At 38.9% G+C, this 130,000-nt stretch overlaps 3 protein-coding genes across 12 annotated transcripts in view; all 3 read left to right on the top strand.

The window, feature by feature from the left end:
- The window catches only part of ptprfb (protein tyrosine phosphatase receptor type Fb), a 201,502-nt gene extending 199,858 nt beyond the window's left edge, over positions 1-1,644 (top strand). For all 5 annotated transcript variants that reach the window (XM_053227630.1, XM_053227633.1, XM_053227632.1 and 2 more), the window contains one exon: positions 700-1,644. In XM_053227630.1, coding sequence (XP_053083605.1) covers positions 700-768 — 69 coding nt within the window. In that variant the 3' untranslated portion in view covers positions 769-1,644. The remainder of the gene's footprint in view (positions 1-699) is intronic.
- A 6,312-nt stretch (positions 1,645-7,956) lies between these two features.
- Positions 7,957-39,031, top strand: kdm4ab (lysine (K)-specific demethylase 4A, genome duplicate b). The gene is made up of 22 exons (XM_034314691.2): positions 7,957-8,085; positions 9,725-9,882; positions 11,519-11,694; positions 12,580-12,694; positions 12,794-12,987; positions 13,088-13,137; positions 13,916-14,019; positions 14,108-14,245; positions 14,336-14,556; positions 15,344-15,498; positions 15,949-16,379; positions 18,054-18,162; positions 19,125-19,309; positions 20,497-20,686; positions 23,407-23,483; positions 25,915-25,970; positions 27,303-27,411; positions 28,743-28,931; positions 33,351-33,521; positions 33,621-33,740; positions 35,764-35,856; positions 35,954-39,031. The coding sequence occupies exons 2-22, from the start codon at positions 9,748-9,750 to the stop codon at positions 36,092-36,094; spliced, it is 3,159 nt and encodes a 1,052-aa protein (XP_034170582.1). The 5' UTR covers positions 7,957-8,085; positions 9,725-9,747; the 3' UTR covers positions 36,095-39,031.
- A 19,690-nt stretch (positions 39,032-58,721) lies between these two features.
- Positions 58,722-122,146, top strand: st3gal3b (ST3 beta-galactoside alpha-2,3-sialyltransferase 3b). Of its 6 annotated transcripts, XM_053227749.1 has the most exons (15): positions 58,723-58,947; positions 72,430-72,552; positions 74,235-74,382; positions 80,451-80,519; positions 80,765-80,830; positions 80,921-80,965; positions 84,643-84,685; positions 89,343-89,435; positions 97,516-97,610; positions 101,252-101,315; positions 102,078-102,173; positions 102,993-103,179; positions 113,815-113,961; positions 116,838-116,984; positions 119,198-122,146. In XM_053227749.1, the coding sequence occupies exons 3-15, from the start codon at positions 74,274-74,276 to the stop codon at positions 119,285-119,287; spliced, it is 1,251 nt and encodes a 416-aa protein (XP_053083724.1). In that variant the 5' UTR covers positions 58,723-58,947; positions 72,430-72,552; positions 74,235-74,273; the 3' UTR covers positions 119,288-122,146. The 6 variants fall into 6 exon arrangements, with proteins under 6 accessions (XP_034170392.1, XP_053083724.1, XP_034170391.1 ...); XM_034314500.2 differs by lacking the exon at positions 72,430-72,552 and having other exon boundaries at positions 58,723-59,018; XM_026946331.3 differs by lacking the exon at positions 72,430-72,552 and having other exon boundaries at positions 58,725-58,947.
- Positions 122,147-130,000: the final 7,854 nt, after the last annotated feature.

Here is a 130,000-nt window from a genome sequence, read left to right as displayed (position 1 = left end):
TAATTTGGGGTTCAGAATGAAATTGCACCAACAGTGAATCATTTATTACTAGAAATCTGTAAAAAAAAAAAAAAAAAGAAAAGAAAAGAAAAGGAAAAAAAGGCCACAAATTAGTGAAAATATTTGTTAAAATGTTGGCAGGAGTCTACTTTTTCTTTTCCAGTAACGATAACGATACCGAAACCTCGAGCGTGAGCCGATATCGATATCCATCTGATATTATTTTCTTTAAAACCTTCTCAGCTTTATAATGACATTTTAAACACAAAAAAAAAACCCCACAAAACTCGTAACTTTCACACAACAATCACTTCGACTGCAAATATGCAAATATGATCAATATAATAAAGTGTAAATATGATAAAAATCTCTTTATATGTAAACATTTCTCATTCCAAATCAAATCTTTGATCTTAGATTAGATCTGATCAAATTTATTTATTTATTTATTTATTGTTTTTCCTCAGATATCTGACACACTTTGTTCTTGTTCAAATTTGTAGCGAGATGTTTGTTTTTGACGGATATTAAAATTCCACGGAAAACAGACTCCCGAAACGTTTGGATATAAACAGACGTGTTGATTGTTTCATTATTGTTAAGAGGAATTCTGTGATGAGAAATGAACTGAACACTAACCCTGCCGTGTGTGTGTGTGTGTGTGTGTGTGTGTGTGTGTGTGTGTTTTTCCCCCATAAGGACCAGTACCAGCTGTGTTACCGAGCAGCTCTGGAGTATCTGGGGAGTTTCGACCACTATGCAACGTAACACTGCGGGACTTCAGCTACCGGGAACAACAACAGAAAAAAAAAAAGAAAGAAAGAAAAACACTTCAGAGTGTGTGTGTGTGTGTGTGTGTGTGTGTGTGTGGCTCACATCTCACACACACACACACACACAAACATGATACACAACACAGCTTTTTTCCTGACTGACTCACATTCAGATTCAGCAGCTCTGAACTCTTAATTTTTCACACACACACACACACACACACACACACACAACGGCTACTGGTAGCTTTTTTTTTTTTTTAATCATTATAAAATTTTATTCTGACTTTTATTTAGAATATTTTGATGTTTTTATTAATCGTTTAACATCTTTGTCGTCTTAACGGCCTCTGCGCCTTTTCCTTTTCCACAAAAAGGGTACTGTTGTTTTTTTTTTTTTAATTTAATTTTAATTGTAATTTTATTTCCCTTTCTTGTTTTATTTTTTTTTTAGGTTGTTTTAGCACACAGGGCGTGTGATTTTAACACGTACTAATACAAGAGGACCACTGTTCGTTCTCAGAGCTGCTGTCGGATTTAATTCATAACACCTTACTATTTTTTTCATTTCTTTTATATATGATTTGTAATTTTTTTTTATTGTTATTGTTATTGTTATTATTATTATTATTCGGCGAATCGCAGCGGGTTAACTTTCTGTTTCTTTGTAGAAAAGAAAATACTGAGAAAAAAAAAAAAAATCAAGAGATACGTACAACAGTGACACTAAACACACGCCACGACGGAGCTTCGCACGTAAAGGCGTGCGCCGATATTCGATTTCTTTTTATATCGCGATAATAGTTTTATCACAATGTTATATCAGTGTTGTCTGTAAGAATTCAAAAAATAAATAAATAAAACAAACAAATTTACATCCACTGGTTCCATAACTGCTAATGCTACTCCTGTTGATTGGGCGGAGCTGGGTCATGTGACTAGCCCCTCCTGTGGAATGTTCGTTAACGAGATCCGTGTTAAATATCGTGATATACGGCGTATTGGATTATCGGCGCGCGCCTATACGAGGCGTTCAAATCTATCAAACTAACGATATGTTTTGATCCTGAATCTAATTTCTCATCCAAGTGTACAGTATTAACCACTCCACAAGTGAACTTTTTATACAGAAATATAGATATATATATAAATATAAATATATAAATATACACATATAAATATGAGAAATTATAAATATTATTCATATAGTATATAAACAGCTACAGATATCTGATCAGTCGTCGATTCTCCGGACGAACGTGATCGGGACGTACCAACTACAGAGAGAGAGAGAGAGAGACTGCTGGGGGTGAATCTGTATTAATCCTGCGAAAAGTAATATCTACTGTATTAATCCTAACACACACCACACACATGGTTGTGTCTGAGTGTGTGTGAGTGAGTGTGTGTGAGTGTGTGTGAGTGTGTGTGTGTTCTCTCTGATGAAGCACAGCGGAGGCCTGATTATAACCACACACTACGTTGGCCAAAAGTTTCCTTTTTACCTTGTGAATGGTTCGTGCTGTAGGGGTTTAAATCTGTTGTATACGCACTCTGTTTTCTATTCGTTATTAAGAAGAAGAAGAAGAAGAAGAAGAAAAAAAAACTGGAATTCAAAAACTTGATGTTAATAAAGTTGAATAATTGTTTTGGGGAATTTTTTTTTTTTGTACAACACTGACGTCTGAAGTGTCTTTTTGTGTCGTTTGTTTTTCTCGACTCTATAAATCCGTGAAATGGTTTAATCAAAGGAAAACTCCACCCTGAAAAAAAACACACACATTATACACAAGATGTTTATACTGAAGCGTATATTGCGCTGACTTGCTGCTGTGTTTTCGTCGTTTCATTATTCAGACGTTAGCGGTTGTGTGGCGCTCCGTTACTATGGAGATAAAAATTTTGACGATCTCAAAGGGGCCAGGTTTCGCCGTTAGCGCTGAGAAGCGAAAAAGAACGAGAGCTTCTTTCCTCACTCGACGTTTTCCAGAAGCGTCGTACTGATGAGAAATCCAGCGCAGAACCTTGTTGAGACATCTGCGCAGACGCTGGCCTCGCCGTCCCAGAATGCAATGCAGCTCTGTCAGCTCAGCTAGTTAGCGCCCTACGTGATGACGAGCGCGATGGCGATGAAGTTTACTGCAGTGTTAATGTGGAAGATGAAGCTTTGGAAGCTGATCTGTTTGAGCAGAGTGTACAGATTAAAACACTAAAGCGCCGCCGCATTACTCTCTTTAGGTAAAGAGAGCGAAGGGTGTGAGGGCTATCAGCACGGCATTGTGGGTAATGTAGGAAACCAAAGTGAAAATAAAGCAATATATTTATACTAAAGAAATCATGACAGAATAAATCTCAGCTGCTGTTGAAGTTAATTATTAAATTGAATGTGCAAATCGTTCAGGGTGAAATTTTCCTCTCAGAATTTTTTCCTGCTGCAGAACAGAGTGTAAAGATTCCAGATGTTTTTGGTATTTGCTCAAGATACACGAGAACTAATGATGTTCCTCAGGACAGAACGATAACATCATTATATAGTCACGTACAGTACTGAGTGAAAGTCCGAGGCACGTGAAGAAATGCTATAAATCAGCGATGCCTTCAGAAATAATGAAATTAAACATTCGTACTTAAACACATCCACTTTTAAAAGCAGTAAACAGTGATAAACTAAGCGAAGGGAATATTCAGTGTATGAACGCTTTGCTGTTTAAAAATGCAGAAGTCTCACGTACACTGTTTGCAGTTTTATAAGGAAATGAATGAGCTGGAGGTTTTTCTCAGCATCTTGCAGAAGCAGTTGCAGTTTTTCTCGCGACTCTGACGGTTTCACCTGTTTCTGATTTTGCAGATAAACTCAGATAGACTTCATTATGACTTTTGTCTGAAAAGTCGTGTATTTTGTAATATGTCGCTTTCTTTATTGCGACACAAACATTTTCCTGTAACATTTAACTTTTTGTTGGAAAAGTAAAGTTGTAAAAATGTAAAAAAAAAAAAAAAAAAAGTTTACATTTTTTAAAAAAGTAAAAATGTTTCATTGACTCAATAATGCAGAAGTCATAAAATAAACATTTAAGATAAAATTTATATTAAAAAAAAAATTTCAGCTGCCTAAGACTCGGGCACATTACTGCATTTTTAGGGTTTTTTTTTAAAGGGAAATGAAGTCCCGGGATCCAGGACAGGAAGTGCCGGAAGTGAAAGTTCAACGTCAGTCTCTGCCTCGTCCATGTTTTCCAAACCAGACCAGGAACTCTTTGAGGAACTGTGTAGTTCTCGTTCAGGAGAGTTCCACATCTCGGTTAGTTGTTCAAAAGGTTCCTGAGGTGGAAATGTGGCTACAGACGGACGGCTTCCTTCATCACCGCTTGCTTTCTCGATCAGGAAAAGAGTCTCTGAGTCACTGCCTCAGCCTCGCTTCAGCCTCATGACATCACACACCTACCTCATTTCCCACACTGAGGTATAAAAAACGCTTTGATGTCTGTTAGATTCGAAACACTTCCTGATTGCATGCTTTTTAAATCCAGACTCAGGTCAGTGGGATGAAAAGGGGAGAGTAATGTTACTGATTGTTAATGTTACTGATGTTATTAATTCCTTCTTTCTTTCTTTCTTGGGGAAAATGCGAAACTTTCCGCAGCAGGAGCTCGGGATCAAAGCACCTCGTTCCCTGCAGTTCATACGCTGCGGAATTCTGGGAAATTAATTAGGAAATGAACTTAATTTATGGAAGTTTCACAGCGAAAATGCCAAAAGCGCCTCCTGTCTGTCAGAGAGAGGATTACAGGGTAACTTCGGTTATTTACAATGTAATATTTCATTGTTATATTAAAGTGTTTATTAAGTAAGGAATAAATTACTGTTCCTACAATGAGGTTGATTACTTTCCTAAAACAGCACGTTCCCAAAGTTTTATTCTTCTTATACCACATACTGAATACCACAGCATACTTTTTATCCATTTATAGCTACACATAAGACGTTTGTTCCTGTTCTCACTTACGTTACAGCAGCTGTAAACAGTCGTTCCCTCACCACCCTCTCTCTCTTTTCTCTCTCTTATCCTTAATAAAACAAAAAACAAGAAATCACTAAGAAGCGTAAACTCCTCTGTCCTGAAGATGTCGTAAAACTTAAAGTTACGGCTTTAACTCTGTTTCAAAGTGCTGACACTGGAGACTCCTTCCATAAATGTTTAATAAATAAACATCTCCTTACAGAAAACTTCACTTTATCTTTTTAATCTGTTTCTAATCAGTGAATCCTCCGCCGTACGAGTCCCTGTGAATGAACCGTTACTATAGAAACCATAACGTACTATAGTTAGAGCGAGCGGATTAATGTTAATAGAAACCTGTGATTTTCAGCTGCACTACTGTCAGAGCTGCTGCTATAGAAAACTAATCAACACCTCCTCTTCTGACCAATCACAATCCAGTATCTGAGTATGTAGCTGTAAGATGTTGTCAACATCTTTCCTTTTACTCATTGATGAGTTTGAGAATTACAGATTCATTATTTTTCTTCATTTTATGTCTTTTTTTTTTTGCTCCTCTGTGTAACCTAAAAGAAAAAATAATATCAAGTTAAAGTTATTTAACGTGTATCGTTTAATCTTCGAGATTATCACTAAGTCATAGTAGGAGTCTCAAATCAATCTCTTGTTTCTTATTTTAGTCTCTTAATACTTAATGCTGAATTTTCAGTCTAGATAGGAAATTAAAAAAAAAAATATATATATATATATATATATATATATATATATATATATATATATATATATATATATATATATATTACTACCTTTTCTTTGTTTCGAGCCTTTTTTCAGTGAGAGAGATACTCAATTTTTGAGAGTTATATATAAGTTGTCACATTTGACCAAACTGCGTCGCTGTGAGCACAAAAGACTGAATCTGATTTTAATTGTGGATTTCCAGATTTCCAGAAAGAGACTGGAAAAGGGGAACTGAACTTTTTACAGATTTTTCAGAAAATCAGATTTTTTTAAGTGAATTTTAAGGACAAAAAACTCTGAAATAATGAAAAAATGATGAAAATAATGAAAAAATGAGAATTTATCAAAGATGACCTAAGTTTTTTTCTTTTTTTAATTCTTTACATTGTAATTTAAAATATATTGCTGTGTGTGTGTGTGTGTGTGTGTGTGTGTGTGTATGGTGTCCTGTGTTGGGTTTATTCCCGTCCAACTTCCACTGTTCCCGGGATACACTCCGAATCCACCACCACCCCGACCAGGATAAATCATTTACTGAAGATTAATGAATAAATGAAAGGAAATGAAATTGATAAAGAAAGTAGCAAGTGCCACTTGGGAACATAATTGTTTTTGTTCAGAGTCTAATCTCATTTGGTTTTAGATGTTTATTTTATAACTTCTGTGTTATTGGATCAGTAAAAAAAATATTTTAGAATTACTTTTCCAACTAAAAATTAAATGCTACAGAAAAATGTTTGTATCTCAGTAAAGAAAGTGATATATTACATCATACACCACTTTTCAGACAAAAAATCATAATGAAGTACTTTTGAGACAAAACAAAACAAAATGAAAGACTTGAAGAACCGTGTCAGATTCTCCAAGATGCTCAGAAAAACTTCCAACCAATTTCCTTATAAAACTCCACAGTATCAGATACTGATGCTCTTTTAAACACAAAGGGTCGTGACCTCAACTCGAGGCTTCGTTTCCTTCAGTACTGTTTACTGCTTTTTCACACAGTTCATTCATGATAGAAAATTTAATTTACTCTAATTTTTTTATTAATAATTATAATATAGTTGTTGTTATTATTATCATCAACAACAACTATATTATTATTATTGTATTTATTATAGTTGTTGTTGTTAATAATAATAATAATAATAATAACAAGGCAACAACAACTACTATACCATTATTATTATTATTGTTGTTATTATTGTTGTTATTATTAACAATAACTTTATTATTATTAAAATTATATAGAAATTTAAGGCTGCTTTTAGGAACACAAGCTGTAAATCACCTCCAAATCACTTTTTTTTCATAATTATATCTTTACAAACTTTCTTTCTACATAAAATCCCAGCGCTGCTGAAAAAAAACAATAAAACAATCGTGGAAATTCTAATGCTTTCCACTACAAATACTATTAAAAACCATTAAAACCATTAAAACTATTACCATCACCAATACTGGTCCTTAATGGGATCCACTAGACAAAACATGCCACCAATAGAAGGCAATAAATTACCAGTAGAGACCCACAGAGATCGTTAGAGTTTCCATTAAAATCAATACAATTCCCATTAAAACCATTAAAACCATTACAAACTCTATGAGGGTTTCTATTGGGTTTTTTTTTTCAGCTGGGAAATTAAATAAAATATTTTGTGCCAGACTCCAAAGGACACATTTTTTAAAAGACTTTTTCAAATTAAAGATAGATTTTCTTTAACCTTTAAAATTTGCTTAAACACAACAATCCTAAACTACATCAAATTTTGTAAATATCAGGAATATTGTTATATTTTAAATATTTCAGAGCTAAATATTTATAATGTTTTATATCTTATACCTTTTTCCCCTTATTCCACCACATGGACAATCCATTATCTTTTTAATGTAGTACATGATCTTTAGAATAAACACAAACTCGAAAGTAAAAAAGACATGCAATTTTAAGTAATAATAATAATTTTAAAAAAACAACATAAATAAATAAATAAACAAATAATCTGAATGTTTGAACACAATTTATGCAAAAAAAGATTTAATCTCATTTCATTATTCTTGAATGGATTTGTGCTTTTACAGCATTTCTTTATATTTTCCTAAGACTTAAAATACTAAAATTATTTTTATTTATATTATATTAATATATTTGTTTGTTGAAAGAAAACAAAAGCATATAGATAAATAAACTAGTCAAAAGCAGGCTACGAGTATGTTTTACAGTTAATATGTGGCAGCAGGAATGACCTCATAACTATTCGAACAACATTTTTAAGAAATTTTGGTCATTAAATAAACAAACAAACAGAAAAATAAACACAAAAATACGGGGGTTTTGTTGTTGTTGTAGTAGTGAGTATTAATCCCCAATCTGGCAACCCGGGACGTGACTGCGCTGTGATTGGTTATGGCTCCTCTTTGCCATAGTAAACAAATCCACAGCGCGCATGCGCAGTGCTGAGCTAATGGAGGTTACGGGTTTCGGCTTTTAAACGTCCGGTGTTGAGCGAAGTGACTGAACATCGCTAAAGCCTCAGGGGGAAATTCCTCGCAGTTTATTCGACATCAGCGGTAAGTACTTCTGCATTTACACCATGAACTCTTTCCAAAATCAGCGCGCTTTCTTCTTTACGCTAATATTTGAACATCCTGTACGGAGTTGAGCTAGCTAATGCTACCTAGCTAACCGCTAGCACTGGAGAGTATTGCTCGCTAAAGCTAATCTCGGCTAATAAATCAACTTTTCCCGCGTCTCTTCTCTTTATTTCTGCGTTTTAGTTCACGATGTTGTTAAGCTTTTAAACTGTAACAGTAATGTCCGCTGAATGTTTTCGCATTTCCGGGACGTGTAACATCACGGCCTAGCTAGCATGCTAAGTTAGCATTAGCCGTAAGACTTTTTAAAGAGACGCTTGTTTTAGCCAATCAGCGTTTAGAGTGGCGCGACTGGAGGGGCGTGGCTAAGACGGGGCGTGGCTTATTGTGTATTGTGTACACAGATGCGTTAAGTGAAGTTACACCGCTGTGTGTGTGAGTGTGTGAGAGTGTGAGTGTGTGAGAGTGTGAGTGTGTGAGAGTGTGAGTGTGTGAGAGTGTGTGTGTGTGAGAGTGTGTGTGTGTGTGAGATAGCTTAGCCATTTAGTGTACAATACTGTGTGTTATTTATAAAATATTTTATTTATTATATCAGTTATTATAATAAAAAAAAAAATCACCCTACGTGATGAAAGTTGTATTAAATTAGTGACTCTAGTCTTTTCTGTAAAATTAATTACTTCTTGGGTATGTTAAATAAATAAATAAATAAATAAATAACGTGGAGCATAAGATAAAGGCTTGTTCCAGTTATATTATAAATGCACCGTCTAAAACATTTATAATAATTATAATAATAATAACATTGTTGTTGTTGTTATTGTTGTTGTAGTATTAAAAAATTTAATACTGATGGTCATCATTATCATTATTATTATTATTATTATTAACAACAACTGTAATAATAACCACAATAATATAGTTGTTTTTGTTGTTATTATTATTGTTGTTGTTATTATTGTTGTTGTTATTATTGTTGTTATTATTATTATTACAGTTGTTGTTGTTGATGATAATAATAATAATATAGTTGTTTTTGTTGTTATTATTGTTGTTATTATTAACAATGACTTTATTATTATTATTATTATTTTTAAAAACTATAATAATAATAATCAGTTAATTTTTTTTGTACTACAGTGTTGTGAACATGTCAATACTCTAATTTTAGTCCTCTTAAGTCTTTTGTTTATTTAATTTAAATTGTAAATTAATGTTAAATATAATCATATGTTAAAATAAGTTATTTTTAATACAGCAGTGTAATAAACTTTAATAACAAAATAAAATTCAATAATCTGGTTTTGAATCATTTTCATGTTGTAACATGTTGACACTGTTGTTGTTGTTGTTTTTGTTTATTTGTTTGTTTGTTTGTTTGATGTCGTTGCAGGAACATTCTGTTGAACTAAAGTTATAAAAAATATTTATAATGTTGAAAAGGATAAAACTGAGAGCTGAGAACTGATTATTCATGAATATTAGATGTAATTGTTTTTATAATTTCTGATAAATCATAAAGTTTTAAACTTCAGTCGTAAAGTTATAAATGTTTTTCAGGTTGACGTTTAATTCACGTTTTTCAGCTGTGATTAAAGCGTCTGTCTGCCTTTAGGATCGGATCTGCCGGGAGCGAGGATGGCGTCCGACTCGCCGTCTTCCTCCTGTAAAGGGATCATGACGTTTTACCCGACGATGGAGGAGTTTAAGAGCTTCAGCCGCTACGTGGCGTATATGGAGTCTCAGGGAGCGCACAGAGCCGGACTGGCCAAGGTACAGCGCGGGAAAGATAAAGCGCAGAGTCGGGAAACATCCGATCACAGCGCCGCGAGTCGCTTCTACAGATACGATAAACCAGCTCACTAACAAACTCCAAGCAAAACAGGGTTAGAGAGAGAGAGAGAGACAGAGAGAGAGAGAGACAGAGAGAGAGAGAGAGAGAGAGACAGAGAGAGAGAGAGACAGAGAGAGAGAGAGACAGAGAGAGAGAAATAAGAGAGACAGACAGAGAGAGAGAGAAATAAGAGAGAGAGAAAGAGAGAGACAGACAGAGAGAGAGAGAAATAAGAGAGAGAGAGAGAAATAACAGAGAGAGAGACACAGAGAGAGAGAAATAAGAGAGAGAGACAGAGAGAGAGAAATAAGAGAGACAGAGAGAGAGAGAAATAAGAGAGAGAGAGAGAGAGACAGACAGAGACAGACAGACAGAGAGAGAGAGAGAAATAAGAGAGAGAGAAAGAGAGAGAGAGAAATAACAGAGAGAGAGAGAGAAAGAGAGAGAGAGAAATAACAGAGAGAGAGAGACAGACAGAGAGAGAGAGAAAAGAGAGAGAGAGATAAGAGAGAGAGACAGAGAGAGAAATGAGAGAAAGAGAGAGAGAGAGAAATAAGAGAGAGAGAGAGAGAAATAAGAGAGAGAGAGAGAGAAATAAGAGAGAGAGAGACAGAGAGAAAAATAAATAAGAGACAGAGATAGATAGATAAATAAGAGAGATAAAATAGATAAATAAGAGATAGATAGATAGATAGATAGATACATAGATAGATAAATAAGAGATAGATAGATAGATACATAGATAGATAAATAAGAGAGATAGATAGATACATAGATAGATACATAGATAGATAAATAAGAGATAGATAGATAGATAGATAGATACATAGATAGATAAATAAGAGAGATAGATAGATAGATAGATAAATAAGAGAGAGAGATAGACAGAGAGATGGATTAATGAAAAATTTGACACATTTTTTCTAAACTTCTAAAAAAGAAATTATCATTGAAAAGTTTTTCATCATTAATTAAAACTTATCAAACGTATCGAATCGATCGCTTACAGAAACTGTAATTATTATTATATATTTATTTATTTATTTTATATAGGTATATAAAGTACGGGCTGAGCGATATTTTCACAATATACCGACAGCAATACTGTTACATTTCTAAAAAAAAAAAAAGTTATAAATGATGATAAATTTGTTTGCTAGTAATTAATAATAAATTAATAATGTCTTTTTATCTTCATATTTAAAAAAAGAACATTTTATATACAATAAAAAAATTGTAAATAAATATAAAATATTGTTTAAAAAAAAAAAAAAGAAGAAGCTAAAAGAGGAAAAAAACATATTTCTTTAAATAAAAAAGTAACTTCTTTTTTTAAAAAAAATGTTAAAAAAGATAAAGTGTAGAGTTTTTATCATCACATCAGCTGCTTCCGGTCGGTGCGTAAACTTTAATAAAGGTTTCACTGATATTAACGAAGTCTCCGAAAAGTACATCGTGATATAATTAACGGCGATATCGGTATCATCATCGCATCGCTCGGCTGTAGTATTAATGCCGCGTGCGTTACTGTAGCAGCGTATACGGTGTGCGTGATCGCGTGACGTTCGTCCACAGATCGTCCCTCCGAAGGAGTGGAAGCCCAGACGCTCGTACGACGACATCGACGACTTGTTGATCCCGGCGCCGATCCAGCAGGTGGTGACGGGTCAGTCCGGACTCTTCACACAGTACAACATCCAGAAGAAGCCCATGACCGTGAAGGAGTTCCGCAAGACGGCCAACAGCGACAAGTGAGTCTGCACTCGCACTCGCGCTAACACTCGCGCTAACACTCAGGCTAACACTCGCGCTAACGCTCAGGCTAACGCTCAGGCTAGCACTCGCACTCAGGCTAACGCTCAGGCTAACACTCTTACTCAGGCTAACATTCAGGCTAACACTCAGGCTAACACTCAGGCTAGCACTCGCACTCAGACTCCCGCTGACACTCTTGCTAACTCTATCGCTGACGCTCTCGCTAACTCTATCGCTGACGCTCTCGCTAACTCTATCGCTAACACTCGCACTCAGGCTAGCACTCGCACTAACACTAACACTCGCGCTCAGACTCTCGCTAACACTCTATCGCTAACACTCGTGCAGACACTCTATCGCTAACACTCTATCGCTAACACTCGTGCAGACACTCTATCGCTAACACTCTATCGCTAACACTCTATCGCTAACACTCGTGCAGACACTCTATCGCTAACACTCTATCGCTAACACTCTATCGCTAACACTCTATCGCTAACACTCGTGCTGACACTCTATCGCTAACACTCTATCGCTAACACTCTATCGCTAACACTCTATCGCTAACACTCGCACTCAGGCTAGCACTCGCACTAACACTCGCGCTCAGACTCACAGTAACACACACTCACACTAACATTAACACTCACAGTAACATCTCATTTCAGTTATCGCTACTTTTACCAAAAGCTCAGGAATTACACCGGAGTTAAAAAGTGATCTGATGTTCGATGCTTTAGAGGTTTCAGTTTTTCAGCTGACGGAGGAACTAAAGCACGAAAGGGTTTCAATCGTCAGAAATCCAGATTTCATCGCAGAAGCGTCGTTCCGTCGCAGTGGTGACGATTCTCCGAGTTTACCGTCTTCTCCCCTCGCCGCAGGTTCTGCAGCCCTCGCTACGACGACTTCGAAGAGCTCGAAAGGAAGTACTGGAAAAACGTGACCTTCAACCCTCCGATCTACGGAGCCGACGTGAACGGGACGCTCTACGACCCCGTGAGTGGTTTAATAATTAATAAAAGTTTTTTTTTATCAAGTCGTGTCTCGGTTACGGCGGGATTTACAGAGTAGACGGTACGTTTGCGCCCACATCAGGACGTCGACGAGTGGAACGTGGGCCGCTTGAACACCATCCTGGACACGGTGGAGAACGACAGCGGCATCACCATCGAGGGGGTGAACACGCCCTACCTGTACTTCGGCATGTGGAAGACCACGTTCGCTTGGCACACGGAGGACATGGACCTCTACAGCATTAACTACCTTCACTTCGGCGAACCGAAGTCATGGTGCGTCTCCTGTGTGTGTGTGTGTGTGTGTGTGTGTGTGTGTTTTGTCGGAAACGTCATCCCGGAAAACATTTCATTCATTTCTAAAAATCCTTCGCAGGTATAGCGTGCCTCCGGAGCACGGGAAGAGACTGGAGCGTCTCGCGAAAGGTAATTCAATCCCGTCTCCCATCATACACGACCCTGAGTAATCAAAACCCACGTTCCTCTTCTAATGTTTAGGATTCGCAATCTCCGTCTTTCCGCTGAAGGACTGCGAACGGTGCAATTCCGAGATTTGGGATTCACCAGATAACCCGGTGGTCATGTGACGTAAATCATTAGAGCGTCGATACGTTGCGGAAAATCGGTGCTAAACTAATCTGAACGGAAATGTCCTGTGAAATAGTTTTACACCAGATTAAATTGTTGATCCGTTATTGCGTTAAAAAAGTAGTTAAATTGAAAACGTAAAAGTGTCGTGTTTGGATTTTGTGGGATTAGTATTTTATTTTATTTTATTTATTTATTTTACTTCTGTCATTGTTGCATAGTGACAGAAACACGATGATTTTTAATTTGACGATTTTTAACGTTAAGCAGCTTTTTTTGTTTTGTTTTTGTTTTTTTTAAAATATTTTAAAGATGTGATGTGGTATCTCGGCTTCTTATTTGTTTAGACTCCTATATTATTGACTTTCTGTCTGTGCGATGATTTAAAAATATGTATATATATATATATTTTTTTTTAATTATTTGTGGTAATAACACTTGGTGGTTTTTTTTTTTTTTTTTTTTTCGATATTCATGGCTGATTTCAGTTCATTTGCATTTTATCGCCTCCTACTGGATATATTTTTGAACTGCAGTTAAAATAAAATGTAAAGTTCAGGTTAAAATTTAAACGTAAATGACGCTAGTCGTAATTCCGACTCTTATCCTCGCGCAGGATTTTTTCCCGGAAGTTCTCAAAACTGCGAAGCTTTTCTCAGACACAAGATGACTCTGATCTCTCCCTCCATTTTGAAGAAATACGGCATCCCTTTTGAAAAGGTGAGCGTTCGTATAATCGATTTTCGCCTTCGATTACGATTCGTTTCTCACTCGATGACGCGTTTTGGCGTGTTTTTTATATTTTTAGATCACTCAGGAAGCTGGAGAGTTTATGGTGACGTTCCCGTACGGCTACCACGCCGGATTCAATCACGGATTTAACTGCGCCGAGTCGACCAACTTCGCCACGCAGCGATGGATCGATTACGGAAAGCAGGCCATTCTGGTGAGATCGATTTTCAGTTTCGTTTCCGTCTCGCGCGTTCTGTTTTGCGTAAATTTCACGCCTGACGCTCCGCCGCGCTCTCCGCCGCAGTGTTCCTGTCGGAAGGACATGGTGAAGATCTCCATGGACGTGTTTGTGAGGAAGTTCCAGCCCGAGCGCTACGAGTTGTGGCTGGCGGGGAAGGACAACGCTCCCATCGATCACACCAAACCCACTCCAGAGGCGGCGGAATTCCTCGGAGGCAAGAAAGGAAACTTCGGCCATCGAGAGCCTTGTACACAGAACCAGAGCAACGACTCGTCTAAAAAAAGGTCAAAATAAAATCCGTCTATCTTTTAGGAATGTAGATTCTGTCCAGGTCGATGTTCCGGCGCCAGGTTTTGTGTCCTTTAACGCTATTGTCCCTTTAACGCTATTGTCCCTTTAACGCTATTGTCCCTTTAACGCTATCGTCCCTTTAACGCTATTGTTCCTTAAATATTATTGTCCCTTTAACGCTATTGTCCCTTTAACGCTATTGTCCCTTTAACGCTATTGTCCCTTTAACGCTATCGTTGCTTTAACGCTATCGTCCCTTTAACGCTATCGTTGCTTTAACGCTATTGTCCCTTTAACGCTATCGTCCCTTTAACGTTATCGTCCCTTTAACGCTATCGTCCCTTTAACGCTATCGTTGCTTTAACGCTATTGTCCCTTTAACGCTATCGTTGCTTTAACGCTATCGTCCCTTTAACGCTATCGTCCCTTTAACGTTATCGTCCCTTTAACGTTATCGTCCCTTTAACGCTATCGTCCCTTTAACGCTATTGTCCCTTTAACGCTATCGTTGCTTTAACGCTATTGTTCCTTTAACGCTATTGTTCCTTAAATATTATTGTCCCTTTAACGTTATCATTGCTTTAACGCTATTGTCCCTTTAACGCTATTGTCCCTTTAACGCTATTGTCCCTTTAACGCTATCGTTCCTTTAACGTTATTCCTATGAATAATAATTTCTGCACTAACTCGGATCATCATTTATTTATTTTTTCCTTAATGTTGTAGCTAAAGTTAAATGATGCGTGATATTGAATAATTTCGCTCCGTGTGTGTTCTCAGCGTGGCCAAACAGAGAATCGGTACCAAGCGGCACCGTGTGTGTTTGGAGGTACCGGATGACGTTCTACCGAAGAGCGACGCGCCGTATGACGACTCGGAGTACGGGAAGAAGGGACGCCTGTCTCCACGCGCCGATCCGAGCCGGGACAACACCGGTGCGTTCCTCACACCGCTCTCCTCCTCGTAACGCACAATTCTTTCTTTCTCTCAATTTCTTTCTGTTTCATTGCTTTCTTTCTTCTTCCATTTATTCTCTCTCTCTCTCTGTTTCCTGTCTCCTTCTTTCTTTCTTTCCATCTCTCTATCTTTTTGTTTGCATCTATTTTTCTCTCTCTCTCTTTGTCTGTTTGTTTGTCTAATCTGTCTGTCTGTTTCTTTCTCTCTCTACGTCTCTCTTTCTATTTGTCTACTTATCTGTCTATCTCTGTGTTTCTGTCTATTTGTTTTTTTTTCTTTCTTTCTTTCTACTTCTCTTCATCTTTCTCTTTCTGTCTCTCTGTCTGTCTGTGGCTTCGTCTCTGTTTATCTAGCTGCCTGTCTGATCTATCCGATCTATCTAATCACTGGAGTGCAGTGAATGTGAACGTGCTTTATTTTGGTTTCAGAGTGCAGCAGTCAGTCGAGTGTAAAATCTCCAGACGGCAGGAAGTGGCTGAAGCTCGGCGATCGTTCCGAGAGGGCGGTCTGCGTTAAGTCGGAGAACGCCGCTGTGACCTCGGGCTCGGCCGCGGCGTGTCCTCAGGCCCAGAGGAAAGGCCACCTGTCCATCGCCACCGTCCCCATGGCCCCTCACTGCCTCTCCGCCCTGCCCTGGACCTCCAGCAAGCCCGGGGTGGCCAGCCTGCTCTTCCACAGGACCCTGAGCCCCTCCGACGCCCTGCAGGTCCACACCTACGCCGCCAAAGCCTCGCTCTGCAAACCTCAACCTCCCAGGGTCCAGGACTTCAGGAAGTCCGAGTCCGAGTCCGAGTCCGAACCCACACCTGAGCTGAAACCCAGCGCAGACACTCCAGAACACAGCGCGGACACACACGAGGTGAGGAGCTCACACACACACACACACACACACACATACACATGAGGTGAGGAGCTCACACACTCACACACACACACATACATACACACACACATATACACACATACACACACATACACATGAGGTGAGGAGCTCACACACTCACATATACACACACATACACACACACACACACACACACACACATATACATACATACATACACACACTAGCACATGGTGAGGAGCTCACACACTCACATATACACTCACATACACACACACACACACACACACACACATACATACATACATACATACATACACACACTAGCACATGGTGAGGAGCACACACACTCACATATACACTCACATACACACACACACACACACGAGGTGAGGGGCTCACACACTCACATACACACACACACACGAGGTGAGGGGCTCACACACTCACATACACACACACACACACACACACACACACACACACACACACACACACACATATATACACACACACTCACAAGGTGAGGAGCTCACACACACACATATACACATATATATACACACACAGGAGGTGAGGAGCTCAGACACACACACACACACACAAGGTGAGCAGACATACACTCATATGTGGTGAGGAGCTCAGACACACACTCGCACGTGGCGAGGAGCTCTCACACACACACACACACTCACACCTCGATATCATCATAAATTATGTCACTATACTGTAATATTTTAAAAATAAATTGAATTAAACTGACTTGAAGCAGCTGATGTTCTGATCTGATGTTAAAATTCTGTACTTCATTTTTACAGTTTCTCAGTTTCGGTGGTTAATTTTTTTTATTATTCTTTATAAATCAAAAATACATTTTTTACCCATTTTTTACACTTTAAAACGAAGTTCCTGCTGTGAACACCGGATGTCACTATAACACAAACCTGAATCCCAAACCCGCCGAGCTCTCGCTCTCGCTCTCCTCCTCGTTAATTCTGCGTTAATGTTACTGAGCGAAATCAAATAAACAAGAAAGGAGACAAAATAAAATGCTTCACCTCTACAGTAACAGGAACCACAAATACACAATTAATCATATTTAATAAACAAATACAAATAAGCACAAATTAAATCCTTGCACAAACGTCATTTAATATGCTTTTCTTTAAAAAAAAAAAAAAGAGAGAGAAGTGAGTAGAATCTCGTTAAGTGAACGTTTACGCGATATATATATATACGCGATAATGTTTGTTAAATCGTTAACACGTAGACAACAAGCGAATACACTGAAAGTCGCTTTAAAGTGACGTGTTTATAAGAGAGAACGTCTCGTCTCAGACCAGGGTTTTATTTACACCTCCTTTCTTTTCTCGCTTCTCAGAGGGAGGAGCTAAGAAGCGAAGAGGCGTGGTTAAAGAAATGATTATTAGCGCATGGATTCATTAGATTAGCGTTTTAATTCTCTCTCCTAGCCTGTGGTTTGGGATTCTGTTTTTCTTTCAGTACGAGAGCTTTAAAAGGAGCTATATCTGTTTTTTTTTTATTTTTTTTTTATTTTAAAAGTTTCTGATGATTAAGTCTGAGAGCTCTCCCCGGTCCTCGATGCTCGTCTGTCCGTACGGTAACACGACGGTTTAGATGTAGACGCTTTAGGTTTGGATGTTAAAGCCGGCGTTCTGTTCACCGCAGGAGGAAACGGAAGATGAGAAGGAGAACAAGAGCATGAAGAGGACGCTGCAACCCCTCAGCAATCTGCCTCACCTCCACCCGCTGCTCAGAGAGAGCTCCAGCGATGAAGGTTACATTCCACTAAATGATGCGTGTACCGCCGTGTGCATAAGTTTTCACCCCCCTTTTGAACTTTTCCGCATTTTGTAACGCTAGTTATCTGGAACTGAAATGGACTTCACTGGGAATCATATGTCATGAATCTCAAGTTTGCAAAATTATTAAAAAAAAAAAAGTTTAAAAAGTTAATATTTGCCCCCTGTTGCTGTGAAACCTCTAGAATGCGTTCTGGTTTCGACCATATCGCCATTAGATAACAGCAACGACTGGTTTCCATGGCTGCAGCATGGCGACAGATTCAGTTTTCACTTTCCGTAGCCGTGGAAACCAGTCACTAAGGACCCGTCCACAGCACAAGTCCCGGATGATCCGATTAAAAGTGGACAGCGCCATGTACAGGTGCGAACGGGGTCCAGTGTGTTTCAGAGACGCGTCGGGATCCGATCACTCGAACCACTGTATCGCAAACGCAGAAGCGTCTCGATGCGTCCCAGACAGCGGCAAAAGAGCGCCAGGAAATACGTAACGATTGCGCTGAACAGTACTCAAAGAAACTCGTTTAATTGTAAGCGTCTTTGAATAAATTGCTTTGATTTCATTGAAGGAATAATGTAAATATAATTCCAGTCAACACATTATAAACCTCAGCGTTGTAGCGAACACGTCAGTGCAGCGTTTTAAACAGCAGACGCGTTAATTCGCTGAACGGAGGCGACCCGTGTGCAGGTAAAGTGTCATGTGACCTCAGTAGAAATACACCTGTTCCTGGTAAAATCCAGAGTTTGTACGTATACCTAACCGAATAGCACCATGTCGGGGGTCAATACTTATGCAAGGCACTGTATTGATACAGTTTTGATATTTCAGTCTAATTCACACTTTGTCCAAAGAAGTAGATTCAAATGTACATCCTGTATGTTTACACAGTCTCGTGTAATGAGTGTGTGTGTGTGTGTGTGTGTGTGTGTACAGAGCTGCAGGAGCAGGTGGAGATCGATGAGGACTCTCAGGAATCGGACCCCTGGGCCCGGCTACTCACGCCCCTCTGGCAGAAACGGATACTGCGCAGCTTTAAAGTCGAGCGGGAATTCAACCGGCGTGTGGGTCTCCAGCCTCCGTACTGCGCCGTGTGCAGCCTCTTCCACACGTACGAGCAGGTACAGACGAGCCGGCGACGAGGAGCGCGCCTTTCCTTCTAATGATGCACGAAGACAAAGCTAATCGAGATGCACAAATTAGAACCGTGATGCATCCAGCAACAATGGTGTAAAAAAAAAAAAAAAAAAAAGAATGGTCACCTTTGATTTATTTTGTGTTTGGACAAAATTGTAAAGGAATATTATTACGATCGGTATTAAATTCAAGAATTTTAGTCATCTCGGGATTCCACACGATATGATTTTGATTGTTAAGGCAGAGATTCGCGATTCGACGATACCGTTAAATCGATACGATACGATTCACAAGGCAACGATTCGATGTTTTGAGGATGCCACTGAATCTGATACGAAGCGATTTATTAGCGATACGTGACCAGGAATCTGTTAATTCGCAAATGATGATAACATACACGAGGACTGTGTTAAAAGTGTCAGAGTTACAGGCAGCTTGCTACTCTGATAGATTATTAACACAACAATTTATAAATGAGTTCTTATTTTATACTTATCCGGACTCGCAGCTTTCGCTCCGTCAGATTCACGCTCCGTGGCGTGTGTGTGTGTGTGTGTGTGCGCATGTGTGTCTCGTAAGCTCCGTCAGCTATAATCGCGCTCGCTCTTTCTCACCGGTTACGGGACTCACTGAAAGCACAAAGAGACACAAAGAAGTAGACTAGCGGTAATAAGATACAGGTGAGCATCATCACGCGTTACCTGCCGGTTCGCCGCGCCTCCTCTCCATCCACAGCTGACGCTCGACCACGCCCCCGCTGCCACAAAAAATTAATAATAGTACCGTCATTTCAGTCATCCAAATCATCAGAACTTTGTCTGTCAGATCATCAGATTTTCCACTAGTTAGTGAGTTAGCTTCTGTAACTAGTCTTTTATCTAGTCGCTTTGGCACGATCATCACCTCTAATCCTTATAAAATGGACGGCTGTTACTGAGTTTACAGCTAATGACTAACTGACTGCTATTGAATTATTGCTAAAGTTGCTTTAAAAGGATTCAGGTGTATTATCTAAAATGAAACAAAATGTGTAAACTGGTGTGTGTGTGTGTGTGTGTGTGTGAGATTGTGTGTGTGTGTGTTTGTGTGTGTGTGTGTGTGAGATTGTGTGCCTGTGCTACGGATGAACAGCTCTAACACCACGTCTGTGTCCATCTCCGGTTCTTCCCAGAGCGAGCTGAGAACTCTGATCCAGGGAACGTCTCTATCTCCCGGACAGGAGAAGCTGAGGACGAAGCCTCTGATCCCGGAGATGTGCTTCACGGGAAGTTCGGACGGACAGCTGTCCACTCCGAACCTGGACGAGGACGGCACCAGTCCTCTGGTCAGCTGCACGGTGTGCTCCGTGCGTGTACACACCAGTGAGTGATCAGAGATCGCCGCCGCGTACGCCGATTCATCACCATCACAGCCGCTCACCTTCACTATTAGTTCCATTAGTTACTGAATAAGTGAGGAATAACACACTCCGTGTCATGCTGTTACAGGAAAATAATCAGCGACGGAGTTGAAGTGAAGCGCCCGGAAGTTGATCCTTTTCCTATAACAGCACTTCCTGACGTGTTTTAGTCATCTTGTGTGTGTGTTTTTTTTTTTTTTTTTAAATTTATTAAAGAAAAACACGTCATACTTTTTATCCGTTTATAGTTACACGTAATTTTCCTAACAGAAAACCTCACCATATCGACGACGATGTATTACGTCCGCCGTACGAGTCCCTGTGGGTGAGCTGTTACCATAGAAACGATAACGTCTTAGAACGATAACATCTTAGAACACGCGTTTTAATAATAATAATAATAATAATAATAATAACAATAACAATGTAAACCTGTGATGTGCAGCTGCACTACCATCAGAGCTGCTGTTATAGAGAATTAATCAACACCTTCTCTTCTTCCAGAATCGAAGAGCGCCAGTAAGAACCCGTTCGTATGAGAGAAGAGGGCGAGTTAGAAGAATTAGAAGGAGTGTTGATGTGATTTTTTTGAAGCGATTGACGTCACTTCGTTCTCTCTCAGACTAATTCACTTGGCACGTCCTTTCGAAATAGTTTTGGAACAAAAACACAGACGTTTTCCCAGATATTCCCACGGCGAAAACGCCAGCGCGGACGTGCAGACGGCCGTGTTTTTGCACTCGCGTCTCCCAAAATATGTTCTCTGCGTCCTCAGATGTTTTCGGCGTGGGAAAGAGTAGACGACACATTCGCTGCTCGTGTGGAGGGAAAACCGTTAGAGCTGTTGTTGTTGCCAGGTAGAAATCTGGAGTTAGCTGGAACTAGAAACTTTTTCATATCTTACGTCTCCCTTCTTTAAAATGACGTATTCGGAGAACGTGAGCTTCGATTGATCGGCTTCAAGTCGTACAGTTGGCGATGAGTTTCTGCGATTTTCTTTTTTTCGATAAGGATTACGCCGTAACGTTTTTAAATCACTTCCTCTTTATCTCAATTACACACCAATTTATAAAACTCAGTCACTTCATATTAACAGATCTGTAAATTAAAACAACTAGTTCTTCAATTATAACTACAAAAGTAATGGCGCCCTTTAAAAGAAGGAAGCGTTAGTGTGTGTATATGGTAGCTGATGCGCTGCAGTGGCTGAGCTGCATTACTGGAAGATTCAGCGCTTAGTGCTAAGGCGGCTCTCTTTCATAAACTCGCTTGATATAATTTACAGCTGATATCCACATGAGTGCGTGAATGAAAATCAATGAAATCTGGTGAGAATTTTCTGTTTGGTTTGGCCATGAAAACATATATACATCAAATGATTGATAAATGAGACCTGTTATTGTGATTACAGACGGTTTTTTTTTTCAGATTAATTGCTAAATTACACGTTTCCATGCTACTAAATTTATGCTGTAAGCACACTTAAGTATCGACCGCAAACTAAACCTCTATATCCACCCTATTGAGAGCCTGCATCACAGAAGATTAGCTTGAGCTGCTTGAAAATTACGTCTACCGCAGGAGTGGATGTAAATATAGCATCGCGTCCACAATTCGCGTTCTACGGCGTGTCCCAAAAGTCTCCATACACAGGGGACTGCGTGTTCGCCAGCAGCACGTCGGTTGTGTCTTCATCAGTGGATGTTGGTGGACGTCCAGGTCTCGGTTGGTCCTCAGCACTTCCAGTCTTTTTGAATTTGTGAACATTCGTGTGTGATGTTCTCGCCATGTTTCCCGTTAAAGTCCATCGCGACCATGTGACAGCTTCCCGATCCAGCCATGAGAATGATTTCAATCCCTTCTTCTTTTGTCAAAGGCATTCTTAAAGTCTATCTGGGAAAAAAATATATATTATAAACTCAGTATGAAATATTTTAGAAGACCTTTTGCTAAAAATGTTAATTTCCCCGTATGTATGGAGACTGTAGATAGCAAGACGACTCGATTTTTAACCGAGTGACACAGAAATAAATCTGATCAACGACAACAAACACTACTCACGGTTTGGTCATCAGTCGCTCTTTATTTACCTTTGCGCTGAAACATCTTGTGTCTCGTCATCGGTGAATCCGATCTGTAGGCGATTGTGCAATGTGTTCCTGCTGCATCATGTTGTGGAATGTGAAAATTGCTGCTGTAAAAGCTCTTAGACTTCAAGCCTCTGGCTCTTGAGTCTTATTGTTGAAGGATTAGCTTTACAAATTTCTTCTACTAATGAGTCAAAGCTACCACGGAGCTGCGGAAAGTTTAGCTCTGTCAATTTAATGTGTGTGTGTGTGTGTGTGTGTGTGTGTGTGTGTGTGTGTTTTCTTTAATTAGAAACCAACAATAGAGACCTTGGGGATTTAATTCTATTTCTCATTTCTCATTTTTTCCTCTGACATCGTTCCCAGATTATTCTAGTAGTTATATAAACCGCATATTATTTTAGTTTTATATATATTTTGTGATGAAATTTGATTAAGAACGTTGTCTAACCTCCTATAACGCACAATACGTCTTCAGAGAAGTATAAAAAAAAATTGGTGGGTATTTTGGGCCCTGAAAATGGACTCATTTACTTAAAAAAAAAGAAAAGAAAAGAAAAAGGTTGAGGGTTAAGGATTAACTCTGTCTCCTCAGGTTGCTACGGAGTGCCTCGAGACAGCAATCTGGACAGTTGGAGGTGTTCACGCTGTGAGGCTAACGCTTTTACTCAGGTGAGAACTTTTGTATCATTACTTTTTTTATTTATTTATTTATTTTTAAATGGTATAATATCGTAGGCAAAAAAAAATATCACGGTAAAAACACAAGCATTATTCAAATTAAACAAGAACATCACCACTCACGCATCCAATTTGAAATATTACTTTTATTATTGTTAAATGGTATTTTTATGGTAATTAAGTATGTAAATTTTATTTCTAAAGCACATTTAAAACATCGGGCCTCATTTATCAACCTTTTAGTAAAGTTTCGGAAATGTAACCTCGCGTCCGAAACAGCTCATTTGCATGTAGCGACGCCCACAAAACTCCATAAAAGGTCAAGCTCACAGACAGCTGGGAGAACGAAATGACCAATCAGGGTAAAGGCTGGAAAAACAGAAGTGGAAGTTATTTTGATTCGCTTCTATTCCGATAAAAATATTTAATGTATATTATTAATAATAATAATAATAATAATAATAATTGAGCGCTAAATCTTCAGTCAGCTGAGGTGTGTGTTTACGACCTACGACTCTGCGCAGACTAAATGATTCGTTTTATTTGTCTTAATTTGTGGGATTGCGTCGGCTCACTTTCTTTATTTTTTTATATTCTTTACTTAAAGCCAATAAAATAAAATAACTGGTTTTGAGTAAATGTTGTGGATGGAGCTCTGAGTCCCTGAGCGAGTGAACTAGCATGAGGACGTGTTTCTGATCGAGACTCTAAAGCTCTTCTATCAGTCGCTCTGGATAAAAGCGTCTGCTAAACGCTGGAAACGTCATAAACACAAACAGTTTAAACTCCACAGAATATTCCAGATATAAAAAGTGCAGTAATCCCTGCAGATTATAGGATCTGAAGTCGATCAAGTCGAGGTTTATATTAGTTAGTCTTCTTACTTGTGTGTAAATTTACACACACTCAGGAGCACGAGTAGGATACGAACGTTTTTCAGAATTTACAGGATTTTCATGAATACCGCAGGTCTTGTGTAAACGCTCGTACGAATGATTTACGAATAAATCTGTTTGTATCTAGCTTCATAAACGACGCCAGGTGCCTGTTGACCAAAGTGATTGATTTAAAAAAATTTATAAAATATGTACATCCATTTTATTTGAAATAAAACTTCTGGCATTATTGCTAAGCAATATTTTTATTCTTTAAACCTTTTTGTTGTTGTTTTTGTTGTTTTTAATTTTTCAAGTGCAAAATTCTGCAAAGTCTCTTTGTATGAAATTTAACAGTTAATTTCCTCCACCTTTTTTTTTCTTGCTTATTGACTAAAAATAGTAGGTTTTAATGAAATTTAGAGGTGAGACCTTAACACTTTTTCTTTTATGAAAACAATGCTACTAAGCAAATTAATTTTTTTAAAACTGGAGCATTTTAAAAAAAAAAAAAACAATCATATAAATAATATATAATTCTAATTGTAATACAATAAAAATCAATTCTAAAGAATAACATTTCGAATCTCATATATATATATATATATATATATATATATATATATATATATATATATATATATATATATAAATCTTTTCCAAACCCAGTTCCAGTCTTTTGTATTTGTTACAGGACTGGATTGAATTCATTCCTTTCTTTTTTTTCCCCTCTGGTATCCGATATCTGATATTTTTTTGCTGGTATTGGACCTGGGTATCGGATCTGTGCCATTTCTGTTTAACTTATAAAAGTAAATTATGCATGATGGGTCGAAGCGCTTTGAAATTATTGATTTGTACGACCTCGGGAAAAAAAAAAAGCAGTAACTTCTTAAGAGAAAAATGGTAGCTGGATTAGTTTCAGATCGGAGACATTCAAACCGAGATGCTGTAAAAAGCCTCGTTTCTGTGTATGTTCTGTGGTTTTTTTAAAAAAAATTTTATCAGGAAGAAGCAGAAGGGAGTGAACAGATAAGGAAGGTGTAAAAATGCAGCCGTGGATACGAATACGATACGAAAACTGTGTTCTTGGCAGTAAAAGTGTGTGCTTCGGGTAAACACTGTAACTACGGGACGTGAAACCAGACCCACCAGCCGATCACACGGCTCCCGATACGTTCGTTTGTGTAAAGTTAAGCTTTAAATATTTTACCACTGAGATGATACCATTCTGCGTGATATAAGCAGTATTTTGACGATGTAACCGTTCCTCACCCTCTAGACATATTGACACACGTGGGACGGATGCCGACGTTATCGGTTTTATAGAACGTTAAAAAGATTTAAAAGCGTCTAAAGATAGATTGCAGAGTTGGATCTTTTCTAAGGAGGAATGTTGACGGGAAAAGGAACCGAATCATCAGGCAGATACAAGACGTCATTAACTTGGGTTTATTTACGCAACATCCTGCAGTGTCCACTTTCTGTTGTGTGTGTGTGTGTGTGTGTGTGTGTGTTTATATTTATGATCTCCCCCTCCCCCACAGGACTGCTGTTTGTGCTCTTTAAGAGGAGGAGCGCTGCAGAAAGCCAACAATGACAAGTGAGTAGCGACGACCATCTTGGCAACGCTCCCAGAAAGTTATTTTAAGACTTATGAGAGCAAGGTTCAGAAATGATATAAAATGTCTCAGGAAAAAATGGTGTAAATAACGCGTGGGTCTATTAATAACACGGCGGTTGGGTGGGCTTCAATCCGGGTTGCTTGGGGTACCGCGTGTACGTGTTGATCCATAACTAACAGAGCAGATTGCTTTATATCTGCAAATGCTTCAGTGTAGGAATGTGATAAATGGCATGATAAGTCACTGTACCATTGTGTACACACACACACACACACACACACACACACACACACCAAGTGCAGACATTCTTTTGTTCTTTTTGGAGAAGAGATTGTGGCCATGTTCCAAACGACGCATATGCATTCTGTCTAGCGATTTATCATCCAGTATAAAGTTTCCATCTGAATGCTTAGTTAGTGTCGAATAACATCCGTGCAATCGACAAAACATGGTGTGAATCTTCACGATAAATCTTTACTAGGTTATAACCTGTCGTGTTGCGTCATCTATTCAAAGTGCTATCATCCTGTTTGTTCTGCCGGGACGTAGGGGGCGGAGCTTGAGTCTACTAGCTATGTCTGTCTTTATCCGAGGATGCTAACTGTCTTTCTTGGCGTGTTGCTGAGAAGAGATTCAAATTTATTGAGATTTTTAAGCATTTAAAAATAAAAATGGGAAAACAAAATGGTTTACATCTGCACCCAGTAACACTTCTGTAGCTGATCCAATCCAGATGCCATCGTTGGTGGACGTGACGTCTTCATGCTCAGAGCATTAAAAAAAACAAACACGCACACAACAGCTGTGTTTACAATTTCATTACTGGCCTGGAAGGTAAATGTTGCCCTGCCTTATGGAGCAAAATACTCACCGTTTTGTTTGATTGGCTCAAAAGACCAACGTTTGTGAATTCGCAGGTCAAAATAAAGTCAGCGCAAAGCGAAATTAACCCTTTCACGTCTTTCACGTCCCACGTGTTTCCTGTTCTGTGGCTTTTTTGGGCTGATCTGAAAATCATCATCTCTGTAAATCATATCTCTCTCTCTCTCTCACACACTCACACACACACACACACATATGTCCGTGTCACTGCTACACTGAGAATGAACCAGCGTCCAATTATATCTGTTCAGTGACGCTCCTATTGTGATCCCCGTTCCACTGAAAGAAGAGGGAAAGGGGTGCCACTACTTATGCACCACACCATATTGACCTCCAGCTAGTAACTGTATAGTAGGTGGACCTGATAAAGTGGTAAATTTTTGTGTGCGTGCGTGCGTGCGTGCGTGCGTGCGTGTGTGTGTGTGTAGGTGGGTGCATGTATTTTGTGCTGTAGCAGTTTTAGAAGCCAGGTTCGTGAACATCGCAGAGCGCCGACCGGTTGATCTCAGCGCTATACCTCTACAGAGATTTAAACTGGTAAGTGTGTGTGTGTGAGTGAGAGAGAGAGAGGGAGGGGGAGAGAGAGGGAGAGGGAGAGAGGGTGAGGGAGTGAGAGAGAGAGAGACGGGGTGAGAGAGACGGGGTGAGGGGGTGAGAGGGAGAGGGTGAGGGGGCGAGAGGGAGAGAGTGAGAGAGAGAGAGAGGGAGTGAGAGGGAGAGGGTGAGGGGGTGAGAGAGAGAGGGTGAGAGAGACAGGGTGAGAGAGGGAGTGAGAGAGAGAGGGAGAAAGAGAGGGTGAGAGAGAGGGTGAGAGAGAAGGGGTGAGAGGGAGAGGGTGAGGGGGTGAGAGGGAGAGGGTGAGGGGGCGAGAGGGAGAGAGTGAGAGAGAGAGAGGGGGAGTGAGAGGGAGAGGGTGAGGGGGTGAGAGAGAGAGGGTGAGAGAGAGAGAGGGTGAGAGAGGGAGTGAGAGAGAGAGGGAGAAAGAGAGGGTGAGAGAGGGAGTGAGAGAGAGAGGGTGAGAGAGGGAGTGAGAGGGTGAGGGGGCGAGAGGGAGAGAGTGAGAGAGTGAGAGAGAGAGAGAGAGGGGGAGTGAGAGGGAGAGGGTGAGAGAGGGAGTGAGAGAGAGAGGGGGAGTGAGAGGGAGAGGGTGAGGGGGTGAGAGGGAGAGGGTGAGAGAGGGAGTGAGAGAGAGAGAGGGAGTGAGAGAGAGAGGGGGAGTGAGAGAGAGAGGGAGAGGGTGAGGGGGTGAGAGGGAGAGGGTGAGAGAGACGGGGTGAGGGAGGGAGAGAGATAGAGAGGGAGTGAGGGAGGGAGAGAGATAGAGAGGGAGTGAGGGAGAGAGAGAGGGAGAGAGAGGGAGAGAGATAGAGAGGGAGTGAGGGAGAGAGAGAGGGTGAGAGAGGGAGTGGGAGAGAGAGGGAGTGGGAGGGAGAGGGTGAGGGGGTGAGAGGGAGAGGGTGAGGGGTTGAGAGGGAGAGGGTGAGGGGGTGAGAGGGAGAGGGTGAGAGAGACGGGGTGAGAGAGAGGGAGAGAGATAGAGAGAGAGCGGGTGTGAGGGGGTGAGAGGTAGAGGGTGAGAGAGACTGAGTGAGAGAGGGGGTGAGGGAGAGAGAGAGAGAGAGAGAAAGAGAGAGGGAGGGAGAGAGAGAGGGTGAGAGAGGGAGTGAGGGAGAGAGAGAGGGTGAGAGAGTGAGATTGCTCAGCAGTTTTATTTTTGAGCTAAAAAGAAGAAATTAAAGCCAGATATTTCTACATTTTGTGGCACCAAAAAATAAAAAAAAGGGAAGCCTTGTTGAAAGCAGGATGAGACAAGCCTAATGTTAGCACATAATCTTGAGATTTTGAGAGGAAGTGGTGTTTATGTGCAGAAGTGTCAGTACTGTCGGAAGCAGATGAAGAGGGCGTCTGGTTGCTGCGTTCAGTGTTCCCACGGCCGCTGCTCTTCCTCATTTCACCCTACGTGCGCTCAGGCGGCCGGCGTTCACATGCACCCCGACGACTGGCCCTTCGTCGTCTTCTTCACCTGCTGGAGACACAAAGGAGGCGCGAACATCGAGGTAACGCTCTCACACTCTGGTCCTCGTTTATCTCCCTTTTCGTAAAGGTAAAAGGTGTAAAAATGTATTCAGATTTACGAAAATCTGATTTTTCCTCACACTCACTGGTACATGTTGATAAACGCCAGTTAGCCATAAATGACCAAGCCTTCTCACGGCCCACTGTAATTTAGCCACGCCCACAAAACTCCGTAAAAGGCAAAGAGCACAGAATTGAAAGTGACAACATGGTGACTGAAAGTTGAAGTTCGTCTGGATTCTGTCTGGGTTCCTCTGGTGGTTTCTTCCTCATGTCATCTCAGGGAGTTTTTCCTCGTTTTATTTATAACTTTTAAAATTTATTTCCTGAATTTATTTATTTCTGTAAAGCTGCTTTGTGACAATGTCCATTCTTGAAAACGCTATACAAATAAACTAAAATTGAAATGAATTGAATACTCTCTCTCCGCTGTCAATCACAGTGACGCTAGCCAATCATGGCTGTCTGTGAGCTCATGTATGTGGAAGAGGGCAGATAGCGTGTTTCCTCAGGGTGTGTGACGCTGCACTGTGAGAAGAAGTTTGAAAAGACGCTGTGGTCTCAGAGGAAGCAATAAATAATCTAATAAATAACTTTTAAAAAAAAACTTTAAACTTTTTGTAATTTTTTTTTGAAGATTTAAGCTTGTCTGGAATCCGTATTTCTAAAATGGCAGTAACTCATCGACAGTTATAAGATCTGAAATCGAAGTTCACGTTACTGAGTCTCCTTACACGTAAATTTACACGAATTCAGGAGCAAAACTTGGGCTGTAAAGCTTTTCGAAAGTAACAGGATTTTTCATGAATGCGATGTTTTCTTGTGCAGAAGCTCCTACGAACAATTTACGAATAAATTCCTTCGTATCCAGATCGAGAAGTCATGTTTGGTTTCCACCTGTAAATATAATTTATTATATTTTAATCAACCCAAAGTGATGAAACGTGTCTGTTAGCTGGGAATATTTTATTTATTTATTTATTTTTATCATGTTAAGGTGATAAAATGTGCCAGTTTGATGGGAAAGCGCGTGATCTGGCAACACTGCAAAAAGATAAGGGGAAAAAAAAAATCAGTGAAAGGTAAAGGAAAGAGTTTCTAAAATAAGCAGTAAGTAAGTGGTGACACATTTGACTTCCGGTGTCATTGTGTCTCATGAGGTTTTTGACACGGTTACAGGCAGTGGTTAGTTGCCATGGTAACGAGGAAATCCCCATTATACAGCTCTCATCTCATTCCCTTATCTGCATCTGCACCCCATGGCTCTAGGCCTCGTCTCTGTCTCAGCTAAAAGCAGTTTTTGAACGCTTGCAAAACAGCCCACTTTGGTGTTTGTGAATAAAAAAGAGATACACGCACAACCTGGCTGCAATGAGACCGGCGTAGCTTAGCAACCTTACGCTACGTGGTTATAATCTGACTGAAGAAAATCCTATCAGGCATTTTATTTAGGATTAGCTAACAAGCTCTCCTCTGATTATTATGGATTAGCGACTAAATGACTGATTCTGCCAAACTTACACTTTCAAACGGTGAGAGAAACAGAGCATCTCTTGATGCTTACAGCTTTGTTGTTTGCGGCCACGTTCAAGACGCAACGTTTTACGATTACAACATGGAGGCCGTCGCCATGGCACCCGAAAGCCGAAGTGCTGCTCAACCAGGCGCCATGAACCCCTTTGAAAAACTAATTGGAAGCAGCTGATTTGATGTTAAAGAGTTGCGTTATTTTGAATCGTTTAACATTTTTACAGAATTTATTTTTCCTCCTTTTCATGAGGTATATTTTTTACCTCTTGACCGGCTGTTCCTCATGCAGATTTTTTTGATTTGTAAGCACAGTCAGGAAAATACGAAGATATGAATAACGTCCTTTCAAAAGCACAAATGTTAACAGATATGGAGACGCCTCATCCACTTGGCAGGGAATGAAGCGGTTTAGATATTTAGCGCTATTACTTGTCAGCTTCATTGTGGACACACCCAGAGCTTCTGGCATGAAGCAAAGAGGAGTTGAAGCATGCAAGAACTAAATGAGTGAATCTGCCATGGTTTAGATAAAAGTAAGATGCGCAGCAGGGCAGTAATCCTGCGACATGCCTGTCTGTACTTGTGTTTATATCAGGAGTTCAAGCGAAAGCCCGTTATTAAACCAGAGCCGCCTTATAACTCGGCGCAGAACTTAAGATTTATGGTTCATAACCTCTTATTTGTGTATTTTATAAGCCGCTCCGCTCACTTCACATGCTGCTATTTCCGTCTGCATGACCCTCATGTGCTGTTTGCGCTCAGACGCTCAGTTACACACGTCTGATTTTACGTCGCCGTTGTTCTAATGTTTGCTCTGGCTTTTTGTCATGTGTGTTTATCTTTATCTGTGCTGCACCTGCTCTTTACGCGTGTCTGCGTGTAGCCCCCCTCCCCGTGTTATCTTCTCGTCACTTGGTGAAACAGGATACGTTATTTTCCCTCCTGCTGTGTACGTGGAGAATGACGAGGCGATAAGAAATGGCTCGTTATCTGCAGGCATGTTCGCTTTTACGCCCTTAAGCAGCCACGACTACTTCTCTTTAAACCTTAAAAAACAACAGACGCTTTCTTCATGCCTGATAAACTGCTACGCATCATCTACAACATCCTTCAGTGCAGGACGATATGATAAATATATAATATATCACGATACTTGAAGACATTTCTACGATGTACGATATGTAGCACTTTATAAAGGTTTGCTAATAAAGCAATATTTTTTTTTTTTTAACTGACTAACGATTCTTTGATTAAGGCATGAATTGCTGAAAAAATTTAAATCGTAATTAAATGAAATGATTTGTAAATATTTTACAGTTTTAAAAATTCATCAGATCAGAATCTTGCGATGTGATTTTCATAACATTTTTAACTGTTAGGAAGAGATGTAGTGACACCTTGGCGATATCTCAGAAAAGTGTATTCTGATCATTTATATCTGGGGTGTTACGATTTTTTTTTTTCCTCAGAAAGACATTTTTGACAACAACTTTCTCATAAAATCTAGAGATGGCACCAATCTGAAACCCAAAATCAGTTTTAAAAAAAATTAAAAAAATGGTGGATCAGATGTCAAAGAGGGAAAAAATTAATTTGTTCCAATCTTGTAACAGACAAAAGATTTTTAAATTGTAAATATTTACACATAAAGAGACCTGATTTTATTTTTTAGTATTATTATTATTATTATTTTTTTTAAGTGCATCAGTTAAAAATAATTTGGTATTAAAAATAATTGGTATGGTATCGTGCCATCTCTGATAAATTATCAAACATTGGGCTTCATTTGTCAATTTTTTTTAGTAAAGTTGTGTGTAAACGTTTGCATAAGCCAAACTGATCTAAAATTTTCTGCCGGATTTTCAAAAGTTTCAGATACTCCGTCTTCGTACTCGCCTGCGCATGCTGATCAACTGTAAAGTGCAAAGCGTGTTCCCGACACAGCTCATTTGCATGTAGCGACGCCCACAAAACTCCATAAAAGGTCAAGTGCTCCAACAGCTGGGAGCACGAAATGAAAGCTCAGGGTAAAAGCTGGAAGGCAGAAGTAGAAGTTATTTTGACTCACTTCTATACCAAGAAAAATAATTAATAATAATTAGCAAGAGAGAAATCTTCCATCAGCTGAGGCGTTTGTTCACAGCTTTATTCTTTACTTAAAGCCAATAAAATAAAATAACTGGTTTCCTCTAAATGTTGTGGATGGAGCTCTGAGTCCCTGAGCGAGTGAACTAGCATGAGGACGTGTTTCTGATCGAGACTCTAAAGCTCTTCTATCAGTCGCTCTGGATAAAAGCGTCTGCTAAACGCTGCAAACGTCATAAACACAAACAGTTTAAACTCCACAGAATATTCCAGATATAAAAAGTGCAGTAATCCATGCAGATTATAGGATCTGAAGTCGATCAAGTCGAGGTTTATATTAGTCATGTGTAAATTTACACACACTCAGGAGCACGAGTAGGATACGAACGATTTTTCCGAACGTACAGGATTTTCATGAATACCACGTTTCTTGTGTAAACGCTCGTACGAATGGTTTATTTATAAATCTGTTCATATCCAGCTTCATAAACCATCAAGTGTCTGTGTTTCGTAAGTAAAGACAGAACGGCCGTAATGTGAAACCATAGCAACCCTGTTTGGTAATCTTCTTAACAGCCCCTCGTCGACATTATGCCTTTTATTTCCTACTTATGTTCTTTTATTTTGGTTTCATGTTTTTTTTTTTATGTAAAACACTATGAATTGGTTCTGTGTGTGGAGATAGATATAACCTCATGCACAAGACTAAATCAGACTCCCGTGATTTAGCTCTCACCTGCTGATCTTTTGTAAAGAGTTTTCAAGCTGTCACTTTTCCTCCTCAGCGCAACACGGCGTCTCTGCGGGAACTGGTGGAGGGACAGAAAGTCATCTGCAAGCACAAAAACGGACGGTACTACCAGTGCGAGGTGGTGGAGCTCACCAAAGCAACGTTCTACGAGGTCATCTTCGACGACGGCTCGTTCAGCGACAACCTTTTCCCGGAGGACATAGTGGTACGCAAACAATTCGTGAAATTCGACTAAACAATGGCGCGTCAAGTCAGGTAGCGTTTTGTTTAACTTCGCTCTTTTTTTTTTTTTTTTAATAAACAGAACAGAGACTGCGTGCGACTCGGGCCTCCAGCTGAGGGTGACGTGGTGCAGGTGCGCTGGACAGACGGACTGATCTACGGCGCGAAGTTCGTAGCGGCTCACATCATCCCCATGTACCAGGTCAGAGAAACACACACACACACACACACACACACACACACAAAAATTGTCCGGACATTAGCTGTGACACGTTTGAGAGTACACCTGTGTGTGAAAATTTTCCACTTCTGCCACCACCCTCGTGTGTTTTTCTCGAGAAGGAACAGTCCATTTCAATGTCCTGCTGTGGTTATGTAACATCACACACACACACACACACACACACACACACACACCACAACCTCAGAATTTCACAACAGCACACACACTTTTTTCATTCACGTCTTCCGTGAACGTTTATTTCTCTCGTCCGTCCTTTTACAATCGAATCTATTTGAGTCGCACCGTTAGATTGCAGAATCTCTCCCAATATCATTCCTTTCTGAAAGGAAAGGAGAACTTGCTGGTTAGATCCTGGTTAATAAACGTGATGGAATGAATGCTGATGTGGAATTAATAAAACAAACCGACCTCTTTGTGGTGAACTTTCAAAACAAAAACTCTTGAGTGCACATCTTTCAGAAAAGGGCTTAGAGCCGGGCGATGTAATGACTTAACATCGATATTGTGATGAACCGTCACCATATCTTTTCTGAGGTATCGTGATATGTTCTTATAAACGTTAAAATATTCTCATAATGTCATTTTTCTAATAATTACACAATTACAAGCTCTGAAATCATATTTGATAAAGTTAACAGATAAAATACTGTTAAATTTGTCTTTACAAATTTTTTTTTAGATGTCAGTTTATTTTTGTCCACTCTAAATTAAGCAATCTATATATATATATATATATCGTATCGTGTATCGCTGAAATGTCTCGTGATGTGGTATTTAATTACACATAATTACATAAGTATTTCCTTCCAGAAAACTAAGAAAGGAGCTTTTTTTTCCTCCTCAGTTCTGCTTTTCTTTTTTTTTTTTTGCTTAGTTGTAAGAGAGGTGTGTGGTGATGATGATGATGATGATGATGATGATGATGATGATGATGATGAAATCCTGTCACATGACACTCTTTTATTTTATTTTTTTATTTTATTTTTTTTTTTAAATACACAACATTTTATGTACCAAGAAATAGTATACAGACATCACTAATGTTACAGATAATTACCGTTTCCATTGGCCCGCATGCCAAATACTTCAAAAACATCTCTTTATTTTCAATATTAAGCTTTTATTGTTTGTTTTTAAATCACCGAATGGGTTTAGCGCCACCACACCTTGCGGATCTGTTACAGCGGTACACGTGTGCTTTTAGAAATAAAGTAAAGTATTTATCTGGATGAATTTTCTTAAATGCGCTAAGCTGACTGACTAAAATGGGTGACTGGAAACTGAATCAGCTCGAGGCAGAAGCGCTGCTCGCCGTTTTCCGCTCAGTGTGTCAGCCTTGTGCGTTTCCGACATTTTGAAACTGTACTACCTTGCAAGATTTCTCACTTCCTGTGAACTGAGTGTGTGACATTTCAGACAGAATGCGTGGAAAAAACCGTATTGGGGAAAAAAAAAAAAAAAGAAAAGATATTCATGTATGTGTTACAGATGCACATCAGGTTATCAGGCTTGTTGGTGTGGTGATGTGATTATTTTATTTATTGATTGATTATTTTCCTAAACGTCCTGATGTGTCTTACGCCACAGCACTTTGCCAAAACGAACAATTTATTTGTTAAGTTTATTTGTTTAAGATGCCGGAAAACTTAGTTACAGTTCTCCCTCTGACTGTTACAAAGCGCTCACACTGGAGACTCCTTCCACAAACGTTACATAAACATCATCTCTTGAGTCTCTTGAAGGAGCTGTTACTATAGAAACGATAAAGTATTAATTTTTCTCTTCACAAAACAGGCAGTTTAAACACTTTATTGCTCTGTTTTGGCTTTTTTTTTTCCCTGAATCTGAATTAAAGACTCTGTAAGTGAAGCGCAGATATAATACACTGCGCACAGAAGAATATTCATCTCTCGCTCTCTCTCTCTCTCTCTCTCTCTCGCTCTCTCGTGTCCTGATCATGAACCCTAATTTCCATCTCCAGTTGGAGTTTGAGGACGAGTCTCAGCTGACGGTCAAGCGGGAGGAAGTGTACTGTCTGGACGAGGAGCTGCCCAAACGCGTAAAGGCCCGACTGGTGAGTAAGACGAATCCACTCCGGCAGTTACTTTATTATTCATGCGCAGCGCTGAGTGCCTTTAATCGATCCGTGGTCTTTCCGTCTTTCTCTCCAGTCCGTGGCGTCGGATATGCGCTTTAAAGGAGTCTTCGTGGAGAAGGAAGTCAAGCAGGACACGAAAAGACAGCGCTTCATCAACTCGCGCTACAGAGAAGACTACATCGAACCGGCCATCTACAGAGCCATCATGGAGTGACGTCACGCTTCGCACAGACACGCCTTTATGCCGAACGCTCTGGACTCTGGTTCTGTTTTTAAACGCGGCTTTTTGTTTTGTTCTTATCGCAAACGGCGACTTCCAAACATGACGGCCACGTCGTGTGTAAAAGCGTTTGTGCAGATTAAGTTGTTTGTTTTTTTGTTTTTTTTTCCCTGAAACCCTGTTCGAGCTCCTTAATCCTCTCTTACCCCATTTTTCCACTGACACGGTGCCGCTGAGGTTAAACTCCAAACCACATCAGTTTACAAGCCAAACTGTTGTATAATCAGACCTGTGAGCCTCTGAATACAACCGTAAACCCTGCGTATGCGCTAGCAAGCCATCATTTTGTACGACGTTTGAACTGAGATTTTCCCAATTTTATGCAAATTAGGTACGACTCAGTAAACAAGCGACAAATCCAAACGATCGTCTCGAACGATTCCTCGGAACGACCCTGTGCTCCGACGTTTCTTCAGTTCCCCGCTCGCGGCTTTACTTCCACAATTAGTTCCGCTGAAATGGAAGGGAAACTTTAAAATCCTGTCACGTACAACCTCTCATTAAATGTGTACAGAGACATTAGGGGAAAAAAGGGAAGTAAGTGAAAGGAAGGAAGTCGGGAAGCGGAGGTTGTTGTGGCCTCTATTGAGTCTACGGTGCTAGTACACTTGCTTTGCTAATCTAATCTGACAACAGAGTTAGTAACATGGAAAGCGATGTTAAATATATTTTTAAATAAAAGTGGTGTGTATAAATAGTATAGTGCGCTATAGGCTATATGTTTTGATTAATCATCAGAACGAATCAAAAATGAAACTAGACAGGCCACGCCCACAAGAGATGACCTACAAGCAACACGAGTGGCTTGTTCCTACTCACTAGTGACGCTCCGAGTAAACATGAATGAATTCTATCACTCTCGCAGCGACAGTCACACAAAAATCTGTCAGGTTGAGAGTGACGTGCGAGATCCGTGTCGTATCGTTAACGTGACGCATTTCACGTGACGCATTGTAAAACTCAAAATGATACTGATCTGATGTTGCAGCCTAATTATAGGCCCGGTGAATTTCTGTTTATAAGTGACACAAGTTCGATAACGAACTTCCAATACACGGGAATGCTTACAATGAATATTTGTAAGGTTTTATCTGAAAGATGGGCGGCAAAAAATAAAACACATTTTTGTAGTAAGTGTTGCGGATTTATCCTGAACACATTTTGCTAAACGCTAGCGTTCTTAGCATGATGAGTGTAGCATTGTTGAAATACTTTAACTTGAGCTGTTGTGACGGTGAGGAACTGACGCTCTGTGCGAACAGAATCTCTTGGTTTCCGGTCCGACACCATTTCATGCTGGAAAGGAGCAGATTTCGGTAAAGACCGGAGCAGTTCCAGATCTCACAGCGGCTTTCGAATGTCAGAGGAACGCGAGTGAAGTTTTTGAGAGAACTTTAAGATATTAAAACAAGAAAAACGACAAACTTGTCCTCACAAATCTACGCTCGCTATAGTCACTATGCTGTACTGTATTGACTCTGAAAAGTCTGTCTGTCATCCATGCATGCTAATTAACCTGGCTAGTAAAAGATATTCTACCGACAGCCTGATGGCTTCTCGGCTGATGTGCGTAGTGCGGCAGGTGGCGGGATTCGGACGCGCGTGCTGTAGTATTGGGATCAAGTTGCATCGCAGCACCGTGAAGCGCATTACGTTTAAACACACGCTTAATGAATGAACTTTCGTTTTGCAAACATCAGTAAGAAGTAGGGTGTGTTTCTTTTTTTTAATTCTAATCCGCAAGGAAACTATGAATTTAAAAAATAAATAAATGAATAAATAAATAACAGCGTGGAAACGGCACGGAAATCTGGGAATCACAGGTGCTCGGGATGCCAGATTGTCCGTCCGTGATGTGACATTTTTGTAGCAATTTTGACGTTTCCGACTATATTCCTGTGAACTTGACCAGCATCCAAACAAAACTCGTAAGAATTCCTTCACCCAAGAAGAAGAATTTGTCCAAATATCTCCTGAGAGGAGAGGGAAATAAATAAATTTAAAAAATCTTTTAGTAAAGACTGGATCGGATCCAGGAGCTAATTCACCGGCGGCTCCTGCACCAGCACCGTGTCTGTGGAAAAGCGTTTTTCCGAAACTCCTTATTGTTTATGGTTGTTATGATATGGATTTCCAGACACAGAGCGAATGCATTAAAAGCAGGATATTTCATCAGCGCTACTTCGCCTAGCAATGAAATCAAAATAATGGGAAACGATTAATTTCCGAGTTCCCGCTATTCGCAATCTCGGCGCTTGGGTGCCGTATCCCGTTCAAACTGGACACTTGAGTACGTCGTATACGTTTGTTAGCATGGGCCGGGATTTCCTGCTAACGTTCAATAGATAAATCCGCAGGATGAATTATAGCGCGTGTTCACTGTGTAATCTACTGTAAAGATAGAAGTTTTTTTTAGGAAGCTCTAGCTTTATATTCTCCCTCGCTTATTTTCTAGGATCAAATTCTGGGTTACTGTTTAATTTATATCTCGGATTAGTTTTGATGGTTGTTCTTTATCTTCTGACAGTTCTCACGATTTGGCTTTGTTTAAAAAAAAAAAAAAAGAAAAAGAAAAAAAGATGTATTTATATGTTTTGATTTTGCGAATCGCGTTTTTGTTCCCTTCCAGTTTTCTACTCTTTTTACTCTGTCGATAGTTAGGAATGAATATTGGCAGTTTAAAGAAAAAAAAAACAAAAACAAAACGGATGCACTTACAGACCGTTTCTCCTCTCCCCCTGAATTCATTGTGTGTATTTAGTAAAACAAGGAAATCTTTCTTGAATAATGTCTCTGTTTAGAGACAATCTGGTTCTAGTAATTGTAAACTCACGACTGCTTCCTTTCTTCATTAAAGCAGCTTGATTTGGATCCTTTGTTGTCATTTTTATTTCATGTCTTTTCATTTTGTGTAGCGTAAGTCAGGAGTAAAACGCTCTGTGTCGAAAATAATCAACGACGAGGTGGTGAGATGAGGAGGACTCGTCGTTACCGCCCTGAAGTTGATTACTTTCCTATAACAGCACGTCCTCAGGTGTTTTATTCCTCTTTCACACAGCCGTACGATTTTTATTCATTAAGAAAACATTGTTTGTACTTCTTAGTTTATAGTTCCATTTAATGTTCTGGGAAACGAGTTCGTTCCTGTTCTCACTTACGTTATAGCAGCTGTAAACAGTCATTCCCTCACCAGCCTCTCTTTTTTTTCCTCTCTCTTCAAGTTAATAAGATGAAAAAGCGCAGCTTGTCATGTTACAGAGAAACTCCTCTGTTAAAGCGTAAACTCCTCTGTCCATAAACGTTAAATAAACTTCTCCTTATTTTAAGAAAACTTTATCGTGTCAACGATTTTTAAAACCCGTTTATATGGAGTGTTCGCTGTACGAGTCCCTGTGAACGTGCTGTTGCTATAGAAACGATAACGTATTAGAACAAGCGCATTAATATAAACCTGCGCTGCTGTCAGAGCTGCTGCTGTTACAGAAAATTAATTGGCTCCTCCTCCTCTTCTGACCAATCAGAGTCCAGAACTCAGTAACGCAGCAGTATAAAGTGTGAGAATCGGAGGTGAGTCTCAGGGACGCATGAGAGACTTTATCGCACTTATTTTTTTACGAAAAAAATAAGTTTTTGTAGGTTGTGATGGTCAGAGAGGTGATTGGATGGATGATAGAGGAAATGGTGAATGATGGAGTGAGGAGAAAAGTGGCAAAGCGAAGTCCAGTCCAGGGTACGGCACAGACTCCGGAGGTGGGAAGTAATAAATTACAAATATTTTATTTTATTCTACTTCAGGTTTGTTTTTTTTTTTTTTTAACTATCTGTAATTGACTTTTTTTCATCTCACACTTCTGCCTTTTATTGACTACACTTTCAAACATCACTTCATTTCTCAATAATCATACATTTATACGGTGAAGTCATAAGGTAAGTCATAAGGTGATGTTTTTAAGCATCAGACAGCTTCAGGTACAGAAATTCTGTAATCTAAGTACACTTTATATTTATCACAGCAAATAGTTATTAGCATTCAGTTAGACTCATCATGCTAGCTAACGTTTGTGAGAGAAGGAAGAACGCTGCTGTTAGCTTTGGCTAACGTTTCCACACGTTCCTTGTTTTCTCAGCAGCACTAATTTACCCTCAGGAACTACAAACTGTGAGTGATTTGAAATCTTTTTCTTTCAGAAATCTTTCTTCTGCTTCTCCTTTCATACTGTTAAGTAAATTTATGAGTTTACACTTTTCTAACGTCAAGCCATTTTAGTGAAGAATTTGAAGCTGTACTTCAACCTTTGCACTTTTGTTTGACTAAAGATTTTTTTATCTTTTATCTGTCCAAGCGTTCAAGGACAGTCCAGTTTTACAAATTACGAGGAGAAGTCATGGCCTGTGTCACAAAAATCCCTAGGACGAAATCCCTAAGAAACAAAATGTCAGAAATCTGCATCAGACTGGTGCGATATTGATTTTTCCCTGCTCATGATTTATTTAAAAAAACCAAGATAAACAATTTAATTTTCCAGAACTGATTAAACGAGTATTTCCACCATTTAAGGAGATTAGGGGACGGCGTAATAGTATTATGAGCTGTGTGGTCAGGAACTGCTTGTTGGCAGTGGCGATTGAGAAAACTCCCGAGTGGCGCAGAAGAAAAGTGTTTACCGCATGTTCACCAAGGCAACCATGGCCAGGAGTCCAAGAGAGCAAAAGTGGCCATGCTGTCTTGGTGGGAGGGGCATACTCTCTCTGTCCTGTCAATCATGGGTGTCTGTGAGGTCATGTATGCAGAAGGGGGCGGATAGCGCTTTCCACAGAGTGTGTTTTACATCGGCCCGTTCGAAAAGATGCGGTTGGCGGCTTCACGTGTCAAAGGAAGCACATGTTAGCTGTCGTATGACTGGTGGTAAGAATTAGCCATAATAAATTATAACCTCAGCTACATTTTCGATATAATGCTTTTACAAATTCGTAGTCTAACCACCACATGGCAGAATGAGGGGGGGAAAAAACCCTCATTGTATTTAACAACTTTTTAATTATCATCATCGTTAACATTATTTGTAAAGTGCTAGATTTGTCACTTCGTTGTAGGCCTATTTCCTCTATCATATAAATATACTTACCAGATGTTAAATACGTGTCTAACGTTAGCTAAGCCAAACACACATTGATAGATTTTATGTCATATTAATAAACTCGAAACATTGTCTATTTAGCGTGACGGAAAGCCAGAGCAGCCCTGCGAGGCCAGCCCGAGAGCATGTGAGATTTGGGGAGGAGAAGTGGGCGGGGCTTCCGGATGGTGTCGGTTAATACTGGAGATTTCAAAACACATGTGCAAATCATGTTAAATTGTTGTTCAATGATGTTAAATTGTGGTGTTGCTACACACAACGCATAAAGGTTTGAAGCTCTGATGATGTATAGTCTGAGTAAACGTCACTGCATAGCGTTATTACATCATTATATCGCACAAAAGCCTAACCTGAACTCAGTGCTGCCTTCTACAAGCTCGTTCGGAAGAATAAACATTAGAAACACTAAAGCTGTGCCTAATGGAATTTAATGTATTTTGGGGCTCGGTGGAGTCTGGGTTTGAATGCACTGTACTTCCAGCCTTTATGTTATCACTAATCTTTCTAAACAATGTTGTCCACCAATGTCCTTCCTGAAAGCTCATTCATAACAGATAACAAACACGGGTCTGGAGCTGGACTGCTCTCCGTCAAATCCGTCTAATCGTACTTCTTCATAATTTCCTGGGAGGTCTCGACGTTGAGTTTTGCGTTTGAAACCCAGGTTTGTCAGGATTTCCTGAGTATTTCATACAGAGTATCTAATGAAGTGCGGAAGTGAGTGTTGCATGTGTGTGTGTGGGAGGTGTGAAGGTTCATGGAAAGGCCACGTCCCCAAACACCCAACAGTAATCTCCAGAAGCTGTCAATTAGACGATTGGCGCTGAAGAACAACAACAGTCTGGAGAGCAGTGACCTCCAGTAAAGTTCTGGCGTGTTAATAAACGGGATTTATCGTGTTTACGACGTTACGTTCGCCTCCTTAACGCAAACGTGTCATCTTGTACATAAGTATAGTTATAATAAGGGGAATAATAATAATATTTTTTTGCTTCCGTCATCTATGTGAGGTTTGTTTAATGATGAGGTAACTTCCCTAATGTTATATTTAACATCAATTACTCATCCGTGTTGGTCATTTAGGTGTGGTGTTACAGCTCGTCTCCGCTAGACTGCGACTCCTAAAAGAAAAAATATCTATCTATCTAGAAAAAGAGAGAGAGAGAGAGAGAGGGAGAGTGAGAGTGAGAGAAGTGTGACACATTATTTGGCAGGCTCATTAAACAAACCTAAAATAAACACAGGAATATGTGACTGGTCAGAAAGCAGCACAGCATCCCACAACGGAGATAACGATTCTAATATTAATCATCGTTTCTTCTCTTTATAAACAGCCAGTTTTACATTAATGTCACTTTAAAATTCAAAATAAATAAACAAACAAGAGCAACTCCCTTGACAAAAGTCTTGGGTTCAGTACTGTGTGTGTGTGTGTGTGTGTGTGTGTGTGTGTTTTCAGTATTTCACTTGAAATTCAGTCGTTCGCTTTTCGTTTTAGTTCATTTATATTCGTTTTTATTTCTTTATATTGTACTGAGTGTAATTTTAGTTAGAAAGTCAGATTAAAAGTTGGTAAAGGAACAACATGTAAGAGGAACATGCTTCACTCCGTTATTCTAGAAATGAGAACTGTAGCCATGTGACTGGACAAAAACTGAAAACAAAATGAATTCATTAAACTCTGCTTTTTTATTTTATTTTAGGAGGCAATGTTTCATAGTTTCAGTAGGTTTTACTTTACTCTGGCAGTATTTGTAGTTTTTTTTGTTTAGTTGTAGTTTTGGATCTTTTCTATTGTTTATTAATTCAGGATTTACAGGCTTTAGCTTAGTTTAGAAATATTTCACATTTTCATTTAGTTCTAGTTTTGAATTATATCATTTTTGTGCCTTGTTTGTTTCAGGTTCAATTTGGTCCAGCAATGTTTCCAGACCTCTTTTTTTTATTTATTTATTTATTTTTTTTATTATTATTATTATTTTGTAGTTTTGAATTAAATCTTTTTTTCTATACTACGTTTATTTCAGTTAGTTTAGTTCAGCAATAGGGTTTAGTTTAGCTTAGAAATATTTCTACTTTTTGTTTAGTTGCAGTTTTGGATTTTATCGTGTTTCGTTTCAGTGAGTTTAGCAACTATTTTTTTTTTTAGCTGTAGCTTTAGGTTATTTTTTATTTAATTTAGCAGTTTTTTGTCATTTTGGACATTTTTACTGTATATTTCAGTTAGTTTAGCAACAGGATTTAGCTTAGTTTAGAAATATTTTTAATTAATTTTTTTCCAAGTTTTTTAATTTAGTTGTACTTTGAATTATACTGTATATTTACATATATTTTATATAATTTAGTTTATTTCAGTTCAGCAGTGTTTTTAGTCCTCATTTATTTATTTATTTATTTATTTATTTATTTGTTTGTAGTTTTGGATTAAATCTTTTTTCCTGTACTATGTTTATTTTAGTAAATTTAGCAATAGGGTTTAGTTTAGCTTAGAAATATTTCTACTTTTTTTAGTTGTAGTTTTCAATTATTTATTTATTTATTTATTTGTTTGTTTGTTTGTTTATTTTTTGCATGTTTCAGTGAGTTCAGCAACAGATTTTTTACTGTATATTGTTTCAGTTAGTTTAGCAACAGGATTTAGCTTAGTTTGGAAATATTTCAAATTAAAATTTTTTTCAAGTTTTTATTTAGTTCTAGTTGTAAATTATATATTTATGTTTTATATAATTGATATTTTTTGTACATTATGTTTATTTCATATTATTTATTACATTATTTTTCATTAGTTTAAGAAGCCATATTTCTTAGGTTTTTGTTTTGGTATTTTATTTTTGTGATTTGTTTTTTTAGTTTTAGTTTGTGTTATCTGCAGTAACTTTGGCGTTTGCAGCAATTCGGTGATCATAAACACGTTGCATTTCACACGCGCTCGGGGTTTTTTCGTGAAACCTGCTGCAGCTTGTTGTGAGTGTGAAGGTGACCTGGGCTGATGGTGTGTGTCCAGGCTGTGTGTTCACATGACTCTCAGCTCTCACCATGTCCTACTTAAACTGGAGTCGAGCCCAGCTGACCCCACACACACACACACACACACACACACACACTCCTGGTTTGGGTTACACACCTCGCTTTGCTGCACCATTCAGTGGAAAAAGCAGAGTACAGAGAGCTTTAATCCTGTTTGTGTGGTCAGTTCAGCTGTGGAGAAGTGAGGAGCTCTGAAGGACCACAGGGTTGGTTGCCTTCTCTGTCAGACAGAGAGAATACCTCTGCATCTGGCCAGCTGTTGGGTTTCGGCCTCGCTTTTTATCCTCTGTACTTCACCCGATGCTTCAGATCCCCTGACAGAAATGCCAGCGTTGGAACTGAACGCCTTTGTTAGCTTTTTTTTTTTTTTTTTTCCCTCCTCCTGCCAGCTTCTGTACAAGCCTCTGTGTGATGTGATGAAAGAAAAATGCTCCGTCTCGGCCAAAAATATGAAGAACTTTGCCTTTTTCAGTCTCCTTGGAGTTTTACTTAGCCAAAGCTCTTCTCAGGGAAGAAAGGATTATATGATTGGTTATGAAAAAAATATCTATTGGAAACAATTGTGATCCTTTCTGGCTTTTACTACAGCAATCAGACGTCCTCTTTTTCCCCCAGACACATCTTCATGTCTTTTAGGGTCTAATATATCAAACTCTGTCTGAAAGATCGTCTGAAAAAAAAATAATAATAAGCACAAAAGATGCCTGAATAAAAATAGACATTTACACACGTTTTAATAAAAATAAAATGGTGAGAATGCAGCATGTAGGAAACCAAACGTCTAAATAAAGGCAGTAACGTTTTAAAAGCTCGTGTAAAAGAGGTTTGACACACAATTATGGAGGCAAAGTAACAAGATACTTTACATTATAATAAAACTAAAATGTTAAATGGAGTTTAGTTTTTTTGGGTTTGTGTGTTTTTTTTTTTTATTTTGTTTTATTTATTTATTTTTTTTAAACCTAAACTATCATCTAATAATAGCAATAAAGCTTCATTACTTTGGACGCACGTGTTTCGAATGAGCTTTTCTAGTTCAGTTCAGAGCGGACGTTTCCAGTCTCGGTAGTAAATCACCTTTGAGATGATTTATGAACTTCTGGTTTTTAGGTGCTTTCCTTCCAAAATTAAACTGTGATGAGGCAGGTCACGTTGGCATTACACTACGTCAAATTAATTGGAAGTTACTGTTGGTGTTCCTCTGTATCAGTCTCTTTACTGAACTGAAATTCCTCAGAGTTCCTTCCGCACTTCACTTCCTACTAAACCGTTGGGTTTTTACGTTTCATCCCCCGAGTCTTGGTCTTCACGCTGCTGCAGCTTGGGGAATATAAGCAGCTCAGAGGATCACATGTGCTGGTCAGATGAGCCTGCAGGGATTTTAAGTCCTTCCTCTACATACAATGACCTAACTGTACTTCTCTTTTCAATATCTTGTCATAGACAGGCCTTGCTTCTTCGGGTGGAAAGAAAAGACGTCTTTGTTCCACAGTTAAAGGTGTAGTCAGGAGTTAGCTGTCAGATGTTTTCTGCTGATTCATTTAAAGTTGGTGGAAAATACAGTCCTTCTTTAGGACGCTGTTGGAGGTGGGCTTTAGTTAGCTAATATTCATGATGAATAAAATCTTGCTGTATAATTGTATGTAAAAACTCTGACACTTAAATCCTGTCTGTCTTTAATTGTGTCCACTCGCACTTAACTATCTGGCTAGCTGATATATTTATAACGAAAGGAGAAATTGGGACACTTCTAAATCATACATAATTAAGTCATATTGTAGAGATTGTTCCTTAGATTCATTTGTTTGTAAAGTTCCACTGAAATGGCTTGCGTTGTTTTAGTGTGTTGATGTATTGCCTTTTGAAACAGGAAGTCAGAGTGATGGCATGGTGAAGCTCTTGGCTGATTTAAATGGCTTGAGATGTTTTGGTGTTTTGATGTATTTCCTTCTGAAACAGGGAAGTCAGCGTGATGGCATGTTGAAACTCTGGGCTGATTTACACAACAGATAATAGTGTTCAAGATACACCAAAACAAACTTGCCAGTAGCTTTTGATAAATATAGACTCTTTTTGTTTTTTTTTCTTTCCTCTCCAAGCTGTGGAGGATTTCTCACCTCTATCTTCACCTACACCTGACCACTTTAACCTCGATGACTTTAGTCATCTAGACGACGATGTGCAGCGCGTTTTTGGAGTTATGGCGTAGGTGTTTGAGCTGAGGTCGAGCATCAGCGGAGCCGATGGTGACGTACGATCGTCATCTGACGCGTATGAGTGGTAGATAAAATGATATTACTGACTCTTGGTGATGAAGACAGAATCACGTTCCTCATCAGTCGCAATCAGGTAGCGATATTCCGGCACTGAACAACCCAATGTTGGTAAAAACACTCCTCTGAAACTATAACTCGCTCAAACTCCGCCCTCTTCTGAATACGAATGTTTACTGCTAATGAGCTGGAACTGTAGTGCAAGACATGCCCCTGGGGGCGGGACATATATACATCGTAGAGAGCGTTTAATTGGATGAACACAAGCCTAGTGCAGGATGAGTCATCAGAAAAGATGATCATTTTCCCAGATCATGTTTTATCTATCTATCTATCTATATATATATATATATATGTGCTATCTTGATGGTGTTTGCTGTAATTTGTGTTCTCTGTACATTTGTACATCTGTGTCTTTGTAGTTTGTTTATTATACTGCTGCAAATTTCCCTCAGGGATCAATAAACTTGTCTGTCTGTCTGTAAATCTGTAAATCTGAGGCACTCCTGGTCAAGGTAAAAAAAAAAAAAAAAAACACTCATAAACTAAACGATATTATTAAATAAACTCATGCTGTACCAATTCCCACCATTACCACCTAAATCTCATCATACTGAAAGTCAGCCCACATTCTAAGAATGTCAGGTATTTTATACTCCCTACTCCACTCTGATGAGTTCAAACCTTTTAGCACACAATCATTCAGCTTAAAATTTATCATCTGTTGTAATGTTGGCTAAACTGAAACCAGGCGTTGATCCAGTGTTGATCCAGTGGAAGGATTAGGGCGGAGCCAAGTTCTCTCTCTCTCTCCCTCTCTCTTTCTCTCTCTCTCTCTCTCTCTCTCTCTCTCTCTGTCTCACTCACACTCACACACGCTTTGGTCATGTTCAAAATGGAGGAACCTCTCCCTTTTTTTTTTTAATACTAAGGGGGTGATAACTGAGCCCAGTCCTGCCACTGGAATATTTGGAGCAGTTCCAGAGGAATGTCTGCTAATCCCATGTTAGTGTTCGCTGAAATCTTATTAAAGCGAGTTGTAATTAAATAGAAAGACAAATGTCCTACAGAAATTTGTGTGGAAAAATGTGACAAGATCTGGCAACCGGTTTTGATATAAATATCTCAACTCCATGAATATCTTACTTTTATTATATGGCACTTCAGTCATGTGGGATTTTAACCTTCTATTAATATGTGTGTGTGTTTGTGTGTGTGTGTGTGTGTTACTTCTTATTGTTTTTGTCCTTATTTGTTTGTAGAATTAAGCTATTTTTTATATTCTGTTTCAGTATAAACTGCACACTCAGCTAGTGTAGACTAAAGCCTCTACTAAATAAGCAAGTTTACAGAAGTATAAATCTCTACACAGCTAGCTAATGGTGCAATAAGTAACATAAGGGATTAAATATAACTAACTGGTTAGCGTTACACTGAAGGGTTGTTACTAAATTAAAAATAAATCGCTAAACGAGTGGCTTTAGCTGCTACCACACTGTATAATGAATTATACCACAGCGCTCAGATGAGGGGGTGTTGATTAATTCTCTAGAACAGCAGGTCTGACTGTAACTTTTGACCATAAGGTGTATTTGGTGCTGCTTTATTATTAGTCTTAGATTATGTAGTTAGTCTGCTATACAAGTCCCTGTTACCATAGAAACAATAACATATTAGAAATAGTGCATTAATAGAAACCTGTCGTTTGAATTACGGCTGAAACTACAGTCAGAGCTGCTGTTATAGAAAATTAATCAACACCTTCATATTCAAGACTTAATTTTTCTTCTCCGCAACGGGACAATGAGAAAAGGAACGCGTAAAACCGCCGCCTACTTTATCCTTACATTAACTTCTTCTCATATAGACGCAATAATTAACCTCAGCTGATCTCATGAAGTTTAACTATGTGCTTAAAGGCTTGTCTGAGTCGTCAGAGTGAACGAGTCACAGAAATTTCACAATCACACTTCCCTTTAAAAATAAATAAATAAATAAAAGTTGGCTTAGTATTTCTCATGACTCTCTTCAGCAGGCCAAAATCATTTCTCAGCACGTTCTTCCAATTCTGCGTTAGTTTTCCCCTGGTCGTGTTGCGCCACTTCCTCGCCTCGTCTAATACAGACAGCAGTTTATGTAACATTTATAGAAGGAGTCTCCAGTGTCAGTGCTCTGTAATCTTCGGTAATAAATTAAAAATTGTAATTGTCAAACTGCTGTGGTGTAAAAGGAATAAAACTCTCAGGATAATGGAAAATAACCCACTTCTGGCTGGTGACAGTGACTCCGCTCATCATATCATCGTGTCATGGATTGTTTTCCTATAACCGCACACCATGCTGTGTTTTATTCCTTAGATATGAATTTGTTCATATATTAATATATTAAAGGCATTCGCAACCTTTAAATACATGTTCAGACTGTCTTTTCCTGATTTGGCACGTACAATACTACTCCTGCTGTTCTCTGGAGCGCTGCGTTAATGAATACTTCACTCCCAGCCCTGCAGGTCTACGGGGCTTTTGGGAATTCGCTCATCTGAAGCGTATGACTCTCTGACGTCACTGCTTCAGCAGACTCGCTGCTACAGATGTGACTGTTAGAGGGGATGTAAAACCAGACAGCTCTCTCTGTGCATAAACGACAGCCGTTTGTGTGGCACGAAATTTTCCATTGTGCTGTTGTGGAACTATTAGCTCTCTCGGAATTGCAAAAACCATCTGATTAAACGGTTCGATGCGTGACTCTGTATTTGATTTAGTGTCCAAATTTGGTCATGTGCACAGAAAGTACAGATAAATGTGGGAAAGCACAGGCATTAACACCTAATATTTTTTTGGTTGGTTGTTTGGTTTGCAGTAACAAATCATGCTTGGAGCTGTTTTCTTGATGCAAATGAGCTACGTTGTGCCATACGTACAGTATGCCAGTCTGAACTTTTAGACGTCAACTAGTAAATTTCCGCAGGGCAGAGCTGTAACCTGATATTCAGGCAGGCATCTGAACGAGGGAGGAAAAAAAAAAGCATGGAAAGCGCTTATCCAGCAGCTCGGAGTGTGCTTTAGGGCTAATAAACGTATAAGCAATTTTCTCAGAGTCCAACACATTAATCTGTCTGTCTGTCTGTCTGTCTGTCTGTCTGTCAGTCTATTAGTAAGGCCTCTCATTTATTTCACGCCTTTACACATTTACCCCTTCTATTAAAAGATTCAAAAACATATAAACATATATCCCTGATTTCTGAAACCCACACATCCCTGTTTACTCTTTGTCGACTTCAGAAAAGTGAAGTGAGTCTATGAGGCGAGTTGGAGAGCTATGTGGCGTCTCGCTGGCAAGCTAACGTCTGCAGAACGCTCTCTTATAATCTGCCCAGGAGTTGAAGGAGCTATTTCCTGGCACTGTGGAAAAACAGCAACTTTCTCCACCATTCTTCAGCCACAGCTCTCTCAAACACACACACACACACACACACTCCCACCACAACCCTGCTGAACCAGGAGAGCCAACTCGTTCCATGTCTGAGTCTGCGAAACCAGTGGAAGAGCTTAAAAATTAGAGTCAAGATGGGTGGATAGAACAGGAAAGAATTCTGCTATTAAAGAAACAGCCGAAAAAAACCCGAAAAGTACACGAAGTTCCACTTTACTCCAAATATAGCCTATCAGACAAGTGTGTATATTTGATATTACAACATGGTCTGAGGTGAGTGATGATTGTGATGATTTATACATTTGTAATTGAGATCTATGAGCTTCCTTTACTTATTACAGAAAGCTTTAAACACTAAACCAAAACCAATGAGTTTTGCTCAAACTTTTCCTTCTTGTTGGTCAACATCAGTCTGTAATATAGATATAGATCTGTAATATAGACCAGAATAGCAGACAGGATGTGACGTGACACTAAACATTCTTCAGTCATTTTAAAGCCTGTCAGCTGCAAAGTCTACTTTCTTCTAGTGCCAAAATCCCCTAAATAGTTCTTTCAAAACTTTTCTTCACCTTCACTCAGGCATATAATAATAATGATAGTGGGAAATTCCAAAAAACGAGAAGAAACTACAGTGTCATGTTAACATCATGATACCCATATGTGTCCTGACCTGGGAAAAATCCCCTTCACAAGTGTATGTATCTGAAAATGTCACTTGGGAAATGATTAATTGCATTTATGCATTTTATTCTGATATTTAAACATGTTAAAAACTGCTGTCTGTACAGAGTGCGTAAGCGCTCTTCTCTGTTTTGATGATGATGTGATGGGGTGATATGAATTCTGTGATACAGATGATATAAAGGTTTGCTAAGATTGAAACGTCGATGAGAAGAAAACATGAGATTATTGACGCTTAATAATTCTAATAAATTCTCTAATAAACTGGAATGATATGTTCTTAAAATGATTCTGTACAAAAGTTTAAGATTAAATCAAAGTCAGCCACCTCCATGATGTGATGATGTGGCGCAGGAGCATCGCGGACTGTTTAAAAAACGGAATCGATTTGGCGTGTAATTACAAAAATCACCTAAATAAAAACATTTCCACATCATGTTGGTCAAACATATTTGTTTTCTTAAAGCAGACATGTCAACGTTTTTCCCCCACAATCTTTCCCTGGTTTCCAGAATTCGGCCACGTCAACATCCGGTGGGTTTTCCAGGCTGCCACACGTAACCTCAGGAAAAAAAAGTTATTTCCAGGTAAACTGAGATAAATGTGAGTTTTATGCAACTCTGATAAACCAATGAAATGGTTTATCGTTATAATTGTTAAGAGAGCGATCCCCTTAACAATTCCGCTTTAAACGTTATTTTAGCAATTGTTAATCATTGACACGATTAAGGTGTCGCTTCTGTCCTTTATATAGCTATGGAAATCATTACCGTGCCAACCGGAGCATGACACCAGCACAGAGCATTAGACAATTATTAGACAACCTATAACAAAAAAGTCATTGAAAAAGGAAGAGAAGGATCGCTTTATGGTTTAAAAGAAATCCATCTCAGAAGAGGAGGTAGCTTTGGAGAAGTGGGAAAATCAATTAAACTAGCTTTCATCTTTGAAAAATGTTTTGAATTCACTAAAAGGCTAGTCGGCGTAACACTTTCTAAATTCATAAATCATTATAACCATGCTTATAAACCTTTCTGCATTGGTACGCATTTTTATAAACTCTAATTATGGTTCATAAAGCTCTAATGATGTGCCAATAATTCCTTGATAACATGTTGCGTTTCAAGTTACTACTCATTATTAGCAACATGTTTTATAACTAATAATGATCTGTATACTGTATAATTATAAAGCAATCTAAATAATAATAATAATAATGATAATAATAATAATAATGTACTAATAAATATCCACTGAGAAGCCATTATACAGGACAAAGAGAATCCTAAAGGTTCATATGACTTCAAATGACTAGTTATGAGAGAATATTTATGGCCATGGTTATAAAACTAATTCTATAAATGTAACGAGACTTAATAAGATGTTGAATTTAAACAGTGCCCGAGTAGAAATAGAAATATACAACAGTAAAGTTCAAATACATAAGAACTTTTCAGCTGGCAAACGTTTTTATCCACGTGTTATCTGAAGCTGAGAATTTTAAGGTTTACTCAGCGTCCCGGTAATGGCTGTCTGGTAATGCTGGGATTTAAACCCCAAAATCTTTACGCCATTAGCGCTGAGCCGTAAAAACAATACTGTCTTCTGACTTAAAATAACATTTAAGTGCACTAAAACAGACGCATGCATTGCTGTGAAGCCCTTCATTTTGGCCAGTAATATGTTAACCAGTTTAGACTTTAACCTCTGGCATCAGCAGTAGAAAAATCAATATTTCTTTTAGAACAGTGACCTGTTTTAGGAAACAAACAAAAAAAAACAACTGATATGTCAATCTCTGAGCAGTTTAGGATTAATTCAGGAGTATATTGTGAACACAGACCATATAAACTGAAACTCGTTACAAAATTCACTACCTTTTAATGGCTACATGCTGGATGAGAAAACGTAAACTTTTCTGTGTTTGGTTTTGTTTCATCACAGCTTGAAGCCTTAAATGCATTTTAATGTCATGTGAAATATATATTAATTAAAATTACAATATCAAAATTATAAATAATGGAATATGTCGAAGTCAGTGCTATAATGGTGAAGCAGATTAAGCATCATCTTTATAAATTAAAAACTAAAACTTTTAGAAATTAAAAGATTAGTCTAGGGCGAATTGCTGTTAGCTAAAATGATTATCACAATTTTTTTTTTTTACTTTTTTCCATTTATACTTAATAAGCATGTTTTACTTCAAATATATAAATCACTGAATGTTTTTGTATTCATGGCCTCATTTATAAACATAAATCCAACCTAAGCTGATCCCTGGCACTTAAATATGAGGCATTGTTAAAACCTGGCCTTCGATTTTAACACTCTGGCCATTTTGCTTTTCATGTTTCATATACAGAACACTGTTTTTGTCCTGGTTTATGGAGCTATGAGAATTTAATTAATTAGTTAAACAGTTTGATGGCTTGCTGACATTGAAATTTAATTATGTATGCATTTTTTTTTTTACCTAAGCCACGTGTCAAACTGTAATATGGCCCGCTGCATCGTGTCATTTGGCCTTCCAAAGAAAAATACTGACACGGCGCGTAGTACTGTACTGCTCAGCATTTTCACATTTTCACGCGACCACCTGCGTTCTGTAGGAGCCAGTATACATCACACGAGGTTTCGCACCTCACAGGGCTGAAAAGCAGCTCAGAAATTTAACTCCACAGTCGTAAGTTATATGAGCAGGGTGGATTAACAGTCCTGAGTGTTGTGTTATCGCACTGTGTGTTTAAACAGAATCAATGGCTTTAACCTTCTTAACATTATTATTCAATACATGTGTGTGTGTGAGTGTGTGTGTGTGTGTTACAGCACTGCTCAAGTTGCATTTGTGTAGTTGTATGTTAATTTGCTTCACACTTCCTTTTAGACACAATGATCATGAACCCGGACGCTTCGAAGTGGTTCTTTCCAAACTGAAGTGATGAAAATCATGTACGTTACCGGCTTTGCTGCTGCTCACCGCATCAGAACTTGTGACAGAAGTAGTGTGTACTTCCTGGCACAGGTAGCATGTGCAACCAGCAAATGCTGAATACAAGCATCCTGTTTCCTCCGAGTGCCTCGGTCCAAATGCTAAATTTTTTGACATAAAAGCAGAAATGTGGACAGAAAATGTAGTGTTTTCGATTATATTAGTACAAACATGGATTTAAAAGTATTTACCTCGTTTGGCTGATGCTTTTATCTGAAGCAACTTACAGCTAAGGGCTAAGGGCCTTGCTCAAGGGCCCAACAGTAGCAGCTTAGTGGTGCTAGCATTTGAACTCATGTCCTTCCACAGAGCCACATATCATGCTTGGAGGAAAGTGCTATCTGCCCTCTTCTGCATACATGAGTTCATAGATGCCGATCATACAAATTCACAGCAAATCGGGCTCTCTAGACTCCTGGCTATAGATGGCTGTGGCATCGTCGGGATTTAAACTCGCAATCTCTCAACTATAGAGTGAATATTAGAGTGTTGCGCCACTTGGGAGCACTTTTATTTTAATGCAGTTTCATTTTATTTTAAATTCAGTGGAAAGAATAAGATGCATGTATAGTTTTCATTAAAAAAAACCCTCCATTCCATGTAGCTAATCAGTGGAGATGGCTAGGTTTTTCCATCCGTACAGCTAACATGGTATAAATATTATATAAAAATGGGATGCAGTTAGAACTTTTTGTACCGTAAATGAATGAACGTAGATCATGATATAACAGTAGTCACATGTAATGTTAACAAAGAATGACGATTAGCTAGCTATTCACGCGAGATAAATATTAGTTATACGGTATTTTTGTTAGGATTGAGTTTTATTATATTTGTAATGTACAACTAGAATAAATTTTTCTCTATTCAGAATGTTCTCAATTTTCACATATGTGCATTGTTAGGTCTATTTTTTTTTTTATCAGGACAACTTTTTAATTAAAATCATTTCCTTAATTTCTCATTTGTGCTCATTGAAAAAAATAAATAAATACTGTGATGCAGGACACGTTGTTATACTAAAGCATGAGTCAGAAGCATGATAAAAGGTTATACTTTTGCTAAATTGGGATCACAAAAGAGAACATTCCGGAAAGAGCTTCCTGTTTGTCTTCGTGCCAGACACTGAGTACACAATGGTTAAAGCTGGATTAAAGCTCTCAGATATTTGGGTTGTATGATGTTCTATACATGGTGTGACATGGATTTTGGGCCTTGGTTCAAGGAACTAAGAGGGTGCTAATATTGCATCATTCTCATTCACCATCTCATGCTGTTAGTACGCCACCATTGTTCTTCAGTCTGAAAGGCTTACTGGAAAACGAAGGGGCTTTTATTACATTTCCCTTTAAGTGTATATGGGGAAGTGTGAAGAAAACTGTGAGTAAGGGTTCTCTGAGACATGGCCAGAAAGAAGGTTACCTCTAGTTTCAGACAAAAAAAAAAAAGTCAAAGTAGGAATAGAGTCAGAGTCAGCTAAAAAATACACTTGGAAGTGAGAGTTTAGGTCATCAAGTCAGACATGGAAAGCCAGCGAAAGCTGATCTCCAGACTCAAATGCTACTTCTGCATCCCTACAATATAATGAACACAGTCAATGTTGAGGGATTTTCCCAACTCCGCTAGTCCCTTTACCCTAAACACAGTCGATCAGTGAAAACATGTGGCTTAGTAATTGCCATTTTGCATAATAGCTACAAGGTTAATGTATAGGAAGAAGTAAGGACTGTACTGCATGTCTAAATCATCACAACTAAAATATAGTTTCTGACAATGTAAGTCAGACAGAAAATAGCCGAAATACTTTCTTCTTCAGGACATAGTTTAGTGTCACTTTGCATCAGACTCTGGCAGGGGGCGTGGCTTAAAGTTTGAACATGAAATTGTATGTTAGAAGTGATTCGGATGATAATATACCTCCAATTTGATTTGTATGTTGATTTTATTTAACCTTTTTATTACAGTTTATGCACAAATGGTGTTACTAAGACAAAGTCTTTTAAGGGGATCTTACATGAAAACAACTCTGTAGCTAAACTGTAACTCTACTTTTACATTAGCACTAGCGACAAAGCGTCTGGCGATCGTTCATTTTCTACATACGTGCACAATACGGTGCTGCGAATTCAGTAAAGTGCGAAAGATTGACCTGAGATTGGCTGCTACAGTTTCTCAGCAGAACTAAAAGAAAACAAAAACCGCTGGACAGGCCACACTCACAAGCACCAACAGTACAGTAGCTATCGCTACACACCCACAAGAGAATATAGAGAAAGGATGTCATTCAGATTACAAAGCACACTAAGGGGCTGAATGGACACTTTTTTATAGCATAAAGACATTTTTTTAATATAGTTCAAGTGTCAATACAGTTATAAAAAAATACTTTCTCAAACAAGTGGCTTCAAGCGTAGTCCTAAGGGAGCACGCTATTGCAGATGAGTTTATTCAGTTACACACAGGACATGGAAACACAACTCTTCCACTGATCTCCTGGCTTGGACGTGGAACAGAGGTTCAGGGTTCGGGTTACTTAACTGATTTAATATTTGTCGATCGGTCTCTACAGATACAAACAGATACAGGCTGAAGCCTTTTGAACAAACGATTTCATCATGGAGAAGGGGGTGTCAGACAATTCTGTTAGTTAACCCTTGAGATCTCTTAGTGGCTAATGGGAAAAGTGAGAAATCAAAACACTATTTCTCAAATAAAATTAAGTAAAACCAGATTTATTATTTTGTACATCGTCAGTAGGCTTGATATAAATAGCCATTGATGTTATGCGTTTATATTATAATGAAATTATTATACAGGGTGTCCGAGAAGTCATGAACCAATGAGAGTTATACTTATCTACTTCGTATTTATTATTTACAACATACACTCTATGCATTTTCTCAGTCTTTGTGTCATGTTTTTTGCAGATTTTGTTTAACATATTTCGTTCAACATACAGTATTTGCTCAACATATTCCCATTGGTTCCTGCCTTTAATCCCTTCTTCATTTACTCTTTCTGCATCACTACCAGCTTTCAGGTACCCTTCAGCTTTCAGACTTTGGGACGCAATGATACCAAACTAAGAAAAAAAAAACAACAACAAGAACCTTCTGGTTGTCAAATATGGCCGTCCCCGTACCACCATTCCAGCGTTCAGCTACATGGCGAAATAGCTACATCACAGTGTGAAACTTTGGATTTAAATGATTGACTGAATACATTTGTGTAAAAGATTAACTCTTTACCTTAATCTAAAGCTACGATCAGTTTACCGGCTTGAATTGACACCAAATAAATTTTCTTCCTAACTTCGACCCTGATCTTATTTATTTCAGGACACAGATCAGACCTGAGCCACTTCCGTACGTCATGTCGGCAGTGAAGCAAAACAACAGTGACTACATTCAGTGCAGGGGCCAGGAAGTTGGTGGTTTGATATCTGAAGAATCGATTCAAGGGAAACTGGAAGGAACTTACCAAAACCGAGTAGTGTAGTGAAACGAGAAATCAATATGTGGCTTTTTGATCGAATGTGAGCCTTCAATTTCAAAAAATCTGACTTGTGCAAAGAAGCTTGTAATGTGAACGTCGCTTAAAATAATCCTTGCCATGTTCCAGTGTTCATGTTCATGCAGTAAACTTTAATCCAACAATATAAGTGCTAATATTCTAAACATTATTTCAACACTGGGGAATTTTCTATGGATTGTTAAAAAGTAGACCAACACACACACACACACACACACACACACACACAAACACACTATGCCCTCTATAGTTTTATAATGCAATAGCTGACTAGCAAAAACTGGCAGGTGAAAAAATGCAAAAGTCATGGCTTGCATGAAAAGGAACACTGATTTCTGTGAAAGTGCCAGAAGTCAGTGTTATTTAAACCCACCATGTGAGTGAAACAGTGAAGGACTGTGTCAAAAAAGGAGGCAGGGGTTCCAGATTGAGCATTTTACCTCCGCTAACGATTACCTTGGAGTAATAGATGTAACTTTTGCCGCTTGTAGGAAAATCCAGACAGGCATACTTAACAAAAAAAAAAAAAACAGTCACATTGCAAGATGTGATAAATTCATAAAACATTTTACATTTCACTCAGACCTTTAGGGTGAGGATACACTCTCTGCTACCATGAACATGGAATTTGATAAGGTTCATCATGTAGCCTTATAGGAATTCAAATAAATTAAACTTTTACACAACGTCCTCCTTACCAGAAATCTTTCGAGATGTCTTTAGTAATGCTAATGTAGATAGCTAATAGAAGAAGTTAATTCCCTCAGTTTAGCATTGTACAAATTCCCGGTTTTAGTACATCGTGGTTTCTATGGGAACGTCTCACTCGCAGGGACTTGTATGGCGAAAAAAAAAAACTATTAAAAAAATATTTATAATTGTTGATATGGCGAAATTTTGCATAAGGAGACATTTATATAACATGTATGAAAGGAGTCTCCAGTGTCAGCGCTTTGTACCAAAAACTGTTACGGGTAAAGCTGTAACTTTAAGTTTTCTGACATGCGTTTTAATTTTTTATATTTTTGTTTATTCTTATTATCCTCAAGAGAGAGAGAGAGAGAGAAAGAGTGAGGGAACGACTGTTTGTTTACAGCTGCTATAACGAAAGCGAGAACAGGAACTAACTTCCACGACGTGACACGTAATTATAAATGGATAAAAAGTATGTATCTCGTTCTCGGATCAATGATTAATTGTAACGATGTGTAAGAGAAGGTGGTAACTGTAACTCTGCTCCATCAAAACACCGTGTTGTTGATCATTTTCCTGTAACATCATGACCCGGAGTGTTTTATTCCTTACCTTATATACGTATATCATATGTTGTCATTATGATCATCTTATATAAATTACACTTGGGAATGGTTTTAGTGAATAGAGGAGGGTTGTAAGGTTTCAGGAGGTGTGTGTGTGTGTGTGTGTATATCAGTTTAGCTACAGTGTGTGTAGGTTTACATGGTTTCTGAAAAGATCTGGCAACCACAGGCTACCTCCATTAGTGCGTTCTGTAGAACGGGAGGGTGTTTTCTGAAACACACACACTCTCACACACTCTCACATTCTGAGTAGCTGCGGCTAAACCGTTATCTCACGTTTTGGCTGAAAAGAGAGAAGAGAAGAAAAACATGGAGGTTGTAGGAGGAGGAATAAACATGCCATCCTTCAAGCTGTTCTTCTGAGCTTTCCGAGGACTGAGGACGGAGAAACAAGGTAATCAACACGGCAAAAAAAAAGAAAGAAAAGATAAAATCTCTTGAACCCAAAGGCAGCTGTGTGTTGAGGTATGTTCATTCCCTCCCATCGGCTAGCTAGTTCAGTTAGCTTATCGTGTCATTTCCTCAGCATGTCAGTGTGTAATACATTAACACAGTTACGATTTAGAGCTTGGTCTCGTCTTAGCGTGTTCTTAAAGGCCGAATAGAAAATCTTGTTGGTTTTTTCCTTTCTGTTTTTCTTTCTGTTTCTCTCTCTCTCGCTGTATCCGACCTGTTGTTGGTTGTGAACTAAACTAAACTGTAGCAGCCAACTGTGAGTCGCCTCAGCTGGATCTGAGGTGGTCGCGAGCTGAGCTTAGGCCCCACGCGCCTAACGGCTCACCGTTCTGAGAGCTCGAATTTGTGAAATTTGAATTGATTTGGACCGTTATTACCGTTAGCGCGAGGAAGCTAGCTGAGCTCGAGCGGTCTTATCAAGTTGTTTTCAGTGCTGTCGCTTCTCAAGTTGTTTTCCTTAAACCTTTTTTTTTTAAATTAAAAAAATGCTTCACGTTTATTGTAGATACATTAAACGATAAATCGTGATTATTAACCGCTTGTTTAACTAAAGAAGTCTTACTTTTCCCCCTAAATTAACCGCACTAACTAAAAAAAAAAAGGATTTCTTTTAAGATTGATCCTTCACTTTGACAATTTCACAATAACAGTCAGACTCTGGATACACTATATGGCCAAAAGTATGTGCACCCCTGACCATCACACCCATATGTGTTTCTTCTCCACAAAGTCTGAAGAGCGCACTTGTATAGAACGTCTCTGTGTGCTGTAACATTACAGTTTCCCTTCACTGGAGCTAAGAGGCTCAAACCTGTTCCAGCATGACAATGCCCCTGTGCACAAAGCAAGCTCCATGAAGACATGGCGTGTGAAGGTTGGAGAGGAAGAACTCGAGTGTCCTGCACAGAGCCCTGACCTCAACCCCACTGAACACCTTTGGGATGAACTGGAACACCGACTGAACCCTAGACCTCCTCAACATCCCAACATCAGCGCCTGATCTCACTAATGCTCTTGTAGCTGAATGAACACAAATCCCCACAGCCACGCTCCAACATCTAGTGGAAAGCTTCCCAGAAGAGTGGAGCTCATTATAACAGCAAACACAGGGGGAATAAACCTGGAATGAGATGTTCAACAAGCACATGTGTGTGTCATGGTCAGGGGTGCACATACTTTTGGCCTTATAGTGTATAACTAGAGCTCCATTTCTGATTTCTGATTGAACTAAGCTAACATTAGTGTTTGCCAAATGAACCACTCATCTATGGATATTGTAGTTAGTTAATATATGTTTTAACATATATTTAAGATATTTAAGACAAAAAGTATAAGTTAGATAAATACTGAAGTCCATGATGGGAGTTTTAAAGTCTTTAGTTAGTCAAAAACTCAAGTATTATTTTGCTGTAAATTTGTCTGATTATTGTAATTGCTTATTTGAGAACTTGCTTTTTGGTTGATTATTTACTTTTTATTTAGTGGACTAATCTTATTCACCTGGAATTTATTCCAGGAGTGTCACAAAACCCTAAATTTAACTTCAGTAGTGATACCAAAATGTCGTTATGTTATTGACCTTCATCACCGTGTGTGTGTTTGTGGAAAATTCAGCCCACTGATATTTTACAATATATCACCAAATTGCAAGGTTACAGAAAAGTCTCCTGCTAGCACATGAAAAGTTCCCATGTATTGTATCCACTACTTAATATGTTAACTTTATCTATTAATAGTAGGATATTGTGTAATTGTATGACACAAATTAACAATCAACCACTAATAAAAGAAAAGTTATAAATATTATATAAACACAGAATTCCTTTTAGCTTGTCCTAGTTTGAATGGTTTTGCTAGCATTTCAATCTGAAAGTGCGATTACTGAGTTCTCATTGTTTAAGTTTGACGCCATCGTTATTAGTCATGTCGCGTTGTGGATTATTTATTAAGCGGTTGGTTCACAGTCAGACAGTCTCAAGCAGTTTCATTTATTTCGTCGTCTCCATGCAGTCAATATAGACCACTTCAAATGAATATTCATGAGAGCAGGAAGTGACGTCATTGTTCCTGCGACATATTCGGAAGTAAAGTTGGAAGTAAACAGCGTTCAATACAATAGTGAAGAAACGTAATTCACACGTCTGGTAGGTTGACTTTTAAAACCGGAGGATGATACGACCTGCATGTTCTATCCTAAATGGGTGAATACCGAACTACGTAATGAATTCATACCACAGTTAGCTAGCTAACTCACCCAGCTAATTAGCTAGCTAACTCACCCAGCCATACACACAGTATCTGCTTACACTTTCCCCTTCCTGCAATAAACCATGCTGAGTATGTGTTACAGCGTTAGACTTGCTCCAGCGTCACCATACACAATACAGATGCCATCCACTTTATAGTAGCAAATATTTCACACCTTTCCTCTAAGAATGATACACTCCGCATTAACAAAGTAATGATACATGTCAGGGTGAGTCATTCCTGTTTAAAAGATCCGGTAATCACAAACAATCGCTTATTGTTCATTTCTGTATAAATCTTGATTAACTTATGAGCAAGCAGAAATGTTTTAGGAACATACATACATGTGCAGTAATGTCTTTGGTATTGCTTTTCTCATTGAAACAACCTGTTTTTTTTAAATAAAAAAAAAATAAAAAAAGCAGCCTAGAGCATGTGATCTGCTTGTCCTGTAAACCCTGGGCTAATTATCTGTCCCTCCCGGTAGTAATGACACGCTGTTTAGTACAGGAGGATGTGATTTGAGACGCAACCCAAGTATTTACAACTCAGAGATGTAATTATCCAGTGCTGTTATCATAGGGTTTCACAAAAGTGTTTTGAGGGAGGGAAGGGAAAACTTTATGCACATCACTATCTCATTAAAACATATTTGGTTAGCGTAACTGTCGGCTGTGAGACGACTTCTTTGATTGACCCTGCAGCAGTCTGTTTGTGTGTTGATTTTGTGTCCTTTGTGTGTTTTGTTATCTGATCTGTGTACTTTGGAATCCAATTTGATTTGTGTACATTAGCCTGTTTTAACTAATGAGCTAATATTGGCTGGCTCTGTGTGAAGCTGGATTTTTTTTCTAAGGTAGGACGTGATGACATGGCGTACCTGAAACAGCGTCTGCTTTCTCCTCTGATGTTTAACAATCTTTAACAAAAAAAAATCACAATGCAAATTTAAATCTGTTTTTCAAAGTTGCAAATAACTAAAAGAAACTTATTTATTTATCTGTTTTGCAGAGTTGCAAATAGCAAAAAAAAAAACAAAAAAACTTGCACATCACAGTGTTGTATCTGTTTTACAAAGTTGCAGTTAAAAATCTCACACACTGCAGCTTTAAATCTGTTTTGCAAAGTTGCAAGAAACTAACCGTATTACACAGCTATTCAAAGGGATGTTAATAATCTAAGACTAGTAATAATAAAAAGATTAAAAAAGTTAAATGTATTGTTATTTAGCAAGTAAAAAACATTACTATTGTGAAGTTTTCTGTAAGATGTATATTTAACATTGATGGAAGGAGTCTCCAGCGTCAGAAGTAGCTGTAACTTTAAGTTCCCCGACATCTTCAGGACAGAGGAGTTTACGCTTTGTGGTTTCTCAGAAACGTGATGTAACACAAAGCTACGTTTTGAAAAGAGAGAGTGTTGAGGGAATGACTGTTTATAGCTGCTATAACGTAAGTGAGAACTTTCTTCGTGGACTTTCCTCACCATTAAACGTAACTATAAATGGATAAAAAGTTTAATTAATAGTAATTTTAATGACTGGTGAATTGCTGTGGTGTAAGAGGAATATAGTACTGTGTATGTATGAGTGCTGTTATGAAAATGACACAGTCTGCATAGACGTGAAATCTGGATGGCGCCAGTCCTGGACCTTCGGTCTTTTTCAGTGGAATCACACGGTTAATATACAATTTTTACCACAGTTTTTGTGTGACATCCCAAATTTGAACTCAGGTAAGCGTTTTGGAAACACATGGTGGCTGTTGCCGTAACACAGGAAAGAAGTTTTGAAGTTTTTGGCTTTGGACATTGGAGGTTTTTGCAACCAATCATCGTACAGTTAACCACTGCCATTAAAACTGGCTTCATATTCATTTTTAATTTGACATAATGCTTCACCATTAATAGAAATCTTACAATAAAAGCCATGGTATTGGTTTTAAATGCTCTACACTGGCAATTTGGTAAATAATTAATATTAAAATATGTTCAGTTTGTCTTCTACGAAAAGTTTGGTGAATTCAGAGCGTTAGTCACGCAACGGGAATCGCTGCTGTTATTTATCTGTGTATCTGCAAAATTAAAAACAGTACATGATGTTATTTAAAAAATGAATGACCTCTATTTTTAGGACCTGAGAAGATGCAGGCTAAATTGTGAACCTTTATTAAATTATTTTGATGATATAAAGCAAGATGTACGTGTTTAACGACGGCCGATCTCATTGAATCTGTTCTGCTTTCTGCAGTTGTTCCAGATGAGTTATGCTCGTTACAGAAGCACCATTTCCCAGAGATGATAGAAATCCTTTCCACTCTTTAATGTCCATGAGCCGTATTCAGATTTGAGATAAGAATGTATGAATATGTGTGTGTTCTTCACATTATGGACTGTTTTATGCTTCTGCCACTAAGTGAGAGTCTCGGTAGCGCAATATCTCAAGAGCAATGGGCTGAATGTTTGTAATTATAGTTGGAATTAGCACTGCAACCAGCAGATGAACTGATTAGATTTGGGAATTGATCCAAACAGGTTGAAGGTCACAGCAAGGTCAAATGTCTGAAATAGTTTTTCTTTAATAGCTTGCTTCATGTTTGAAGAACATTTTAAAGGGATTTCTGGCATGCTGATTAGTAACAAGAAGGACTAGGTTTGTTGATTGGTACAGGCGTCCCTGTTTGTCTTTTCTTCATTTATCTTATTTTTCCATTATTATTATTATTTTTATTATTATTATTATTATTAGCATTATTATTATTATTATTAGCATTAGCACTGGAGGTGCACAAGTGGGGTGTTACAGTGCACTCGTGTAGCCTGGCTGTTGATTCAGGCTAAAATGGCAAATTAATGCAATTATCACTAGGACCATTTTCTCTCTTCCACTTCCTGTAGTGTGTGTTTTAATGGGGTGGTGGTTTAGATGCTAATGGAAGCTCGTTCTCCATACACAAGGAAGTTCTGGTCACCTTGAAGGTGTGAACTGCATGATGGGAGTTTTAATGATCTAAATGGGCCATGCAGAAACTCAGCCTAAGTATAGATTAAATCTAATCCTTCAGAACAGATGTGAACACAGTGATGACTTGGGCGTGACCGTGGCAGCAGCAGTTTCCTGTCAGAGCTCACTCCTTCATGTTGAGTAAACCAAGCAACCATGACTAAGAACATTGTATAGATGATTCAGAAAGTCTTTTGTGATGACTCCTATGACAGATATTGCACATGACTTCATTAGGATTGAGCAGTTGAACCGTTTCATCAGTAAGTACGCTCACAACCGATGGGTTTGTAACGGCGTGTGAAAAGTTTTTATTTTTTTTTAAGAATCTGTGCATGCAAAACACGATTGGTTCATGTTGGCTTGTTTCGGGTTTCATCAGGGGTTGTGAGCGAAAATGGTTAGTGAAACCACATGTTTTGCTGTACTGATGTTGAGGACAAGCAAGTTGTGGCTTTTCTGTTATCTTGGGAGGCCAAAACCTTGTAACTCGTAGCATTTAATGCTAACACGTTCTCAGTGACCTTTGGCTTTTTGGTCGTATCGTTCTGTAATTGTATTAAAGCAGGGTTTCCTAAACATTTCCACAACGGTGTCTCTTGTTCGTTAATGCAGAACAACAGTTTCATTTTAAGTGTTCTCTCTCTCCCCACCCATATCACAGTAGTGTAAGGCTTGTCATATACGTTTTCAAGAAAATGGTTTCCCACAAACCTCAAGTAAAAGAAATAAACCAAACCGACTTCCTGACATTTTGATCTTTTTTTAGAGCTGTAGCCTGTAGCACACGCCTAGACGCATGCATCCATGCTTGCTTTTTCTCTCCGTGTTGAGGGGCATTTATTTAAAGTGTGACATGTTCAGCAGAGGAACTGCAGTGTAATCAGCTACATGTGATTCCTAAACATCATTTCCGGGCTGCACGATAAACTTAAACAGTTTTGTGAAGTTTTGTGTTTCTTGAATTTTGTACTGAACCTGTGAGAGTGATGGCGAGGCTAAGACGTACAGAAAGCTTCCAGCCGCCAGGTTAGCGTTTAACCGCGTACCCCTGAGCATAATCATTAGCATATCTCAAACAACGAGGGTAAAGAGGTCATTATTTAGTTAACGGTTATCTCTGCAGAAAGCCTAAGCGAGGTTAGAAAGTTAATGAAACATTTCTACATCATTTTGGTGAAATATATTTGTTTTTTTTTAAAGTAGAGATGGCAAAGCGTGTGACGTGTGTGCAGAAATTTTAGGCAAAACCCAACTTATCATCTTCATCATAGACATTTAATCCATTCCATTTTTGCTCATTTGGCTGATGCTTTTATGCGACTCGCGACTGAGGCAGGACACAAGCGTGAAGGGTAACGGTGACCGTTTGGCTGCGCAGGGACTTGAACTCATGACCTTCTGTGGAGCAAAGTCTTGACCACTGAGCCACCACTTCCCATTAAGCTGCGGCATTAACCCGACTTCTGGATTTTCTAAAACTGTCACACATACACCATAAATGATGTAGTTAATAATGCGAGACGTTAACATTTTGTATTTATACAGAGTTACCGTGTAAAGAATTTCATTTTGTTCAGTGCGAATATTTAAAAATGAGTTTTTTCGTAACATCATTGTGGTATTAAACGTTGTGATACGAAATGGACAAAAATTGTGGTATTGAAACAACTTTGTTGTTTCACTTTGACATTGTCCTGCAGGTTTGTTTTATGATTAGTGTGTGCTTTTATTACTATTATTACTATTATTACTATTATTATTATTTTTAGTAGATTTGAACTATATTGTCATTACATAAGGAATAAAATATGATGTCATGCTAATATAGGAAAATAATCAATGATGGGGTGGTGCGATGCAGCAGAGTTACTGTTTACTTTTAAATTATTTTTTTTTTAAATTATTATTAAAGAGCAACACATACTTTTTTCCGTTTATATTTATATTTAATGTTCCATGAAACAAGTTAGTTCCTGTTCGTAAACTCCTCGGTCCTGAAGATGCTGGAAAACTGAAAGTTACAGCTTTATCACTGACTGTTACAAAGCCCTAACACTGGAGACTCCTTCCACACACGTTACATAAATGTCTCCTTCGCTGTATCAACAAGGTTTGAATCCGTCCCTGTGAATGAGCTGTTGCTATAGAAACCATAACATATTAGAACTAGTGCATTAATATTAATATTAATATAAATCTGTAATTTGTAGCTGCACTACTGTCAGAGCTGCTGTTAGAGAAAATTAATCAACACCTTCTGACCAATCACAAGTTGAGGAATGGATAAATGGAAAGTGTTGAGGAGTAGGTGAGATTTGCATGATAGGGTTAATTAATCAGAGAAGTGTGTGTGTGTGTGTGTGTGTGTGTGTGTGTGTGTGTGTGTGAGAGAGAGAGAGAGAGGTAATGGCTTTGGTCCATGCCTCCCACCCCTTGTTAATCGTTAGCACACTCACCTGGTGAACATTTAGCCATAAGACAATGAAAAGCCAGACTCTGGCACGCTCGTTTGGCTGAGAGACCGAACGCTGTGATGCTGTTGGGCTTCTTCCTGCCAAAAAAAAAAAAAAAAAAAGAGAAATAGTTTGGATGGAGAAAGTGAAATTGTGTATGAGTCGACAAAGAAATAAAGAGAAAAAAAAAAACCAAAGATGCTTGTACATCTAACAAAAAAAGAAAAACATGAAGGGAAAGGAAATGATGTGAAAAGAAATCGTCAGTGAATCTCTTGACCTGATTTGGTGCAAAATTTCTACAATTCTGAGCAAGCACATGGGTAGAAGTATTTTGTTTGATTTCAAAAATAAGATTTCTAAACCCAGCCCTAACTCTATCCTGTGTAAGTCTGTTTATATAAATGAAGCATGATTCTGTCCCGTAAATTGTCCGACTTAGCATTTAGCGCACGACTTCTTACTACAGTTCATTATAACAATTAACAACAAGAGCTTTTTAAGGAAACTGTTTGAACAGTTAATGAAACTTTGCGCTGTTGTAGCTGGAGACGGCACCCAGGATAGGCATCTAGACCATTGTTTTCCTTCTTGTTATATATAGAGTTCATTTTAAAAATTAAATAATTACATTTTCTAGGCATTAAAAATAATATTGTCATCCAATTCAGATTTTCACAATTTTTCTTTCTTTTTTTTTTTTCCCCTGAAGTTTCTCATGATGGATATCGTGTAGAGTATAAATGTCTTCAGGTATCGTGATGTGATGTTTTTGTCGTATCGCTCCGTCCCCACGCAGGAGCAAACTGTGTGTAGTTAAAGGTTACAGAACATGCGTAAAGAGCTCGTCTTGCCGAGCCCGCGGCGGGTTTTCGGCGAGGTTCTGTAGGCGGGCGTCCGTGTTCTGGTGACTCGTTGTTGCTGCTGTTTTCAAGGACGCTAAGCTTAACACTGAAGCGTTTGTTGCATGTTTGTCTGGCAGAAGCTGTTCTCACGCGAGGCCTCGCGCTAACTCGCGTACAGCTGCGTGGATGTAGCGGCGTCGCCTTTGCTCAAGGACGATAAAAAAAGATTTTAACATGTTCTGCTCCAATGAAACATTCAGAGAAAACAAGGACATGCTTTTTTTTGTTTCAAAGGAATTAGTTGTACATGGTTCATTGTTATGGTAATTTCATCCTACATCTAAAAAATAATAATAATAATTTGTGTTTTGTCTTCTTCCCCTCTACCCTGGAGTTCACTGCAGCTCAAAGCAGCACTGTCGACATGTTCGACACGTTCGTATTGTGCTGATTCACAGCCGTTTGAATGTGACAGTCTCGTTCCAGGAAGTTGTCAGAATGTTTTATTACAGATAGGTCCCCCTAAATAAAATGCACCACAGCAATGTTAAAGAGGGTAAAAGCTCAAAATGTGAGTCACACAAAGTTCTGGAGAAAAAAAAAAATCAGCAAAAAAAAAATTCTAGTTTGTTTTCTTTTTAATATCAAGAAGAAGCAGGTCTAGTTTTGGCTAAATTACAACAAGAGAAAGAGCTGAAGCCATGTCTGAGCCATCTCTGTGCCAATACATCTGATAACGAAGATAACAAAATATGAGCAAAGTCACCACGCAATCCAGGGAGATAACGAAGCTTTATTGATAGCTAAAAAAGTGCCAAATGCGATTAATTATTGAACAGGGTGTGAACACACACATGAAACACACACATAAAAATAAACTGAGTTCTTTAAAGACAACATTTACATTTATGGCGTTTGGCAGACGCCCTTATCCAGAGCGACTTACAGTAGTGCTTGGACCTGAACGCTTAACACTTTATTAAAGCTCATTCCCGAGTGATGTAGGTTATATTCAGACAGGAAGTAATGCTCAAAGACACTTGTGTTTAATGTTTGGAGTTTTAATCGTGAACGGTCACGTGATATTTTGAAGTCTAGAGGCAGACGAAAGTCACTACATTTTGAAGGAAAAGGAGGAAATTTGCGATTTGAAGTGGCTGATATTGATTTTTTTTTTTCACAGTACAGATGCATCGATAGCAATACTCGTAATAAATAAAATGTTCTGATATCACTCGATACTATGTGACGTAAGCGTAGTGTACGTTTTCACGCTAGAGAACAGACGATGCGAAATGACTGCGATCTGGTAGACGTGTGAGATTGTGAATACGTCTGTATGCTGATGGATCTGAAGCTGATACGTGTATATACAGTGTAACTCATTTAAAGCTAAGAAGTGCTACTACTTTTCATGCTGCGAGCGGCCATTTTGGTTTGATGTCACTTGCTGAACTCGGGGTTGAGGGTTCCCGAGTAGGAATTCTGTGGTGAGGCGGAGTTTACTGGTTTTCCGTTATTTTCGCGGTCAGAGGTTGGGAATTACGAATGCTGCGTTAGTGATGTTACTCATTTCAGTATGAGTATCAGTATCATCGTTTACATGTACTTGTACTCGATCTGAAAAAGAAAAAGAAAAAAAACACAAACAATAATATCTGTACTACGACCAGATACACAAATTAACGGTGTAAGAAAACAGGTGGGTTTTGATGAGGCGTCGTCCCAGACGTCTCCTACAACGCTGCTGTGTGCTTCAAGCTACTTCTTCATCTTCCACATTCTGCTTAGAAATGAATTTATTTCCAGTTGAAGGTTAAGAGCCTTGCGCTAGTTAACTCCACGCTTGCTGCTGTTTAGTAAAAATGATGCGTCCAGTGCAGTGTGGTGCATTATGGGTAACATACACAACCCTTCAGATACAACACACTAAAATAAAATGACAGCTATTCTTCATTTAATAGCTGTACGAAATAATCTAAAAACAAACTTTGCACAAATTTCTGTCCTCCTTTGAGCTGTGACTAACGAGGAAAATAAAAGTAATCAGATTAACAGTGTACATGCACTGAATAACCTGATTATTAGCTTAAAGATCCAGATGTCTGTAACGACTTTGTTGAAAAGAGTTAACAGCTTTACTCTTGTTTGTTTTGATATTGTAGTACACTGTTTACATCTGGTGAATAATTATAATTGATAATAATCAGATTATTAATGTACATGTAAACAAAAATCAAGATAAAAAATTGGATAAACTAAGCAAAAATGTTATCTGTATGACATATGAAGTATATGATCATCTGTTGGGAAAATCTTGTGTAACATTTTCAGCATTTTTAAAAATATATAATTAATTATTATTTATTATTCAAGTAACAAAACTAAGGTAACGTCACCACTTATTGGTTTATGGAAAATTATTGACAACCGGTATAAAATTTATTTGAAGTACTTAAGGCAAGCCATTACAGGTTGAAACAATGATTTCTTTTGTCATGTCATGATTTTTTTTTCAGATTTTTTGATTAACTGTGTCTATAACAAAGTCTTTATTTATGTTGTAGTAATAAAACGATAAACAGAAAATGTTTATTTCACTGTTTGTATCTGCACAACCAGCACGTTATCTGAAACTTAGCGACTATAATAATGTGTTAAGCCCCGCCCACTTGGCCCAATCATGTCAAGTCGTAAATACCTGAAAAGCTGTGTCATTATGATTATACACTACAGTTTCGTTTATGTGCCTTATAAACCACACTAACTACAGCGCTAACACATTCAGCCTTTCTGAGAAGATTTTGAGGAAAATGGTAGGTTTTTTAAATTTTTATTTTAAACTATAATCATGAAACTCTACATGTTCATTTTTATTCCTAATTAGAAAGAGATTACAGAAGAATTTCCCAACATGGTGCTTATTGTTGGATTTTTTTAATATAAAGAAATGATTTTGCAACAAACCAACTTGAGAGCGAGTTTCACAGCGAAATATTAATTCAGTGAATTTTAGTCCTAACATTCCAAAGATTCGTTATGATATCTAATTTAAAAAAAAAAAAAAAAGAAAAAAAGAGAAAGCGAGTTCACATTACAAGCAAAAATGTTAAAAGCTACCTGGTTTCTACATCGTTCCTGTGGTTGTAAATAATAATAATAATAAACGTACCATTATTTCTTTCTAAAATGTTTATTAGTTGCAAGAGTAAATTAATTTCCAGAGCTGAGATGATGGATTAGGCCGAACGCGTAAAGCGCTCTATCACAGAGACGTACACTGATCAGCCGTAACATTATGACCACCTGCCTAATATTGTGTTGGTCCCCCTTTTGCTGTCAAAACAGCCCAGACCCCGTCGAGGCATGGACTCCACTAGATCCCTGAAGGTGTGCTGTGGTATCTGGCACCAAGACGTTAACAGCAGATCCTTTAAGTCCTGTAAGTTGAGAGCTGGGGCCTCCATGGATCGGACTTGATGGCCAGCACATCTCACAGATGTTCGATTGGATTGAGATCTGGGGAATTTGGAGGCCAAGTCAACACCTTGAACTCTTTGTCATGTTCCTCGAACCATTCCTGAACAATTTTTACAGTGTGGCAGGGAGCATTATCCTGCCGAAAGAGGTCACTGCCATTAGGGAACACCGTTGCCATGAAGGGGTGTACCTGGTCTGCAACAGTGTTTAGGAAGGTGGTACGAGTCAAAATAGCATCCACATGAATGCCAGGACCCAAAGTTTCCCAGCAGAACATTGCCCAGAGCATCACACTGCCTCCGCCAGCTTGCCTTCTTCCCATAGTGCATCCTGGTGCCATCTCTTCCCCAGCTAAACGATGCACACGCACCCGGCCTTCCAAATGATGTAAAAGAAAATGTGATTTATCGGACCAGGCCGCCTTCTTCCATTGCTCCATGGTCCAGTTCTGATGCTCATGTGCCCATTGTAGGCGCTTTTGGCAGTGGACAGGGTCAGCATGGGCTCTCTGACCTGTCTGTGGCTACACAGCTCCTTACGCAGCAAGCTGCGCTGCACTGTGTTCTGACACCTTTCTATCAGAGCCAGCTTTAACTTTTCAGCAATTTGTGCTACAGTAGCTCTTCTGTGGGATCAGACCAGATGGGCTAGCCTTCACACCCAACGCGCGTCAGTGAGCCTTGGGTGTCCATGACCCTGTCGCTGGTTCACCGGTTGTCCTTCCTTGGACCACTTTTAGTAGGTACTAAGCACTGGATACCGGGAACACTCCACAACACCTGCTGTCTCTCTAATCCTTACGCTTGCCCATTTTTCCTGTTTCCAACACATCAACTTCGAGAACCGACTGGTCACTTACTGCCTAATATATCTCAACCCTTTACAGGTGGCATTGTAACGAGATAATCAATATTCTTCCCTTCACCTCTCAGTGGTCATAATGCTATGGCTGATCAGTGTAATTGCGCAATGAGTCTTTTGGACTGTACACGTTTACACTCAAACTCTTTCCAAATGTCCAGTTTACTCAGCTCTGTTTACACACCGTGCACTTTGCACAGTCAGTAATGCTCTCAGCTTCTCCTCATGATGATGTTAACTCCATAGATTAGATTTATGTTGCACTTGTCACGTTATTTGCTCATCATGTGGTCAGGTGTGCGTGGCTGTTTACGTTTGGCTTTTACTATTATCCTTATCCTGCCTCGCCTTCCTCGAAACGCCATCTTCCATCCCTCCCTCCGTCAACAGCACCGCATTTAATGCTGCGGAACGTCCATGAAACAAGTTAGCACTCGCTTTATAGCAGCGGTAAACAGTCGTTCCCTCACCACCCTCCCTTCATTCTCTCTCTCTCTCTCTCTCTCGCTTGCTCTCTCTCTCTCTGTTAGTGAGAAACTGCAAAGAAGCGTAAACTCCTCTGTCCTGAAGATGTCGGAAAACTTAAAGTTACAGCTTTACCTCTGACTGTTACAGAGCGCTGACACTGGAGACTCCTTCCATGAACCTTAAAGGTGCAATACTTTATTAGTTTTTTTTTATTATTCCTTACTTGTACAGATAACCTGGAAGATATGTCGAACATGATGTAAAAAAACAAAAAGCAGCGGATTAAGTCATGGCCTTAGCAGAAGTTTATTAATTCGTTGAGAAAACCTGAGTGGAAAACAGACTTCCGGTCCGGAATACGGAAAACTTGTTTGTGTTTGGATGCACCAACTGTCAGTCTTTTCATAGACCTTCTACAGGCCATTGAAGAGCCTGTGGGCGGAGCTTCGTGAACATGGGCAGGAATCATTTAAATATTGAAGCCGCGTAACGGTTAGAGAGGCTAATCTTACCTACTGCACCTTTAAATAAACGTCTCCTCACAGATCAACGATCTCACACGTGTTTTTAAAAATCTGTTTATGTGTAGCGTTCGCCGTACAGTTCCCTGTCAATGAGCTGTTGCTATAGAAACGATAATGTAACACCCCCTGACGAGTCAGAGTCCAGAATTCAGAAGCTCTGAATATTTCGGATTCGGTTCGGATTTGTCACTTTACAGTGTCATGCCTAATTTGTGTAACTTTGAGAAAATCTCAACTCGTATGTCACCTTATCGCTCACGAGTGTGAACCTGGAGGAACCTGAGGCTAGTGTAGGCACCGAAACTGGACTTCAGACTCCCTCTCCATCTCCATCTCTCTCTCCAACTCTCTCTCCATCTCCCTCTCCATCTCCATCTCTCTCTCCCTCTCCATCTCTCTCTCCAACTCTCTCTCCATCTCCATCTCCATCTCTCTCTCCCTCTCCATCTCTCTCTCCAACTCTCTCTCCATCTCCATCTCTCTCTCCAACTCTCTCTCCATCTTCCTCTCCATCTCCATCTCTCTCTCCATCTCCCTCTCCCTCTCCATCTCCATCTCTCTCTCCCTCTCCATCTTCTTCGCCATCTTCCTCTCCATCTCCCTCTCTCTCTCTCTCTCTCTCTCTCCCTCTCTATAATTATTTGTATAGATCATATGTAAATAAATGACAATTATGTATAATATTATAATAATATATCCATTTATAAAATATGTTTTTTTTAAAAAAAATCTGCAGTAGAGTGTTTGCAACCAGGCTGAAAATTAGATGTGTTTTTTTTTTTTTTTTTACATATATATATATATATATATATATATATAAATGGTGAATTCTTTCAACATTACAACAACTCTCTCTCTCGCTCCCTCTCTCTGTCTCTCTCCCTCTCTCTCTCTCGCTCCCTCTCTCTCCCTCTCTCCCCCTCTCTCTCTCTGTCTGTCTCCCTCCCTCTCTCTCTCTCCCTTTCTGTCTCTCTGTCTCTCTCTCTCCCTCTCCCTCTCCCTCTCTCTCTCTCCCTCTCCCTCTCCCTCTCCCTCTCCCTCTCCCTCTCCCTCTCCCTCTCTCTCTCTCTCTGTCTCTCTCCCTCCCCCCCTCTCTCTCTGTCTGTCTCCCTCCCTCTCTCTCTCTCCCTTTCTGTCTCTCTGTCTCTCTCCCCTCTCCCTCTCCCTCTCCCTCTCTCTCTCTCTCTCTGTCTCTCCCTCTCCCCCCCGTCTCTCTCTCTCTCTCTCTCTCTCTCTCTCTCTCTCTCTCTCTCTCTCTCTGTGTGTGTGTGTGTGTGTGTGTGTGTGTGTGTGTGTGTGTGTGTGTGTGTGTGTGTGTGTGTGTGTGTTTCTGTGCCCTGCAGGTGAAGCAGCAGTTGATACCATGTGAATGCCTGAGGATCATGAAGGCCACACACAAGCTGCTGTTTGCTCTGTGCCCCATGCTGGTCCTGGTCTTCATCTACTACTCCTCTGGGAAGCTTCATCTCCACTTATGGGGATACAAATTACGTGAGTGACGTTCCCGTCCTCGCCGCCTCGCTTTATCTGCAGTCAGAGTCTCTGTCCTCGTCCGGCTGCCCTTCAGTTTGCCGTGTTGTTGCGCGTCAGATTGTTTGGTGTTTAGTTCAATCATTAAACTTTATCCCTGACTCGTGTTTGTGTGAGCGCGTCTTTCTCACGCTGCGCTCTCGTCTCGTGGCTCGCTAACGGGATCTCACTTCCACAGAAGTTCAACGGTTTTCCGGACAGCGTTGCGTAAAACTTTTCAACATTAATTCTTTTATAATGCGAGGCTAATGGCTGAGGTTATCACAGGAAGTGCTTAATGTATATTTTTTCCTGGTTTTGCGATGCTTCACAGATTCCACAGGTAAACATCCTCATCGGCATCTCGTTAGGGATTTTAATGGCGGCCGGACGGCTGGAGCTACAGTCCTGTTTTATTATTATTTTATTATTTAATTATTTTTAAATTGTCAGTTTCTGTTTAGTGAGACTTTACAGGAACGCTAAAGCACATTAAATCATTACACAGATCCTGTACTATATCATATAATCAATACGAGATAAAAACGAGATAACAGCCTGTGATATTAAACATTTAAAGTTTGCCTTTTGTCCCTCTTTTTATTCAGATATTTATTATATCTTTTTAATTTTTTTTAACATGAAAAAAAATTGTAGTTTACTGATACTGAACAGAATCATATAATGAATACAAGATCAAAAATAAAAGTAAAAAATATAGAAAAAAAGTATAAAAAATAATAAGAGTTTAAAAATATATTTACAGACCAGATTAAATATTAATTACTTGCTTATTTATTTGTTTCTTTACTTTATTTAATTATGTACTTGCTTACTAGTTTTTGTTTATTTACCTTTTTGATACTTTCTATTTATTTATTTTCTGTTTTTATATTTTTTTTGAAACATTTAATATCTGCCTTTGCTTCCACCTCTATTTTTTATTTTATTTTATTTTACTTTATTTTTTTCTTTTTAGTGAGAGATTACATAAACTTAAGTTAAGTTAAAGTTTGTAGTATTTATAATGAATACAGTATAAATAAAATAAAAATGTGTAATATTTGCAAATCAGATAAAATATTTGCCTTTAATGTTTTTAAATTATTTTATATTCAGTTTTCTATTTAGTGAGAGATTACAGGAATATTAAAACAAAAATTTCTTATAATTATTAGTATAAATCATATATAATAATATTTATAATAATATAAATAATATACGGAAATAATAATATCTGTTTATAAAATTAATCACAAAGTTTGCAGACTTGGGTTAACATTTAAAGATTTAATTTTTTAATAATAATAATAATAATAATAATAGTAATAATAATAATAATAAGTAGATTTATTTAGATAAATGAGGTAGCCAGGATAAAAATCTTGTTAAAATATGAGATTAAGATATTAAGCGTAAGAGCTGATTCAGTGTTAAAGCTGTGAGATGATTTGTGACAGTTTGTGGAAAATCTCCTGAATTTCCCGGATTTGTCCAGCAGAGGGAGCGAGAGAACAGGGAAGGGAATTCGGCTTGGAACAGATCCGAGGACTTTGGCATGTTACACAGTCCGAAGTCTGAAATTAACTCTAGAGTTTAATCTGAATCTGAAAAATAGAGGACTACCAGGCTGCTAGCTCCTTGTGAAGCTGAGGTTCATAACGCTTTTAAAGATATATTATCTGTGCTGAATTTATTCAAATATTTAAAAATGAGCACACAAGAAAAACCTCAGTGGAAACAAACAAAGAAACAACAAAATTGAAGATGGCTATAAATTTTTTTACCACATGGCCACATGGATAAGAGAAAACATTTCCAGAACTTTTTTTCCCCTTGTTCGCTCCGTGCCTCTGCGTGTTTGGCTGGCGCTCGTTGATGATGTCATCTTCTTATTTACATCTCCTTGTCAGAATATGACAGAAGAGTGGTTGATGGAAGCTCACCACAAATCTTCTTTTTATTCAGAATTTGGAAGAATTCAGCACGGGAGCGTACCATATAAGGTCAAATTCTCAAAAAAAGCCCTAAAGAGTGTGTGTGTGTGTGTGTGTGTGTGTGTGTCCACTTCACTTGGCTGGATGATGTACAAGTTTCAGGCCGTGTTTCATAGTGATGAATAATTCCAAACTGATGATCTTCACTCCCTGCTCCAGCGAGATTAAAGTCCTGGCTGGAAAAATAATCAAATAAATAAATTCAAACATACAAAATTTTTTTTTCCACTTTTCCAGCCAAGACGTGTTCGACGTCGAGACGTTCGGTTGTGGGGTTTTGCGCCGGAGCTGCGAGACTGATGTAGATCACATCACGTCCAAAATCTTCCATAAATAGAGGAGAAAATCTGCATGAATGAGTTTGTCTTCATGAAGCGACTGATTACGATATGTTTAATTGTTGATTGAAAGATACAAAATATTAAAAATCTTTTTTATTTATTTATTTTTTTAAAGAAAGTCCGGTGCTTTATGCGCGTGATTTCCACTGAAGTGTGTGGAACCGTGACGTATTAAATAAGGAAATGAAGCTCAGCTAATACGTCACGGTTCCACACACTTCAGTGGAAATCACGCGCATAAAGCACCGGACTTTCTTTAAAAAAAAATAAATTAATGTCTTGCCATTTTAGTATCTTTACAAGTTAAAAATAGAATACTTTTTTGTTTGTTTTTTTCGTGGTTTTTCGTGGCAAATAAATAAGAAAAAAATTGAACAAACATTCCATCAAATCTTCGTGTTTCAGGACTCGGGAGTGGTGTGATGAAGCGGAGTGACTGTTACCACCCAGAAGTTGATTGTTTTCCTATAACTGCACATCCGCAAATGTTTTATTCCTCTTACACCACAGCAACTTACCAACAAAAACCTCCAACACGGTGTACTTTTTTATCCGTTTAGACGTTAAATTCAGCTATTTAACACTCGTTTTTGTTACTGAGAAACCTCAAAAAGCGCAAACTCTGACACTGGAGACTTCCATACATGTTAATTAAATAAACATCTCTTTATAAATCATTGAATAAACACGATGTTGTTTTAAAAAATTTGTTTACAGAGTGGAGTCCCCGTGAAGTCCCCGTGAACGAGCTGTTGCTATAGCAACGTATTAGATAACGTATTAGAACGAACGAACGATAATAATAATTAATATTAATATAAACCCGCAATGCTGTCAGAGCTGCTGTTATGGGAAATTAATCAACACCTCCTCTTCTGACCAATCACAATCCAGAATCCAGCAGCACGGGTGGTGTGCACGTGTCTGGACTTTACACTACTAACCTTATATTTGAGCGTCTTTTTGAAGTCACTCATTGTGGTATTTTGGGAAAGGAAGTGAAAGCAGTTCTTTTAAAGCAACACTAAACATTTTGTAATTTAAGGTGTATTTGTTGTATCTCGCATAAACAGACGATGTTTCGTTTCATTCCTTAAAACTTCACCTAACAAAGGAGTTTTAGCCTGAACAGGTTTGTCTTAATAATAAATTACTCTGTTTCTAATCATAGAAAAGTTAAGGTGTAAATAATAAATGCAGGAAGCTGATGGATGAGTCTTCCTTGTTGATTCAGGTTTAAGGAATCATCACGGTACGGAAAATATCACGTATGCGTAGTGTACGCGTCAGTTTCGCTTGATGGATCTGTTGCTTTTTAACACTTGTCAGCAGTTCAGTCCGTGTTTTCCTTGACCGTCTTTATCATCCTGAACTTCTGTGTGAGAGAAAAAAAATAGTTTGGGGGGAAAAAAAATGCAGCCGGATTAATTATAAACAGCGCTATTCAACAGCTGTTCTCGGTTTATTTTGGAAAATTACGCAGACCTGGGAAGGGTTTTCTTTGAACCTAACTCCTGTTATGCAAGCCCTTTTGCTCGAATTGTAAAGATGAATCGCAGCGAGTGGCTTTGAAAGGGTAAGTGGGAAGGAAGCGCAACCCTTTTTGTCATGATGAATAACAAAAGAGAGGGCAAAAACGCAGCAATGTGTTTGGCATGAGCGCCGAGGCCGTGCTTTTGAAGGATTTCGGCGTGTTGACGGCGGGTCATCTCGCTCAGACATGCCACTTTCATCTTCACTGCGTTTGTTTATTTAACGCGCAGGTAGTCGAGCAGATTGCACTGTGATCCGTCGGTCATTTGCATCATCTGCCCAGAGTGCTTTAGAGTTCACATTATTCATTCGTGTCACATTTTACATCACAGATTATTATTTTTATGTTTTATTTTTGATTGTTAACAGTAAAGCTGTGATTCGGTCCCGAACTCTCGAACATCTTGATCATCCCCAGCTAACGAGTGGAGCCTAGCAAAACATTCTCTGAACATTACAACTCATTTGGACATTTGGACGTTTCTGCGAAATGTTCAGTTTTGTCATGGTGGAGCAAACGATTACACTCCAACAGAAACGTTATTGCTGGAAACCATTACACTTTTTAGAACCTGTCCACTACAGACTGAACGTTCTCCGTTAGCTGGATCCAAGCCTGAGCCATGTCTGGTTCTCAGCTCCATGTGCTCTGATGTTCTTGTTGAGGATGGACTTTGCTCTGGTTCTTCAGCTCCGCGTTGGCGCTCGGTTCCACGTGGCTATCCCGAACGCCCCGGTACCTCAGCAGCTCCACAGCCCACCGTGTGGCCACCTGAAGAACTCTGACTTTATAAAACATGTTATTTTAAACACAAACAGACACAGGGACGGCTACAGCAACCGAGAAATGACTATTTTGTGCATGAATTTTGACTTGCTGCTTCCTCTCGGCGTAGTCCAGGGCTTTTCAACGTGTTGGGTTGCAAAATAAAGTTCAAGCTCAAAAAATGTAAGTGAAAAAAAACGAAAACAGCAACCTTTTTTTTTTTTTTTAAAGCAATTCGTTATTCCTCCACTAGAGGGCAGCGATCTCACTAGTAGTTTCCCAGAATAATTCTACAAGCAGTAACTACTCTGAAAATCTGCGCAAAATCACAAAAGACAGCTACGTTTTGGCATTTTGGCAGTTTTCTTAAAGTTAAGGTTGCGATGAGGTTTATTATTTTAAAACACGGTGGTCACAAACGTTGCCTCGGGTCAGCGGAAACCGGATCCCAGAAGACCGATTACAAGCGCAGACTCCAGTGATTACATTTCAGTGTAGCACGTTTCCCATAGCACAGTGAAATGCAGCGTGGTTTAATCCTTTTAAAGATGGATTACATTCACGTCTTAAACGAGACTTGACTAGCTGTCCAAGACCTGCTTGTTTTTCATTATATTTTAACTTTATTGTTTTGATGTTTATTTTTTCATTTGAATTGTTTTTTTGGGTGGGTGTATGTGCCCAGAAAGGTTGAAAACATGGTTTTTCGTTTATAAAATAAAATCAAAAGTGTGTGTTGGATTCAGATTCCGTTCACACAAGACTGTGATTTTGATTCGTACAGCAACAATGTTCATATTTGACGATAACACTGACTCTGCTACGATACGATACACTTCAATTCAATTTAATTGCCTCAGATCGATATGTTAATCCTACCGTTATTTCTCAAATATTTTAAAAGTATCAGAGTTAAGGACAAATTGCCTTGATAGCCTTTTAAATTAGTTGCATCAGTTTCAGAATATAAATTCTTTTTGTTTGTCTTTTTCTAAAATAATAATCGATTTATGATTGTTGCATCGATTCATTTCGGTTGTTGTCTTTTAAATTGAAGCATCGATCCAAATTGTCATAATGTTACACACTTAATAAATGTTAAATTACGTAATTTCTCAAAGTCGTTAATTGTAAGATTAACGGTACAAGAATAAAAACTCTCCCTGATGCATGAAGCAGATCTTATCTTTTGTTCGCTAGACGATGTTTACAGAGATGGGTATATTTCCGGTTGCTATGGCGTCTGTGCAGTTGTCGATGCTTAAGCTTCCTGTAGTCAGCACAGTTCTTTGTGCATTTTTGTTTGTATTTTTTGTCTTTTTCTGCATAGAAAAATAAAAAGTGATGCTTCATGAGCATGTGGTTTTAGTTAGCTTTGTCACACTGCTGATTTTTGACCCTTTTGTTTCACAGATGTACATGTGGAACCATCTCTTTCTCTAAAGGTCACAAATCCTAAAGCTAAACCTAAAGTGATTACAGGTAGAAACATCTCCAATCCTGGGTTAATGATGATGATGATGATGATGATGGTGATGGTGATGATGATGATGGGTCTAATGATGGTGGGATGTGGGTTGTTGGTTTTTTGTTTTATTTTGTTTTGTTTCATTTTGTTGTTTTTTTTTTTTTTGGTGGTGATTTCATCTAATACATGCTAACAAATCCTGATTCCATTCTGTGTTTTCAAATTTGAATAAAACTAATTCAGTGTATGACTAATACAGGGCCAAATGGACCAGAACGGTACGGAGCCACTAATGAGATCATCAGAAATTCTCTTCACATGATTGGTATGATTCAGGGTTCAAGTTCAATATTTCCCATAATGCTCTGCTCCAGAAGCTGGCAGCCGGGTCTAACTGATGGTTTTGTCTTTCCAGAGCCGCAAAAGGTGGACATCGCCAAGGGACAGATAGTAGACGCAGGTACACGTTAATCTGTCTCACCTTGGTCCAAACCTTGGTACTTGTGCTGAAATACAAAATTGTTAAACAATTGTTTTTGTTAAACATCGCAATAATCGTGTAACATATATTAAATTTCAGTAGCTATTTTTATTGGGCGGAATTTGATTACATTCGCGGTTTGACTTTATCAAACGCACATTTATTTATTTATTTGCGTATTTGTTTGCTCGCATTGCTATCTCGCCGATGTAGCTAATATAAGTAACCTAGCTAGCTATGTAGTTAGATACGCAGGTTGTGCTTGTTAGGTAGGTACAATTAACCGCGGAAATAATTTGTGTATTTTTATGAACACAGATATGATAATTCGTTAATACTGTAAATCAAAACGTTAAAAAAATATAACTAAGATGTAACAAAGCATTATGCGTAAGTGATCCTCGTTTTGTTCTATGAAATTTTACATAAATCAGTGTTGTTTGTTTATTTTTAAATATTTGTTTAGCGGTGCAAGTACAAAGGCAACAGGAAAGTGTAAATGAGCGTAAAGAAGTCGTAGCGCAAGACATTCGTTATGCTCGTTGTCATGGTTACATTCAAATGTGGTGACAAACGTGGTATCAGGGGCACCGATCCAGAAATAGGCTTAAATGAGTTGTGAGCCGTGATGCACCGTGAGAGTGTTAAATCATGGTTAGCTCGCAGTTGTGAACGTTATTCCTCAATCCACTTGAGAGTTCTGTCAGTGTATATTATGGGATGGCTCCCAGAAGGTGACGCGTGAGGCCGCCTTTAAATTTGTCCAAAATAAGGAAACTTAAGAGACAGCTGTCCCTATGCTGCTCAGTATCGTGATATATCGCATAACAGATTATCGGCACATGCCTAGTCCAAGCTCAGGATGTTGGGTTTCCTGTTTCTGCAGATGATAATATCCTGAGATAAACATTACTGTTTATTTGTGTGCCATTAATACACTTCATTTACACAACCTTTCAGCCTCTTCACCTGATCTGAACCTTTAAATCAACCGTCAGTCGCCTGCCAAAACAGTGCTCCAGGAGCACACGGTTAATTCCGCGAATGAAACCTGAAGTTGTTTTCCTGGATGTTCTTGCTTAATGTTTGTCTGCTGATTCCAGAAGCCCACAGGGTCACGCTGTTCGTCTCGCCACAGCGCTCTTCTCTTTCCAAGAGTTTCCCAAACCACTTAAGAGCTGAAAAAAAAACCCTTCCTGTATCAAGTGATAATGTTTCAGACAGGTAGCTGGAGCCACCAAATTAAAAACGTAGGATAAATCATAACTTGCGTTAACTCTCTAACTGACCACTGGTCTTTTAAGAGAAGACTGGAACTAGCTAGCTAGCTAGCAAGAACACCGGTTAACATGCTAATTTTCATGCTAACTCATCATAACAGCCCACAAATGATCCGTTCATTTTAACACTCCATCAGCATCGATCTTTCCAACTTTAATGACATTCGCCTTGCCCGTTACTTAAAAAACTTCACACGGTCGAGCGTGTGTTTAGTGTGGCTAATACTAGTCGGTGATTAGCGTGTTCACTAGGGTGAATTGGAAGAATACGAAAAAAGGAAAAGGAATTCACATAGACATGAAACCGAACTATTAAAACTTCAGAGATCGAAGATAAAACAAAGATTTTAATCTTTGATGTATTCCAGTTGAATTATTTATTATAAATAAGCTTTATTTAGAGATTCACTCGGGCATATGTGGAGCTGTAGCTACGTAAGATTTAGGTTATTTAACATGTTAATTTAAGCCTAGAGCATAAAATTCAGGTTGTGCTTGAATGAAGTACTGTTTCATGACGGTTAAATGTGATGTAAAGATCAACACATCAGTAAACGTAATGTCTATTTAAAATAGTTCAGTCAATTTTATGACAATTTTACACCTGATGTAGTAAATCAGCCATGTTTGGTGTCTGAAGTTTGAAGTTTTGCACTGGAGTTATGAGGCTAAGCTGAAAACTGGAATGTTATGAAGGTCGCCATCTTGGACAAACACACCAAGACCCGTCTTAACAACGTCTGTTAACTCGTTTGCTCGTTGGGAAGACATCAGGGCACCTTTTTTTTCCAGTTTGTCTTTAAATCTCTGCTATTTTCAGCCGTTCTTGAGTATAATGTGTGATTCAAACCCATCAGTGGTTTAGGACGGCGCCCCCTGCTGGTGATCATTTACTTTGTCACGCACTTTCCTCCAGTGATTAATCGACATGATCTACTTCTCCCGAGGCGTCCTTTAGCCGGGGAACACGCGACTCGCTACAATCATCAACAGAATACGTATTTTAACTCGTCTAAAGCTGTAAAAAAACGGAATATTAAGCACATTAACAGTGACCCAAAATGATGTTGTGCAGACATCGACTTCCGATTGACGTATTTCACGCACGTTGTGTAGATATCGTTTTGGGTCACTGTTAATATTCTTAATATTCTGCTTTTTATAGCTTTATATAAGTTGGAATATTAAGTGACCTAAAATGACGTTGTGCAGACGTCGTCTTCTGAATTAGCAAAATTTTAAAACATATTTTTGCGCTTGTTGCGCATTGTCCCAACTAGCAAATGAGCCTAATGCGACGTCGTTGAAGGTAATTTTGTGAAATTTTGCCAACATTAGCGAAATGTCTGCTACTTAAACAGAATTCATTGTTTTACTTTTGATATAATTTGATAGTTTTGTGTAATTTTGCTCCCAGGTCCTGCCTCTTTTGCTTTTGTTTGAAAGCGAAATTATAGCTAAAATGCAAATTGTGAAAAAATTCCATTTTTAACGAAAATCTATAAATATTTCCTTTATCTATAGCTACAAAGTAAAAATAAAGAAGCAAACATTGGACACCGAACATCCCTGCTGACTGAAAAATTGCGTACATTTGATTTTTTTTTTAACGCCGAACTCTTCTTTTACGTTTGTTATCCCTCTGCTGTGATGTAATAATCTGCAGCTACTTCCTTCCTGTCTGTAGCGCTGAGATCCTGCTACGTTTAATCTGCAGCTCCAGCTTCTTCACTTCTCCTCTGCAGAGATCCCATTGTGGAAAACTAACTACGTCTTTCACAAGCTTATTTTCTTCCCCTCTTTTCCCTTTTTTTCTACGCATCTTAATTATTAAACAAATAGTAACAATGAGGTGCTCTACAATTCATGCGATGTTATAATTTCAGTTTTAACTCTCTTTTAGTATTTGGTTGCATGTCTGTAAGAGTAAATCAGATTTATTAGCTGCTGTTGAAGTCGTTTTTAATACTTCTGTCCTCATTTTATAGCGCTGCTGAGCTTCATACGAATGCTGAATGGTTTCAGTTGAATTATGTATATGCTGAGTCGCTAAACTTCTGGCTTATTTTGACTAGAAAAAAAATGCGAGCCTTCTCACGCCTTTTCTTTCTTTAACCTCATTGCACATGTTTTTCTGCTTTCTGAGCATGTATGTGTTGAGGTTTGATGGTGAGGAATATGCTGGCTGGCTGAAACTAACTCTGCTTCTTTCACCTCAACTGCAGCTTCATGACCTTATCACAGCAGAGGTTTTCTCTTCACTAGCACAGACAACAACAGTGTTAATCGCATGAACGATGGCAAGGTGTTTCAGCGTTTGTCCTCGTTCAGCCTGCGATGAACTCGTCCTCATTACTGTGTCTTCTCTCTCTGCAGCATTCGATAACCAGGGCTTTCTTCTGGAGCTGGACGGAAAGCTGTAAGTCAATTTTATTTATTATTAATTCATTTGTAACTGCATCCTGGTAATCATCAACAAGGGAAAAAAAGTCATGTGTTGGATTTTTTTTTTTAGTTAAATATGGTTGTAGCATTAGCATTACTGCAATTTCTAAACAATGGTGTAGCTAATCATAAATACCTAGCTAGAAAATAATAAACATTCATTGGCTAGCTTACTGAACAAGTGGTACGTGTGTACTTGTGAAGTCCTAAAACCTATTTAACTAAGCTAAAAAGTGGTAGCTAACATGATTAATGCCAAAATGGAGGCAATATTAAAGACAAAGGGTGTGAAAAAAGGAGTACAATTAACCAATAGTGAAAATGAACAATTACGCAGATCTTAAAGAAGGGAATAATTTTGGGTTTGTAATTCTTATTCTCACTGCTACTGCTACAGGAGCCAATCTAACCACGGGTTTCGTTCCCCAGTGGTACAGTAACCAATCTAACCACGGGTTTCGTTCCCCAGTGGTACAGGAAACAATCAGACCACAGGTTTTGCTGCCCAATGCCACAGAGACCAGTGACTTCAGTATTGCCTCATGACTGTCCTTTGACTCTCCTTGATTTGCACCTTTTTGCCTTTAATTGCATTTTAGCAGTCACAGCCAAAGTAAATTGCTTTGGACACTTTCCTTTTTTCTTCCTATGTGCCTTCATTGCTCAGGTGCTGGTTCATCTTCATATCCATAAAACTGTTCTCAACTTTTTAGCCAGCTGTACTTTAGCATTCCTCAGCATGTTCTTGACTTTGGATCTTGGTTTCTTCTTCATCGATGTCCTTTGTGATAAATCTGTAACTTCCTGCTGGAGATGTTGCTCTAGTGAGCTCTGTCCTTCATGGCTGGAAGTTCTCCTCGACCATCCTCACGTCCTCGCGTCCTGATCTTCTGTGATCCCAGCTTCCCAAACTGATGTCTTCCTGCTTCTTCCCAGCATACCAGTTGATTTGGTCCTGCGTAATGTTTTCCTCTGTCTCTGGTTAATTCATTCCGATTTTCCAGCCTCACGATGGCCTGCTTTACATACACCGAGTCTTCAAGCTGAGAGACTCCAGATGCAAATGCCACACATGGAAATGACTCGAGATCTTTTATTTTGTCCCGTGCGCATGAATGCAACATTAGTAATAATACACCAGGCAGCCAAGTGTCCAGTTGTTATTGGTCAATTGAAAACAGGATAAGATTCCTCTAATACTGTTATAAACAGGGGTGAAAGTGAATTTTGGTATTTGGAAGCTGGTGGAAGTCAGTGATCAGTGAATCAACCTGCATTAACATTAACGTAGCGTTAACGTACATAGGTTTCATTTTAGTTCTGCACACAAACTAACATTAAGCCATTTATCGATTGCGATAAAGTACAGGATTTTAATTAGTTCGCTTAGCTAGCGGTTTTCGCACATCTAGCATCAAATCACCAAGCCAACGTGCTAGCTACATTTACACATAATCTGATGAACAACTTTAGGCACAATTACAGGTTTTAATTAAAGTTAAGATTCAAACATCTATCATTACAAGTTTGCTTAGATGAACATGGATAGTTAACTCAGCAACAGTGTTAAAATCAACTTGACTCCTGCTGCTCAGTGTTGGCGTATCTTCTGTCCAGTTACATTACGGACAATAAACTGGACGACGTCTGCTGAAGATGAAAAATGATTGGCTTGTAGAGTTTTTTTTCCCAGTGAAACATGATTGGACTTTATTGTTTCTTTGACACAATGACCACAAGTTTGTTTCCTGCTGTCCATCCTGCCACAAGTGCAAGTAGAAAATTTGAATTTTTAACCTCTAAGTTACTGAGGATGCTGGAACATTATTCCGGATCGTTCTGGTTAACTTTAACCCCTGGTTATAAATACCTTCAAATTTCAGCTAATGTTAATAGTATTATCTGGATTTACCTGGTTAAACATAAGGAAAAAATTAAACTTGTTTCACCTTGTACCGTGATATCGATATATCGTAGCAGTTTGTTAAAATGCCCTCGTGTGACGTGTTAAGATGTTAAATATTAAGACTCTGTGTGTGGTAGGTGTGTGTTTATATTTAACCTCTGAAACTCTTCTCGTGTCGGTGTCGGTGGTGCTTATCAGAGCCGCCGTGTCCGTCCACACCGCACGCTTGTACAATAAGCAAAGCCTCGCACGAGTTTAGATTTCAGTGCACACCTAGCATCACGCTTTTCATCGCTTCTCGCGTTTAAGACTCAAATTTGTCAGCTGAAGGAATCACAGCGCCGTCCTGCTCTCCACTTCATCAAAATGACCGTTACGGGCAAATCCGCAATTTCTCCGAGATAAATTTATGTCAGTTTTGTAATTTTATGATTTAGTAGTGTATTTTTTAAGATTCTTAAGAATGTTATGGTACAACGTTACAAAGATTGTGTTCATTTAACGTTCCACAGACGTAGCTTTGCAGGCGCGCAAAAAATATTCGTGTTCGCACAAAAAGACAATTAAAAGAAATTCTTACATAAAATTTCATAATGTTAAGCTTAGCTTTGGATACAAAATGTACATACATAGGAATTTTTTATCTGTTTATAGTTACATGCTGTGGAAAGTCCAACATTTCTCAAATTACTGTATCCAGCGTGACTAATCAAGATCGCAGAAACCGTGCTAGCTTGTAAGGCTGGGCGATACGACGATATAACATCAATATCGTGATAAATGATGTCACTATACACTTTTCTGCGATATCTTGCCTATTATTAATTAAATTTAGCAATATTATTTATTATAATGGTTTTAACCAATACTAACTGATTGGGCGTACATTTGATGTTAAAATTTTGTACTTTATTTTTGTCTATATTTTTTAATTTTTGTTAAAAATGTTACATAACTTTTTTTTACTATTATTATTTCACCTTTTTCAACTGCTAAAAACTTTCATTACAGTGTTAACTAATAATTCAAAATTTCATTAGTTATCTATAAATGACGTCTCTTAGAAAAGTATTGTGATCTGATATTTGTGTCGTATCGCCCGTCTCTCCTCGGTAAACTTCCCTCTTGTGGTCGTTGACGTGCTTTTATTTTAAAGTTTATCAGAGTAGCACTTGTGTCACACAAGGAAACTATTTGTTTTGTTTTTTCCGATTTTGTTTTTTACAGATTGTACGTTTTGAGGCTGTTTGGTGTCTGTTTCCATTTTTGATACTGACACTAGAGTTAGAGCTTTGATCTGCTTTAATGGAGATAACTTTAATCATGGTGGTCCAGCTAGTGCGTGTCCATCCTCGCCCACTTCTGTCTCAATGCTCCTGACCACCACACACACACACACACACACACACACACACACACACACACACACACACACACGCTCATGCTACACACGCCACACGCTAGAGCACTGCTCAGTCTCATCGGCTGCCCGCTCGTCTCCCTGCACTCTGTTTATTTAAACTGCTCACGTTGTGTATTGCAGGTTATTAATGACTTACAAGAATTTCAATTTCGTTCTCTCCCGTCTTCCACTCTCGAGTCCTGAGTCCTTCTCTCATTTTTTTTTTTTTTTTCGGACCAGACGTGTCTTTAAACACTCAGGAGCTTCTACGCTGTGTGTCGTACAAATGTAGAAAAAATCACGAGAGTTTAAAGCGTCTGGCTCTCTCGAGGGTTTAAAAATGATTTTCAAAAAAGAGCCGCGTTCATTCAGTCACCAAACGCCAACATTCTTACTAATACATGCTTCGGGGTTCAATTCTGTGAGCCATATCTTAAATATTGGCACCCCTTCACCCCGCTAATGATTCAACACCCAGACAGCTTGAGAAGGCAGAGAAAACAGAATTAAAACAAATAATTTTAAAAAGAAATATATATAATCATATGATTTGCTCATATGAAGCTGTCGGAAATAACGTTCTAATGCAAAGCTCTACGCCATAAATGTAAACAAGGCAAGAGTGACACGGATTTCTTGCTTAAGTGATACACATTAATAATAATTACTAATATTAGTTATACCTTTTATTTATATAATTTTTCTTTTTGACTGTTTTTTAAAACTAGCTTACAAAGTAATAGTTAAAGTGAAAAAATAATTAGAAGAAAATACAAGAAACACACATATTATTATTAAATCTTATTTAATTGTAGTTTAATTTGCATGTTTATTTCTAAATCATGCTTCTTTTTTGAAGAATATTGTTACTTTATTTTTTAGATATTTTCTCTTTTACATTATTTACTTTTAAATTGTTTTTCTTTTACATTATTTACTTTTAAATTGTTTACATGTATGTTTATTTCTTTTACTTATTTTTTTAAATTTATTTTACTTATTTTATTTTTAAATTGTATTTACTATTTACTTTTTTATTTTTATTTATATATTTTTATTTATTTATCTTTTTTACGGTAGTTTAATTTTTAATTAATTTTTACTTATTACTTATTTTATTTATTTTTTACTTATAGTTTTTTTAAATTTATTTATTAGCCAACATTTACAGCTGAAGGCTTGATCCTTAGGTAAAATGATTAATTTTTTTTTATTTATTAAATTTTTTATTCTAGATTTTTTTGTTGTTGTTGGTTTTTTTTCCCCCTCACTTCAATTCTCAACTTTTTAGCCATCTAAATGTGAACCTGTTGCTGTGTGCAGGCCGGGGGACTTGTCGCGCCACTATGGGAACCTCAGCACTGGAGCCTGTAAACCCGGCTACGCTGCCGCCAAGATGGCTGCTATCTTTCCAAAGTAAGATCCGCTTTATATAATTTACTGCCAACGTTTTCCTGTAGGTTTAACAGACTAAAAGATTTCAGCAAGGTTACAAAAGACAAAAAAAGGACATCACATCACTGTGCTTTGAGCCGTTTGTTTGTTTGTTTGTTTGATCAGAAGTCAATTTACAGCAAAGAAAAAAAAGTAAAGTTGACAAAGACAAGGTAAGTGGTGACTGTAGATGTAAAGTTTAGCACATGATATAAAACAAGCATGTTGGATTAACACACATGAAACACGCGTTTGGTTTTTTTGCTGTTTTTTTGGTCTTCGGCGCTGGAACGCGGACTTCCCGTGCTGACAGAAAGTCACGTCTGCTTACTGTACACACTTCGCTACTGTACTGCACCAACATAACATCAACATCTGCCAAACCGCACATCACAGCCAGATGTTAAGAACATACATCATACATGTCTTTAAAATAGAAGAACGGCTTCCATATGACCGGGATCGTAGCGTCTTCCCAAAAACCACATGAGCAGCTAATCACATGCTAGCGTGTGAATCGTACAGCACTTCACATCACAGCGCCTTCTTTACAAAGAACATTCTACCAGGGTCTTTTTTTTCCTTCAGTGTCTCGCTTTTTTTAGCTTATAATGACAAGATAAAAATACTGACAATGTAAGAGATATTCGTAGATCTGTAGCCCAATTCAAAAAGGATTATTTTTATACACAGAGGCGGGTAATTTCTAGCCGAGTATCTCTGCGATTTTAGTCCAAATCCGTCATGTCCGTCATTTTGTACAAACTGCTCATATATGCAAAAAAATTCTGTAAAGATTTTGCTGTATTTTATAAAATAAGCGTTAGAAATAATTCCAATAACTTATATCCCATTCACATCTGCATGTCGCTAACGTTTGTGGGAAGATGTAGGGTTTAGCGCTTTTTATCCTCTCACTATAAAGACACTCCAGGAAACGCTCGCTCTTCGACCGAAACCAAACTGTTTAAAAAAAAAAAAAACTCAGAAGAATAACATTTATGAGAACGTATCGGAGAATCGATCAGAGAATCGATGCTTCCGAGGGTTTTCTGCAACTTACTGAGATCCTAGCACCGGTACAGACTACAAACGTAATTGTAGGTCAAGGCCCAAGATCAAGCGCATCGTATCAGGCCACGCCCCCTTCACCAAGCGCTTATAATAAAGCACAGAACATTTAGTTAGCATTAAAATAAAGTGCGTGTCGTACGCATATCGATTTTAGCAGGATGATTATGTGTGCATCGTGAAGACACACCCATCTCTGTTCTTTTTCCATCCTCCGGAAGGATGCGTCCGGAAAGCTAATCCTGTCCAAATAGCATTTTATTTGTTCAGAGCCTTCCGTAGATGAAGGGATTCTTTCCAACCATTCTACGCGTTTCTCTTTACATTTCCTGCTCTCTGCCGTCATTCCGTCTCACGTTCCCTCCTAAATCTGAGTCAGCGCATGACCTTCAAGAAGAGCCGCCACTTTGCTTTGGATTTCTCAGCCCACAATACTTCTCTTGTCAGCGTTCCGTGTTGAAAGCCGTCTGTCAGTCGGCTACTGTGGAGGCAGAATGACTCAACGTCCTCCGCTTAATCAGATCTGCAGATCGCTTGATGATCCGCGATGATGTCACCCATCTCCATTTGTTCCCCATCTTTAGATCGATCTTACAGCGGCAGAACTCTGTGGTTACCGTAAAGTCTTTTTTTTTTTTTCTCCATCGCAGCACACGTCAACAAGCGATTGTTTTGTTCAAGAGGTTCATTTTTCTCTCATCGCTGAGGAATTGTTTAGAGATTAACTCTGTAAGGGTCATGTGACATCATTTCAAAGTCGGTGAAAGATCTTCCTGACTGTAACACAGCGGCAGATTAGTAAGCGTTTTTTTTTTCCTCCACAGTTTGTTCCAGTGGAGCTAGATGGAGATTTTTTTTCGGTGAAAAGTGGGCGGAGTCATTTATTTATTTCTTGCAGTAGGAACAGTTCTACTGTTAATTTATTTAATAAGCTAATTTAGAGACTTTATTAAAAATCTTAGTACTCAGTACTGATCTAACTCTCGACTGTGTGGTTGTCGGCTAGCTTTCTGAAAAATTCATTGGGTTAGGATTTTGCAAAATAACTCAAAATAAAAAAAAAAAAAAAAAGAAACGAATACAGAAAATCTTCTGTTAGCTTTATTTAGACGGTATTGTTTTCCCAGGGGCTGTCTGGAAAAAAAATAAATCAATAAAATAATATATGCAGATCGGCTGAGTTTCCAAATTTTTGGTAGATTTTTTTTTGCAGAATATATTTTTATATTATTTCATTTATTTATTTACGTACTAATACCCATAGTTATCATTTTAACCCCCCGTTTGTCATCAGCCTGCAGGGGGGCACTCTTTCTTTTCTTTTTAATTCAAAATCTGTTTCTTTTAGCGGAGACAGTATAGATATGAAGCGATACAACCCTTATCATTTATCTTTATATTTCAAACCATCCGTCTCTTTCTTGAATCCTGGAAGAGTTTAATAATCGTTTGTGTGTTCGTTTCTCAAGAACATGATTTAATGTGGAACGTAGCCGATAGAGAACTAATCGCACCCAAATATTCAGATTTGTTCGTTTTTGTTTTGCATTGAAATCAGATTAACGTACTTTAAAAAAAAAATAAAAGGAAGTCTTGTTCAGTAATTAAACCAATACGAGTGTGAAGTACAAGAGACCTGTGCTGTAATTAAATGTAGTTAAACGTTTCAGCTGGCACGTGAAGTGGAGAAATATTTCCCTCACGTCTCAGAAACGGAGCGCTGAGTTAATTAATGGTGGAGACATTAATGAACAGCGCTGGTGTTAAGTGCTCTCAGCGTTCCTGTAATTAACACACCTGGAACTTCAGGGTTCTTAGAGAAATGTTCACCTTCATTCCCGAAACCTCTGAGCCTCTGTGTGTAACGATGTTTTACGCTGTAGATGTTGTGTTGTGTTTTGCAGCTACTGAAAATGTACATAATCACATTCCGATCATCTGTCCTGTGATACATCACGATATCCAACACCGAGCATATTGTCACTGTGGTCTTTATTCGATCGTCGACGTTTCAGGCTCTTCATTTTGGACAAATTTGAAGGAGTTTATTTTAAAAACATGGTTAATGATATTTTATTGAGTTGGTGAAGGATCATGGTGAAGGATCGCGATATTAAAACTGGCATCAATAAATTACATCTGTTCATAACTATCTGTCTGTCTCTATCAGTCTGTCTGTATCCCTCTGTCTGTCTGTCTGTCTGTCTGTATCCCTCTGTCTGTCTCTATCAGTCTGTCTCTATCCCTCTGTCTGTCTGTCTGTCTGTATCCCTCTGTCTGTCTCTATCAGTCTGTCTCTATCCCTCTGTCTGTCTGTCTGTCTGTATCCCTCTATCTGTTTGTCTGTCTCTATCAGTCTGACTGTATCCCTCTGTCTATCTGTCTATCTATGTCTATATGTCTATCTCTCTGTTTCTGTCCATCTATCTCTCCATGTGTCTTCTGTCTTTCTATTTATCTATCATTCTGTCTGTCTGTCCATCTGTCCGTGTATACCTGTCTGTCTGTATCCCTTTATCTGTCTGTCGTTCTGTGTTTCTGGCTGTCTGTACCTGTCTGTCCCTCTCTAACTGTCTTTCTTTCTTTCTGTCTGTCTGTCTGTCTGTCTGTCTGTGCATCTATTTGTCTGTCTTCCTCTGTCTATTTCTCTGTCTCTGTCTATCTTTCTGCGTATCTATTTGTATATCTCTCTGTTTTCGTCTGTCTGTCTGTCTGTGTTTAAAGTTCTGTGTTGTTTAGTATTTGTGCATTCTACTTTAACAGATGTTGCATTTTAAGGAATGGTAAAAGTATTTGCCCCCTTGATGAGGAGTCTAACCAGCATAGTGGTTGAATCAGTCTCCTTGTGTAATGTGGGTTGAATCTCTGTGTTTTGATAAGGATGTAACAGGACCTGCTACTTGTTTAAGTAAGATTATTCTGTGCAGCTTGTTAGCTCCAGAGCTACGCCGTATCCATTTAGTTGTTTTCTCTCTCTCTCTCTCTCTCTCTCTCTCTCTCTCTCTCTCTCCCTCCCCACGGTGGGATAAGTATGGCAGAAAAAGGCGAGGGGGACTCAGCCCAGCATTAGTTAAGTTAAATCCTTGGCCTGCTCCTGGAATCCAATTTATTTTCAACACCTCCCCTTCTCTGCTTTCCCAAATTGTTTGCATTGGAGTCTTAAATCAAATGTCTCGGGTGAACTTGAGCGGGCGGTTATAAAAATACAGCCCCGAGTGAGAGATAGGCGTGAGGAAATGAGCACAATGTGCCCAGGCCTCCTGTTCAGGAACCCTTTACGACAAGCAGAGCCGTGTGTGTGTGTGTGTGTGTGTGTGTGTGTGTGTGTGTGTGTGTGGACCCCTGTTATTTATAATGTGGGTTTGCCCGAGTCCCAAAAGCCACATGGTAATTAATCACAGTTTGTTTTGGCAAGGTCTTACAGCGTCTGTTTTTGTCAGGTGATACGAGGCGAGCGCCCGATGTGACCGCTTCTCTTTCTTTCCTTCTTCACTCTGACACATTTTCTGGCCCTTAAACAATTAGTATAATAAAAAATCATACTTTTATCTTGCTCCGTTAACCACAGTTGCCAGGAGTTGTGTTTATCATCTCCTTCACTTCATTTCCTGTCGTTACACTTTGACATTTTCATTTAGTCATTTGAGTTTTTCCCAGAGATTTAACATGTAAGGAATAAAACTGATGCGGATTAATGTTCCCACCCTGAAGTTGATCATTTTCCTAAACCAGCACATCCTGAAGTGTATTATTCCTCTTATACCACAACAATTACAATTTTTATTTATTAAAATACGTTTATAGTTACATTTAATGCTGTAACTCATTTACGTTATAAACAGCTATAAACAGTTGCTCCATCTCCATCCTGTCTTCTTTCTTTTATTTAGCGTAAACTCCTCTGTCTTGAAGATGTCTGAAAAGTTGCACCTTTACCTCTGACTGTTATGAAGTGCTGAAACTGGAGACTCCTTCCAAAATATTTAAACAAACAAAACTGTTACAGAAAACTTCAACCGACTTACAATTTACTTTTGCCGTAAGTCACTGTGAATGAGCGTTTACTATAGAAACAATAGCGTATTACGACGAGCGAGTTAATATAAACCTGCGATTATTAGAAAATTTAATCTGCACCTTCTGAAGAATCAGAATTCAACAGCGCTGTGGTGTAAATATTTTTTACATTTCACTGAAAACATGTTTGTAATCAAGTCATTATTGCTGGAATGTTTGTGGGTTTGTTTCTTTTGAAAAATCTGGTCATATTTAAAAATGCTAAAAGGCTGTCGAGTGTTAAACTGAACGAACTGGACGGGAAGAACTCGAGCCAGGAAGGTCATAAAAACAGACATCCATTGTGTGACCACGTTTTACAGAAGCTGCATGTAGAGCAAGCGCATGGAACATGTCTTTAGGGGAAAAAAACAAAGCTGGAGAGATCCGGGCTTTTACATTATACAGAGAAACGTTTATCATTTATTAGGATCTGTCAGAAACAGTTCTCATGAAATGGAGAAAAAAGATAAAGTGTAAGCCATTAGACTAGTCTGTTTTTAGGAGCTGTTCATCTCACTTGTACTCTTCTATATTTATACTCGTTCTTCAGTAATTCCACATTCAGAGGACACGTTTCTCTTTTTTTGGGTTTTGGTTCCTCTTAAAGTTTTCTGCAAAGTTTTTCCCTAATAAATTTTTTAACCTTTGCCTCTTAACCTTTGTCTGATTTTTGTAAAGTTGCTACAAGATTTGTTAAAAATACCGTAGACATTCATTTCAGTAGAAATTTGCGAATTGTGGAATTTGAAATGAAATGCAGTTTGACAGTTTGCCTTCAGTGTGTGATTGTTGGATCTGCAGTATTTCATTCTGAAATTTAGCAGGATTTTAATTTTAATGGTTCCTTAATTTCCTTAATTTATTACCAAAAACAGAACAGCATTTCAACACAGTGTTTTTTGTCGCATTGTCTCGTCTCGCCATGTCAATTCAAACAGATGGCAGAAATCCTGAAGAATTTTACGAAGAAGAGTTTTACGATCATTGGATTTTATACGTGGATTTTATACTTGAGCATTTCCTTACAGAAATTTCATTTTTAGCAGGAAGACATCTTACTTGTAGCCAGATGTTTGGTTTTGTATATTTTCTCTAGCTAGCTTGTGTATACCATGGCAACCAGCAGTAAATTAAAGATAGACACGCCCACTAGCAACCAGCACAGAGTGATATAAGCAACACACTGCAAAAAAAAAATCAGTGTCATTGTGGCCCATCCAACAGTGCAGGATAGTTTTACTTTTTAACCTTTAAAAAAAAAGAAAAGTTAAATTGAGTACCTCTAAGCATTCTTTGATTTGTTCTTCTGGTGGAAGAAATCCAGCCACAGTGTTATTTCTTTTTTTAGACAGGACTCATAAGTTGAACTCCTTCAGCAGGCTTGAACTATGATCAATCCAAACAAGATGCTACAAACTCTTTTTTTTTTTTTTTCTAAAACTTAGAAGCTTAGCTTGCATTCCGTCTCAAATCGAACCCCAGTTTCACACACTGAATAAACGAAATGGTCTTTTGTGATTAAGGTCCCAGTTCTAAACCCAGAGCAGAAATGCGAACAGGAAAATGAGAAAAATGAGGTTATCTGAGTGGAAGAAAAGCAGGAAACAAATGTAAAATGGAAATCCGATTTGGAAACTGGACCAAATCCAATGATCACACTGCACTGTGTGCCCTGGGCGTGATTGACTCAAACACTTCCTTAAAATTTCCTATTTGTGTTTCTTTAAAAGTTCTGGAAACCCTAATGTGCTGGGGATAAAGGATCGGAGAGGGGACGTGGGTCAGAGGTGGGCGCATCCATCCTGCGCTGGGTTTCCAGAAGCAGAGAGAATAGTGTGTGTGTGTGTGTGTGTGTGAGTGATTGATTCGTACCACTTCAACCTCACCGTCTTAAACCCTGACCAGAGGGTCACAGCAGAGACGAGCCAGGAGCGTTAACCTCTCACAGAAAAATGCTCCGTTAAAGACTCGGCAGGCTCCAAGCGTCTGGCCTGAGAAGTGGAGTTTATTACAAATTACGTTCGCAGGAAGAGACCTGTTGGCCATGATGTGAGCAAAGCTTCGATTAAATCAGCACAGAGTTGTAAGAGTTATTGGAATCTTTTACATTTTAATACAAACGTTTTCATCCTGTAGGACAAAATGAAGACAAAGCAGTTTAATTTATTCCTAGAAAGGCATTTTCACACTCGAGTTTGCAAACCGTGAAGGATTCTGGACTCATTTTCTAGGGGTGGGGCTTATAATCTCAGGATTGTGTTGACGTCGAAGAACTCTGGAATTCCATACGTCTCTTTTGTGCGTGAAGGTTTGCAAAATGGTGGACACTTGCTTCAGCAGAACAGCGCTTTTTGGTAGTCATCATACAGGAATACCTGCAAACAAGGAGCTGAAGATTTTTAGCCATGCAGGACAGCACGAAACGTGCGTTTTTTGCAATGTGCTCAGTGCAAGCGCTCACAAATCACTCCGCGGAAAAGCCGAGTCACTGAAGGGCAAAGGACGCTGGACCAGAAAGTTTCACTCCGTACCAAACTTTGACCTGTGAATACGCAAACCTTGCACTTGTGAACCAATAGAAATGTGTAAAAATGTGAAAACTTCCTGTGTAACTGCAGTTTTGAAAAAAAAATTACTAGAAGGAGGGATCTCATCTCGAGGAAAAGGATTGCGTGTAAATTAATACCACCGATGGGCTGATATTAAATTTGCATAAGACAGTTTTACTATCTAAACTACAAATTTTTTGAATTTGCTTAATAAATTTGGTCATTAATTTTCTGGAAATGTAGCAGCCTCCTCACAAACCTGTAGAATATTCACTGTAGCTTTATATTCTACTTTGTGCTCCTGAGATTTCCTGTAAATCAAGTGCAAAATGAGTCGTTGTGTCAAACACCTACATTCTGATGTCTTGTTTTCGTCCTTACAGGTTTGTTAAGCCAGCACCTATGTTTCTTGACCTGAACTTTAAGCGGTTGGCGAAAGTCCACAATTATTTACCTCCATTTGGATTGAAAACACAAGGTATGCACCTTTTTTTTTTTTTTTTATCATTAGTTTTATTTCTTTATTTTTTTGTTCTCATTGTATTATGGATACGTGAGTCGAGGGAATGTATCTGCTTTATTTAGATTTGAACTTATTATTGTAGCAGAATTTAATCCGAAAATAGAGCAGAGCGTAGCTGAGCAGTCAAGGATTAAAAGGAAATTGAAAAAAAACCAAAAAAAAACAAAAGGATGACAATGTTGAAAGGGCTAATGAAGAATCAAAACGAATGTTACCGTTTAGCGAGCATAGCGTCATGCTACCTGGGTGCACAAGCTCAATTTTAGCCGAATTATTTTTTTAAACAATGTTTATTTTGTCGAAGTAGCTGCTTTAAGAGCTCCATATGTGAGGTTAGGTAACGCAACCCGTCATCTTTCCATCATCAAAGCACAAGAATGTTCCTCCTTAAAACGTCCCTCCTGAAGAATGGCGCTATTGTGCCAATCCCTTTTTACCTACACTGGTTGAGGTAATGGTGTATAAATCTATAGACTCGTCATGATTGTTAGCGTGAATGCGCGTTTCATCATCGTCCACAGCTTGAAAATCTCTGATTAGATCCAATCTGGAAAGATAGCTTAGATTTGAGCGCTCGGTCACATTTTTGCAGCGCGGGGAGACGAGCCGAGCTGAATGTAAGCTTTGTGTGTGGCGTTGAGGCCCGCCACGTCCGCATACACGGAGGCTTTGTAAAGAGAGCGTCACGTGTTTACATTACCGTGGGTTTCTCTTTTCTCCACGCATCGTGGGAGCAACGGACTTTTCCTTTGAGCTTTATTCACACGGAGACGTGATACGTGTGGGTCGTGAATAGAGGACCACAAAGCACTCGAGTATGAGAGATAAAAATAGGTACTGCTTTGCTGCCAGTTTTAGCGTAAACGGATTCTTTTATCCACCCACGGCTTCAGAGTGAAAATATATCCTCAGGTAACTGAAGTCAGGTGAAAGGGAAAGAGAAAGTGTTCGACATTCATATCAGCCCAAAGCCTTAGTCTGCCGGCTCGATGGTGGGTTACGCCAAAAAAATATCATGACGCAGTGCTTGAGGAGATTTTAACAATGATATGTACCGTGACATTTAGTTTTAAAGATAAAACACAATAAAAAAAGCAACAGCAGGAAGTCAGCTGTGCAAAAGAAATCCAAATAAGCTGAGATAGATGACATCTTTATATAAAATATTATGAAAATTGACTAACAATGTTCATTTTAAAGTTATAAAATGTACACGCTAAAGACACTTTCCTTAAAGATACACTTTCTCCAAATGTAGTCGATCAGGCGAGACGTGTCTGTTTGCTTAGTTAGTTCGTTTTTTATTGTTTATGAAGCAGTGAGTCGTCATACATTTTATTAGTTTATAGTTGCGTTTATAGTTGTGGAACGTCCACGAAACAAGTTATTTCCTGTTCTCACTTGCATTGTAGCAGCTCTAAACAGCTGTACCTTCACCAGCTTCTCTTTATTTTCTCTTGAAGTTAATAAGACAAAAAAAACGCAGCTTGTTACATCATGTTACGCAGAAACTGCAAAACTGCAAAGGTGTAAACTCCTCTGTCCTGAAGATGCCAGAAAACGTAAAGTTAGCGCTCTACCGCTGACTGATAAAAAGCGCTGACGCTAGAGACTCCTTCCATAAATGTTAGATAATGTCTCGTCACAGATCAGCGATTACACACTTCTTTTTTTAAAGAAAAAAATCATTTTACTGTATAGACTATAATGTATTAGAATCAGTGCACTGATATAGATCTTTCACATGACTTTGCACATTGCACAACTGTTTTCCGTCACTCAAGATGAGTCACGTCGAGCAGCTTGGAGAGGCCTACCGAGTTGTTATAGAGATTTTTTGGTTGTGTACTGAATAGACACATGCTTTTTGATGACTCATTCTGCAACCAGCTCAAACACTTTACAGCATGATTATTCAAATGTTCAGCTTGTCGAAGTAGGGGAAATTCTCTCCACGTCGATTTCCCACAATCTGAAAGTGTTTTTGCGTGAAGCACGGTCTTTTCCTCAATAACTCACGCTCTGATTTTCCCTTGCCAAAACAGTATATACTGAAGGTGAGGAGTTCGTTTGTTCAGACTGCCCGCAGAGATGCCTGGATGAAGTGTTTATCCCATTATGTGAAAATGATTAGTAGCCATCGCTCTTCGCAGGTCTTAGTGAGGAACCTGTGGCGGTAAATTTTTTGCCCCTCCCCAATGTCGGTGTGGTCCTCCCGCTGTTTACGCTTAGGCCTTGGTGATGCTTGATGGCAGCTGTCAACAATTCATCCAAACACTGACCACTGGCGTTGCCTTCAACTCCTTCAAATCATTAACCCTGTGGTTCGGGTGGTATTCCGTACAGCAGGAATTCTGACAATGAGAACTGAAAACGAGACTCACGCTCGTTAATATCTTTCAGAACATTTTAATATCCAGCCATTTCATTCATTTCATTCAGTCTCAGCAAGGCTGAATAACATCAGTCAGCGCCATTATAGGTAGTCATTACTCCACTAACCACACACTCATAAGCACCTCTGCTTTTTTTCTTCAATAATGTGCTTATGTATATAATACTAAACCAGATGTTGTACATGAGAACGCCATTAAGAACGGTGTTACTGGGAAACTCCAGATGTGTTTTAATTTATGCTGTGTAATGTTTCTCACACATTCAGGGACACATCAGAAATCTTTAGCCTTTTTTGTACAAATTAAATATTCTTACACAAGGATAAGTCAGACATTTTGTAGTAGCGAAAGTGTAACATGTTATAATACTCAGTTGCGTGGCGGACGTTCCACATAAACAGATTAAAAAGGTTTTTTTGAGGAGACTTTTTTTTTTTTTTTTTAACATTTATGGAAGGAGTCTCCAGCGTCAGTGCTTTTGTAACAGTCAGAGGTTACGTTTCCCGAAGTCTTCAGGACAGAGACGTTTGTGCTTATGTTACATTGAGTAACAGTCTAGTTGGTCAATGTTCTGAAACTACAAAACAATCTGAAATGTATATTATGGCATTATTTATTGCCACATTGAGATCATTTTGTCGTTAAGTTTTTGTCGAGGTTGTAGCGTATATTTAGGATAATAACGTGGCGATGCTGAGTTTTGCTGAAATCCCCATACCTAGTCCTGCGATAGCATAAAGTGCTCGGTGAATAATTATCATGCCACTTTTGTTTCCATTGCTGGGAAGTCGCATCTTTCCAGAGATAACAGAAGATGAGGCACGATGTGTTCTTGCAGTAAACATTCCACATGGGCATCAGAAGAATGCTCACTATGGCCAAACATCTCGATAAATTTAGATCCCGAGCTGACACACTCGGAGTGTCTAAGAGAATTAAATTGCAGACTTTGTCACAGGAATGCTCTTTGTTTAAAAATGGCATTCCTGTTTTACAGGCTGGTTTTTCCATTACCTAGATTCCGCATGCTAATAAACCTTCCAGCGGCACACGGGCTCCCGCTTTGGCTCGACAACACATTCGTCTCTCTCCATCAGGGCGTTTCCGAACGCTGCATGTTTGATATTAGAAAACTATGCAGTCGGTTTGTTCTGATGTGCTATTGCATTCACGTGATTGTTCTTCTGTTACTTTTTGCAGATAAAATCATAGACACTATATTAACTGCTACGAAGACTTATGGACTAAGTCCAGAACTTGACAGGTAAGTGTGAGAGATGAGGTCTCAAAGCCCACATGAAACCTTACAGAAATTGTATCTAAACTGTTGTGAATAAACAATAAGGGCTCTTTTTTCATGCAGAAGCAAGCATAGGTTAGTGGTGTAACCATGGCTGTTGTTCATTTGGTTAAGCGTAAGCCAGTTTTTCACCATTCTTGCTCAGTTGTATGATATTTGAAATTTTCAAATGAGACTCATTAGTACAGACATAATGCCAAAACTCTGTTTTAATGACTTTCCTCAAGCAAAGGCTTAAACGTTGACTTTTTGTTCTACTAGATTCAAGATTCAAGAAAGTTGACATATGCACAAGCATCTTTGTACAAAGAAATTCTTATTTTGCACATTCTCACTGATGCTCCAGTAGATAAATGATAACGTAAAATAACAACAAATGTGAAAACAAAAAATTACAAAGTTGTCGGGGTAACAAACAAATTGACAAAAGCACGAGAAACAAAAAACACATTGTATTTTTTGTACTTTCTGTCAGCAAGTTAGTTATTTATAGTAATGCTGAAATATCTGTGATCTGATCATGAATTAATTCTAACTCCACCCCTTTTTAAAATTACAAGCTGCCCTCTATGCCAACGGTCCTAAAACTATCCAACTACGAATGTAATCTGCTACATTGATCAGCGCCAATATCATAATCTAAAACCTTCATAAAGTATTTATTGACAGCTCACAGGAAAACATTACTCAGTTATATGATCACGTTTTTCTAACTTCCCTTTGTAGATTGAGTTGTAAAAGATGTATAGTAGTTGGTAATGGTGGAATCCTGGCCAATAAGTCTCTGGGCTCCCATATTGATGAATACGACATTGTGGTGAGGTGAGTATTTACACACGGCACAACCTAGAAAAACGTTTACAGTCTGTGTGTGTGTGTGTTTGGTGTGTGGTGTAATTATTTACAAAAATATTTCAAAAATCACCACCAGCCAGACCTTTTCAATTACGATTTGAACGTGGTCCAGACTGTAATTGAAAAGGTCTGGCTGGTGGTGATTTTTGAAATCCTAATTGAAAAGATCTGGTTGGTGGTCAGTTTTTTTTTTTTTTTTTTTCCCTGCTCTGTCTTCATACACCTACTGAGAAAACCACCTATGTATGTTTCTGGACCGAGATGGCACAATACCACTTTTTCTTTCTCATAACGATACCGAATCTGAAATATTAATTATCCGCCGATTACGATGTCCACCTGAATGTTTTTTCTTTCACTTTAAATAATACAGGAAAAAATATATAGTTAAAACATGACAAACCACGGCTTTTTGTTCAGTTAAACTCTTTCACCTACACTGCAAAAATAATAAATGTATTAAAATAAATCCAAGCCAAAAAATACAATCAAGTCTCTTTATATGTAAACATGTCCAGTTCCAAAAAAAATCTTTTCCAAATCCAATTCCAATCTTTTCCATCTGTTACGGGATCAGACTGAATTTGTTCTATTTTTCTCCGATATCCGATCCACTGTTTTTTTTTTTGTTTTGTTTTGTTTTTTGGTTTTTTTGTTGTTTTTTTTTGCTGGTTTCGGCACAATCCCGGGTGTCCTGGGCATCGGATCGGTGCCATCTCTTCTTCTATAGAATGGGCACAGGTTTTATCGAATGTGCTGTATTTCCAAATATCCGTTTCTTTTCAGGTTAAATCAGGCTCCAGTGAGCGGATATACCCGGGACGTTGGTTCCAAAACCACCATGAGAATAACATACCCCGAGGGAGCTTTCCAGAAGCCGGACCATTACGAGAAAGACTCTCTGTTTGTCTTCTTGGCCTTCAAACCGATCGACTTTAAATGGCTGAAGTATATGATCTTCAAAGAGAAATGGGTGAGAACGAGTTATATTCTGATAATTGACCTGTGCTAAGGGAACCTGTTTGGTTTAATTACGGTACCGTATTTTCCACCGACAAGCCAAACTATTACATGATCAGATTCCTAATTTGTAAAAAAAATAATAAATAAAAATAACCAAAAGAGGTTTTGCTGGCTTTGAGAACATGTATTGTCATCCAAAAATCTTCATAATCTATGAACAGCTCAAAGGTCCCATCAGTATTAGTTATCACTACAACGTCTGTAATAAAATATTTGCGGACAGCTCTAAATCGTCTGTATGTGCAAGGTTAAAAAAAAAATTTCTAGCTTTTCAGGTATTTGATCACACATGGTGATATAAGGACATTATTGGATCATGAAATTATTTATAGAAAATTAGAAATTAGGCTTTATAAATGATTAAACAATCTGCGTGATCACGCTCTTTCTTATGTTTGAGTTTCTTTTTCTATCTAATTTTCTGCAATTTTTTTTTTTTTTTGAGATTTCTTAAACATTGATATTTTTGCCATTGCTCAGTTTTTCACTTAGGATGTGATACAGTAAGTAGCATTAGCAAGTCTTATGTATGTTTGTTTGGAATTTCGTTAATGGAGTAGGAAGAAAAAACAAATGGTATCAATCTCGATAGAAATAAAATCGCCTGTAAGAGTAGCACCTGTAAACGAAATGACATCAGCTCCCCATGAAACGCAGATCCTGCCAGAATAAGGCTTCAGACAACAGTTACAAGCTGCACGTCATGTTTCGTTGCTTTTATTGCTTTTTTTATTGCATATTATTTTTAGCTTTTAAAAAGTTCTCATTCAGTTTGGCAGTGAAACAGTTCATCAGTTAAAGCTGCGGTTTAAAGTCTCTGGTTTTTTGTACTTGAAATGCATGAAGTAGTTCCAACTATTATCTGCACATTTCAAATTAAGCTTATTTCAGATACACTTATACTTGTCTTTTTTTTTTTCTTCATGGGCTAATTTGCTCTTTTCAGTAACATACCTTTCAAAAGGAATATTTTGACATCCCTGTATTGCAATACTGATGCTAAAAGAATTTAAATAAGAAGTGCAGGATCGAGGAAACTATGTATATTTTGTCTTCTCATTTTTGACAAGCAGTACAGCCAGTTGATTGACGGATGATGAATTAGCCTCTTAATCAGGAAGGGTCAGTCTGGCTGAACGAGTTTCCTCTTATCTTGGCAGGGGAAGGGATGGCAATTTTAATGGCTCTGCTCTCATCCCACTTCTTATCACACAAAGAGCACACACAAGCACTTCGTTTTTCCTCTTAGTTTGCAACCATCAAGGGGGTATCTCAAGGGCACTTTATTTTTGCAATTGGCTGTCGTATTAATGAAGCTCTGCCAGGTCGCGGTATCAAGGTAGGGCTCGAGGTAGGGCTCTTTTCCAACCTCTTGTGTCTGACCTTCTTCTTTAAAGCGCCTCTGTAGACGTGTCTCTGGGATTTTTTTTTTTTCCTTCCTGGCAAAACGAGAGTCTGGAAGCTGTGCACTTGAGGAGCTCTGAGTCAGCGCAGCTGTGTGACTTTAAGGGAGCGACAGGACGAAGGAATTTTAACAGGGTGACATTTGTCAGAGCGCAAGAGGCTCGGCGGAGGAAGTAAAGTAGCAGGCTGTTTGATTACTCCTCCTTCTCGCCTTTGAAAAAGTCTGATCGTTAAGGTACAGACGAAGATAACGGATCTGCCCTGCAGCGCCAAATAGATTGCCCTTGATCTTATAGTGGCAAGAGCTAGCCAAATTAAGGTTCCTGAAATTCGCTAATTATAGTCGTTTTAGCGACAGTTTGCACTTGTGGTCGTGGACAAATTAGCAGAAATTCTATATAAAAAAGTGCCCACACTCTGTCCATGCATAAAAAACATGTGGCCAGCTCAATATTAATCCAAATTTGTGCACGACTTCCTGTCAGAAATCAAGAGAAAATGGGGTAATTTGCCCAGTAAAGCATGTGGGTTTTTTAAGTCTCTAATTTTGGGAGCTCACAAAAAAAAAAAAGCCTGGACGAAAAAAAGCACTTTTTAGTAAATGACAACATTAACATGTTTTTAACACCAGATTTCCAAAGGCACAAAACATTACTAAATATGGTTCTAAAAAGGAGACTATCAAAATGTTAGCTCTTTCCTAGCCACTCTTCTTTGTAACACAATACCAAACCACATGTTCTTTTTGTTTTCTTGGCTACCATGACATGTTAAAGTGAATTTTTTTTTTTTTTTTTTTGTTAGGACACACCCATGTCTGTATAGGGGAAAACCATTTGTTTGGGTTTAAGTCTATAGATAGAGAGGGCTTCATGAGATTTTCTGATTATTCTTGCATTTGTAATTTTCTTTTTGGAAATGAGAGCACACAGCTGTAAAAGATGTTTAGAGATGGCTAGCCTACGACGTGACCTGGAGCGTGTGTATTAGGGTTGTAAGAGTATCATGTTTAAAGTGGCTCCCTTAACTATTTGTCACTTGACAAATGAGGGCCATCGCATTCGTACGTTCATAATGACAGATGATTCTGAGTGTTGTGGATTTTTCTGCATGAAGTATTACGAGCTTGGAGAACATCACACTTTCTTTTTTTTTTTTTTTTTTTTTTTTCATTTTAATCAGTGTGTTAACATAATGGTATTTGAGCACTTGGTGAAAATCATTTGTCTACTACATATCCCTTCGTGCAGATGAAACATTGTGATCATACCAAATGAATAATAGAGCCTGAGTTTAATCATACATAATCTCCTCAAACACTCTGTAACCTTGGAGATGGTAAGTAATTTGTCACAGGCTTTAGAGATGCAATAACCCAGACCAGTCTTGCTTAAACCTTCTTGGAAAACGGTCAGCGGTACTGAGAATCCTGTGTCGAATGGTCGCAAATGCAGCACTCCTCGCTGGAAACCTATCGGAAAAATAAGATGACGGAGATCAGTCATGTCCGCCTTGCAACGCTGTTTTTTGACTCGCCTGTATGACAAGCTGGGAAAGCCACAAGATCACAAAAGCATGTGCGACTGTGTGGACAATTACCTTTAGAAAAGCTTGCCTTTAGATTCGGATCTAATCCTCAGATAGCAGTCTTCACTCTCTCTCCCACACTTAGACTAGTGTTATTTTGAACAGTGGTTGGTGGGAGCTTTGATGTGATTAGTTTCAGCGCTGCTTTGTGTAGCGTGGATCCTCGACAGGTGGAAAGAATGTGAGCCTTTTCATTGCCTGTGTGGTTAAAAGGAAAGCGCTGTTGAAGGCATAGGAAAGTGATGCTTGCGCAACACCCAAAGACTCACCTGACTCAACAAGAAAGGTATTCTCGAAACGAGATGATCCAGGAACTGTGTTCAGGACTGGGATTGTCATAAGTCAAGTCAATTGGATTTTATTGTCTTCTCATCCACATTCGCAAATACAATAGAACAAAACACTGTGCCTCAGGGACAGGGCTTACGTTTTGTTTTTTGTAACATCTCCAGACACTGAGGCGAGGCTGTTTTATAACTAGCTACAGAGGTGCTAACGTCTATGGGTTAATTGAAGCATGTACAAAGTTTTGACCCCTTGCTACGGTGAGACAGGAGACGCCTGAAAACTTTTCTGCTTTTTCAGCTAAAGCAGCAGTCTGATCGACCGTGAATACATTTCACCTCGTGGAAAAGGCAAATCACCGAAGGGGAAAGGGTGCAGAATGTGAAAGCGGCATGTGCTTCTCTCAGTGGTTACTCGCGCTTTATACCAATTTTATCCAGGTGAACTTTGCCATGTGAATTCATGAACCTCAGCTGTGCGAGTTGGTCAGAAATGGAGAAACTGCTTATTATTATCTAGCTACGTTCTCACCAATGGATATTGTATCATCCATACATAAAACGGTCAAGCTAAGTAAAGAAAACATGCATACCCATACGGCAATATCCTACATAACGTGCGATACTTATAAGACGGCTCGGTGTGCAATCTACAAATGACCATCAGGACTTCATAAGTTCCGTTCATGTGGATGCTTTGCAAATATCGTGTCTTGCTTTCTTTATTGCTTTACTCAGGCAGTTGGAATTCATCTAAATGCCGTGTTTTTTCGACATGTGCGGTAAAGTTTTTCAAGGATGCAAACTGTTAAACCTCCATTCCCATCTGGACTACTAATATTCTTTGATATTTTACTGAAATTGTGGCCATAAGTTCATATTTAAAATCTTGGAACCAAGATAACCATGACCATGATCATTGGTCCGTTAAGCACTGCACTACTGGAACATGTCTTCTGTGTTACTAACCTAAACTGTCTGTTGGCCACACAGGCTTTCCTAATAAAAATTTAATTAAAAAAAGAAAACTGGACTTCTGATTGCACACTTGCAGATGGCAAGAGCAGGGAAGACTTTGAGGTTCAGGTCAGCAATCATGGCATTTCAAAGGGCTTTTTTCTCCTTTGCATTTCTTGCATTTTCTTTTATGTTCTCTTAATCAATACCACCCAGAATGAGCATAGATCTGTTATGGGTTCTCCTTACAAGCCTGAAACACTTGCCTTTCTGGCAACCTACTATTGTCATTAGAAATCGATTAAACTCACTATGATTACAGTAAACTGAAGTAAAAAGTTCCAGGGCTCTTAAGGAATGTACAGGTCCTTCAGAATAACCTTCACCACCTGCCTTTGTATCATTTATGTCTTTCTTCCTGTTTCCATTTTAATTAAACAGTATTTCAGCTATAGATGCTTAACCTAGTTGTTGAAAGATTACATGCATTAATGTTGTAATATCATTGCCTATGATTATTAGAATATAATTATAGATGAATCCAAAGTGTGTAACATCCTTTTTTTTGTTGTTGTTTATGTCAGACTTCTTTTCTGTTGATGCTGAGAGAAAGCATGACCTTGTTTACTCTAACATCACCAGAAAAGGTGACTCACAAAGCATCTCTTCAATGCAGCACAGGCATGGAATGCTGTGGAACATTATAGCCTATAGTTATATTTTTCTTCATCAACAACTGGGTAATAATGCCCTCATCTTTATAGATTTCAGGATCTCAGGATTTCAGGTTCTTCATAGTTTTGTTGCTTTGGTTTTTTTTTTTCTTAGTTTTTAGAGCCCTTTACACTGAGCTTATCTTAAACCCTTTCAAATCAAAAGTTTTCTTCTGACCTCTCGCATCCTTTCACCTAAAATGGAAACCATTGTAAAATCACTAAAATGAGTATCCGTGGTTAGATGCACGAGGAGTTGACCGTGCTCGGCCCGACATTCTCACAACAAAGTTCAGCTCAAACACTCGGAATGCCTCATGCCTCAGAGTTTCATTCTACAAGCTAAACATTGTTAAGAGCCTCCACTGTACCACATGTTCTTCTGAGGAAGTGCAAAGGCACAAGTTTCCCACCCAGGATAACCCCAGTGAGTTGGGAAATCAGACAGCTACAGTCTCAGAAAAAGAAAGATGTCAAAGTCATTATAAAGGAACAGAAAATGGGTAAATGCCTCAGATTCTTTTGAACAAAAGGAAAGCCATCAAAGTATTTAACAGAATTTTGAACCTTTGTACTTGGTAACAAGCAGTGGGATTTCTTTCTCATGATCATGACCTGCCTCAGATGAGTGCTCCTCCACATGCACTCATCCGTGTCAACTACAGCCCAAGCATTTATTCCGAGGATCCTAGAAAATCCCGGGCCCAACCCTCAGCATGCACAAAGCGAGACTCCATCAGGATACATGTATGTGTTCTGTTATGTTTTGCATAGATTTAAATTGAAGTGGGTTGCCAAAACTATCTACCAATGCTTTAATGCCACAAGCAATCAGTGCATGGCAACTCAGGCAGCAGGAGGACATCTGTGCCTGAGCCTCTTATGGGCAGATTTGCGAAGCAGTTCAGTCAACTAGAGTGTCTACCATAAAAGCTGTTCATTTCACTTTAACAGCGTACCTCCCAGGTTTATTGACCCTCTAACTGTAACTTTAAAGATAAACAGGAAGCCAACAAAAAAAAACGGTGCTGTGGTTGTGTTCTGCGTGCATCTACTAGAGAGGTTTTTTCCACTGGAGACTGAAGCCCGTTCTTTACTGTCTGCATAGGATCTCACTGCTTTGCCAGGCTTCTTGATTTACATTCTTGTAGAAATTAAATAGTCTTCCTTTTTGAAGACTTCTGCTATATACATGGGAGCACCTGTAAAATGGTTTACAGATCAGTATCTGTTTTTTTTTCTAAAATTCCCTAACTACCACCAATCTCAAACATCCCAGCAGAACCCTATAACCAAAGCAAGGACCTCCTCAAATAACCCTCAGTATGAACAGTGTTATTCTATGGTATTCCATTTTTTTTATGACTGATTAGCATTGACGAACACCGAGGAACTTCCCAGGTGATGCCCTGCCATGCAACTTGTTCAGGACAGTTCTCAAACTCAGCCCTTCAAGACTTTTCACTTTCTTACCAATGAATCTTGAGCAGTTCAGGTGGGAGGAACCACGAAGAACCAATCAGAAACTCACACGGACATGAGCAGAATGTGAAAATCTACACAGACAGTAATCCGAGCTCAGGGTTGAACCAGGGACCCTGTAGCTGTGAGGTGACAACGCTACCTGCTGCACCACCGTGCCGCCAACCCCATCCCAACCACCCCCCCACCCCCCCCACCCCCCACCCCCCAATGGCTTCACATATGAGGTTAAATGGTTTACAATATGGGGATCAGTATTTCCATCTCTTTGGTATGAGTTTCATCCCAGAATTCTGCAGGAAGCAAACTGAACTTTGTGTTCTTGAAACAGATTTGGGATCATATAGTAAACTTGTTGATACTGGTGTGTTTTTGTCCTTAAGTTAGTCCATGTCTACCTCAGAAAGACCCTCAGTAGACCCTGTACACATTGGCCATATTTTTGAATAAGCACTTATTCTGAATGAACTAATACAACAACCTTCAAGAAATCAAGCAGACATTTGTCCAATTTGCTTTTGTCCGAGGACTCTGTTTATAAAAAGGCCCATGATAACTTTGTTTTTAACCTGTTAGTCATTTTTTAACCCAATGCAAATTCAATAAAAACATAACTTGTATTACTTTCTAGTTACTGGCAGACTGCTAAATGTCCAAAATGGGGCCTATTGTTTGTAGTGCCGTTACTAAACAATGTCTTTGGTTTTTCCACCCAGATTGATCTCCTTGCACACTATGTTTCGAGTGTTCAGTAATAAAGTTCAAGTGTTCAGTTTAAGTGTTTAGTAGTAGAGCAAAGTCTCAGTTTAAGACCTCTCATTAGTGCTCACACTTTGGCTTGATACACAGGCTACGTGCTCTGTGTATGGAACATAAACATAGTACATGGGAGACATATAAAGGAATGTTTTTTTTCTTTTCTAGAAGAGACATGCTAACAAACACCCACCCTATTGTAAATACCCTGAAATGTTGTATTCCTTGGGGCTTGCACCTGGGTTTATATACATTATGTGCATTAGCCTTAGAATTATTGTAAATGGTGTGATTGGTGGTTCACCATTCAGAATTATTAAGATTCTGGGATTAACCATGAAAGAGGTCACTGCCAGCTTTCAGTTTGTGTTTGCTTCCCTGTGAATAGTATCCAAGAGACATGCTAGATATACATCTCATCCATACATGATTCCAGAAGTGATCCAATTCAAGCTATCCAGCCCTACAAAATGGCTCTATGCGCATAGGTCTTTGTTGTGGTTTTAGCATAAAGATGAAACATTTTGTTGTTTGCACACACACGCACTCAACTTTGACTTGTTTCACAATTTTAAATGTTTAAAAACCAAGAAAAGCAATCACACATGACAGCTGAAATTGCTTGAGGAGTGGATTTGAAGCCAAGTGAGGCACTTCCCACTGCCTACAGCTAGACTATGAATTTGTTTATCTTAATTTAAGGTGAACTTAAACTATGTTCAACTAAAGCTCCTAACTCAGAATTTCTGACCTCCGACTAGAAAAAAAAAAATCCCCCTCAACTTGGAATTCCTGTTCAGTAAGTTGGGAAGGTCTCCTCAACCCCAGGTTCAGCTGCTCACACCATTAACAGTAAATTATATATCTCCTTACTACTTTAAATGAGTTTATAGTAGTATTTACATTAGTTCAAGCCACAAAGACACATTAGTTGGTTAAATAACACTAGCCATACATTTTTGAGAAAGTACATACATCATAAAATTGTGAACACTAATGTTATCTTGCTAACTTGTTGCTAACAAAACACATACTTTCATGGAGTCATCTATGTTTTTCCCATTTTGTAGCAACACACTAAGCTTGAAAATTACAGAATTCTGAGTTCAGACTTCCCCCTTCTGAGTTAAATTGAAGGCAGCATATATTTAACCCACATTTCATATCTCGGTTCAAGGCTATTCAATCTTCTTCTACATTTATCTTTTATCAAGCAGTTTTTTTTTTCCTGCAACTTATTAGCTCCTTTTGAATGCATGTTGAAAGGAGATCTGCTTTCCAAGGAGATCTTTTCCTGCTTGTCTTTATCTTGTGTGGGCTAGAAATTGAGCACTCCCATTCCTCAGTGTAAATGTGCACTTGCAACGAATGGTTCCCTGATGACTTGTTCTCAGTGAGGGGAAGGTTGGCGATGAGGCCTGTGATTTTTATGAGGTGATTTAACACTTGGCGGCCATGCTGGAAGCTTGTTAAGGGCACGCTGGAGTTATGCACAGAGACAGTAAGCCCTCTCTCACCTGCTGCTTTATTGGACGGATTGGTTACAGCGGCACCCTCGTTTTGATGAGAAAATTGGTCGTTAGCAAACCCTGCAGGAAAGGCGATCAGTCAGAGGCTCTCACTCTCCGTCTTTCTCCAGTCATTTGGCTGGCTGTGGTTCCCCAAAGTAATGCTGGTAAAAGGTGTGTTTGGACTAGAGCCAGGCAAGGCTAGAAGAGGACTTCAGCAACAGCACTATGTTTAGAATCGCCATGTTTAACTTTGCTGGGGACGTAACATGAACCAGACTCTGACCAAACTCCAAATGAAAATAGCTGTCATAGAGGATTTAAACATGACAAATGGAGTATTGCTGAGAGAGTGGACAGATCCAGCTACTTGGACTCCTTATCAATACATTACATTAATTCTTTCTACTTTTATTTAGGATCTGTGCGTAATCAACAGGGTAAGATGTAGGTTCTTTCTTCTTCTTCTTTGGCTTCTGTGCAATTGTAAAAAGTCTGTTTTGTTGCCTTGTTGGATCAAATGTGTATTTGGTTGGTTTGTGACTTAGGCAGCGGAACCCACAGCTTAGCAGACCACATGTACCCGCCTGTCTGAAAGGGCTTAAAATGGCTTGAAACGTGTTAAAAAAAAGTCACATAATAAAGTGGTTTATGTAAGGAATGCTCAGAATGGTAGCAAATTAAATTGGTCCACGAGTGCACTCTAGGTGACACCTAAATACAGATGGTATTAGAAGAAGCATCTTTTCCCCAGCAGACTCACTATCTGTTTGCATGGCCATTCCTTAAGAAGGAATGTATAAGGAGCTCCCAGAGGAATGCTGTCATGCCTGAGTGATTGTAAAGGAATCAATCTGTGACATCCTGTGTTATCCATCTTCAGACAACCCATCTCTCACTTTATACCAAACACCTCTGGGGTCAGGTTTCAGATGCCATTGCAAGGCCTACATGTTCACCATTATGCAGAATACTTCTTCTGAGTCACAGTACTTTAGGAAGATCCTGGATAGCGAAAAGCTAACCCAAAACAATAGCCTGCATACTTGCCTTGATGGCTGTGTATTTCTGGCCAGGCAGTGTTAAACATGATCTGGCATTGCCATTTATTATGTAAGGTGGGTTTTTTCTTCCCTGCACATGCACATACACCTGTTTGACGTTGCAGCATTCCGCAGACTTTGTGTTGTGCCGCTTCTTAAGCCAAACCCCCCTTGTTGACAGGAGAGATGATGTGTTCTTGCTGTGGCTTGCACTGGGGCGGCTTTTTTTTTTGTTCAAAGCCATTTGCTGAGCTCAATGGCTGCTCCCATTATTTGACAATATCAAAGGCAGTGTCTCCTTATTTGAACAGGTGACTCCCATTAAATCGGATGACCCAGCTGGCGCTCAGCCAGCAGTCCTGTTGCAGCTTTGCCGAGCCCAGTGTTAGCAGCACTGATGCTTGATGATCTCAATGTGAGGCTGCCGATTGAATAATTGCTCAGCTGCTCCACTTGGCCAGTTCTCTGAGTAATTGGTATCAACCTGGGGGCTGCTGCAGATCCTCGAACACCCGTGGAGGTCAGGATCTCATTCGTCTATTTCCTGTGGGCCTGTCCAACATGGATGTGCTGCCTCACTTTTAATGAAATCCGTCCATGTGATCGGCCTCCGGTCATGTCCTTGTGCACTATCAGTATGCAGTGATGGCATGTTTGACATGTTTCCTCATGTTTATGGAAACAAATTTCACGTATTGAACCTTTTATGAAAGAATTCTAATTTTAATAATGACCATCTTGGAAAAGGTGATGAAAAAGGTGTTGATTTGGCTCATTTTGTATTCCGAACTTGCGTAAGTCTTAATAGAAACCTGTCTAAATATGGTGTCTTTCTGTCTTTGGCTTGTCAGCAAGGTACAGATGGCTTTTGGAAATCTGTGGCCCAGCGTGTGCCCAAGGAACCCTCTGAGATGAGAATTCTCAACCCTTACTTCATCCAGGAAGCTGCCTTCCAGTTCATTGGCCTGCCACTGAACAACGGTCTCATGGGTAAAGGGGTAAGTGCCAGTCTGATTTTAATTTCAAGCAGAGCTAAAAAAAAATTTTGTTGAAAATGTAGTATAACAATCTGATGCACAAGTAACGAGTGTCCTTCTTAACAAATCTTAGTGAATGGTCCAGTAATCGAGAGAAAATCATAAAAGTAAGCAAGTAAGCCCTTCTGTTGACACTAGGAAGATTTCACAAATTAAGACCCTGCAATATTTCTGTAAATACTTCTTTTTCACATATAATTCAGCTATATTAGAAAGTTAAATTTAAGAGGTAAGTAATCAATATTTCCCTGTGTATCTTTGTATTGTATTAATTAAAAAAAAAAAGTAATTCATTGTCTTCATGTGCAACCACTCAAAAATTATATTGATTCCTTACTTTAAAAGATATTGACTCCAAGTTTTGGAAGAGAATTTGACCTTCTTGGAACTGTTAGCGCTGTTGAGGGTCCAGTTGGGTGGGTTCGTACTTTTTGAACCAAAATGGCAGTGTGCCCCTTAAAGCCAATTTTATGGAAATGGGGGTCACAGGAAGCCCTGGGCACATGTTTCCTCAAATGGATTGTAATTACCTCAAAGGTGACCGTAGGTCAAACACAGCATGGCTAATCCTCCAGATAGGAACAACTAAAGCCCAAAAACTGTCTCCAAAGCAGGCCAGGTCATTCACTGCCTATTTTATGCTTTGTACCTCAAGAACATTGTACTTAAGGGTAAAATAAAACTAGAAAACAGAGTTCATTTTATTGAAAGGCTGATCTGGGTACTGGCTGACCGCTGCAATGAGATGACCTTGATAAAACAGACATAGAGATGCTATTTTTTTTTAATCTTATTCTTTAGCTTTCTCGGGCATTCTGCAAGTCAAATGCACCATGGGTATTTAGGAAATGCCTGCTATTGTGTGTCATCTGGTTGTGATCTCTGCCACTGCTCTTCTTTTTGGCTGCCTTCCGAAGACTTCACAATAAGTAAACACATGCATTGCTCAGATATAGTACATAGTCTTCAGGGGCGGTCCAGGAGTAGCAGCCTAACCGGGCAGTCATAAAAGAAGTGTGTTTTACATGCCTCAAGTCTCAAAGACAAGGGTTATGAAAAAAAATTGCTCAGCTAGGAAATCAAGGGGACAAGACATACCAATTCAGGAAATGAGACTTCCATGAGCTTCGATTTATGAAAGCTCACCCGGTCTGTTTCTTGAAACACCCTAAGAGCTGCTTGATAAAGCTGTCAGCCGTCAGGTCTTTCTGGAATGTGCAAAGACAGGATTGGGACGTATTGAAGCTGACCACCTCATGAAGATCAGCGCCCTCTTTGAACTGCAGAAACATGTGCAGAGCATGTGGAGCTGCCCTACCAGGCCCCTCAGGGTGTGTGGGTAGGAGAGAAGCTGTCCCATACGGTACTGATCAAGGCAGGACACACTTAGACACATCCTTCCCCCTCTCCAAGTCCTCCTAACACTCACCTGCTGGGGATGGGCATGCTGCCCAAATCTTACTCCTGATTTTGTGTGTGTGGGTGTATGTGTGTGTGTATGTGTGGGCCTGTGCAAATCATACCCCAGGCTGTTGCAAGCTAATGATTTTGAATGGTTACCCACCCCTGGGAGATGGGGAAGTGGAGGTCTGCCTTCTGAAAATTGGTGTGTCATGGGCAGGGGGGGCAGCTCAGGATGAGTTAACAATTGCTGCCATGAACAAAGCCAGGTTCCCTCACAGGCACTCAACCAGCCAGCCCTGCTCATGTCAGGAGAAAGGGGAAGGGTGGAAACCAACCACAGGCATGATGGCGCTGATCAGCTCAAACCAGTATACTGCAAACTTTACCCAATGCCTCATATTTTGTTGCTAATCATCACTTTTCCAAGGGCTTGTCCAAGCACTCGGCTTTGTACTCTCATGACATGGTTTACAAACCTGCCAGCCTTTAAGCATTTTGCATAGAACTCAGAGTACATTACTGCGAGATATCACTCAAAAACACACAAAAAGATCAGTCTTCTTTTTTTCTACCGAATAAAAGCAGTAGATGACTCAATTCACGATTGACAGTTGTGTAGGTGTTTTGAACTCTCCGATATTAACTGACACTCCACCCCGCCCCTTCCTCCCATCTCATGTTAGTAATTTCTCCTCTGCTCTTGCTTGAAATGGAGAATGATTTGATTTTGGGAGTGTGAAATAAAACCTATCACTATATGCTCAACTTAGCAAACATTAGACAAGTGTATAGTTAACATCAGTTAGCCATATTTATTAAGGATGCCACTGATAAAGTTAAATTTTGGGCCAAAAAAGGAGGATTAAATTAGACTATAACTATGTGTAACATATAACACTTTACAAATAATTTTAATGATAATGATAACTGTAAAATTATTTAAAAACACTGCTTGCTCTCCTGTGCTAGTTAGCATAGCCATGTTCAAACAGTGTGGTGTTCATCTATACAGTGTTTTATGGTGTTGACAAGGAAAGTGGCAACAGTCTCAAACATGTCTGGTGGTTACCATTAAACCCTGTATATACCTGTACTACAGTTTCTACCTTAGACAAGAGATTTGTCCAAGAACTACGGGTTGAATTTTTTTTTTAATCAAACCTGGTGGGTTATTAGTCTTGCCAGCCAGACTTGTAGCTTTTGCTAGAGTCTGGTACTTTTTGCCACACAGCATGGCCAAGAAGTGCTTTTAATTGTTTCGAACAAATCTTTTGAATAACACCAAGCTAAGTGTACAAACTCTAATAGACGCTCCATGAGCCGTGACTACACCATTGCTGACCATCATCAGCATACTTACTGGAAATACAGGAAAGACAATTGTAGATCTTTTGCTGATCATTAAAAAAATTAAATCCTACTTGTTTCCACAGAACATCCCAACTCTTGGTACTGTTGCTATAACAATGGCCCTGCATAACTGCGATGAGGTTGCTGTTGCCGGATTCGGCTATGACATGAACACCCCTCATGCACCCTTGCACTACTACGAGTCAGTCAAAATGTCTGCCATCAAAGAGGTATGACTTGTTTTTTCCAGCTTTCAGCAATGTGAATAATGAGACACTGTACGTCGGTTTAATTTCCATGTAATATTTGAACAGGTGGGTCACACTTGTTTTTGAAGTGCAGACCTTTATCTGACCTTCTCTTGTTTAACTGCAATAAATAGAAGAGTGCAGCAACAGTATAATTAGCTGACTAAAACTGGCTTCTTTTCCCATCACATCTTTGCTACTGTGTTTTTTCAGCCCAGCCCTGATTAAGGTAACCTGTGTTTTGTACACATCATAAAATTCCTTTCTGCCATTTGGCTTGGCTGTATAGGACTCGTAAAATGTCAAATTAGGTGGTTAATGCACTGACAGTGTCGACTTACTCCTTCAACACCCATCTGAAGACCAGAACATCACTGACATATTTTACTTAAATTTAAAATTGCAAATTAAAGCTTTTGCTTGTTCGAACTAGCCTGTCTAATTCAATGCACAGATTGGTCAATAGTTATATTATGCAAGCTGTGAGTCAGATTTGGTCCACAATTGACTTTTTACTATGTCTAACCAAACACTGGGTGAGTAACCTGACAATAACAGAAACCTTCTTTGCGTTTTTCATGACATTTGTTAGGATCCTAAGCTGTTTAAGTACATCTTGTTTATCAAGTGACTCATTGCGAGTGCAATTACCCCAGGACAGTCTGCAGCCCTCCCTTCTAGCAAAAGAGAAGTTACTTCTCTATCTATAGACGCATAAGAAAGTGGGATCATTCCAGCCCTCTTGGTGTTTTCTCCTCCAAGCCACAAGATCCTGAGGAGACTTGGACATCTGTGTTCATTCCATTCAAAGACTGAAACCTTGCTCTTGGATTTGCTGACTTTGCTGTGGATATGGTCCTCTAGTTGGGCCCAAGAACCCAGACGAGAGGCTTGACCGATCAGCGTGATCTCTCGTGAAACCAGGACCTTCCCACACGGCTTCAGGGCCCCTAACAGGAATCTGAGGCTCTGGTTTCAGCTGTGAGTGTCAAGGTCTTGGGCTTCACTGTTGTGGGTTTCAGGGGCTCAGACCCAGCCAAGGATCTCACTTTTTAACAAGACTCATGAACTCGTTTCACCGAAATATTTGCAAGAAGGAAATTATTTGTGGCAGACATGCTAATGTTTGGGTGGTCTGTTGTCCAGTTGGGATTGGTGTGGAGAGGCCTTGACTTGAGAAGAGCTGGATCTCAAACTACACCAGGGCTGGGCACTTTCTCTAAAAGTAATTTTGTCTCATTTTGTAAAAAAAAAATAAAATAAAAAAATAAAAGCAATGACCGGCCATGTCCCACTCCCATTTGTAAGACAGTTTACAGTGGGGTCGTCATGGTAACTCATTTCTCATTGATCGTGCTGGTTTCGTGTTTTTTTTCCTGCCCCACTGTCATCCTCGCCATTGAACCATTTCAAAAGCGGCGATTGAATGTAAAACACTAAACATTCTTTGTCCTGAATGTGGTTTTAAAAAGTACAAAACCCACAGTCAGATCTTGTCATTCTCCTTCCCATGTGGGACTCCATGAACTCTCGGGAACTGATGGAAATATCTGGCCTAAGCACAAAGCAGAGAGGAAGAATCCAATGAAGATCTACACAGCAAATGTATTTGCCATTTTATTGCATTTTGAACACCAATAAATTCAAATTAAATTCGAAAAATTAGACCGATTTATTTCTACATTCACTAATACCTACATGCCTACATCTTGTCTTGTTTTTCTTTATCATGTGTGATCATTTTGTGAAGACTGCAGTTAATATCCATTTCGCCTTCACCAACTTATCTGTAGCCTACACCAATCATTAGATTTATAATTTAGAGTATTTTTGATGAGCAGCTGTTGCTTGACTTATTTGAAGGATACATAAATGTAAGTTAAATGTAAATCTTTGCCATGTAAGCCACTTAAAATGACACGTCTGTAGTTTTCTTTTGCAAAATAAGAAATATTGTTGTCTGTCGAGGATTAGCACCAATATTCGATTACTTCATATCACCCAGCCCTAAACTCTCTTTTGTGGCTAAGTGTGTTTCCTTACTATAACAGAACAGAATGTTAGCAAGAAACAGAGACATATTTAAGTATAAATCTGAAAAATAAATCTTGTGTATGTTATTATCGTGAACTGGGAATTGACTAAATATCCCAAAAAAGAAATCTGAACACACACTGTCTCTGTTTATTCTACAGTCATGGACTCACAATATCTCCAAGGAGAAGGAGTTTCTCCAGAAGCTGGTGAAGGCCAGCGTCATCACAGACTTGACAAAAGGGATCTGATTGTCCTAGCGTGGATGCTTTTACCACAGTGCGAGAACCCGAGGATGCTGGGAAACCCAGAGAACATTGAGGTGTATAGCTGCAGCAGTACGAAAGGGGGAAGTGATGCTACATGTGCCTTCTGACTGCGAAGCTTCCTCTGACCTGCATTCCGTCCTGAACATCTGGAGAGATCAGCTTTTCCTCTGTTCCATATTCATCCTTGATTACGATTCGAGACAAGTGTAATCAAAGACCTGAGAGGTGGCAAACTGGACTGATTGTGCCAAATGTACCTCTTTGGAGGAGACCGTCGTCCTCTACAACATGAATGTATTCGCTGTGTAGATTCCACCGGTCCTTAGTGTTATTTTATCATCATGCCTTTGTTTTTCCGTCCGCTCTGCACCATCCTTATGACTTTAAGGTCAGAGATCGGCCTTCGTATTGTGACACGAAGGGTATTATTAAAAATGGATGCCAATTCTTTTTTTTTTTTTTAATTATTTATTACATAACTTAAGCTCTCTTTAATTGAAGAGGATTTTTAATGTTTTATTCTGTTTAATGGGAGGCTTGGGTTTTTAAAAAATTATTTTCTTATTTTAATTTTTTGATTTTTTTTTTGTTTGTTTAATTACATTGTATACTCTCTCTCGACAAATCATCGAAGACCGTAATTGAACAGTTCATCTAATTCATCATTACGCCAAGCCGCCATGATGTCTGTGTCGTGCCTCAGTGTCAAACAGCTTCTCGGTGAAGGTACTGAAGGTCCAGAATACAAAATGCCTGAAAATACAAATGTTTACTTTTTTGATAACATGATCAGCTTTGCCAGGTTGATGATTATTTTCCAAATAGTTTTGCTTTTGTACTTTTTTGAAGAGCTGTCGTCTGTATTTCTAAAGATTTCTATTGAGATTCGTCACAGCAGATGTTTGTAATTTCATAAGCTGTATATTTTAGGAGGATGGATGTAACATTCTGAATTACAGTCAGGGGAAAAGGAACTTCGCCATTTTTTGCAGTACATCATTATTTTGTTCTGGGGTTTTTTTGTTTCGATTTGCCCGGTAGATATTTTTGCATTACAGCTTTACAGAGATTCAGACCTGAACCCACAGCAAGTCAAAAGTGTGACGAACTCCCCAGGATAAAGTAAAATTAAAAAGAGGTCTTTAAAGGATCTGAAATTAGAAACACACGTGCTGATACAGGGGTGGTCAAATCGTTAGTCCTGTCACCCACGATGAGCAGATTCCATGTCTGGGCTCTTAGTATTTAAATTGTAGTTACCTGGACAAGTAGGTTCAACAAACAGAAAAAGAAAATAGACTACTCTATATTGGCTTACACACAACAAAAGTTTTCATTTGGTATGTATGTTTGAGCGTAATGCACTTCACTGTGGTGGGACTCGCCTCAATGCTGCAACTGTAGCGTTTCCGAATCCCACCACTCCCTGCACTACACACATCTATGAAGGGCGACTTTTACTAAGCAGAATAATCAGTGCTCACAGATGACAGGCAACATTTTCAGAAATAGAGACGTCTAATGCATCCAACGCAAAGCTGATATGTAGACTAACTCTCTTGCTAGCACAACCCGCATCTCATGGTTTACCGTAATAAGAGAAAATAAAGACACTAGCCAGATTCAAATTGTATCTTTTACATGCAACGCACATAGCCGATTTTTTTTTTTTTTTTCATTGCTAAATTTTTGTTGTGGTTGCAAATGCTACATGATCACATGCTCGTTAGTCTTCATTAAAGCACTTAGCTAGCTAACTGGCTCGCCATATGTTATTACGTTATGTTAGCTACCACTTTTTAGCCTCGTCAATTACGTTTCCAGGCCAAAACACGGGTCACATATGGGAAGCACGCTGAAGCTTTTACTTGTCTAGTGAGCTAGCTAACGGATTTTTGGATTTGTCCACCGAATTTGTACGCAATCATGTTTTCTGTATACACTACAGTCCACATGCTCACAATTTAAGCATAAATGTAATCAGTAGCAGTATTACGAGAAAAAATAAAGGTGAAGATATTGTAAATCAGCGGGTTATGTTAGGTTCATCTCAAGAAGTCCAAAATATGACTGGAAACGAATGGAAATTTGTATATCAGTGCAGTCTGTCACAATCAGCAGTATCATGTTAACAAAATGTAAAGTAGTGATTTTCTTCTTCTTATATATAAATATATATAGAGTTATCTTCAAAGGCATAATAAATGTGTTGGCCATTTTTTAAGATTTGGAAAGTGTATTTATCTTAGCCAAGTTCGACCATCCTTGTCCATCCTTACCATCCTTACCAGGATATCAATTATATTTTAGATGTTATTACGACACACACAAATAAAACAGAAGCAAATTTGTCCAAAGCGAGTGGAATGGTCAAACTAGGCTAAGAATATCATATTTATTATGTTTGGAGATCTGTGTAATAATGGATACAGAGTATCTGAATCTCATGCCAAAGACATGTATGCAGTAATGTATGATTAAGTGCTTCCCGAAGTATGTCTCGATCTCTGTCAGCACTTCAAGAACAGAACGTTCTCATGAAGTGTGGACTCCTTCATCGTTACTGTATTGCCTGAGTTTTATGTTGTTTTTCTGGACAAATCATGAGCGCAACAGCTACAGCAGGATGAAGAGTGTTCGATCAGTTTTTATGAGAAACGTGGACGTGATGTTTATAGCTTTCTGGACGACTTTCTGTCAAAACAACTGCCAGTCGAGTCAACCATCGAGTCAGCCAGAATATGCATGATGATGTCCAACACCTACCTTCGCCTCTCAGATAGGCAGAACTGTCTGCTGTCAATTAATGTAAGAATAAATAAAAAAAATGAGAAATGGAAATAGAGTGTATTTTAGTTCTTGCTGCACATACATAGCACAAAATATACATAACTAGCTATTATATGTCAACTATCTACAAAACGAGTGACACATTCAAGGAAAAACCAATGACTGGGTCACTGCAAATCAATCTAGAGTAATTCTGACCGATCCTCTTTATCCTGATAGGGCTCTTCCCTGGTGGCTCCGCCCCCATCCACAAGGCAGGAGAGCTCACTCAATAGTTTGACGAGAATGCAAATGATTAATGATGCTATGGCCTTCAGACTTATCACATCTCACCTCAATTGCTCATCTATGGCACATTTGGGATCGACATATTAGACAGTGACAGCGCTCTCCACCACCACCCCCATCAAAACACCAACTGAGGGAAGATCTTCTGGATGAACCATGTTCATCCCAACAATACACTTCCACAGATGTGTAGAATCAATGCCAAGGCATGTTAAAGAGGTTCTGGTGGCTTGTGGTGGCCTAAACACCTTGCTAACACATTTGATGTTGCTTTTCCTTTAATTTGGCACCTGTCTGAAACTTACGGATCCATCTGGTTTTAAAATCAAAATACTAAAATCCCGTAATTAGTCAACAACCGTTGGTGCTTAGGGGGTCTCTCTTTCTGCGTTTTAAAATAACATTGAGAAATAGTTTCTCAAACATAGTTTGAGAACTCCGTCAATTCTTTTGAATTTGCTAGAAATGTCTTTCTGCTTTCCATGTGTCATGGTTGATTTCAAAAACAGAACATGCACTCATTTTTAAGTATAAATGTGTATTTGGATAACCTGTGCAATCTTTTTGACCTTTAAAAAGCACCTCACCACCTTCAGATTTTCCACAATTATGTGGCGCACCATGAACTTTAGTAAATCTGCCAATCAGTTCATAGGAAAGAGACACATTGCAGAGTAATCCTCCACTGATGTGAACTATAGGCTTAGCATTAACTAAAGCAGTGCTGGAAATTGTCCCAAAGGAGACAATTATTTAGATTTTTGGTGTTTTTTTTTTTTTATATATATATAATTCTTCTCAAATTCTGTCAATCCACACCATATGGAAAATCTGTTTGGCAGCGATCACCATGTATTGCTATATTTAATCCCTCTTTGAGTTTCAAATCTGATTCAGAGTGAAGTTTTAAAAGGCAAAAGACCATCTAGTGGGACCTGAAAGTCCATTGCTATCACTCTACCTGCAGGGAATCTGTGTAATAGTGGAATTTTCTCTTTGCGCTCCTTATCCATTTAGGTTTTGTGAGGATCTAGTTTCATTGGAATGGCCCCAGAAGACCCTTAACATCGACTTGAGCTCGGCTCAGCCGGACGCTTGAGCAGATGTGCTAGAGCATCTAACTCTAAATCCCTTTAATGGCCGAGCTTTGTTGTCCATCCTGTTATTAAAAATGCCAGTGATATAGTATTTCCCATTCTGGCATTAGGACTCTGTCTCGTGTTATTTTGTCAGATTTGCCAAAGTGCCTTTACAGAGCTGACCCAGACCTCCTGAGACTCTCACACAGCCATTCTCTCATGTCTTATAGAAGGGTCTCATGCTCCACCTATGCAACTCTGAGCCTCCGCGGTGCAGTTACTCCCGTCATTTGGTGATGTTTTTATTTGCGCTGACAGACGTCCACACCACCCTCTCCCCTGCTTGTTATGAAGAGCTCCTCATGGCCCAAAGCTTGAAACCTCAACTCCCTATAAACATAAACGTATATCTTTCTCTCAAAATAATTTCAAACACACAGCAACCCACAGTGACATTCACAGTGTACTTTATGTCAAACATTTAAAGCGTGTTGAAGTGACATGTTGCGACTTGTCGGGTTTTGCAACTGTTCTTCTCTTGGAAATGACATGAGGCATCCACTCGCTGAAATTGACCAGATTCCTTTCTTGTTGGAGTTGGAACCAAAACCAGTAGTTGAAAAAGATGTGCAGACTTGAATATGTCCATCAGCTAGCAAGAACCCAAACAAGCACCACCACAAATTTTCTAATGACCTTACCGTAGTCTAAACCACATTTCCCCAATCCAGCCATCAGGAAACTGCCAGATGGTCCACATTTTTGCCAGAACCAAGCAATCAAGCAGGCTAAAAATTTGGTTCAGGTGTGTTAAGATCTGGATAAGTCCAAAAATGTGGCCTATCTGGGGGTTCCCAAAGGACTGAGTTTGAAAACATTGGTCTAAGGTGGCATGGTGGTGTAGAATTGCTGCCTCAGATCCAGGATATCTGTGTGTACTATCTGTGTGTATTTTTGAATGATGTCCATATGCCTATGTGGGTTTCTTCTGCATTCTCTGGCTTCCTTTCCCCTTCCAAAAACACACTGGTAAGTACATCGACTGTGCTAAATTATTCCTAGTGGGTGAATGTGTATGGCCATGATGCCCTGTGATTGACTGGTGGCCTATCCAGGGTGTATTCCTTCCTTGCACCAAGTGTTCCTGGGACAGACTCTGGATTCACCACCACCCTGACCAGGATAAAGCACTTACTGAAGATGGATGAAAAGTCTAGACCTCAAGGGATCTTAAGGAATTATGAAATCATATAACTTCCCACCTCTCTTCCTCTCCATTCATACTATTCAACTCCTACCCAAGAGTCTTTAGTGTGGGTTCTGACTATCTAGGGCAAAGCAGAAGCTGTCAAGTTCTTCACACTTTTGATAGCTTCATATCATTTAGTTGAGATTGTGGTCTGCACTCACAAAATTGCACAGTTTGAAGACCAAGCCTGTTATGATACTGCTCACCAATTTCTTCCAAATATCCCAAAAGCTCCAGTGATCCACTCCCTCACTAATGGCTCCTGCTGAAACCTAGTCTTGACCATGGATTTGGTCTTACGGCCCATGTTAATTATTATGAGAGCTAGAAAAGCAAACAAAATGGGAAAGAATAGACTTGAATGGCAGGTTTGTCTGAACCCCTGGAGAAAAGGAATGAAAGGAGATCTTAAGAACCACAGAGAACCCTTCCGTTCTGTTTTTCACATCTGGATATACATCCTTTCACCTCCTGCTAAGACCCAGCAGGTAGAGTAATGGACACTTAGAATAAATAATATGAATGCACAGGATTGAACCTTGTTGTATCTTAATAAACCCACTTTTTGGACACTCAACCACTGAGAGAAATCATGTTAGGTCGGTGTCCATCATGAAGACTCTCTTTTTTGGAGATTAATTCCGTAATCTGCAAGGGGTGTGATTGCGGTCTTGCATTCTTCAATCTCATTCTTAATTCAAAACCATTCAAGTTGGAGCCACCCCTTGAGACTACCTTTCTTTCTGGTACTTCTGGTAATTTGGGTATACAATTGCTAAAACGTTTGACCAGAAATGCCCTTTCACTGATTTTTTAATTCATATTTGATCAGTGACCGACGGGTTACTGGAAATCTGGATGACACATGCTGATTCTTGGTGCTGTGCCTGGATTTACTCGTCTGGAGTTTCAATATTAAGGAACAAGTCTCTTTTTTTTTTTTTTTTTTTTTTTTTTTTTTTTTGTAGAAAGTTTTTTTGTAGAAATGATTCATCAAGCAACACTACGTTCCCAGTTTCTACACTCCTGGGCCATTTTGTCACATACTCTTACTTTATAGGTTATTTTGTAAGTGTAAAATTACTGACTGCAGCTCATCTGTTGCACACTTCATCAGTGGCAAAGGATGTTCAATGTTTTGGGGTACTTTCGTGGTACTGGAGGGAAAAAAATTTACAAAGTGCTACAACAAAGAAAGAAGTGTTTAATAAGTAAGGAATAAAACACTCAGGGACATTCTATTATAGAAAAACAAGCAACTACACAGCGGTGTGATGAAGCGAAGTTACTGTTACCATCCCAAAGATGATTATTTTCCAATAGTAGCACGTCCTGAAGTATGTTACTCCTTTTACACCACAGCAATTTGCTAACAAATAGAATTTAAAATTTATTAAATGTCATACTTTTTAACTATTAATCCATTTAATGTTGTAGAACATCATCTTGTTCTCACTTACATTATAGCAGCTATAAACACTCGTTCCCTCACCAGCCTCTATTTTTCTCTCTCTTGAAGCTAACAAAAGCGTAAACTCATCTGTCCTGGAGATCTCGGAAAACTAAACGTTACAGTTTTACCTCTGACTCTTACAAAGCACGGACACTGCAGACTCCTTCCATAAATGTTAAATAAACTTCTCATTACAGAAAATTTCACCATATCAACAATTACACACTTTTTTGATGTATTAGAATGAGCACATTAATCTAAACCTGTGATTTGCAGCTGCACTCTGTCAGAGCTGCTGTTATAGAAAATTAATCAACACCTTCTGACCAATCACAATCCAGAATTCAACAGCACTGTGTTATAAAGTTTTGTAGTTGCTACATATTGTTTAGAACCAGAACAACAACACTGCTGTACCATTGATATAGAACTTTCTGGAAAGCTATAGTTATATAGGCTACGTATATGTACATAATGGCATGTTGTCATTGTGATAATAATGACAGCTTGCTCGGATGAAAGGCCTTCTCTAAATTGCAGTGGGATGGACCTTAGCAGACGTTTCAGTAGCTATACGATGGCAGAAAGCGTGCGAAGCGCTTCCTACTGAGAGCACTGGTGATGGTGGGAGTAGGTAGACTCGCCAGAAAGGTTTTTGTTGTAAGTGTACACCTGCAACATGCAGGACCTTGCATGTATGTGTTCTTGGTGGTTGAGATTGTTGTTCCAACGCTTAGCAACTTAAAGAACGTCATCAAATCTGTTGAGTAATGCTCATGTTTATCGCTCAATCTAACCTCCAGGTATTTAAGTCAGGTGTCTTGTTATTAGGGCATGCATTTGCAGCAGGGTTTGCTTGATAATGCTTTTTTTTTTGGGTAGTAACAAGAAGTCATTTCACTTCTTGCTATTCTTAATCTTACTCTAATCCCTTCTTGCTAGTCACAACACATCAAAACAATTGTGACAAAGCTTTCCTCACAATAGTCTTTCCCTTTGCACTGTCTGTGTATTCTCCGTGCGAAAAATACTCGGGAGCTGATGGTAGGTGGAGAAAGCCCTATGTAGATGATGCTTCTGAGAAGAAACTATATATGCAACTGGTTGCAATTTCTTCGTCACGGCTTCATCACCTGTCATGAGGATGTGATTCACTTTCGCATGCATGCATTGTTGGTCTGTCTATTAATAGTGCTCTGTGGAACCTCCCTGCATTTGTCATGACGTTTTTTTCTTGTTGAGAGGAACGCAAGCGAAGCCTTGTTTACCCACGGCTTTGTGCACCGAACCTGGTGTTTGCAGTGGAACGAGTATACAGAGCGAGTGCCTGTTTGTGGCTGGAGGGAACTCAGATGGAGGGAGGAGGTGGAGAGGCTGGAGAGGCTGGAGGGAAGATGTTGGTGTTCCCGAGAATCGTGGCCAAGAAATACCTGGCTTGGTGTCTGTTCTGTTTTGGAGTTACCAAATCTTCACATCACAAACATTACATGTATAAAAGCTGACCTACTTACAGTGCACCCAGGCGTTACACTGTTTTACAGGTGACATTTAAACCAGGTGTGTTTACGTCCTGCCATATAAAGCTTTAACACTGTAGCATACTTGAGACACATCCTATATGTTTATTATATTTTTTGCAGCATTTTTGCAGTTTCAAAAACAAATCGTTTGTCTCTCTACTGAAGGTGTTATGACTGGAAAACAAACTGTCAGTCTCGATGACATGGGTGTCAAACACACGACCCGATAAAAGTTCGAATCTGGGCCATCACTTGAACTTAGAATCCGTGTTTTAGATAAAAAAAACGTCTTGTGAATCATCTTGTGAACCGTAATTGAATTGAAAGATTGGGGAAAAAAGCTAGGGAGAAAAACAGACAAAATGTGCTATAGAAATAAACTATAAACTATAAATAAACTCAGACAAAATATGCTATTCATACATAATTCTTCATTAGCATGCTAAAAGTTTCACAGTGTTACCGTCTCTTTCCAAAAGAATCATTTATGGAATCTTTTTTTGTTTTCAAAGTTTTTTTTTTTCAGATAAACACATGAACACATTTAAGACGAGTTGTTGATGTGTTTGTGGACTAGTAAACAGATTTTATTTTGGTCCAGCCCACTTGACACTGAAATAAGTGTGCCGTTACCTAAAAAGGTTTTGACACCCCTCTATGCTCTATGACCTTCATGTTAATCATGGTTTAAATATTACTTAACTTAGACAAATGATTTTACTCTGATTTTATTATTTTATTATTATTGTATGTAATTCAGTCCTGGAATACTTCAGGGTTCTGTAATTGGTCCATTAAAGTTTCATCCATTATGAATCAACTGAGCTTTTTTTTAAAACATGTATGTGTGTAAGTTATGAATGAAATCGATGCTCATCCTTAAGGTTTAGAAAAGAATAGTTTCAGTTCAGAATAATATCCTGATTCATGTTGGTAGACTCGGTGACACATTAGTTGACTAAGTAGTGCTGTTCCTTTTGGATTACAAAGAACTAGATGACAATATAATTGCTGTCTTTTCTTTCTTCCTACACCTCAACAGACGATTTCTCAATGGCATGGACATCGAATGCCCTGAAAGCGTATGATACAGCTTGCTAATTTGAGGATCTGTCATCGTGGCAGCAATCATGTACTAATGATGCAATTTATTTGACATAATTTACCATGACGTAAAAGTGTTAGAGAATACAATCCAAGTGGAAAGGATTATAGGAGTTGCTCCTGCTCCTGCTCCTGCTCCTGTGGCTCTCGGGAACCTTTCAGCCACTCACGTCGAACCTTAACCTCTGAGCTAGCACAAATTAATGTTACTCATCAACATCAGCAAAATCCATCAGGTTTGTACATTTGTATTTAGTCACAGTCAGGCCCTTGAGCAGTTGCTGCTGTTTTTCAACATCTTATGTAGCAGAGTTAACTCCTGGAGCAAGGGTTGTACACCGTCTACTAGGGCACATGCTCCACTTTTCAACATGCTAACCCATTTTAGAGATTTATCTAAGGAATCACAGTCGTTTACTCAGACGTAAATGACCGCATGGGTCAAATAGCTCATTTAAACGGTCAGCTAGCATATAGTGATAAACAGTAGGTTTGTGATAATGAATGCATGACCATGAAAACTCATGTTCCCACGAGGTCATGGTCCTGCTCGGGAGTCGTCTTGGTCTGTTATAAAAGTTTTGGGTTTCACCAGGTTTCATTACTGCCACAGATCATAGTGCCATTTCAAGTTTTAGTCAAAGTGATGGCTATTTGTGGAGCGTGAGTACATAATTCATGAAACACTTCTAACTATAATCTCGGTGTTATTGTGTTTAATCAATCAGCCCTCACAATATATTTTAAAATGCATTTGAAAACGTTCTACTTTTTAGCGCTCAGAGCTGCGGGCGAGTTTGCTTAGAGTTCATTCAGAGGCACAAACCTCAGTTCAAGGCATTTTTTTTTTAGCTCTTTAAGAGGCAACAAACACGCAAGGGTTTGTGGTTAACACCTGAAAACTCCTGTTATTGCAAAAGGCTTTTTGCCATGTTGAACTATGCTAACTGAGTGCGTCTTGAATTTGGACTTGAATAGAAAGGAGGATAAAGGATGGAGGTGTGTGGCAGGCGAAGTGTCTGTACACGTCGTCATAAATGCCTCCATCCATAAACTCCTCTGTCTGACTGCAGCATGCAAAGTTCTGCTTCAATTAAGAGACATAATGGAGAAGATTGCAGGAGGATTAGGGTTGAGCTTTAGCATCTGTTAAATACTTATTATTATTATTATTATTATTGTTATTATTGTTATTATTAGTGTTTACAACAT

Source organism: Pangasianodon hypophthalmus, chromosome 21, assembly GCF_027358585.1.
Source record: "Pangasianodon hypophthalmus isolate fPanHyp1 chromosome 21, fPanHyp1.pri, whole genome shotgun sequence".
NCBI lineage: Eukaryota > Metazoa > Chordata > Actinopteri > Siluriformes > Pangasiidae > Pangasianodon > Pangasianodon hypophthalmus.
The sequence above is the reverse complement of the archived record's forward strand: the minus strand, read 5'-3'. Positions and strand labels throughout refer to the sequence as shown.

Coding starts and splice junctions, on each gene's coding strand:
- st3gal3b (XM_053227749.1), top strand. CDS start 74,274: ATGAAGGCCACACACAAGCTGCTGTTTGCTCTGTGCCCCATGCTGGTC. Junction 84,686..89,342: donor CTGGAGCTGGACGGAAAGCT/GTAAGTCAATTT, acceptor TGCTGTGTGCAG/GCCGGGGGACTTGTCGCGCC. Junction 102,174..102,992: donor GAATACGACATTGTGGTGAG/GTGAGTATTTAC, acceptor GTTTCTTTTCAG/GTTAAATCAGGCTCCAGTGA.
- kdm4ab (XM_034314691.2), top strand. CDS start 9,748: ATGGCGTCCGACTCGCCGTCTTCCTCCTGTAAAGGGATCATGACGTTT. Junction 14,020..14,107: donor ACGGCATCCCTTTTGAAAAG/GTGAGCGTTCGT, acceptor TTATATTTTTAG/ATCACTCAGGAAGCTGGAGA. Junction 35,857..35,953: donor AACGCGTAAAGGCCCGACTG/GTGAGTAAGACG, acceptor CTTTCTCTCCAG/TCCGTGGCGTCGGATATGCG.